At 42.7% G+C, this 115505-nt stretch overlaps 4 protein-coding genes and 1 long non-coding RNA gene across 11 annotated transcripts; 1 reads left to right on the top strand and 4 right to left on the bottom strand.

The window, feature by feature from the left end:
• Positions 1-14489: 14489 nt before the first annotated feature.
• Positions 14490-46847, bottom strand: SLC9A4 (solute carrier family 9 member A4). Its single transcript, XM_081003012.1, has 12 exons — positions 46055-46847; positions 44146-44609; positions 41466-41725; positions 36884-37101; positions 35146-35348; positions 34764-34850; positions 32999-33069; positions 31515-31676; positions 26129-26225; positions 24055-24186; positions 21347-21428; positions 14490-18336 (listed from the first exon to the last, which is right to left on the bottom strand). The coding sequence occupies exons 1-12, from the start codon at positions 46299-46301 to the stop codon at positions 17972-17974; spliced, it is 2388 nt and encodes a 795-aa protein (XP_080859138.1). The 5' UTR covers positions 46302-46847; the 3' UTR covers positions 14490-17971.
• A 2955-nt stretch (positions 46848-49802) lies between these two features.
• On the bottom strand, positions 49803-70574 carry IL18RAP (interleukin 18 receptor accessory protein). The gene is made up of 11 exons (XM_081003098.1): positions 70337-70574; positions 66925-67076; positions 65807-66077; positions 63604-63775; positions 62068-62245; positions 61285-61353; positions 59598-59712; positions 57580-57737; positions 57072-57212; positions 52252-52422; positions 49803-50611 (listed from the first exon to the last, which is right to left on the bottom strand). Exons 2-11 carry the CDS (start codon positions 66986-66988, stop codon positions 50169-50171), a joined length of 1782 nt encoding a protein of 593 aa, XP_080859224.1. The 5' UTR covers positions 66989-67076; positions 70337-70574; the 3' UTR covers positions 49803-50168.
• Positions 65968-79412, top strand: LOC308475873. 2 transcript variants are annotated; one of them, XR_013985459.1, is made up of 5 exons: positions 65968-66107; positions 73327-73416; positions 77504-77578; positions 78204-78308; positions 79242-79412. It is a non-coding gene; the product is annotated as an uncharacterized lncRNA (long non-coding RNA). The 2 variants fall into 2 exon arrangements; XR_013985460.1 differs by lacking the exons at positions 78204-78308; positions 79242-79412 and having other exon boundaries at positions 77504-77639.
• On the bottom strand, positions 73871-94448 carry IL18R1 (interleukin 18 receptor 1). Of its 4 annotated transcripts, none has more exons than XM_081003121.1 (12): positions 93959-94448; positions 93428-93525; positions 92564-92652; positions 89676-89904; positions 85323-85500; positions 84477-84627; positions 82927-82992; positions 81730-81874; positions 79034-79170; positions 77435-77596; positions 76961-77119; positions 73871-74702 (listed from the first exon to the last, which is right to left on the bottom strand). In XM_081003121.1, the coding sequence occupies exons 3-12, from the start codon at positions 92619-92621 to the stop codon at positions 74371-74373; spliced, it is 1617 nt and encodes a 538-aa protein (XP_080859247.1). In that variant the 5' UTR covers positions 92622-92652; positions 93428-93525; positions 93959-94448; the 3' UTR covers positions 73871-74370. The 4 variants fall into 4 exon arrangements, with proteins under 4 accessions (XP_080859247.1, XP_080859246.1, XP_080859248.1 ...); XM_081003120.1 differs by lacking the exon at positions 93959-94448 and adding an exon at positions 93648-93792; XM_081003122.1 differs by lacking the exon at positions 93428-93525.
• A 996-nt stretch (positions 94449-95444) lies between these two features.
• LOC308475766 (interleukin-1 receptor-like 1) lies at positions 95445-115256 on the bottom strand. 3 transcript variants are annotated; one of them, XM_081003119.1, is made up of 12 exons: positions 114471-115256; positions 114088-114149; positions 113236-113306; positions 109166-109349; positions 107166-107331; positions 105533-105695; positions 102564-102632; positions 102317-102437; positions 101842-101999; positions 98935-99075; positions 97300-97458; positions 95445-96059 (listed from the first exon to the last, which is right to left on the bottom strand). In XM_081003119.1, the coding sequence occupies exons 3-12, from the start codon at positions 113297-113299 to the stop codon at positions 95695-95697; spliced, it is 1590 nt and encodes a 529-aa protein (XP_080859245.1). In that variant the 5' UTR covers positions 113300-113306; positions 114088-114149; positions 114471-115256; the 3' UTR covers positions 95445-95694. The 3 variants fall into 3 exon arrangements, with proteins under 3 accessions (XP_080859245.1, XP_080859244.1, XP_080859243.1); XM_081003118.1 differs by lacking the exon at positions 114088-114149; XM_081003117.1 differs by lacking the exon at positions 114088-114149 and having other exon boundaries at positions 114868-115256.
• Positions 115257-115505: the final 249 nt, after the last annotated feature.

Below are 115505 nucleotides of genomic sequence, written 5' to 3'. Positions count from 1 at the left end.
GAAGGAGGGCCGGGCAGGGTCCGAGGCCGGTGGTGGCTCCCAGCTTTGCCTCAGAGTGTTCCGCTCTCTTTCCCCTCCCTCAGCCGGGACAGGTGGTGCCGCCGGCAGACCCGCCTCGGGTTCACCGAAGGTCACCCACACGAGGCACAGGCAGGGCTGCAAATAGACACGCGCCCGCCCAACCGGTCGGAAACACACCGGCGGCGGCGGCGGCTGCTGCTGCTGCTTCCCGGCGCGCGCCAAATCTCTGGGGCGAAGGGAGGTGGCGGGGGAATGGAGCCCCTCCCTCAGTTGCCGTTTCTTGGGGAAGGGGGAGACAGGCCAACTACCTGAGGGGTGAGGAGCAGGCACGACAGCGAGGAAAGCCCGCGCAGACTCCACATCTCGATAACTGGAGATTTCCTGGAGCTAAGCTTACCTGGATACTGGCGCCTATTCGGCTGGGACAGTCCCTCTGGTGCGTTTGGCTGCGACAACCGATTCCTCAGCTTTGCCCATTAAATGCTGGCAGCTTTGTGCCAGTAAAAGCATGCAGATCTGTGACATTGAAAGAGAAACCCCTTGCTTACTTGATGCAAAAGGACCCCTGGACAGTTAAGTCCAGTCAAAGGCGAATATGCAGTGCGGCGCTCATCTCGCTTTAGGCCGAGGGAGCCGGCATTTGTGCACAGACAGCTTTCCGGGTCAGGTGGCCAGCATGCGCTTCTGGCACAACGGAGAACCATGACAGAAACCAGAGCGCATGGAAACACCGTTTACCTTCCCACCACAGCCGTACCTATTTATCTACTTTCACTGGCATGCTTTCTTTTCTTTCTTTTTTTCAATTTTTTAAATTAATTTTCCAATTTTATAACAAGCATAAGCAACATAAAAGAAAAAACATTACAATATAACAAACATACAAACATTTATCCCACCTGTTATAATCATACTTTTATAACCCTTATTAAATGACTTCCTCAAATCACTCAAGCTGTGTTTCCATGTAGCTCATTGTAGCAGTTTTCCAATACTAATTTCCAATAAAATTAACTTAATCAATTAACATCTTTCTTTCTTTGCACTGGCATGCTTTCAAACTGCTAGGTTGGCAGGAGCTGGGACAGAGCAACTGCCTTCTGATCAGCAAGCCCAAGAGGCTCAGTGCCACTCGCATCCTACCAGTCAACAGTGTGATGCAGCAGCAAAAAAAGCTAATGCTATTCTAGGCTGCATCAACAGAAGTTTAGTGTCCAGATCAAGGGAAGTCATAGTACCACTCCATTCTGCCTTGGTCAGACCCCACCTGGAGTACTGTGTCCAATTCTGGGCACCACAATTTAAGAAGGATGTTGACAAGCTGGGACATATGCAGAGGAAGGGCAGCCAAGATGATCAAGGGTCTGGAAACCAGACCTTATGAGGAACAGTTGAAGGAGCTGGGAATGTTTAGCTTGGAAAAGTGGAGACTGAGAAGAGAGATGACAGCCATCTTCAAATATCTCAAGGGCCATCACATGGAAGCTTGTTTTCTCCTGCTCCACAGGCTAGGACCTGAACCAATGGCTTCAAGTTACAAGAAAGGAGATTCTGACTGAACATTTGGAAGAACTTTCTGACAGCAAGAGCTGTTCAACAGTGGAATGGACTCCCTCAGGAGATTGCGAGCTCTGCTTCCATGGAGGTTTTTAAGCAGAGGTTGGATGGCATAAATGTTTTAGCTGACATTCCTGCATTGCAGGGGGTTGGATTAGATGACGCTTGAGGTCCCTTCCAACTCTACGATTCTATGAAGTGATTGACAGCCCACCAAAGCTTGTGCCACCATAAGTGTTAACAACCATGGCTATTCTTGCTGCAACAGAATAAGAAGGCTAGCCCCTCTGTAGGCTGTGGAGAATCTGCATTTTGCCAGATGTTGTTGGACTCTAGGTCCCATCAGCCCATCAGGGAGCGTGGTCAGTGGTCAGGGATGATGGGAGTTGTAGTCCAGCAACAGCTAGAAGGTCAGATGTTCATAGGAATGTAGGAAGATACCTTGTAGAGCCAGAACATCGTCCATCCAACCCAGAATGGTTAGCAATGGCTGCCCAGGATGTCAGACAGGGACTCTTTCCCAGCCCTATGCTTTGAGATGGTGGAAATTGAACATGGGGTGCTTTGCATTGAAAATCATGGGCTTTATGAGTGAGCTATGGATCTCTCACTCAGCAGCATGCATGCACACACATATCTCAAGCTTAATATTTCAAAAGCCCTTGGAAAGGACATGTCACTGACTCCCTTGAGAGCTTTGCACTTGTTTGCACTTACGATCATATTAGTGTTGATGTCTTGGATGCTGCCAACCCCGGGGTGAATAAATAGAATTATGCTTCCAATAATATCCATGACTAGGTGCCCATAGTTTTGTGTCAGTTCAGAATTAGATACTAGGAAGCCAAGCTTCTCATATCCTGGATAATTCAGGTTGGATTACTCTGATTAATTAGAAGCACTGGAATCGTCCTGTGGAATCAGGTCTTTTTCTATCACGACACTCAATTATTCAGGGATTTTTATTTATTTTGATCTTTTAGAAAAACTGATATGGAGTTGCCACTTATGGAAGAATATTAGGCTACCCATTAAGCTTTGTACACAGACAGGCTATCATGTTGTTTCTGTGGCCAATTAACTGTTTGTGGCAAATAATATAATAAGAGCTGCTGAATGGGCTGTGAGACAAATCAGGAAGTCCCAGATTTTAGCAGTGAATTTGCTGGGTGGTATTAAGGCAAGCTCTTATTCTAACACCCAGCTCCACATCTTTAAAATGGGTCCTGCCCTTCAGAGTCGTTCTAAGAGTTGTAACAAGATAATGTGTGATTTGAACACTCAAAAGTAGGAAACAACAAATTCCAATTAAAAAACAACTCATAATTAATGATTAAATGACAGTGTGTGACAGCACGACATTAATAAAGGCACATAAATAAATAAAAAACCTCTCCCTCTCCATTTGAAACAGTCACTTGCCTCACCCTGAGTACTTGTTCTCATGACAATTGTCTCATGACCATCAGCCCACACCCTTGTGAAAGCAAGCCTCCTAGGCATGTAGATTCTATGTGGATTCGAGGACTGTAGCAACATTCCACTGAATGAATAGAAAACCTCACGCCCAAGAAGTGCGGGTGTGTTTGAAGTTCTGGCTATTGCCACAATGTATTTTCTTAGCCACAGAAATAACTAGGGATTCATCATCCTTTCCCCCTTGGGGCACTAATGCGTTTTATTAATGGACTTGTTGGATGTTCCCCATTTGGAACACTGATGTGTGGTAAAAGGAGATCGCAGATAATGTGACAATGTAGAGCCAAACTAGAGACGACACAGACATCTCGACCACGTTTAATAACCTTTTAGGCTCATACAGAAGTACCTGCTTAATATTTAAACAAAAGTTATTTCAAAATGGAAAAGCAAATGCCAAATTGCAGCACAATTGATTGGACTCTAAAATCAACATCAGACAATGTAGCATAAAAAAAGAATTGTTTTTATTTTCATTTGGTTTAAGAAACACGACTTCGGGTTTCTGTATTATGATACACCACTTAAAGGATGCATTCGAAATCACGTTGGGGCACAACAGGGCGTTTTCCAAATGTAAGCATAATTTTCATAAATATTTAAAACCCACTTTGGAGATTTCTGAGACTGAAACTGCATTAGGGAAGCAGTTGCGTTTATCTTTCCCCCGTTTCATTTTAAACCAACACCCGGCTCAGGAGGCTGCAATATTGAGTGGACAACTGTTGAAAGAAAGGGACTGCTTAATCCTTTCCTTTCTGCCATTTCCCTGGTTCTGCCGTTTTCCTGATTGGCCATCCCAACCTGCCTTTACCTCTGCAAAATGCAGGTACTGAGATATTTTCTACTATAGGCACAAAAGGCAGAGTGAGATGATGGACTTGGGCCAGAGGTCCTGAGGAACAGTGGCAGCTTCACTGTGGCTGTGGACATCTGAAGTATCCAACCATTCCTTTCTGTTGGAAAAATATGCCACACCAGCTTGCTCATAGCTCCCTAAACTAGCCTGATGTTCCAAGTAAGTGCAGCATGCGATCCTGTCACCAGTATTGGAGTACCAGTAAGATTCAGCTCTCCATGCAGTCAGCTTCTGTACATGGAATGGGGAGGGTTGTCATCTTGACTTCAGACAGCAAAATGCCTTGAAGCAGCCATGCATGCAGCCAGTGTTACAAATAATTTACTCCCCTTGGAAAGAGGCAAAGTATCAGCAGTAATGTAAACAATATTTACGGTTCTTAATACAAACCAGTTCAATCCTATGCAAACATGTCAGTTTAAGGATTGTTGGCCACAATGTTTAATACACAGTAGTAGACTTCTTGCAGGCTTTTGTTACATGTACTATATATATTTGAGCTAGGCTGTAATCCAGTGCAGAATTAAACAAGAAAGAGATTTGCCCCCCAAGTGGCATGTACACTCAGCAGCTGCCCACAGATGGAACTGATGTGCCATTGTAGCAAGATGCATAGGCCATCTTACTTTGGTTAAACAATACTTACAAGGCAGCTAGGTGGTTACTGAATGTGGCACTGAAAAATCAAGGCTTGCTTGATTCCTAGCATGTCTACACAACACATTTAATCTAATTCAAAAGCACAGTTCGAAAGTGCAAGTAGATAAATAGGTACCACTCTGGCGGGAAGGTAAACGGTGTTTCTGTGCACTGCTCTGGTTCGCTAGAAGCGGCTTAGTCATGCTGGCCACATGACCCGGAAGCTGTATGCTGGCTCCCTCGGCCAATAAAGCGAGATGAGCGCCGCAACCCCAGAGTCGGTCACGACTGGACCTAATGGTCAGGGGTCCCTTTACCTTTAAGGCCTGTTGAACTGCTACGGCTCCTTAGGAAGGAAGGAACCTTAAAAATGATACTTCTGTGGTGGTTCTTTGATATGCACCGAAAGGGCAAAGGGACCAGGAAGTATCAAGGTTCAGCAGTTGGGATTTGAAGCTGAGTCCCACGGGCTGCAGAGTGGGACCTTAACATGGGCGTAGCTAGGATTTGTGTTAGAGGGGGCAGACTTTTGTTGAGGGGGGGCAGAACCTCAGATTTGTATTGGTTTTGATTGATTTAGGGGGGCAGCTTCCCCTCCCCGCTCCCCTTGGCTATGTTCATGGACCCTAACCATTGTAGCACACTGCCTCATTTGATTTCAAATCAAATGGTCTCTGTGAACAGCTTTTACTGAAGCAGGACAGATCTGTAACGGGGAACGTCACATTGTTGAATTTGTAGCAGCTGGAACAGATTCATTTTTCTGGGGAACATTGTATTTCCTGTGTTGAAACAATTCAATTGGTTAAACAAGAAATCTTGGACTGAGCATATCTCATTACACAATCTTATTTGTCTACGTCAAAGTCGTGGAGTTAATCTTGAGTAGGGTTCGCAGTACGATGGAATACATTGTTCATGGATATAACTGGAGGACAGAAGTGATCTTGGAGATTGCGCCACTCCATTCTGAGTCCTTTGTCTTTAGGAGCAAATGCACAGCTGATTATTCTGTGTGTTTGCTTCCTAGCAAGGGTGAGGCCTAAGCATATGCATTATTTATCCAATTGCCCTGAATTCGGGGGGGGGGGGGGAGTTCATAAAATGGACCAGAAAGCTGTGATTGCTTTCCAGAAATGACAACAGTCTTCAGTCCCTTAGTTCAATATTGCAAGTAGAATATTATTTTAAGTGGGGAAAGCAATATTGAAGGAAATTGTAGGACAATAGTTGTGTGTCAGGGAGAGCAGTGTGATAATATATGTAAATACAGCCTTACAACTTCAAATTACCATTTATTCCTCACATCCTTTTTTGAAGAAATGAGACCACTTGTTTTGGCAAAACATTATCTTTCTTAGGAGGTACATCTATGTGAAAAACATGTCAAGGACATATTGTGATTGTGCAAAAGTAATGGCTATTTTTGAAACCTATTCAGCCCATGATTGGGTTGACAATAAAAGATAATTATTAAAAACATAAAATGATAAGCCTCTATAAATAAAAAAGCAAAACTGATTTATTGAAATATTTATAGGCTGTGCTTTCATAAAAATACAGTAAGGCAGCATACAGCCGTAATTCTATACTTCTGCAGTTTCCCCACAGTCCAGTAGCCATTTATATGCTATGAAATGCATATTTTTCTATTTAACCCATTTATGTGAATAAGCAAGATCCCCAGAAGCTGGATGTCATAGGACTAGGATGGGATGAGGCACAAATCTGTTTCCAAGTAGAAATAGCTTTGAATTTTGATGCCTATAACCAATTAAAGGATTTGCATTTTGATCCAAAGTATGGCTAAGCTGCCCATTTGGAAGTGCATCAAGTTCTTTCAAGAGACATCTAGCATTATGTAATGTTACCACAAGCTTGATATGACTATTCATTTTACTGTCATGCATTTGCTAATAATAATAATAATAATAATAATAATAATAATAATAAAATGTTGGTGGTCTGCTTGAATGGGTATTCATTATTCTTTCCTTCCCTTCTTTATCACTGATCACAATACCTCTGCCTGATGAAATTTTGGTGACTCAGATATGTACCTTCCCACATTTTTTTTTTAATCCCTGCAAACCATCCACATTTGTGCTCAGAGATTTTCAGGTAGACCCCTGGCAGTCAAGTCCACAAATGAAACACATGACATCTCATATTTTCTTCTGTGGGAACTTTGGAACTTCCTGTTTTGTACGATAGATATAAACCAGGGACAAGGGTCTCTTGCTGGAAGAATGATAAAGCTCCCTTTTAAGGAGATTGTGAGATCTATACTATATCATGAGTCAAAAGCAGCTGGGGCAAGGGGCAAACCATCTGGACTCCCATGCTTTGGGGAGGGGGCAAAAATATTGCACAAAATCTTGCCTGCCTCCATTAGTCAGGCAACTGTCTTATTTGGAAGTAAATACTTGTTTCTCTTTGTTCATGACTTACATTTGTGTATTTCCAATGCAGTGTTCATATCATGTATTAAGTAAAATTCTCTACTCCAGTTGTAATGAAAATTGTTTCACAGGGAAATCAGTAAAGGCCTCACCTCTAAATTTACATGCTTTATCTTAATGAAATCATACACTGCCCCATGCCCTGCAGTTTTAATCTCTTCATTTCAGCCTTATTTTCCAAAAGTGACTGATCGCTCAGTGATAAGGCAAAATACAGCCTGCTGGAAACAGATCACAAAATGCTCATGCAAAACAGCAAGCTTGAATTCACCCCAAGCAGGAAAGCCTTAGTGAAAGTTTCTGCCTCACATGCTCATTCATCCCAAGAGTTTGTAGTTTCGAAGTGACACACTGCCTGTGCATTTAACTTTTCAGGTGAATCTCTTCAGCAGTAGCTTTTAGAGAGCAAGGTGGTTTCAAAGACCAAAGAAGGCTTTGTGTGCACATTCAGCACAGCCCTCCATAAGTAAGTATGCTCACTGCTGGCTTGCTGAGGCTGAATTCACTTTACAGGGCCTGACTAGAAGGTGGCCTAAGCAGCTATGGTCTGCACAGCTCATAATCTCTCCGAGCCGTGTGCCCTCCAGCAGACCTGCTGGCTGCTTGACAACTTTCCCCATGCTGCTTAGGCAATCCAAGACAAGCAGTAAAAACAGGTGGTTCATCATATTGCTGATGATGGCTGCAGGCTGTACGATCTCTTTCGTGCATCAGAGTTTAATGCAGGCCTGAGGCAGGAAAGCTCATGTCTTCAAAAGCTCTGGGTCTTTCCACACTTGCCTTTTATAGTTGCTGTTTGATCTGACATTTGTAGGAGTGGATTTGGGGCTGATTGTGGGCACCTTCGGTCACACGTTGCTGCTATTAGAGAGCGAGTAATGTTTTAATTCCCACACTAACGGTGGATTGTGCCTGAATTGAAAAAAATCCCATGGTAATAGTCATACCCTCAGCGTTCCTTCAGTCAGTAAATGTCAGAGTTAGAAGCATGTGTATGGGGAGAGTCATTTAAAAAAAGAAAAAGTATTCCAGAACTCTCACCTTGTGGATTTATAGGAGGTTACAACAGTTATGGGACGCGGGTGGCGCTGTGGGTTAAACCACAGAGCCTAGGACTTGCTGATCAGAAGGTCGGTGGTTCGAATCCCCACAGAGGGGTGAGCTCCCGTTGCTCGGTCCCTGCTCCTGCCAACCCAGCAGTTCGAAAGCATGTCAAAGTGGAAGTAGATAAATAAGTACCGCTCTGGCGGGAAGGCAAACGGCGTTTCTGTGCACTGCTCTTGTTCGCCAGAAGCGGCTTAGTCATGCTGGCCACATGACCCAGAAGCTGTATGCCGGCTCCCTCAGCCAATAAGGCGAGATGAGCACCGCAATCCCAGAGTCGGTCACAATTGGACCTAATGGTCAGGGGTCCCTTTACCTTTACCTAGAACAGGTTAGCTATAACTCTGTGTGTCTGAGCTACAGCTCATCCTAGAACACCCATTGCAATCAGGCATTTTTGCAATGGGTGTTCTAGGATGAACTGTAGCTCAGACACAAAGAGTTACAGCTAACCTGTTCAGGCATTTTCTCCTCAGATACTGTCATGTAGAGATTAGTTGGGGGGGAGAAAGAAAAAGTGGGAAGTTGCCTTTTGACCACAGAAATCCTAGCAGGATGCCATTGCTGAGATGATACATTTATTGACTATAATGTAATTCAAGAATACTACGTATTAATGTAAAGAAATCAAAAGGAATGACGCCACATGTTTAGGTAACTACTGACACCAACTTAACCTCTGGAATGTATCTCCTGAAAACTCCATGAAGCCTTATGGAGGTTTCATTTTGTCTGAATATCTTGCAGGTCAAAATAAAAAAAATCCTTCCAGTAGCACCTTTAAGACCAACTAAGTTAGTTCTTGGTATGAGCTTTCGTGTGCAAGCACATTTCTTCAGATACACTGAAACAGAAGTTGCCAGATCCTTCTATATAGTGAGAAGGTGGGGAGGGGTATTACTCAGAAGGGTGGTGGGAATGGGAGATTGGCAGATAGCTGGGATGAGCCTGCTGACGACTCTTAACAACTGTAATGGGTCTTACAGGAAAAGGCAAGGGGTGAGAAGGTGAGAAATGGCTTAGTCATGTATAATGGGATAAGAATCAGAAATAGACTGGAAAGAGAAGCTGCTGAATTGCAACTCATTACCAAACTTAAAACCATGGAGAAACCTGGTTTGAACAAAGACATTGGATTCTTATCCCATTATACATGACTAAGCCATTCCTCACCTTCTCACCCCTTGCCTTTTCCTGTAAGACCCATTACAGTCGTTAAGAGTCATCAGCAGGCTCATCCCAGCTATCTGCCAATCTCCCATTCCCACCACCCTTCTGAGTAATACCCCTCCCCACCTTCTCACTATATAGAAGGATCTGGCAACTTCTGTTTCAGTGTATCTGAAGAAGTGTGCTTGCACACGAAAGCTCATACCAAGAACTAACTTAGTTGGTCTTAAAGGTGCTACTGGAAGGATTTTTTTTATTTTGACTATGGCAGACCAACACGGCTACCTATCTGTAACTTGCAGGTCAGCAAGTGAGAGGGAAGTGGCGTGAAACAGAAATCTCCAAAACCACTCCCATCGACTCCCACTCCCTGCACACAGAAAGTAGGATGATACTTGGACTCATGCCACTCATACGAAGTTACAGAGGATCCATTACAGAACTTGTTGGGTGCAAACTCAGCGCCTGTGTGACCAAGGGTGACTCAGTTCCATCGCCAGGCCTGAACCCCAGATTGGAATGGCTCTAAACTGTCTCACTAAGCTGTAAATTCCCACTAAACTGGGCTTTGCTATGTTTCCTACATAGATATACATGCAAATATATAGTGTTCATAATTTCAACAAAATAGATGCAAAATAAACAGGTAATTGCCTAAAACCTATCAAATTGGTTGATCCTAAAGTATTGCCCACCTGTGGGTTTTGGAGTTCATTACAACCTGTTATCAACAGAGGTCACTGCTGCACTTTGAGACTATCCTAAAAAACATTCCATTACAAACAGATGGAATGAGAATCATTGCACACACACACACACACACACACAGAGAGAGAGAGAGAGAGAGAGAGAGAGAGAGAGAGAGAGTTGGAATTGTTTTGTTTGAAAGCTCAGGATTTGGGGGTTTATAGGTGGAGGAGATTACAGAATACAAAAAGTGGCACATTAGACCATCCCTGCCTTTAGCCTCCAGAGAGTGGAATCTGTGAGTGTTATCCATAGGAGTGGAATCTATAGGAAGGGATAGTATAGGAGGAGATAAAAAGTCCATCTCTTTATTTGGGTTGCTCCATGCATAGATATCTGCCTGCAGTCTGTGTGATTTTCTTTTTCCAGTGACATGTTCAATTTAATTTCAGTGATGCATGGTTCCTATTAGGAACTTTAAGCGCTCCTGCCTGCTATTTCTTCTCTGTATGCCAGGAGAAAGCATGTGAGAGCAAGGCAAACCCCTAGACGATCATCTGTCTTTCTGGCAAGGAATAAACATCACATTAGATTTTGCGAGATGCAGACATATGAAACGCATCAGTCAGAGAGTTCTCTCATTTTGAAGCCAAGGATGAATGAGTGGATTATTTTCATTACATTTTTAAAGAAGGAATGACTCAGGCTTGGATTCAAACATTTAAAAGTTGAGGGTGAACTATGAATTGGTACCGGTGTCAAGAAAATTGTCTTATTTGTGATGAATAGGAAGGAGATGAATTACACTTGCTATTGATAAATAACAGAATAATCATACTGCAGGGCGGTTATACATTTCAGCTCCCTGCCATGATTTAAGGGAGGGTCTTTACACACAATACCAAATTGGTAGGTTTTTCTGATTGCTTTGTATAAGTTAGAGACAAGAGAGCAGGTGGGTGAACCATCACTATGATGCATGTGTTCACTCAACCCAAGTCGGTTGTTAGCACCAGTCACAAAATTTACATTTTCATAAATCCCAAAGAACCATAGCCTTGCTGTTCAGAGGCTAATAAATTGAATCATCGTTTAAAAAGAAATAGATGCTGGTACTATTTAAAATAGCCTGATGTCCACCACCACCCCTGAAAGTGAATAGGCAGGCACTTCTAGAATACATGCCTAAATTTTCTCCATTGGAAAGATGGCACTAAGGACAGGGCCTTCTTAGTGGTGACTCCACAACTATGGAACATGCTCCTGGGTCAGATCTCTCAGGTTCCGTTTCAGATGGTCTTTAAAGACATTGATGAGAGGCATCAAATCAATAATTTGTTTTAGGCTGCTTTTGACTGCTTTTGCACATTGCTACTCCTGTTATATTTTTTTTTAAAATATATTTTAAATATTTGTATTTCATAATTCTATTGTGTACTGTGTTTCTTTTTATTTCCCCTATATTAGAGTTTCTGCTGGGTGGTTGTTGTTTGCACAGCATATATGGTGATGCATGGTATCTCAGTTATTCACAGATAAGAGTAGACACCTTTCTTAAAATTCAAAGGAAATCCATTACCTCAAATGTTGTTTACTTTGACTCATTTGATTACTTTGACTCACTAGCTCTCCAAATATGCAGCATGCAATATTATTTCAGCCAACTGATCATTTAAAAGTGCCACCTTCCTCTCTATATCTACAGTACAAATAATATGAGGACCCTGCTCTGCCACATTAGCAGGTTGGAAAGGGGTTTTTTTCCCTACTCCAAGCTAAAATTCCAATGTAAAATGTCCAAAAGCTGCAGTGCAGGTGACAATGTAGACTTCTGTTTAAATTCTGCAATGAAGAGTGAACCAGGGATATAATTTTACCCACTTGTTTTTGCATCAGAAGAAGAGCATTTAGGTTTGTTTCCCTGGTTTCTGGTTTTATTTCAAAAGTCCAGGGACCTTTTTATTTATTTATCCCAATACTTTAACTTCCCAATACTTCCTCAACCTCGGCCCTCCAGATGTTTTGAGACTACAATTCCCATCATCCCTGACCACTGGTCCTGCTAGCTAGGGATCATGGGAGTTGTAGGCCAAAAACATCTGGTGGGCCAAGGTTGAGAAAGCCTTGGTTAGAACAAAGAGCACCCAAGTGACAAAAATCAACAGATTTCTCCGTTGTTATTGTTGTTTCATCCCAGGCTATTTTTCGTTTTCGAAAAGAAAACTCTGGGTATTAAAAACCTGTATAACTTAGATCCATTTTTTGTTGGGATAAAATTACCAGAACAAAAAAGATCTATCATTCTTTCTAACAGTGGAACTCACCTAGCTGGACTGTTGTGGTATCAGAAAGCTTGAGGGAAACCCAAAGCTTGCAGAAGTACCAGAATATATACTTAGGAAACAAAAACCTAAGGGAGATGGTGGGGAAAACCTTCACAAACCAAAACAGCCAAAGAAGAACTGAATGGCCACAGAAGGCTGAGTTGGGTGGGAAACAGGAGGCATGGTATGTATTATCCTGAAAGTGTCCATGGCAGACTAGCTAGAACCCTGAGCAGGACCACTCCACACTGCAACATTTTGTTGTAGTAGTACCCCCACTACTCAACACCTGATAGATATTAAAATATATGAAAACTCCATAAAGCCAGTATATCTCTGAATTCTAGATACCGGAGTCATACAATAGAGAAATACCATTGCTTGTTTTGTGCCCTGATTTTGAATACCTATAGGTTTCTAGCTGACTGTTGTTGGAAAAAGAATGAAGGATTAAGAACATAAGAAGAGACCTGCTGGTTAAGACCTCCTTGTCCAGCATCCTATTATCACAGTGGCCCGGACAAAGGTGGCGCTGTGGTCTAAACCATTGAGCCTCTTGAGCTTGCCGATCGGAAGGTCGGCTGTTCGAATCCCCGTGATGGGGTGAGATCCCATTGCTCTGTCCCAGCTCCTGCCAACCTAGCAGTTTGAAAGCACGCCAGTGCAAGTAGATAAATAGGTACCACTGCGGTGGGAACGTAAATGGTGTTTCCATGTGCTCTGGCTTCAGTCACGGTGTTCTGAAGCAGTTTATTCATGCTGGCCAGATGACCCGGAAAGCTGTCTGTGGACAAACACCGGCTCCCTTGGCCTGAAGTGAGATGAGCGCCGCACCCCATAGTCACATTTGATTGGACTTAACAGTCCAGGGGTCCTTTACCTTACCTATCACAGTGGCCAACCAAATGTTCACGAGAAGCCTGCAAACAGGAAATATTAGATGGATCTTGCCCTGATCCAGGAAGGCAATTGTTACATTCCTTCTTTCTTTTTCAAATCAACCACATAACCTTTACTTTAATGCATAAGTTGTAAACAGATCTCATAAAAGCAGACCTGGAGGTGTGTTTGCCTAACTCAGAAGTAACTTTCTATTCAAGTTCTTCCACTTTCACTGCCTCGAGAGTTCAAGTTTCAACCTTTTTTCTCTGCTTTACTTGAAAGGAAGTTTCAGGTACGTAACCAGTTTGCTCGGTTGGGAAAAGAAAGGATGATGTCAAATGGGTGTGTGTGGGTGGGTGTGTGGGTGTGTGTGTGTGAAAGTGCAGGCATCTCACTCCTGGTTTCACAGGAGAATTCGCTGGATTCAGCCTGGTCCAGCACGAACCCTGAGCCTCAGAAACACAAGTTAAAACCACAGTTCACCTGGAGACTCCCATGCTAGGCAGCTGAGGCTGATTCCTAACCCTACAGTCAGCTTCCTAACTGATCTCAGCATGATTACGAATGATCTGCTTCACAGTATTGAAGATATGAATGAGAACAAAATGGCAAAGCACTCTGCATATTTAAAATCATAAAATAATAATGGGAACAAAAAATCCAGATGAATTTAGGACACCCCTGCTGAAAGCAAGGGGATATAAGTATTTAACTGTCTAGCTTCTTCTGGGATGCCTCATGAAAGTTCAAAATCATCATGTTCTCTGAAATCACATGCCTTATTCATACATAAAATACACATATCCTTAATTCACCGATGTTCTAAGGATTCTTAAAAAATATAATGTTAGTACATGGAAGTGCTAGCACTATAGTTCTTTGGGCAATGAACTGAGTAATCAAAAACAGACTTGGTTTGCAGACCACGTGAAGAATATTTTCTTTTTGATCAAGCAACTTACAAATGTTTACCTATTACTAAATAAGTAATAAATTAAATAATTAGATTTCTACACACCGTGTGCTGGGACTGAGCCACCAAAACATTTTAGATGCCAAGGGCATAAACCCAAAGTAAGCTCATGTAATAATAACAATGGCATCTGAACACCCCCTGGCAAATTGCATCTAGAAAGTGTCACAAAGAGAATGGAATACCTGCACACACACACACACACACACAAACCCTAACAGACCTATTTGTTAATTGCGAGGTTTATACGTCACAAGTATCAGTACAAAAAAAAAGTCTGAACAAAACAGGGTCAGAGGGGACACATTGTATAACTCTACATATGATAATAATTCTGATAAATAACTTTTACTTACTAAATTGGTAATCCAAAGCAGCTTGGCCACTTGCAAAGCACTTAGCAATATTTACGGAATCAGTTACAGTTGGTGCGAATTTATACAGGGACAAAAGAATTATATATTGCTACTGACCTTGACACACTGCTCCAAAATCATCTCCCCACCCACCTGTTTCTATTTGAAAGAAACAAAGTGTTCTGTGAGAAGGATGGGCCACAATAAACAAGACACAGTGTTGACTCTTGAAACTTTACACGGGTGAAACTGACTGAAAAGTTTCATTTGCAATTAAGGATCAGGAAAAAATGTCTCAGCAGAAAGCAAGGTGTTAGGCCACTGGGCGCTCTTGATTTCCAGCGTTTCTAAAGCTGAGAGTACAAATCTTCTGATTACAAAGCTGCTCAGTATACTGAATGTTTTGGAGCAACGAGTATCAGCACTGGCTCCCCCTTCTCTTTCGTCACCTTTTCATTTAGAATGAGGTTAAGTCCCAGCATACTCTCCAAATGCCAGAATCCCTTCTCACTTTTGAGGTGGGATGTTGGAATATTTATTTGGTTGCTGGCGCCAATCTTGGAATCCATTTCTGAATTTGACCCAGTGGTTCTCAAAGGCTGTGTAGGGTTCCCGTATCTGCCTGAGCAAATCACCCTTGATTTTAAAACTTGCATACTGCTGCTGCTGTTAGCATAATGAACCAACCATAAGAAACCGCTCCACATATCATGACTTCCGTGATACAATCGGATTGAATTCCAGGCATAGACTGAACAAGAAGTAACTTAACAGAACACCTGACTTGACCTGACTATGAGTTATGCTTCATACTGTAGTCTGGCCAAAACCTCTGGCTGGCATATGCCCCTGAAATCATTCAAAATGTGTGGTTTGCCTCTGAGAGGCAGGTCTGAAGTATGTGTACAGCCACACTAAGCAACAATGAATAGTTAACCCATGATTTGCACAACGGGTATGAGTCTAATTTGAATGCATGATTAACAATTAACAATTACACTAACCGTTCTGCAAAGCAGGGGTAGGCAGATAGACTGCAAATTGCCAAGGTTCTACTTGAGGGTTTCTCCTTCTTCCTTTTTGCAAAAAGCCCCATTGAAAAATTATGGCTTAAGGGCTACACAAATCATTAGGTACAACTGAAATAAGTTCAACAAAAATGGATAAATTCACAAGAACACATACCCTCCAACATTCCTCAGGTGAAAATACGGACATTTTTCACTCATTCCTTGACACACACACACCATTTTTATTTGTCCCCACTCCCACAGAGCATTTCCTATAAGAAGAATGGTGAGTGCCAACACCTCTACAGCAACAGGAGACAGCACACACGCCCTCCACCGCCCTGAGAAAAACCCTGAATCTCAATGTTATTTTATTTTATTCTTTGGTCGATTTACAAAAAGAGAAACACACCAATAAATATGTTTTAGAAAGGAGCAAGAATAGATGCAGACCCACATAGCTTAAAAAATAAAAATAAAAATCAAGACTCCTTATGCTCTGCTCTTTCTTCCCACCCAGGACGGCTCTGCCCTCGGCCTACCCCTCAGAGCCCGCACATCACATGGGGCAGGGCTTTGGTGAGGCAGCCTCTCCTCCTCGCCCGCTCTCCAACAGCCGCTACAAGCTGCCCGAGAGAAGAGACCAGCAGCAGAGGCCATGGAGAGACCATGCAGAGGCTACAGGGTGCTCCCTCGCAGCTGCCACTGCTGCTGCCACTGCTGCCATTGCTCAGGAAAAGTGTTGACTCATCCTCCTCCCCGAGCTCAGTGGTGGTGGCACCGGTGGAGGAAATAGGGACATTCCAGGATCAAATCAGAAGCCGGGGTGGCTTTCGTAATTCCGGTACTGTTGCTCTGGAAAACAGGGAGACTAGGAGGGTATGCAAACAGACCTATAAGTGGGCCTCCGTGATGTGAAAAAGATATACAGTGGTACCTCGGGTTAAGTACTTAATTCGTTCCAGAGGTCCGTACTTAACCTGAAACTATTCTTAACCTGAAGCACCACTTTAGCTAATGGGGCCTTCTGCTGCTGCCGTGCTGCTGGAGCACGATTTCTGTTCTCAATCTGAAGCAAAGTTCTTAACCTGAAGCACTATTTCTGGGTTAGCGGAGTATGTAACCTGAAGCGTTTGTAACCTGAAGCGTCTGTAACCTGAGGTACCACTGTATCAGAATCATCCATCTGCCTCATTGCAGGGCAGATTCGAGGGTAAACCATACGCAGAACAAGTCTGCCCCTGCGGCTTGATGGAGGTAGAAACTGTCTCTCATGCCTTGTTAAGCTGCCGTTTCTACAGGGATATACACTTGGTATTTATTACCCCTGCTATGCAAAAATCTCCAAACGAATCCAGACTTCAATGTCTAAAATCCCTGGAAGAGGACAAGGATCCTGAGATCACATTAAGGGTAGCCAAATTCTGTGCAATTGCCATAAAACTTAGGGAACAAGCTGTGCTGTCATAACGATTAAGGCCTTAAATGATAATTTTAGGTTATATGTTAGTGACTAAGTTTTAATTTATATATATATATATTTAACTGTTGCTATATCTGTATTGTCCCTGTTATACCTAATTGCAAATTCAAATGTATCCCTATCGTGTTTTATGACTTCCTTGATATTGTATGTGGGCTGGAACTGGTCTGCGACTGAAATAATAAATAAATTCATTCATTCATATCAGAATCAGGTCGCAAAAGCTGAGGTGCCCCTCTATCCTCGTGACCTCCAAAGTAAGGCCTGTGCGTGCTGTATTCTTTACAGGGCAGCCAGTAGCATGCAATTGCTTGCATAGGCAAATCATTGTGCTTGAAGCAACCTTGAGGTAGAATGAGACCATTTTTGCAGGTGAATGGGAGCGATGAATTGGCAGCCCCCTCCAACCTGCCTGTCTCATTTTTCTGGCCACCCCACTTGCCTTCTGGCCCTCCTGCTTCTTTGGGTACCACCCAGCTGTCAAGACACAGCTCTTTCTTGCCCCCCCTGCACTTCTTCCCTACCTTTCCCCGAGGAAAAGGCCCTGAGCACATGACCAAGCCCATTTCATAGCGCTGTGTGCAGAATCACACCTAAAGTCAACTCCCAGTGATTATTTGCATTACTGAAACCCTTGCCAATACTTCAGTTAACACCGCCTATCCAGCTTTCTCTGTTCATTGTGGACAATTACAATAGCTAGGTTTTTCCACCTCCAAGAGTGGAAATGTAAATTAATTTTATAATGAGACTTCCGCATGAACAGCCAAAACTTGCTGCAGATTTCAGCGCTGGCAATGTATACCTTGTTGCCAATCAGGTCTCACACATTTCGTTATGCATCGACCTCTTCCATCCGTTAAGCTGGAATCAGGATGAGTTCAGAGGGTGTGTTTTTTAAATCAAATTCCGAAACAAATCGCACCAGTGCTCAAACAGCAGTTATGCTCCATGAAGAAGAAGAATCACTCTTTTCTTCTAGTAAAGTGGCTTTTTCGCCCACAAAAATCACCTTTGGGTTCTGCTGTACCATCTGATGGTATCGATGCCCTATTCCCCTCGTCCTCTGACTCAAGTTCCTGAATAATATCGGTTTCAAGCACTGCAGTAAGCTGAGGTTTCAACCCTAACAGTGGCCTTTGTATTCTGGCTCTTTCAACCCATTCATTTGTTCTTCTTCTCTGACCTTTAAAACCTGCTGGCTCGAATCTTGAATGCAGCTGCTTCATCTGAAGTGATTCCCGCTGTTGCCACTTTCTTCGCTGCGAACCTGGCTGAGGTTCTGAATGGAGCCTGATGAACACAGACTCAGAGTCGCTGCTACACTCCCCTGGATTCAGAAACAAGTGAATAATATCAGTGGGGTTCAGCCTCCTTCTGCACCTCCTTCTCCTTTCAGACACAAAGAGATTGTTGATAAATGGACATAATACAGCGTCATATGGAAACTTGTTGTATATGCAATATAACATTGTGCTACCAAAAGGCACTGTGGAGTCCCATTTTTCTCTACCTGTTTCCCCTGTTTAAATTTACAATGTGTTTAACTGAAACGCTTCTTTGATGTGTCTAGATCCATCTCTAGAAGCAGTGCTGTTTTGTGGTGGTTCTCACCAGTACATAATCTCTTGTTCTTTTTTGCTGCTCCTGGCAGCCATTTTGTGCTGACACTCACAGCACTTCTATCATGATACAAGTACCTGCGCCTCATTTTTTTTGCTCCCCCTCAAAAGAGCACCGCCTAGGAGTACATTTCATTGAACCTAGTGGGACTTAAGCCAACATGCAAAGGATTGAATTGTTAGAGATGTACATCTTCTGCAAATCTGGGTAGGTCAAGGTCAATATTTGGAGAATTAAGGCCATTTCATAGATTATGCAAAGGCAAGGCCTGGGTTTTAGACCTGCAAGGCTTTAGCTCTCATGACTGGGGAAAAGCATATTCACTGTACAAAAATCAGAACTGTTTCTAGACTACTTGATGTCTTCTTCACCTGATTTTTCTAATGCCATTCCCATTCCTATGAGCAGTGCTTTTTTTCTAAAAAAAAATATTTAGGGGTACTCTCATTTTGACTCAGCAAAATCACCATTTTATAGTTCAAATCGGGGGAAATAAATACAATAAATGGACAAAAGTACAAAGATTCACAAAAGGTTTAGGGGTATATGTGTACCCCTGCACGCCCCCAGAAAAAAAGCACTGCCTATGAGCATGTACTTTATGAGAAATGTCAGCCCAACTTATCCACCATGCTCCCCTTTCTGCCCCTGCCTTCGCTTATCCTTCTCTCCTCCAAATTATCTCACCAACACCCACCTCAGCATTTTTCTTTTAGTTCACCAGATCTTCAACCCCCTTTCCTGTGGCTACACAGCTCACATGGCTCCATTGCCACCTATATTCTTTTATGTTGCAATTTCTGCTCACTATTTTTGGCATGGCTAAATGATGCAAGACCAAAAAAACCCAAGTTAGGCAAGTCTCTAATTATCCTGTATCGAAAAACAGGATGGGTTTCGGGGCACCAGGGTTTAAATGACCCAAGACCAAAGAATTTTAGTTTCAGGGGCCTTCGATAAGCCTTAGGTTGCAGAAGGCAAGTCTTTCATCAGCATCATATGATCATAATACAGTCCCATAAAGAAGCACAGGCCCTTTGGCACACATTGGGTGCTTTAGGGCTTGAAAGCACTTGTGGCTACTTATACTTATACCTCTCTTTTTCCAAATCATGCTTTGAACTATTAATTATAAAAAAAATGAGTTCATTGGGGGAGCATATTAGATACAGTCTTATAGATGGTGTCACAACCTACTCTAAAGTTGGCCACACCATCAGCACTGCAACCATACATTCCGTATGTGACTAAAAAAAAAAAAGTTGGTTCGTTAAGATGTGTATGTGTGGGTTCTTGTCTGAAAAGGCTGAAGACACTTTCAGACATAGCGCAAGAGCCAGGATTTGCATATGGTTTAAATAGTTTCTTAGATCCTACAGGAGTGTCTCCACCTCCATCGTTCAGCCCAGACACTGAGGTCCAGTGCCGAGGGCCTTCTGGTGGTTCTCTCACTGTGAGAAGTGAAGTTACAGGGAACCAGGCAGAGGGCCTTCTCGGTAGTGGCCCTCCTATCAGACGTCAAGGAAATAAACAACTATCTGACTTTTGGAAGACACCTGAAGGCAGCCCTGTACAGTGGTACCTCGGGTTAAGTACCTAATTCGTTCCAGAGGTCTGTTCTTAACCTGAAACTGTTCTTAACCTGAAGCACCACTTTAGCTAATTGGGCCTCCTGCTGCTGCCGCAGCACGATTTCTGTTCTCATCCTGAAGCAAAGTTCTGAACCCGAGGTACTATTTCTGGGTTAGCGGAGTCTGCAACCTGAAGCGTATGTAACCTGAAGCACTTGTAACCCGAGGTACCACTGTATCAGGAAGTTTTTAGTGACTGATTTTTAATATTTTATTGGAAGCCCACCCAAAGTGTCTGGGGAAACCCAGCCAGATGGGCGGGGTATCAATAATATATTATTATTATTATTATTATTATTATTATTATTATTATTACAAAATATTAATTGCAATACCCCACATACTCTCAACCACTAGCACACTTTTCTTTTGAGATGCATCGTTATTCTCGGGAATGAAAAGTCTTGTTTTTGCACAAGGCACATTAATGGATGATGGTCCCAGGGATCTGTAGCTGTGCACTACAAAATAAGCACTGAGCCACCACAAATAAAACATTCACACCACTGGGAGAATGTCCCCTAAGACATGCCTTAGCTTTGAGCCCGGCCCACTGCTGTTTTGTTTTTGTTTGTTTTGCACTAGACACTGTCAAACACACTGCCCCATGACAGTAATGGCCACAGTTGCCATAAATGAATAAGGAGTCTGCAGCTGCGCACCCCCAAAAAAGTACTGGACCACCCCAAGTGACATCTACAACACCAGGGGAACACCTGCTACAGAATTGAGCCCAGCCCAACTGCTTCCTTTTTGCACAAGGGGCTGTTGTTTTCTGCATTTTTCTCACCTTTGCAAACACCGGCATTCCTATCTCCAATCTTGTTTGGTTAAAGGACTAAGTCAAAAAAGAATCAGTCCTGTTTACTATTCTTTGTGATATCTTTACAGTAATGTCATCGCAAAGGATGAGTGTGTCTCTCCAACGGAAAACAAATATTCTGGTGGACACCGTTTCATCCATCTTTTGTTCCAACTTCCACTTAGCGGGAATGTGTGTTTTATAGCTATTTGCAAATTTATAAATAGTGTGAATTTGCAGCAATTTGGCATTTTTCCTGTGTTATTTTGATCAAAGAGAATTACCTGTTAGATCATCATCATCTCTTCTGGTTGCTTGTGTGTTACCAAAGGGTAAAGATAAGTAACGCATACTTCTGCTGGCAGCCTATGGACAAATAAGTGTGAGACAAGGTGATTCAATTGTGCAGTGTGTCGTGTGTTATACCTTCAACAGATTTGAATTCTGGTAATTCTGGAAAAAAAGCATGTCAGTGAGAATTGATGGTTACATTTGAAATGAGTGATTAATGTATTGCTCTATTGTAAATGGGGAAAAAAATCTTCAAAAAGTAGCTTAAGCAAACCTGAAACATCTAGAGCATCAGTTCAAAGCACACTTTACAAGGCAGCAGTTAACAGAGGGAACTCATGCTAAACCTTGCAAGGTAGTTCTTTATGCTATCAAATTTTTTATGTCGTTTTTATCTATAGAAGTATTTATATACTGCCCATGCGCATAAAATATCAAGGTGGTGCAAAACATAGAATCCCATATTTTAGAATAATGCTTCCTGTGGGAAGTAGCTTTTCAGAGGTTGGAATATAGCCCTGGTGTTGATGAAATCAGGGCAAATAATTAGTGGGACCTCCAAGAAGAGAAGACAGGAATGGGAAGTAACTTGCCTGTAGCAGATGAAAGGATTGAGAAGTGGAAATTCTATAAATTGCATCTTCAGGAAGCTTCCTAGAGAAGAAGCTTCCTAAGGAATGGCAAATGATTGTACCTTGTTGCAGTTCACAACCAGTGAACACTGAATACCCTAAACATTTCCCAAAAGGGCTCTACAATATCTTACCTTGGTCCTGGCAACTTTACAGGCAAGGATGTTTTTTCCTCTAAATAAATTCCAATGGACTACACAGATACAGCATTAAGGTTTCAAAACTGGACTTTGTTTCAGAATCAGAGGCAAATTTCACATAATATTTTTGATACTGCAAATTTGATGGACCCAATGTTGCCACTATTAAACTTGTGTGTGTGTGGTGGTGGTGGTGGTGGTGGTGGTGTGGGGATGTTTTAACTTTTCTGTTCCTCCAGTTCACCTTATGCTGCTCAGCTAAATGAAGAAGAGCTGGGAGTGGTGAAATGGCTGGAGGGCAGAAAACCACTTTATTTGGAGCCCCCCCTCCTTTTTTCTGCTGCTTAGCTGATCAGTGAGAAGCCATACTGTGGGCCATATGAGAATAGGCTGTGGGAAGACGCCCAGGGAGCACAGATTACACTCTTATGAACAAAAAAGGGGTGGGTGTGTTTCTTAGAAACTATGCATAGTGCCCTGAGAACATGCCTACTGTATTGCCTGGAGTATGTACAGATTGCAGTCAAGATATGCACATTGCCCTAGGCCCTTTGGGGAATTATACATAATGGCTGGAGGATGTACAAGATAAAGTGGAGATACGAACATTCCCCAAGGCCTGTTTGGGATTATGCATAATAACTGGAGAACTCATAAAATTCAGTTGATACATGGACATTCCCCAAGGTCTGCTGGAGATTATGCATATTGACCAAGAAATGTGCATAATTCCCTCTTTGTGGAAAGCTTATGTGCCTGAGGCCTGGTGAATGTGCACAATGAGAAGGTCCCAGTGGCACAATGGAGCAGTGTGTCTTGCTGATAATCAGAAGGTTGGTAGTTTGAGCCGACCCAGGGACGGCCATGGCTTGTTTTAACAAACCAGCATCAGAATAAACCACAGTTTTCATGGCTCAAACATAACAGGAAACTGCAGCTTTTATTTTAAAGTGAGAGTGGATGTTTCAATCCCTTACAGCATGCATTAGGAGGGAGGGAAGGAGGGGTCTACAAGCCTAAGGCTCACTCAGACTGATGCTCATTTTGTTTGTTATGCTTGAAAAATTTGGCCAGCATTACTGTGGGCAAAATAAGCATGTATACATGTCATATGTAATTTATACCACAGCTCTAGTCTACTAACTCCACTGTAAAACTGGGCTGAGTGAAGTACTCAAATGCCAAAATATTTGGAACCTGTAATTAAAGCAGATACTTGCACCACAGGGCCTAGGGCTTGCCGATCAGAAGGTTGGTGGTTCGAATCTCTGCGACGGGGTGAGCTCCCATTGCTCGGTCCCAGCTCCTGCCAACCTAGCAGTTCAAAAGCACGTCAAAGTGCAAGTAGATAAATATGTGCCGCTCTGGCGGGAAGGTAAACGGCGTTTCCGTGCGCTGCTCTAGTTTGCCAGAAGCGGCTTAGTCATGCTGGCCACATGACCCGGAAGCTGTACGCCGGCTCCCTTGGCCAGTAAAGCGAGATGAGTGCCGCAACCCCAGAGTCATCCGCGACTGGACCTAACAGTCAGGGGTCCCTTTACCTTTTTACTTGCAAATAAAGGAAGCAAATTGAACCATCCTAAATACAGCAGATAGATTTTTGGCAATAACCAAAGCCTCCAGCTTGGGGAAACAAATGTCAAGGAGGACTATCTACTGGGACCTGCTCACATCTCTATTTAAACAACAAAACTTGGCAACTACCTTTTTTACTGCTTTACTTTCCTGAGCAGCTGTGTTTCTAGCTTTCACCCTCTTTACTTATGGCTGTCTAACCCGCATAGAGACTGCGGCACATGGCCATTGCTGTTTGTTGTGTATGCACCTTTGTAAAACAATAGATACTCTTAGGGAGGAAGAGAGTGCCTGGGCCGCACATATTTGCAAACCTCGATTCCACACCAACACCACCTCTTATGTAAGACGTACCTGCCCTCCCCAAGGAAGGCTGTATCCTTTCCTCATGGTTTGCTTCAGGCTCTGCTGGCGACGAATGAGGATTTCTTTGGCTTGCTCCTCATTTGCGTCTGCGGCAAGGCTGTACCTGTTGTATGACAGCGTCTGAAAACAAGCAAATCACAACTCGATATTCTTTCCGTGTGATTTTCTAGAGAGAGCAGGTGACTTTTGGGTTTTGACCAAGTCAACGCACTTCGTCCTGCCTTCATTTCCACCAACATGGATCAAACAATGTACATTTTTTGAAGGAGCGTCTCCACCCCCATCGTTCTGCCTGGACGCTGAGGTCCAGCGCCAAGGGCCTTCTGGCGGTTCCCTCATTGCGAGAAGCAAAGCTACAGGGAACCAGGCAGAGGGCCTTCTCGGTAGTGGCGCCCGCCCTGTGGAACACCCTCCCATCAGATGTCAAAGAGATAAACAACTACCTGACATTCAGAAGACATCTGAAGCCCTGTTCAGGGAAGTTTTTAATGTGTGACATTTTAGTGTATTTTTGGTCTTTGTTGGAAGCCGCCCAGAGAGGCTGGGGAAACCCAGCCAGATGGGTGGGGTACAAATTATTATTATTATTATTATTATTATTATTATTATTATTATTATTATTTACATAGTCTGTATGCCATGGGTAGGAACAATGTTTTAGTTGAAGACCATTTTTCTTGTGGACAAATGTTTGGAGTCTACATGGCCATGGTGGGTGAGCAACAACAAGTGAACAGAATGACAAATGTGACTCTGACTTTTTTTTTTACAGTGCATTCCAGCTATGCAGAAGTGAGAGCTACATGCAATCTCTCCATACTCAAGGACACAAACCAGTCAAAAGTACTTGAGGGGGGAACAGAGGAGGGCCAGTGAAGGGTTGTGGTCTGGGGAAGGGCTATCATTGGGGAGGAGTCTTGCGGGCTGGGCAGAAAGGCCACATTTTGGGTTCCATGCAACTCTAAAATTCTACGATTCTATGATTTGGTCCCTAGGCCTGAGATTTTCCACCCATGCCTAAAGGGGCTATGGTTATGTAACAACAGTATTAAGCAACTCTAGATTTAATAAAGTAACAATAGAGTCTTGTGGTGCTGTATTTATGGTGGCATATACTTTCGTGAATTACTGCCCACTAATCTGTGAAAGCTTGTGACATTAAAATACAAAACTGTTTGTCTTCAAGGTGTCGCAAGATTCCTTGCTGTTTTGCCGCAACAGACTACTGCAACTATCCCTCTGGAAACTGTTTTGCAAAGATAGCCTTTAGTCCATGGAAGCTTTTGCTCTAATAAATTTGCTAGTCTATAGAGTGCCACAAGAGCCTTTGCTGGCTTGTGCTGCGACAGACGATTACCCCCTTGTTTAGAAACAACCAGAGAGACACTTTTACTATTTGCGTTGTTAAAGCAAGGGATGTCTGCCCCCTGGTGCAGGTCTCTGGAGTCTCTTGCTATCTGGCAGTGTAGATGGCAATCAAAAACAAATATTCGCAAAGGAAAGGACGGGGTTTTCTTTTCTTTTGTGTTTTGGGGAAACAGCCCAGTGAGTGCAGATATCGAGTTTGTGGGAAACACCATCACCTTAGCGAAACACAAACACACAAAACAAGTACATAGGAACATAAGAGGATGGGTGCACGATCAGGCCAAAAGCCGAAATAGCATTCCTGTTCTCATAGCGGCCATCCAGATGCCTATGGAAAGCCAAAAATTAAAACCTGAGTGCAACCCTTTCCCCTCCACTTGTGATTTCCAGCAACGTGGCTATCATAGATACTAAGCCACTGTATCTAACCTTCTGTGAATTTGTCTAATCCCCTTTTAAAGCCATCCATATTGGAGACCACCATTGCACCCTGAAGTAGAGAATTCCACTGTTTAACTACGTATTAACTGCAGGTTTGAATCTATATTTTCCATAATGTTGTCCCGTGGCTCAGCTGCAACCAGGAACGCTAACATTTCTGCTCTCACTGACCGTTGCTAAGGCTTCAAAGACTGTGCAAACATGATCTTTTGTTCTATAGATATGAAGCACGCTACCAGAAAGGGAAACGGACCCTTTGCCTCACTTGATACAGATTGTGAGCCAGTATATTCTGTATGGAATCCACCTCTGCAGGCGAAAGTCTCTGCATCCTTCGATTTCTAAACCTCCTGCAGAGAAGGAAAGCAAACATTAGAATGACTAAGTCAAAGGGCCAACGGTTACTCCTGCATAGCGGTTGTATGTACACACTAATATTGGCATGTATTAGTTACGCTCGGGCTCTTTTGCCAAGAAGGGATAGCAAAGGATCACTCATAAATCAAAGAAGCAAGCCATCTCTTTGTAGTGTGAATGTGTGCATGAATGAGTGTGCATACATTCACACTATTTTATTGCTGTTGGCATTTCAGTCCGCAAGTCCAAAAGGAAAGCAAGTTAAAACAATTGTAAAAAAAGAAGAAGTTAAGAAATAAAATCTCTAGTCTTTGACCTACATAGAAAGTGTCGCTTTGTCGAAAACTGACGGAAGTTGAGTAATGAAGGACTAAAGTTAGTTGAACTTATTCAATTAAAAAAAATCTTCAAAACTATAAAACAGAATAGTTACAAACACTTCAGGTTACAAACTCTGCTAACCCGGAAGTAGTACCTCGGGTTGCGAACTTTGTCCCAGGATGAAAACAGAAATCACGTGGCGTCAGCAGGAGGACGCATTACAAAAGCACACCTTAAGTTAAGAATGGTTTTGGGTTAAGAACGGATCTCCAGGACGAATTAAGTTCATAACCTGAGGTACCACCTACTAGAATTCCAACTACCCCATAGCTGTGTGGCTCTGCCTGTTAGGAGCTACCGTATTTTTCGCTCTATAGGACGCACTTTTTCCCTTCTAAAAAGTAAGGGGAAATGTGCGTGCGTCTTATGGAGCGAATGCAGGCTGCGCGGCTAAGCCCAAAGTCAGAACAGGGAGACGGAGCGCAGCGCAGTGCTCCATCTCGTTGTTCTAGCTTGGGGTTAGCTGCGCAAAGCCACCGCAGGGCAGCGGGGTGCCTTCACCGGCTGTCCCCGGAGGCTTCACAGGCTGTCCCCGAAGCCAGAACAGCAAGAGGCTATCCCAGAAGCCAGATCTGTTGCTCTTGCTGTTCTGGCTTCTGGGGTTCAGAATTTTTTTCTTCTTGTTTCCTCCCCCCCCCCCCAACTAGGTGCGTCTTATCGTCCAGTGCGTCCTATAGAGCGAAAAATACGGTAATCCCAATAAAAGCATCTTCCAGTTCTTTTAGAAATTCAGATTCAGATTCTAGGATGTCTCCAGGAAAAGGGTGCTTCTCCCATTCTGGGAGCTACCAAGGATCTTATCATGAGGACATTTACAGATTGTCTGTAAGCCACTGGGCAGTAGCTGAGGAGTAAAAGATAAACTTTGCAAGCAGAAAGTCCCCTGTTTAATCCCTGACACCACTAGCTAAGTATAGAATCAAAGAACTGTAGAGTTGGAAGGCGCCCAAGGGTCATCTATTCCAACCCCCTGAAATGCAGGAATCTCAGCTAAAGCATCCATGACAGGTGGCCATCCCTGGCCTGAAACCCTGGTGATCTGCTGCCGGTCCAGGTAGGTCATGCTTAGCTTGATGGACTAGCAGGACTGACTCAGTATATTCCTATCTTTAAAATCACGATGGGGTCAGTCTCTACAGAAGTCTTCTCATGTCGCTTCAACTGTCTGGAAGCTGCAGTAACCATCTGCATACTGGAGATCACATGTCATTGCAGCAACCATCTCTGGCAACCCCATTTTTCTGTTTGTTTTTTTCTGGCTCATGCCATTGCTACATGCACACATTCCAACCAGCATTCCAAGGCTGGGGGCAAGGAAGGAAAGGAGGTTGTTGTTGTTGCTGCTGCTGCTGCTCTTGGAAATTGCTTCACCCTGAACCTAGTACAGTGGTACCTTGGTTCTCAAACGCCTTGGTACTCAAACAACTTGGAACCCAAACACTGCAAACCCGGAATTAAGTGTTCCGGTTTGCAAACTTTTTTCAGAAGCCGAATGTTTGAGGGCTACGCTTCTGATTTGAGTGCCACACTTCCGTTTTGAGTGTCTATTTTGTGCTTCTGTTTTTGCAGCTCTCTCTTTTTGTTTTGGTGACTGTGTGGAACCCAGTTCAGCAACTGATTGATTGATTGTGTGACTGCAGTACAGTGGAACCTCAGGTTGCGGACGTAATCCATGATGGAGGCACATCCGCAACCCGCAGCATTCGTAACCCGCAGCATTCGTAACCTGCAGCGCCGCATCTGCACATGCGCGTGACGCAATTTGGTGCTTCTGCGCATGCACGAGCAGCGAAACCAGGAAGTAACCCTTTCTGGTACTTCGAAGTTTCCCACTGTCCGCAACCTGAAAACGCATAACCCAAAGCGTTTGTAACCCGAGGTACCACGGTACATTATTTATTGCTTTCATTTTATGGATCAATGGTCTCGTTAGATAGTAAAATTCATGTTAAATTGCTATTTTATGGGTTGTTTTTAAATGTCTGGAACGGATTATAGGGTTCCAGGTGGAGAAATCGAAACTAGAAACAGAATTGTTAGAACCAAAGACTAAGGTACTTTCAAGGATGTATAACTTGCTGTTAAAATGGAATACACAAGATGAAATGGTTAAATCGGCTATGATAAGGTGGGCACAGGACATTGGGTATAATATTATGTTTGAGGACTGGGAAAGGTTGTGGAGTACTGGATTGAACTTTACTGCATGTAATGCTTTGAAAGAAAATGTAATGAAAATGATATATAGATGGTATATGACCCCAGTCAAACTTGCAAAAATTTACCACCTGTCTGATAATAAGTGTTGGAAATGTAAAGAGAGTGAAGGAACATTCTTCCACCTCTGGTGGACCTGCCCTAAAGTGAAGGCGTTCTGGGAAATGATTTATAATGAACTGAAAAAGGTATTTAAGTATACCTTCACAAAGAAACCAGAGGCCTTTCTTTTGGGTATTGTCGGCCAAGGGGTGGTAAAGAAGGACCAGACATTTTTTATGTATGCAACAACAGCAGCAAGGATACTACTTGCAAAGCTCAAGATCTACCCACACTGGAAGAATGGCAGATGCAACTGATAGACTACATGGAACTAGCTGAGATGACTGGCAGAATTCGTGACCTGGGAGAAGAGAAGATGGAGGAGGATTGGAAGAAATTTAAGAACTATTTACAAAAACATTGCAACTTGAGTGAATGCTAAGCAGGATGCTAGATCATAAATAATTGAGCACCACTAACTTAGATGATTTAAGAAAATAAGTGAGATTGAGAAAATATAACTCTTTTTGAGAACTATAAGATTATGAATATATAGAAGGGATATAAGAATGCAAATAAGATAACAAATTGCTGGTAAAAAGTTATAACGATGAAAGTGGGAGCGGGAGATGTGAGGAAGTCCAAAAAAAAAAATGTGAAAGTATGTTAAGATATTTGTTATATTGCCTGTTACATTTATTCTTATTGTAAACTCCAATAAATATTATAAAAAAATAAATAAATGTCTGGAACGGATTAATCCATTTTGTATTACTTTCTATGGGAAAGCGCGCCTTGGTTTTGGAACGCTTTGGTTTTGGAACGGACTTCCAAAACGGATTAAGTTTGAGAACCAAGGTACCACTGTAATGGCTTATTCCTTAATGCTGGTTTAAGTTCCCTTGCCATTCCGACCACCCTATCCCATTTTTTCTCCAAAATGAGGTAACAACGCCTTTGAGTCATGTGGCCAGTGTCTTATGTGAGAGCAGTTGGATGAAAGCAAATCACGGCAAGTCTCAAAACACATTGCGATATTGACTTTATGTTAATATCTTTTGTCTCTTTCCTTTATAGCCCACCTTTCTCCCCCGTTGGCTTAGTTTGAGTCTTGTGCACTTTCAAGTCATATGATACTTGCACAGATGTGCCAAGATCACCAAGTCAACAAATCTTGGAAAACTCTCCAAATGTAACTGGAGCTGAATCACGAGAGCTATCACTTGCAGAGACAGGTACCCAGTTCCTACAGATGCACCGACATGCAAAAACAGCTCTACTCTAGGGGACAGTTCACACATCATGACATCTCTGTACAGCAAGAGCAGTTCTAACTGTCCTTGAGCTCAAATTCCTTCATAATGTACACTGTAGAATCAGAGATCACAGATACATTCAGTGTTTTTTGTGTTGTGATCCCTGGTGCGCAGCCCAATAGCCTCTTCTTTCCTTTTTCGTGCTGGCACCCACAGCACTTTTATCAAGATACAGTTTCGACGCCTCATTTTCACAACAACCACAAAGCGCTGGATACACCCCATAGCAATTATTGTCACTGACACTTCTTCTAACTGTCATGACCTTGGGAAATGCTGTAGAATACGGTCAGGATTGTCTAGTTAACTATATCGCTGCAAATCTGTTCCAGGCTTAGTCCAGAGTTAGGACTACTTGTGCATAGAAGAAATAATTGTGTGTAAATGGTTAGCTAATCTAGTTCTCTAGATGTTTCAATTAAAATAACCTTAGTTTCAGGTGAACAATGAGCAACTCCACAAACATTATGAAAGCAATTTGTCATACATCTAGAACTCAAATATAAAAATGGAAAACTCTTTTCATGAAGTTAGCTATTAACCAAGCAACTTGATAATGGCAAGCATATCTGCTTCAGGGAGAAGCAGGAAACTTTCTGTTTAATAAACCCATTTCCTTTTACATTTGCGCTTCAGTGCTGTAAACTTATGATACAAATCTGTTTTTAGGTAAAGCAAAGGAGACCTGTTAACCACTCAATAAAATGTTTATTTTATTGAGAGACTTTGCTTGTTTATTACATTTTGTATTTAAATAGTAAGGTTAGTGCAGGTATTATAGTTGCACGGAGAAAAATGGCTTCAGAGGTAACATCCTTGGTTTCTTTAAAAGCAGGCTGTAACTTTCTCCTAATGTTCTACTCTTACTGTGATTGTATTCCAGCATCTTGTAAGTCAGGCTTCACCCACCTGATTCCTTCCAGGTTTTTTGGACTACAACTCCCATCAGCTCCAGCCAACATAGGGCTCATGGGAATTGTAGTCCAAAACATCAGGTTTCGTTATTTGCACTTATTCCTTAACACAGGATAGTAATATAAACAGGAAGCCACCATACATCAAGGGGTGACTGGACAAAATCAAATCTGGCTCCTACCTAATCTCAGTTGCGTTTTATATGTATCACAGAATCACAAAGTAATGAGTTTGGATCCAAAGAAAATAAGTTGCCCTTGGGTCTCATTGAAATCAGCAGTGCTTAAGTTAGTCATCTCAGGCATTTCACATTGATTTTAGTGGGGCTTTAGTGCAACTAACTTACTCTCAATCCTTATTTTCAAGTACCCATCCATATCCCACTTATCTGAGCTGAAAGAAGATACTCACAAAGAAGATGATTTGGAAGAAGGTGGCTTCACCTCTCCACGCTCTACCATCTCAATGACTTGTTTTATTTCCAGTTTCTTGTACAGGGAGACAATGCTGGATTTTGGTTGGTGCTTGTGTAACAAAATCTTCTTGAGGACTCTGTTGTCAAATTTCTTAAATCTGGTAAGACCAACAGCAACAACAACAACAACAACATTATTTCGAGAATTAAATAATGGACAAGCCTAAGGCATCTTCTTGAGCTTCTTAAGGACCAGACATCAAACAGCAAAGAGGTGTAGTTCAACGAAGACACTGTGTTGAACTGATAAGACAAGGACAAGTTACAGTAATGGGAGAAAGAGGGTGAAAGCACCTAAACACATTCATGGCTGTAAAGGGAAAGGGAAATCCTGATTTGCTTTGTAGAAAGGGAGTGTTCTAATAAGGCATAAGGGTAATAGCTCTGCTTAAAGTCATAATGTGCCACAGCAGAGTTCTAAATGGTCTGTTCATTTGGGTCTGTTGTGTCCATCAGCATTTCAAAAGGTACCAATAAAAATAAAACATTTATGTAAATAATGGACAATTTGGAGGAAGAGCAACCAAATACAGGCTGCCTTAGCTCCAATCAGCATTGCTTACCCTTTTCTTTTAGCAGGGAACAGAGAGACTGAGGTTGCAATGCTATGCACACTTCATCTGCTAGCGCCACTGCTACCATTTGCTATCTTGGCAAATACACCACTAAACCATAAGCAAATGGTCAAGATGTGATGTACCGAAGGTAGCCTGCAAAAGCTGGCTGAGATTGGCAAGGGACACACTCACATACATTTTGTGCATGTGCCACACACACTTTTCTTAACATTTCAGAATTCGCCATGCTACCACCTTCAAGCATCGCCACTGATGTATGCCGTATTTTTATCCCCAGTCCCCATTTCCTTTTTTAAACATTGCATGAAAAGAAGCTCAGATGAACACATGCAAGCCAGAAGCAGAGGACCCAGTTGTGCACTGGTTGTGTGAATAGGGCTAAACACAGCACCTCAGTACAGTGGTATCTCTGGTTCCGAACGGAGTCCATTCTGGAGGCCCATTCGCAACGTGAAAAGAGCGCAACCCACAGCAGTGCATCTGCACATGCACAGGTTGCGATTCGCTGCTTCTGCACATGCGCGTGATGTCATTCTGCGCTTCTGCACATGCGCGAGTGGCGAACCCCGGAAGTAACCCTTTCCGGTACTTCCGGGTCACCGCGGGACATAACCTGAAAGAACGTAACAAGAAGCAGACATAACATGAGGTATGCCTGTAATAAATTCAATGAGAAGTAAGTAAAACACCTGGCTTTCAGACTTGTAGTGCGAAGCCAAAGAGAACACAAAGAAGTGGAAGTCAGCAACCGTAGAGTATTTTCAGTCTGGTCCATTTTACTATTATTAGAGTAACACTTTCAGTTATTTTCTTTTACCTGACCGTGACAGACACAATCTTACTTGTCTCTCAGTTGATAATGACTCCATTGTCCGCATATATCTTCAATTCCAGCCTTTAAATGGTCCATCAGCTGCAGACACACAGGAAGTTGGAGAAAGGTGTGAACAACGTTTTAAAGCCATTGCTGCTGTAACAATGTTTATGTGCAAAGAAGATGACAACACAATTTTGAACAGCCATAATCTAGAATACAAAAAAAACCCTGAGCCAGACCATTGGCTCATCTAAGCTCTGTACTGTCCACACTGACTGGAAGTGGCTCTCCTGGATTTCAGTCAGGGAACATCTTGGCCCTTCCTTGAGAGGTCAAGGATTTAACCTAGGGCATTGTGCATTCAAAACAGGTGCTTACCACTGAGCTATGGCACAGAACTAACACAGCACCACCACCATTAAGAACTACCAGAAAGTTCTTCTGCCCAAAGGCAGGATTCTTCAAGCATCAAGTTATGCCATCCTGACAGAAGATGTCAGAAGACTGATTCTAATTGTCCCAGGTGGCGATAAAAATAATTCCACTTCCTAATCTAACAAATGTCATAGCTAGGTATATGTAATTACGTAGGAGTAGGGATGGGTGAATGTGTCAATTTCAGTTTCTCTCAGTTTCCTAGTTTTCCAGTCTTAACTCTAGCTCTCCACATTTCGACATCTGTTTACAAGTGCTTTCTTTAAGAAGTCATTGTGAAAATTCACCACCATTTGAGTGCTAACTTCTCCTACCATACGTATTCTGTTTGAGAATTTGATTACTATACAGTGGTACCTCGGGTTAAGTACTTAATTTGTTTTGGAGGTCCGTTCTTAACCTGAAACTGTTCTTAACCTGAAGCACCACTTTAGCTAATGGGGCCTCCTGCTGCCGTCGCGCCGCCGGAGCACGATTTCTGTTCTCATCCTGAAGCAAAGTTCTTAACCTGAAGCAGTATTTCTGGGTTAGCGGAGTCTGTAACCTGAAGCGTATGTAACCTGAAGCATATGTAACCTGAGGTATCACTGTACACATTTTTACAAAGCAATTTGCCCAGTTATAATGCATTTTTGCTTTTTTTATTTTCACCACTATGTGCATTTTAGTGCATGTTGACCCTAAAATATTCATTCTTATACACATTGCTTGGCTGGAGAACTGCATTCCAAAATTGGGAGAAGTGGAAATTTCAGAAGGTGGCTATGTTTCGGTTCATAGCTGGTTTCAGAAACTGAAAATTATGTAGATTTGCCTAGTAATGTGAACTGAATAGAACTGATGCCCCATCCCTAACATGGGGCTCAGTGGAGCTTAATCCCATGCATAGGACTGCAGCTTTAACACAAACCACAGCCCTACTTAGAAATGATGGGACTGAACCCATGACCTTCTGCATGCTTCACACCTGAGCTATGACTCTTTCCCAGTTTATTAAGGTCCAACACATTTTAAGGTGGAAGGCTTATAACAGTAGCAGAGCCCATGCTTAGACAGCATGCAGGCTCCCAGGTTGGAATCCTGAGGTGATAATCAACTAAGTTTCAATCAGAGTAGACCCATTGGAATCAAGCAACATGACTAAGTAAGGTCAATTAAATTCAGTGGGTTTACTCTGAGTAATACCACCCCAGAACCTCCCATTTAAAAAGGATCAATTGAAAGGAGGCAATGTGAAATATCTTTGCCTAGGACTCTGGAAACCTACTCCCAGACAGAATAAACCATGGACAAATCGTTCTCCAGCATTCAATTAAAATTATAAATTTTAAGATAAATTTAAAACTTCATCTTACTCGTATGTGAATTTCCTCATTGACAGACTCTTTTTTGTTGGTCTTCTTAACATCCAGGTACTTGACAAGTGGTCTAATGGTGATTCCCTTCATTTGGAACAAAGAAAGCGAGTTAACTTTTGATACAATATTCATTTCCCCATGAAATTGTGAAGCATGCTTAATCTTCATTGAACTGAGACTGCCAAATTGGACAGCACCTCTCTTCCCATCTGGACTATCATGTGAAGGAAGAGTGAAAGCGTCCCTTCTCTCACCAAAGGCAGGGGGATGAGGAAGTGAAGGTCTCAACACAGTTTGAGTTGGCCTGAGCTCCACACCTCCTTAGAGACAGCCCTGTCAGCACTAATACCATGATATGGCAGATAACTCATCTTCTTACCTGGATGAAGACAGTAAAATATGTAACCACAATAGTAGACGTTATAAACATCTTCTTTCTAGGAAAGAGAGATGCAGACAGCAAGAATGCCAGGGAGAAACTGCTGGCCCCTCGCAAGCCACTGTAGATGATAATGAGTTGATCTTTAAGAGTGAATCTGTGAGTCCGGAACTTGTTGATGATGCAGAACAAGAAAAGCACACCTAAGGAACGAAGAAAAAAATTAAAACTAACAAAGAGAAGTAACAGAATGGAAACTTCCACCAAACCAGGATGCAAACTTGTGCTTTCACACAGGCCACCCCCCCCCCCAAATCAAGTGTGTTCTATTGCATTGTAGCAGCTGAAATGTAGGAAGTCCATGTTCAAAACATCTCTATAATATTGTCAATAACAGCCTCCACCAATGTAGAGCTCTCCAGATGTTGATGGACTACAACTCCCACCAGCCCTTGCTAGCAAAGCCCAGGGTCTTGAACAATGTAATCCAACATCATCTAGGAGCCACCGCAGTGGGGAAGACTGATACATAAACTTGTGCCCGATTAAATCCACACACATCACATACTCTGAGAATTGTAGTCCTGTGAGATAGCTAGGGATCTTGAAGAACACTGGGCATCATGATTGGAGGTTGAGGATACACCAGTATGGAATGCATACACAACTAGCATTTACATGTACAGTACAGCCATTTACATGTGTAGACTGGCATGTAGTTCTCCTCCTATATTGACAGATTGGCCATTTCATTTATAAACAGTGGAAAATAAATCTCTAAAGGAATTAACAAGAGACCATCACTTCAATAACCCTGATATTGAGATGATATAACATTGTATTAAGCATGGAGAAGAAAGAAATCGGGGGGGGGGGGGAGTTATGAAAAAGTAGCTACCAAAAATGGAAAAATATGACAGTCTTGCTGCACATTTTTAGAACAATGGGGAGATGTTGACGCACACTGTCCTCATAGGGAAATGAGGCCATATGGTCTTCTATCCTGACCTCTATGTGTTTGTTTGGAGATCAGAAGAGAGGGGGGGTGTCTTGGTGTACAACTGCAAATCCTTCTGCTTCAGGGTTCCCTAGATATCCATGCAACTGTACAGCCACAGGCTCTGTTCCAAATTTCCAAATAAATGTGTGGAGGGGAGGAGTAGGGATGGCACATGCAATCTCACTCCTTCCATCCTTAACGCATTCAAATAAAAGATGAAAAGGCCTGTTATCAACAACAGATGATCACCATTTTATCTTGTGAGGGAGAAACACAACCTTCTAAACCACCTACACTGCTAGAATTTGACATGTTTTAATGCTAATTAAGGTTGGATATAAAGGTAGGATATAAACCAGCCTCCCCAATTGTCCTGGAAGTGCTTTTAAAAAATGTCAAAAGTGCTAAGATTTTTAAAAATTTATCAGTAAGTGGCTTATATGCAAATGGTTGCCTGAATGACGATGAAAAGTAATTAAACTTGTGGTATAATTTCCTTCAACAATATACCCAGAGTTGCTCTTCTATAGGTAATTCTTTCTCTCAGCAAAGTTCAGTTTTGTATGAAGTGACCTGACCCGTCGAACACAACACACCTGCAGAACAGTCTTTGCTAAACTGGTTATACCAGTCAGCTCTGAACTTCCTAGCCTTTCTCTGCACTGAACGATGCTTTCAGTGACGCAAGGCCTTTCATCCACCTGGTTTAGTTCGATTATTAAAGCATTTGTTTCTTACTTAGTGCCCGCCAAACCACACAGAAGACCAGCGTGAAGCAAACAAAAGCCCAGTTCCACTCGTGGTTCCGCCTGACCGTAGACACTCCCATGAACACAAAGATCAGGGTCTCGCTGACGCTGCTCAGCATTTTCATGAAGTATTTTATCGTCGTGTAGGAATTCTGGGAAACGTTGGCCTCCACGTATTTCTTCATGGTCACTGCGCAGGCCGTTATCCTGTTGGCTCACAAAGGGAAGGAAGCATGAGCCGTTGGAAACAGCAAAGGAAAGAAAGAAAGAAAGAAAGAAAGAAAGAAAGAAAGAAAGAAAGAAAGAAAGAAAGAAAGAAAGAAAGAAAGACTTCCCACTGAAGGGATGGTTATTCTCACAATCACCTCGAGACGTCTTTTGTGGTCATTTGGCTCAGTATTGTTTATCCGTCATGGATGAGGAGCTCATTTCCTCGCAGATACAGGAGGAATTCGACTCTCATCAGCCCTGACCATTGGCCATGCTGGCTGGGGCTGGTGAGGGTAGGGATCCAGCAACATTTAGAAGGAACCCCCAGGCTCTACACTACCTGGAAGTGGCTTTTAAAGGTAAAGCGACCCCTGACCGTTAGGTCCAGTCGTGGGTGACTCTGGGGTTGCGGCGCTCATCTCGCTTTATTGGCCGAGGGAGCTGGTTTACAGCTTCCAGGTCATGTGGCCAGCATGACTAAGCCGCTTCTGGCGAACAAGAGCAGCGCACGGAAACGCCGTTTACCTTCCCACCGGAGTGGTACCTATTTATCTACTTGCACTTTGATGTGCTTTCGAACTGCTAGGTTGGCAGAAGCTGGGAGCGAGCAACGGGAGCTCACCCTGTCGTGGGGATTCGAACTGCCAACCTTCTGATTGGCAAGTCTTAGGCTCTGTGGTTTAACCCACAACGCCACCTGCGTCCCTGGAAGTAGCTTTTACAGCCCTGCTTCAGCTAATTACAGCTTATAGCACCTGAAAGAAAGGCACGACACATCAAGATGGACAGACCTGTCAGTTCCAGTGCTCAAACATTTTCCTATTTCCGACCTTAAAGTCACTTCTCGAAACTTCTGCAACAATTTCTCACAAGAATTTGTCAGAATTTAGTATGACACCCCCCAAAAAACAACAACACGTTTTTGTATACAGTTTTGACCAATCTACACATTTTTGCAGGCAATTTCCCCTACTATGCCATTTTAATGTGTATTTCCCCCTAATTCTGGTTTTAGTATGCTGGCTGTTTGGCCATGATAATAAACATTCATTCCTTTTCCCCAATAAAATACAATTATGTTTCAGTCTGTGCATTAGTTCAATAAACTGCAAATCCCAATATGTTTTTACATTTTTACAATTCCACCACATATGGTAAAAAGTACCTTCAGCTTCACATCTCCAATACTTCTTCTGTTCATTTTTGCACATTTTTGCTAGTTTGACCAGTGATACATACCATCTATACATCACCTTCATATAATTCTCTCTCAACAATATACAGTCCGTAAATTTCAAATTTACTTTCCACAACTTTATTCAATCTTCAAATTGTATATTGTGACCTATATCTTGTGCCCATTTTATTATCACTGACTTTACTTCTTCATCCTTGGTTTCCCATTCCAAAAGGATATTATATGCCTTTTTTAACAATTTAGAGTTTTCTTCTATCACCTCCTTTTGGAATTTGGAAACTGAATATGAAAAACCTCTTTTATTGTTCTCTTTAAAAACATCCTTTAGTTGTCTGTGGTGCAACCAGCTTTGAAGATGTTCTTTAATTTCTTCATATTCTTTCAGTTTTAGTTTCCCCTCCTATTCTACCAATAGTTCTCCATATGTTGGCCATTCTCCCTTTCTTTCCAGTGTTTTAAGTAATAGTGCATCAATAGGTGATAACGACCAAAGTGCCTTAGGTTCTAATAGTTCTTTATATTTTTTCCCACACTTTAAACAATGATTTCCTTATTATATGGTTATGAAACCCTTTAGGTATTTTTGCTTTTCCATACCATAGGTAGGCATGCCATCCAAACCTATTGTCATGTCCTTCCAGTTCTGTTATTTCCTCCTTATCTAACTTGATCCAATCTCGGATCCATGTAAGGGATGCAGCTTTATAGTGCAATTCTAAATCTGGAAGTGAGAATCCGCCTCTTTCTTTCACATCTGTAAGAATCTTATTTTTTTATCCTTGGCCTTTTCCCACTCCAGATAAATCTTGAAATCTCTCTTTTCCACTCTTTGAAGCATGCATTCCCTGTTATTACTGGAATTGTTTGAAAGAGGAATAACATCCTTGGAAGTACATTCGTTTTTATTGCAGTGATTCTTCCCAATAAAGAGAGGTTCATTCTATTTCATATTTCCATATTTCTTTTTACCTCATGCCACTTTTTTCATAATTGTCCTTATATATGTTTATGTTTTTTTGCTGTTATCCATACACCCAAAAATTTTATCTTTTTATATGCTTCTATTCCTATCATTTCTCTTACTTCTTTCCTCTCATGTTCTTTAAGGTTTCTTAATAGCAATTTGGTCTTATTTTTGTTTAATTTAAATCCTGCCACTTGTCCAAACTCTTGTCTTATGTACATTACTTTTGGGAGGGAGATTTTCGGATCTTCCACAATGATTACCAGATCATCCGCAAAGGCTTTCAATTATGCTCACTTCTTTTTACTTTTATTTCCAATATTTATTTATTTTCTCTTACTTTCCTTGTCAGTACTTCCAGTACCAGAATAAAAAACAGCAGTGATAATGGACATCCTTGTCTTGTTCCTTTCTGAATGTTACATCTATTTGTTACCACCCAACTGACAATTATTTTTGCATTTTGTACCGAGTAAACAGCCTGTATGCCCCATTAAAATTTGTTCCAAATCCCATTTCTTCCATCACTTTCTTCATGAAGTCCCAAGAAATATTGTAAAATGCTTTCTGTGCATCTATAAACATCAGCGCTACTTTCTTCTCATTTCTCACTTCCAGGTATTCTATAATGTTTAATACATTTCTAATGTTATCTTTAATTTGTCTACCTGGAAGGAATCCAGACTGATCATGATGGATAAAATCTTTTTAAAAATTTTCAATCTGTTTGCCAAAACAAATGCAAATAATTTATAATCATTATTTAATAATGATATAGGCCTATAATTCTTCACCAATGTTACATCTGCATCTTGTTTTGGTATCAAAGTTATGTAGGCCTCTTTCCATGTTTCTGGAACTTCACCTGTTTTTAAAACTTCATTCATCATTTCCCTCAAAGGGTTCACAAACTGGTCACTCAGTTTTTTATAGTATTTGGCTGTTATTCCATTTGGCCCTGAAAATTTCCCTGCCTTTGCTTTTTTTATTGCTTCTATAATTTCTTGGGATGATATTTCTACATTTAAAATCCTCCTTTGTTCCTCTGTTATCTTTGGGAGATTGCTATTTTTAACAGTTTTCTATTAGAATCTTCTTCTGATGATATGAAATGATATACATATGAAAATAACAAATGAAAATAACATTTGTTAAACAACCAAAAGCTTTCCTGTTAGGTATTTTAGGTCAAGATCTGCCGAAAGAGAAGAGGACATTATTTATGTATGCTACTACGGCAGCGAGAATTTTGGTAGCACAAAACTGGAAGACTGGAGAAATTCCAACAAAAGAACAATGGCAAGAGAAATTGATGAACTACGCAGAAATGGCAAAATTGTCAGATAGACTATGAGAAAAGGACAACAGTGACTTTGAAAAAGAGTGAGAACCTTTTAAATTATATTTGCAGAAACAAAAACAAAAAAAAGAACATTGACTTGATGGCAGGATTTAAATAAACACACACACTTTTTTTATATATAGAGCATTTAAAACAAAGAAGAAACTATATGATGGATTGGTTGAAACAGCAGTATATGATAAGGGGGTAACAAACAAGAAATGGGAGCTGGGGGAAGCCCGGGAGGAAAGGGGATGAAGATTTGTAACATGTATGTTATTGATATGAGATGTTTGTTAAAATACAAAAGAAAGTTAATAAAAATTTATTATTTTTAAAAAACAATAAACTGCAAATCAGGCATTTTCACATTAAAATGTGAACAAAATTGAAGAGTTTTCTGCAACCCTAATGGCAGGTTGGTTATAAACCTGAACTATTTGTCCATCTTTGAATGTGCAATTCAAAATACTCTTTAGTATTCCTCAGCATTTCAAAAAATTGTTTAGGGTAACTTGGGTTCATCGAGTGCCAAATTAAATCTACACTGGCAATAAAAACCAACCCATTTTGAAAATATGCCCCAGAAGTGTACTAGCCTTAACATCTACAACACTTAGCAAACATATAAAGCAGTATGATGTGCTGAGCTCATTGCTCTTAAATACAAGCAAAAAATTATAGCAGAACTGCTGTTTATATTGCTTGTTGCATACTTCCTTAAGCACCCTTGTTATTTGAACATTGTTTCTTATCACTTGAGTCAATTAGCCAAGAGTATAAAAGATGGGAGAGGGAATCGTTTTGAGCCAATGGTGGCTGGTGTGAAAATAAACAGAACTTGCTGCCGTACTTACGCCAAGATGCCCGAGATGTACAGTGTTTCTGCAGCTAAGTATGACAGATAGCTGAACATGAAGACCAGGAGAGGTTCGATGGCAGAAATGTTCTGCGTGAAACGAGTCATGAAGGCTGCCACAAACCCAAAGACAACGCCGAAGAGCAGCCCACCGAGACTCACGACAAAAAAGCGAGCAAATCCAGCCAGAATGTCCACAGGTTCAATCTCTTCATATTTATGCATGCGGGTAAAGTCAATGAGGATGTTGTATAAGACCTGAGTGGGGAAACAAAGCAAAACAAAACAGGTTCATATGGTTATTCAAAGATGAATATTACCATCGTCACCTGTACATACCACACATTCAAACCCACTTAAAGCAAACTCCTCCTCACCCCCCAAGAATCATGGGAACTGTCATTTACACCCACACAGAACCCCAATTCCCAGCACCTTAAACAAACTACAGTGGTACCTCGGGTTACATACGCTTCAGGTTACATACTCTTCAAGTTACAGACTCTGCTAACCCAGAAATAGTGCTTCAGGTTAAGAACTTTGCTTCAGGATAAGAACAGAATTCGTGCTCCGGCGGTGCGGCAGCAGCAGGAGGCCCCATTAGCTAAAGTGGTGCTTCAGGTTAAGAACAGTTTCAGGTTAAGAACGGACCTCCGGAACGAATTAAGTACTTAGCCCGAGGTACCACTGTACAGTTCCCAGGATTCTAGGGGCTTGTGTGCAATTAAATGCATGGTGTGCATAGGCCTAGGCAGCCTCATTCACAGTGACTTTGGAACAAACCACACAGGCACTGGCCATCACACAATGTGGCCAGGCAAACTCATACCCTCAAGGACTGCCTCTTTCCATAGGAACCTACCTGGACCCTGAGATCACCTTCTGAGGCCCTCCTTCGTGTGCCCCCTCCTCAAGAGGTTTGGAAGGTGACAACACAAGAATGGGCCTTCTCTGCAGTGGCTCCCCATCTGTGGAATGCTCTCCCCAAGGAAGTTTGCTTGGCACCTTCATTATACACCTTTAGGCACCAGGCAAAAACGTTCCTTTTTAACCAGGCCTTTGGTTGACCTGATGGACATCCTATACCTTTTTAAAATGTGGCTCTTTGGGGGGGGGGTGTTATTGGGTTATTGTTCTTATTTTGGTTTTATATGTTGTGATCTTTCCTGTGAAACGCCCTGAGACCTCCGGGTATAGGGCGGTATATAAAATCAATCAATAAATGAATGAATAAAATACCCTTCAAATGTCCTGATTTTCCAGGGACAGTTGCAGAATTATGAAAGCTACCTCAGCTTCTGATTTGATCCCGGAATGTCCCTATTTCCCCTGCCAGTGCCACTACCGCCAAGCTCAGGGTGAGCCGACACTTGTCCTGAGAGACTGCAGCTTGGGCCAAGAGGAAGCATCTTGTTGTCTCTCCATGACCGCCACTGCCAGCCTCCTCCCTTGGGCAGCTTGTACCAACTGCTAGAGAGTGGGTGAAGAGCTCAGCCCCCGTGATTTGGCAACCTGTCAGGGAACTGCCATCGGCACAGAGGTGAGAGATAGAGGGGGAATTGTGTTACAGGGAGCCTCCAAAAATCTTGCCAAGCAGTTCCTCTTCCGGCGAGGAGGAAAGCCCCACTTCCAGTGGAGAAGAGGTGCAAGGACCAGAGGATGCTAGAAAGAGCCTTCACACCGCGCCGGAGCAAGCCAGAGAGGAGGGAGGCACGCCCTTGCCCATCATGCGCAGTAGTTTGAGGTGCAGGAAGGGGCGGAAAAGGCTGGGGGTGACAAAACTTTTATGTTGGGGGAGGTACATGAACAGACCACTCCCGGATTCTGCTAGCAATTGAGCCAGACATGAACTTGTGACGCTCTTCCCTGTAAATAGTTTGCACCAAAATAAAGCCTGTAAAAGACAGGCCAGAGTCCTGCCTGGTTACTCCCGCTTGGACTACTGCAATGCGCTCTACGTGGGGCTACCTTTGAAGGTGACCCAGAAATTGCAATTAATCCAGAATGCGGCAGCTAGACTGGTGACTGGGAGTGGCCGCCGGGACCACATAACACCGGTTCTGATAGATCTGCATTGGCTCCCAGTACATTTCCGAGCACAATTCAAAGTGTTGGTGCTGACCTTTAAAGCCCTAAATGGCCTCGGTCCTGTATACCTGAAGGAGCGTCTCCACCCCCATCGTTCAGCCCTGAGATCCAGCGCCAAGGCCCTGAGATCCAGCGCCAAGGGCCTTCTGGCGGTTCCCTCATTGTGAGAAGTGAGGTTACAGGGAACCAGACAGAAGGCCTTCTCAGTGGTGGCGCCCACCCTGTGGAACACCCTCCCTTCAGATGTGGAGGAAATAAGCAGCTATCCTATCTTTAAAAGACATCTGAAGGCAGCCCTGTTCAGGGAAGTTTTTTATATTTAACGCTGTACTGTTTTTAACACTTGATTGGGAGCCGCCCAGAGTGGCTGGGGAGACTCAGCCAGATGGGCGGGGTATAAATAATAAATTATTATTATTATTATTATTATTATTACTCTCGAGCAACCACAACAGCATCTGCCACACCCCTTCTTCCTTGACCTCCTTAGAGGAAGGGTAGGATAAATTCATTAAAATAAAATTACGTAGCCTCCCGCTCCACCCCGCCCCCAAAATTTCCCATTTCTACAAGCGTTGCAATGTACTTACCACAGTGATCCCATCGTTCAGCAAAGACTCTCCGAAGATCATCATGTAAAGCTGTTCGTTCACAGACATCTCCTCAAACACGGCCAAGACAGCCGTAGGATCCACAGCCGAGATTATGCTGCCAAACAGCAGGCTGTCAAGTAGGTTGACGTCCTCGAGGCCGAAGGTTGCGATCCGGCAGATGCCGTAAAGCGAGACTCCAATGCCGAAGGCGTTGATGAGAGACCCCATGGAAGACCACCAGAGAATGGACCCAAAGTTTTCGAAAAAGGGACGAGTAGGCATAAAATAGCCCCCCTCCAGGATAATGGGCGGGAGCAGATACAGGAAATAAATGCTTGTGGTCATGACTGGGGGCGATTTATGATCAGTGGCAAAAATAATCCCGCCAACCAAGACGCCCATGGCAATGTGCAGGCAGCTTTCTGGCATAAAGTGCGGCAGTTTATGGTAGAGGTGGAATCCTTAAATAAGAATAAAACAACAACAGGGAAATAATCACAGCAGTGTTGATTTTGAAAAAGAAATCCTTTAAAAAAAATTATTAATTTTCCAAATACAGTGGTACCTTGGGTTACATATGCTTCAGGTTACATACGATTCAGGTTACAGACTCTGCTAACCCAGAAATAGTACCTCAGGTTAAGAACTTTGCTTCAGGATGAGAACAGAAATCGTGCTCTGGTGGAGCGGCGGCAGCAGGAGGCCTCATTAGCTAAAGTGGTGCTTCAGGTTAAGAACAGTTTCGGGTTAAGAACGGACCTCCAGAATGAATTAAGTACTTAACCCGAGGTACCAGTGTACCAGAAAATACAGAAAAAAGAAGAGTAAAAAATAAAAAATAAAAATACAGAAATATTTAAAAAAAATTCAAAGATCAAACCAAACATCCCCCCCTTTCCCACCCACCACCTTGACTTACACTTATAACAAATTTTAAACTAAAATATGACTTCCTTCCATCAATGCTTAAATAAAATAAAAAATATTTACAAAACAAAGCACAACAATAAAGATAAGAGTGTGAAAAAGAAATCCTACAGTGCTAGCTGTCCCTCATCTCATATATTGGCTAAGTGCAAAGCCTTCACCATTTCTGAGCAACCAAAATGTGGTTACAATGACCAGAATTGTTTCAACAGAGTCAGGTCAAATTTAAGCACTCGCTGAACTCGCTCACTGGTATCTGTGGAATTTAGAAGTGCTTTTTTTTATTTGTTCAAAATATTTCTAAAGCCTGCTTCATTGAAACTGATCCCAGGCTGGGGTATAAGCACAACAGATTCCTCCACTTAAAACAACAAATGTATCAGTTCCTACCACCATCACACATCACCAGGAATAAACACACTGTGGATGTCAGTGACCAAAACCATCTCACTAAGGATGCTACCGAATCTCTGTTTATGGTAGCAACAGTGCTCCTCATGCACGAAGCTTTTCCACAGCATCCACACAAGGTTGTTCGCATCAAAATGCAAGCCTGCATCCCCCTCCCACTTAACTCATGCTTTCTGAAGAGAAATCCAATGAGTTTCAATCTAAAAACATGTTGCCAACAACTCATTTGTTCCATCTAAATGTTGCATTTGCAATGATAAGCTCCTGTCTGGAAGCACCTCAGTTGTTTGCTTGATGACGAATTTTATGTGTGATTTTGATGGTAATTTTATTGCTGGATTGCTTCTCTAATTTGTAGAAAATATAGTAAAGGAGCTCCCCAGAGGCTTATATTGTGAGTTGGATGCTCTGCATTAACACATCTTTTTTCTTTTCTTTTTTGCAGTGCCCACATGACAAGTTTAAAAACAATAGCAAAACCTGTTGCCAGAGACTTATTTGCAATAAACAAATCACCACGTCCAAAATTAAGCTCCCATCTGGAATTCCCAAAGGAATTTTCACTCACCTATTTTTGCAAGGGAAGCCAGGAGTATCCAAAGGGTGACCTCATATGGTATTTGGACGTATTCATAATCCACAGTGAAAACATGCAACCTCTCGTCTCGCCCCGATTCTGTAGTGTCAAATGGGTCAGCCTCCTGCAACGAGCTCAAATTCCTGTGAGGCAATTTCAAATACAGCGTGGCAACAGAACTCTCTGGGACTGAGAGAAATACCAGCCAGCTCAGGCACACAAATCTCTGAATCCCCATGGCGAGGAGCAAAACTCTGTCTCCTGTTTGAAAAAGTGTGTGGCAACTATTTTGCACATTTATGAAATGCCCATTTTAGTCCTGGGTGCTTCAGTTGGCTCCAGCAATATGCCTATGCCGTGTCCGGATGCTTTAGTAGTCCAGAATTAACAATCTTCTTCAGATGTTGACTGGAAAGTAAGGTTCACCTGTAAAGCCCAGGACTTTTCAAACTTCTGCAACCCGCTGCTGGCAACTGCAGTCTCTCACTCCATTTGCAAGGAAAGTAACACAGCTTTTTGTCAGTTGAGAAGGTAATGAGCTGGTGTGATGGACTCACTCAGACCCTGGGAACCAGAAGACACGAGACTGCTCCACAGGTTGTCCTCCTCCTCCTCTACTTACCTGAGCTGAAACATTTATGACCTTGTAGAAAACGCGTTCTCATATGTAACTGTGTCAGCTACTATGCTAGAGACATCTAGTGGTTACTAGCCAGAACTGAAGCCAGCCTTTGATGCCCAACCCTGCAACACTCAGCAAGGTGAGATTATGACTGAATGTGAGGAGCAGGTTACCTGTAGCAACTAGCCAGGTACTGAAATCAATATTGCAGTGTCTCTACTGACGCACAGTTATCTGCTGTCATATTAGCTTTACTGCACACTGATGCACACTGATGAGTCTCAAACCCAGAGCTGAGGTTTAACTATGCAGTGACACAGTGGAAACAATGGTCATGTGCACTGGCGGAGGAATGGGGGTGCGGTGGGTGTGGGCCACCCCAGGTGTCATCCCTGAGGGGGGTGACATTGCCGCCCAGTCCCCTGGGACGCTCGCTCTGCCCCAGCAGGCGGCTAGCCCCAACCCCGCTGGTAGTATGATTCATGCAACACGTTGGCGACTAATATACACACAATAATTACCAAAATAATTATACATTCTTTATCAATCTTCTGAGAAAAATTTCAAAACCTTGTGCAAAGCCACAGAAACTTGCAAACTACCCAGTCTAAAATGAACTTTTAATGTCTGGTTTCAATAGATTTTTCAAATGCTTAACTCAGTCTTTTGTTTTCTTTATCTTTTTAGGTAAGTTCATGAAGATACCAACAAAAGGTAAGTTCGGTGTTGTTCACAATACTGAGAGATGCTAGTGTTTCGCCCTGGCAGTCCAAGTCATCAAGAGGCCGCTGTTCACCCCTGATGGGGCCCTTTTACTGGGGCTTGCAGGTAGCACACTCCCAAAGTACAGTGGTACCTCGGGTTAAGTACTTAATTCGTTCCGGAGGTCCATTCTTAACCTGAAACTGTTCTTAACCTGAAGCACCACTTTAGCTAATGGGGCCTCCTGCTGCCGCTGCGCTGCCAGAGCACGATTTCTGTTCTCATCCTGAAGCAAAGTTCTTAACCCGAGGTACTATTTCTGGGTTAGTGGAGTCTGTAACCTGAACCATATGTATCCTGAAGCGTATGTAACCCGAGGTACCACTGTAGTTCTCCAGGCTTCTTCAGTGGTCTAATCTCAAAGCCTTGAGACGTATATTGATATTCACTAAAAATAATTCAAACCAAATCTTATTAGAAATAACTTAATGCACTTCTTGATATTCAATCAAATCAAAAATACATATCCATTATATGTGAAATCAGACTTACTACAAAATTTATGCATATATGCATACATATACATACACACACACACACACACACACACACACACACATATATATATATACACTAGACCCACCCCTTGGTGCACAGCATGTGTGCCACTCCGGGTGCCAGAGCAGTTAGCGCTGCCTCTGGTCATGTGTCCTATGCTTCATCAACATTCCCTTACTTTCATACCAGTAAAATAACTCTAAAGATCCAGTGTCATGGTTAACATGTGGAACTGGGAACTGGGAGATTGACATTCAAGTCCTGACTCAACTATGAATCCCACTAGCTGCTTTTAGGCCAGTCACTATAACTCTCTGATTGACCTACTTAACAAGGTGTTTAAAAAAACAAAAACCTGCAGGTGAGGAATAGCTGTGTTGTGCTCCCTGGAAGAAAGGTGGGATAATAATGAAATAAATCTGGACACAATTGACATATTTGAATTCAGAGTGAGTATATTTGAATGTGCAGAGTGAATTCCTCTCATGTGCATTCATCAGTTCAACGGTAGTTTCGGAAAAGGACTAAGCAAAGTTTCTGTTACACTGTGCACCCCAGTTAGTGCCAGATTTCCACAATATACGTACAACACCATGTGCTCAACGCTTCGCTATGTGACCATGCATACCAGGGTCAATGAAATTTCCTGCAAGAAAGCAATATTCACAACATGGGAGAATTTACCTTATGTGAAAACGCCCTGTACGTTTGCATGGTCAACTTCATTTCAGGAAACCTTACAGCACATCGCATTTTCCAACTGCTCCTATTGCATTCCCTTGCTTATAATCCTGTCTTCTCTGTACTTCAGGACTGTTCATAAAATGCTCATCAAGAGAAGAGAAGGGGAAGCAAAAATTGCGAGAGAGTGCATTGGTTAAAACAAAGATATGTGACTTGCAGGACTAGGTATCGGACTTCCCATACCCCATCCATACTTCTGTTTCATTTGTGACTTCTAGGCTTGGGGGGGAGAGGTTTTTTGCCTGGAAAAACTTGTTGCTTACTGCTGAATCGGAGCAAAGCCCATTGGTTTTTTTGCAGTAAACAGAGGGTTTTCCTGGGGAAAGATGCAGGAGAAAAGAAAAACCTGTTGGATGCATGCCTAGAAGTCACAGACCAAATGGAAGAAATTGTGGGACAAAGGAAAGTGTAGATGAGTCCTAGGGAAAGGAGGGCATCTTAAAAGGTCTTTACTCAAAATTCTAGTCCTTTCCATGATAACCAAATGCCAAGGGTGCCAGGGCACAATGTGGTGTCAAATTTGCCAACAATGTAAAGGTGTCCACAATAAGGGGTTAAAGGTAAAGGTAAAGGGACCCCTGACCATTAGGTCCAGTCGTGGCCAACTCTGGGGTTGTGGCACTCATCTCGCTTTATTGGCCGAGGGAGCTGGTGTACAGCTTCTGGGTCATGTGGCCAGCATGACTAAGCCGCTTCTGGCAAACCAGAGCAGCGCACAGAAACGCCGTTTACCTTCCCGCCAGAGCGGTACCTATTTACCTACTTGCACTTTGATGTGCTTTCGAAGCAGGGAATGAACAACGGGAGCTCACCCTGTTGCGGGGATTTGAACCGCCGACCTTCTGATTGGCAAGTCCTAGGCTCTGTGGTTTAGACCACAGTGCCACCCACGTCCCATATAATAACGGGTTACACAGATCATATTAGGCTCTGACTAAGCATGCATATAACTGGAATGTTAGATTATACAAACTGCTATCTTGAAACTGCTGAAGTCACGTTTCTGCCATTAAGACTTAACAATGAATACACTTATTAGGGAGTAAGTTGAACACAGCCTGTAAGTTGGGAACCACAATCTCATTCTAGTTATCAGAGATGGTACAAAAACACTTGTTTGTCCAAAGTTTATTCCAGCAGGTGGGCATTACCCCCTGATGCATGTAATAATTATCAATAAATAGTCATGTTGTTAAAAGCATGGCACAGCTCAACTGCATTCAGCACCTTTTACTATTACAAAATACTGACTTCTATAAGGATATTTCCATTTTACTATGAGTGAAAGATAAGCGCACTTTAACATATGATGTTTGACCATTGGGCCATGAAGTCTGTTTAAACCGCCAGTGGCTCTCTGTGGTTCCAGGTCAAGGTTTTTCTCATCTCCACAGCCCAACATCCTTTTAAGGCTAGGGAAGGTTCTGTATCTGATACATGTTCTATAAATTGAGCTACAGCCCCTCTCCTGACAAGTCTTCAGTTTAGGGAAGTTCTTTCCCAAATCTTCCTCCATTTTTTGGTCCAGTTTGTCCTCCCTGTAGTGGCGTTTTTCTTATCCGTGCCCAATAACCGAAGGTGGGGAAACCAACACCACTTGTCTTCAATTCGGTTGTGATGTTTCGCTGGCATGTGACGCAGCAGTTTTCTCCAGAATTGCTTATTCACAGTGGGAGAGGCAGATGTTTTCCAGGTAACCCTGGGCAAAACCCTGAGAGCTATCTTCACATTGTGAGGTAATGACTGTGGCTCCTGGAAAGACTTGAACTGAATTAGGATGAGTTTTATTGCCTTGTCTTCCAGGACAGTGTTGACGGCTGTTTCGAGCTCAAAGAGGGCCGGGCCATTGACATAACTTGGACTTAACACCACAATCACCCGTCTGCTCTTCTTGACAGCGTTTACAATGTCATCAGTGTATGCTGGGAAAAGAAAAAAAATATATGTTAAGTTGTGGGTGAACATATCAGACGACACAGCGATTCTTCAAACAGCTCTTGTTTATTCACAGAACAGAACTGACTGAAGGGTTCAGCCAGCCTGCTTATATAGAGCTCCACTAGAATGCAACAGTAACCATTTTCTGTAACTATCCAATCACTGAACACCACTTTCAATCCCTTATTTGCATATGTGGACCTGAGTGAAAACTATCTACAGTATCCCCCTGCTGGCTCAGGGTGAGAACTTCAGTACATAACAATATATTATTACCAACTTATCATACAAAACATGCTGCCTCCCTGCAGATATTCTTATACCCTGGCACAGAGTGGTGAATGCAAGGATGATGAAAAACATATGTGGTAAAGAACAGCAGAAACTGGAATGTGCTTATATGGCTCCTGGCTTGAATGTGCTTTAAACCTGATGGACAAGGGAATGTTAAAAAGTCCTGTTCCTCATTCCAGTCCTACTTCCAACTGACATTCTAGCCACACAATACCACACTCCAATCCATCACAAAAGCTGTTTCTAAGGGCTGTGTAAGGGGCAGAGTAAGGGTTTCTGTTCCAAACCCACCATGAACCAGCTGTAGTCTTTGAGCCTTGAGAAAGAGATAAAGGAACACCCCTTCCAAGCTGAAAACCTGCAATTCATCTCCCAAACCCAAGTCTTGTTCTGTTTTCTTAAAGCATGAAATAAAATGTTTCACAGCGTTTTAGGAAGAGGGAGGAATTGTGCTTGCAAACCCTTTGCTCCATCCCATATGAACTAAGAATCAGCATGTCTGTGAGTTGGAAGTATTAGTTATCTTATTTTGTAAAAATTATATAGCTCCTTATTGTTGTTGTGTGTGTTTTTTTTAAAAAAAACCTCAAAGCTAATTACAAAAAAAATTAAAAATGTAAATCTCACTGAGTTTAATGAAGCTCACTTCCAGGTAAATAAAAGTAGAGGATTTTAACCTAAGGCACAAATTCGGTGGCTGCTTCCTTGTCCTATTTTCTCATTGAAAATCACCCTCCCCCAAGCAGTACAGGAGCACTGGTAGATTTTAGGGCAGTGCAAATGGTTCTGCCGCACTGGGCGCTAAGCCTAGGGGGCGCTGCAGGTCGCCACAACTATGACGTAGCGAAGTGAGCAGAACAGAAAGCGAGAGGTGAAGGCATGCCAATTTTGCTGTTTATGCAAATCTACACATGGACATTAGTAAAGGTAAAGGTACCCCTGCCCGTACGGGCCAGTCGTGTCCGACTCTAGGGTTGTGCGCCCATCTCACTTAAGAGGCCGGGGGCCAGCGCTGTCCGCGGACACTTCCGGGTCACATGGCCAGCGTGACAAGCTGCATCTGGCGAGCCAGCGCAGCACACGGAAACGCCATTTACCTTCCCGCTAGTAAGCGGTACCTATTTATCTACTTGCACCCGGGGGTGCTTTCGAACTGCTAGGTTGGCAGGCGCTGGGACCTGACGATCGGCAAGTCCTAGGCGCTGAGGTGTTACCCACAGCGCCACCCGTGTCCCTACACATGGACATTAGGGGCAGATAAAGTTTCCTAAAACAAATATATGTGTTTGAAGAGTTGGTTTTATTATTATGCAATTATGTGAGATGTTACCTCCTCCTGGAAGGATGTCCCGTTCAGTGAGACATAGCTTATATTCATATTTGTTTTCTAAAACTTGAGGGAGAATCTCCAAGGCAAACGTTTCCTCATCGAGTAGCGCCTGATCTGCTTCAGGGAGATCTGGTTTTGCACAGGACACAAATGCATCGAATTCCTTGCCATCTAAAAAATTTTAAAGGACAAAGTTAAATGAAGCAGTGAAGAAGAAAACATCCTTTAAAGGAAGATGAGAGGTGAGAAAAGACGGGAGGCAACAACATTTTTCTGAAATAGTGGGGCATGGCTATGGAAGAGGTGTCTGCTGAATCTCCCTTATTTTTCCTCTTAAAGGAGACCAGCTGTAGAGATGGTAAAAAGTACTACTGAAAGCACAATGGAAAATACAAAAAAGTGAAAGGCAAATTAAAATCCCCCCTCGTTTCTTAGCAGTAAGCAGACACATCTCACTTTCAAATCTCACTTTCAGCCATAACCTCTCTGGGTCAAACCACCATCTCTGGTATTCTGGGTGAACTGTACCCTAGATGCAAATATGCCTTGCCCAAACAGCTAGTTATTCCATATTGAACAGAGCAGGGACTCCGCTACATTCGTCAAGACAAAGCGCTTTATTTGCGTTATAACACCTTGACGCCAGATGGCATTGTGGAGTGCCATCTTTAGCCAACGGGATTTCCCTGTATGAAGTTTACAACACGTTTAACTGAATCAATTTTCTTGATGTGTCTAGACATTTTTCATTAGCAGTACAGGACTCCAAAGTGTAACAGTGAAGCTGATGTTATTAAACAGGATAAAGAACAGAGTAAAGCACCCGCTACCCCTGCTAGGCATAGTGTGAAGAGTCACACCGAGGGTTAAAAAAAAATCACCCACTCCTCTCTTCATATGTATGCAATGAGACACGGCTGTCCGTCTGCCGCACAAAAGTACAAACATTGCCACTGGTGTTCTCAAAATTATGCGCTCACCCCTCACCTGGCTTGTGAAAGACCCCTGGGCAAAGTGCATCTTTTGGCTCGCGCAAGAATGCAGGGCCAAAAGACGGGACATTTCGGACGGGACAATCAGAAGCCAGGATAGCTTCTGTGATTCTGGGATGTCCCAGTAAAATCAGGGGTACGGCATCTTCATCTTTCAGAAATGAATCCCTAAAAACCCCAAACAATAGTTGGTTCTTAATTTGACCAGCAGAGGCCACTACAAGACAAGAGAGTATTAACTGTCGGTTTCTTACACTACAAAGGTACCTTTGCTGGGGTTCAAGAAACAAGTTTCACCTGTTCACAAATTTCTCACATGAAAGTCACTTCCTTGTAGACAACTGAGTGAACCCCCTGTGCAGACATGTGTGTATGTGTACATATGGTGCACACATTCTGGGAAACTGTGGTCAACCACAATATTTCAGAACACGTACATACCACACATGTAGTATCTTCATAGGTCATGACCTATTATATGGAATCTATGCTGTGCCCAAAACGGAAACGATTTCTATTTTAATAATGTGCCTTGCAACCTTAAGTGGAACATTTTGTTTCCTGAAACCCCTTTGAACCCACCCCTTTTGTACATAATCTGGGCCATTAGCAAGTGACCTTTCTAGTCTTCCAGAGAGTGTTTTAGATACTTTAAAGTATCTTCAATATCTTTCATAAATACAAGCTGCCTGTGCAAGAATTTTGGAGAAGTACTGTAAGTGAGCGAGGTAGTCATATGGTCCAACCCCCGATTAGGAATTGGTGTGAAAAATCAATTCAGTTCAGATAGATGAACTTATCAAGTTTGCACCTACCCAAAACAACATGAGGACTGAAACACAGCCTCCCTCTGAAATTCACACTTATTTGAATTTAGCGATGCAGTTCTCCAACCAGAAAATACATATATTATGAGAAAGTATGCATTAAAATTAATACATCAGTGAAAATAGTATAGGTTAGGAGAAATTGCTAGCAGCAATGCATACATAAGTCAAAACTGCATGCAAAAATGTGTTTATTAGGAGAAATTGCAACCAAAATGCTAAATAATTTCCATGAGGATTGGGGGGAAAAAATCGACGAATTGATGTCAAGATGTGGGGAACTGGATTTAAGATTGGGAAAGTGAGAAACTGAGAGAACTTAAACTGACAGATCCTTCTATCCATATTCCCTGTGTGGTATCTACAATGCAGGATGAAACTACAGCGTTCCTGACCACCCATCTTCTGCTTAAATACCTACAGCAAAGGACAGCTCATCACTTTCCAATGCAACTGGAAGTTTCTCCTAACATTTAACCACAATTGGCTTCTTTTCAGCACCCACCCCTTCGTTCTGGTCCCACCTTTGGAGCAATGACAACAAATTTGTTCCATCTTCTGCAGGACAGCCTTCTCCACACACAGTATCTGAAGATGGCTATATCTCCTCTTAATCCTAGCTTCTCCGGACTAAACATAATCATGAAGGCAGAGCAAAATACAGTGGTACCTTGAAAGTCGAAATGAATCCGTTCCGGAAGTCCGTTTGACTTCCAAAATGTTTGGATACCAAGGTGCAGCCTGTGATTGGCTGCAGGAAGGTCTTGGAGCCAATCAGAAGCCGCGGAAGCCATGTCAGACATTCGGGTTCCAAAACCGGAACACTCACTTCCGGCTTTTGATCGTTCGGGAGCCAAAACGTTAGATTCCCAAGGCGTTTGAAAACCAAGGTACAACTGTATTCAAAATAAAACAGATTCCCAGCTGTTCTTTCTTCAGAGTTTCAGGGTTTTTTGTTTTACAAATCTTCTAGCTTCTTGACCTCATTTTATTTCAAGAGGTTTATTTTATTTTTTTTCACCTGCCTTGTCCTTGAGCTTAATTGTTTCTTCACTCAGCTTTCTTTATGCTAGGCTAAACAGGCCTTTCTATACTAACAAGATCTTGCTCATCATTCTGGTATGTCTCTACCCACACCATACAAAATTAGGAGTCTGCCTTGAGCAGTATTCCTTGAGAGGTCATGCTGCCAGATTCATACTGAAACACAACTTTTCCTGAGGGCTTTCCCCTTCTTTCCTCCCTGCCACTTCCAAATGATGAGTCATGAGGTGACAGCAAAGGTATTATTATCAAGAGTCCCCAACTGAGTGACCTTAACATGTAGTATTTTTCAAATCCCCCCAAAGCATGCACTTCATAATTTATAATTGCCCAGATCTTCAACTGTGCATATAATGTCGTTTATAATTATATATTCAGGAAATGTCATAAATAAATGCTGAGTGATTTCTAAGAAAATAAGCACAAAATCAGAAGCCAAAAAATGAATCCATGGTAAAATCCCACTAATTGTGTCCCGCCCACTCAACACTCTGCTGTACACATCCTCTCAAACCTTGCATTAGTGCACAGCTAATCAAACTTACCTAGTAATTTTGCATGACCTCTCAGGGTCTTTACAATTAGGCAGAGTGAGGTCATCACCTCAGGCAGTTGATTTAGGGCATCATAGAAGAGCAGAAAACTAATAGTATTTAATTTATTGTTATTTTTACTGACATGGGGGGGGGGGGAGAGAGAAAGGCATTTGTGGGATTTTTTACCTCACCTGCCAGAATAAGTGACCTGGCCTTAGGTGCTGTGTACAAAAATGTAGCTTTTCTCAATCCATAATTGTTCACCCCCAACATTCTGCTTTCAGTCTATTGATTCTAGATCCTGCTGTCCACAAAGTTTTGGCTTTATCCAGCTGAGTTCACCTTTTACCCAATGCTTTTAATGCCTCATCCCTCCCCAAATCTGCATTAATTTATTTATTTTTAAAACTCACAACATATGAGGTTTTATGTTAAAGGTAAAAAGGTAAAGGACCCCTGGACGGTTAAGTCCAGTCAAAGGCGACTATGGGGTTGCAGCGCTCATCTCGCTTTCAGGCCGAGGGAGCAGGCGTTGTTCCACAGACAGCTTTCCGGGTCATGTGGCCAGCAGGACTAAACCGCTTCTGGCACAACGCAACACCGTGACGGAAACCAGAGCGCATGAAAAAGCTGTTTACCTTCCTGCCCCAGCAGTACCTATTTATCTACTTGCACTCACTGGCATGCTTTCGAACTGCTAGGTTGGCAGGAGCTGGGACAGAGCAATGGGAGCTCACCACCATTGCGGGGATTCGAACTGCCGACCTTCTGATCAGCAAGCCCAAGAGGTTTAGACCACAGCGCCACCAGTGTGCACCTTGTTTCCCAAAGCCGAGTACCACTGTTGGTTGCTTAGAGTGAGAGAAGTGAGGAAGCAGGGAGCTCAGAGCAGTGCAGACAGCAGCAGAGCTCATCCAGCAGTCCTGTCACTACAGTGGTACCTCGGGTTAAGTACTTAATTCGTTCTGGAGGTCTGTCTTCTCAACCTGAAACTGTTCTTAACCTGAAGCACCACTTTAGCTAATGGGGCCGCGCTGCCAGAGCACGATTTCTGTTCTCATCCTGAAGCAAAGTTCTTAACCTGAGGTACTATTTCTGGGTTAGCGGAGTCTGTAAACTGAAGCATCTGTAACCCGAGGTACCACTGTATTCCCATATCACTTCCATCTCCCTGCTGCCTCAACCCTCTACCTCTTGGCTCTGGGAAGCCAGGTGAGCAGCACACCTCAAACTGCTACTGGCGATCTTGTCCCGGTCACTAACTTCTCCATCTTACCTACCTCACAGGGTTGCTGTGAGGAAATAAGGAAACCTCGTACGCCACTGTGCATTTCCTGGAGCAAACACGGGATACATGTGTCATAAATAAACAGAGAACAGACCGTTTGCCAAGGTAAGAAAAGTAGAACACAAACTCTTACCGCTGACAGTTTCACCTTTGGCCACACAATGCCGATATAACAGCACTATTTCAATCCGGTGCCGGTAAACCACCATGCTTCCCAAAAAGATTAGAAATACAGTTGTCATGGAACAGCACAAAGTGAGCAAGAAGTGAAGAGCTAAAAGGAAACAAAAATAAGAGAAGCATTTGTTTATTTTTGATGGGGTTTGGTTTGTTCTCTTCTTAAATTTTGTTTGTAAGAAGATAAGGAGATGCTGGAGTAGGGCGTGTGAAGACTGAGCTGCCAAATGTCTTTCCCAGGTAAAAAAAAATTAAAATGATACCATCGTTTTCAGGTTTAGAATCTCAGAGTTTCTACTCTTGTTCCCCCTCCCTGCTGTCACAATTTAAAGAACCTCTCTAACGATCGGAAAATGGAAAGGCAATTTTAATCAAGGAGCAGACCAGTGATGTTATCCCCAACATAACTTGTAAAATAAATAAAAATAAAAGAACACCGCATGCTAGGTGGTTTGCCAGTTTACCTCTTTCTGTTCTCTTCTTAAATCTGAACACCCCTGTAGTGTTCCCAATGGAGTTTTGAGCCAGGCAGATGAACTGGCTGCTTAAATCCTCTTCGGTTAAATTGGTCAGGTTGAAAGCAAGATCAAAGCAGCTACCTTCTAGTTCCTTTGGATTGACCCTAAATAGAATAATGCTTTCATCAGCCACTTGTAGCATTCATTCTCACACAGTTACAGTAGTCCCTGGTGCCACCAACCCCATATTTGTGCAGGTGATGGCTCTGGTTTCTATAAAGGCGATGATGACCCAAATTGCAAAAATCAGGGCAGTTGCATATTTACCAACCTCATGGAAACACAGGATTACGACGTCTCCCCTGGAGTCTGGCTGACGAACCCATGTAGGAGCCACAGCCCATGGACACACTCTTTAGAAAATATTCATTTGTTGCTTCCATTTATCCACCCAACAATAAGACAATCACAGCAACAATAGTGCCACCAAATACAAAAATGCAAGATAAAAAATAAAATCTAAAACTAGCAATGGGAAATAGGCCAGGACAGCAAATCTAAAAAGTACTTTGAAACATTGAAAATTCTTCAGAATTTTTTTTAAAAAGGTCTTCATTTGATATTAAAAAGAACCATAACATTGGCTCCAGGAAAGCCTCTCTGGGGAGGGTGTTCCATAAGCAGGGTGCCAACACTGAAAAGGCCACCTCTTCAGTAGCCACTCTATGGACCTCATTTGGTGAGGACACCCAGAGAAGGATAGCTGATGTTCCCCTTCAAGGAGTGGAACGGTCTCCCTCAGGAAGTTGTGGGCTTTCATTCCTTGGAGGTTTTTAAGCAGAGGTTAGGTGGCCATCTGTCATGGATGCTGAAACATACTGAGTCCTGTAGTGATTTCATGCTCTGTATTGCAGCTTGTAAAACAGTGATTTAATTGCCCCCCCCCCCCCCGCAACATCAGGCTTTTATATACATTATTTACTCAATGAGTCCCGTCTGATTGGCTGATTCTGCTTCCCTCCTGGAGCCTGATTGGTCTTCTCCTGCAAGCCAATCAGTTGTTGCATTCTAGGATCCTACTTGCCTATTGTTCTAGGATCTAAGCTTAGTACGTAACAAGTGCGTTAGCTGAGATTCCTGCATTGCAGAGGGTTGGGCTGGATGGCCCTTCGGGTCCCTTCCAATTCTACAATTCTATGATGGCTTACCCCCAAAGAATCCTGGGAACTGTAGAACTGTAGTTTGTTAAGGGCACTGGGAATTGTTAGGAGACAATCCTCTCACACAGCTACCATTCCTAGAGTGCTTTAACAACAACCCCTCTTCCCAGGGAATTCATATCCTTAAACATTCTGCTGCCTTAAACATTACTGCTGATCTCCAGCAAAGGTTGGACTACGTTATGCTTCCCATTCACTTTACTGTATCCTCTTCCCTGTATCCTTTTCCCAAAAAGAGGACTTAAAGATTCACAGTTATGGAACAAGACCAAGGTTGGAGTCACATGGAAAGAGAGAAATCCCATCTGTGTACGGCAGGAGAGGAAAACATGGAAAAGCCTTCACTATTCCTCTTCCAATTACATTAGTATTTTGATCATGTGCTACAACAGATTTCCCCAACCTATCGTTCTCTATCGTTGGCCATGCTGGCATAGGCTGAAGGGAACTGTAGTATGAAACTAAACAAGAATACTGTTTTTGTTAAGTTGTGGGTGAACATATCAGACGAGACAGCGATTCTTCAAACAGCTCTTGTTTATTCACAGGCCAGAACAGAACTGAACTGAAGGGTTCAGTCAGCCGGCTTATATAGAGCTCCAGTACAACGTAACTGTAACAATTTTCTAAAACTATCCAATCACTGAACGTCACTTTCGATCCCTTATTTGTATAACTATCTACAGTATCCCCCTGCTGGCCCAGGGTGAGAACTTCAGTACATAACAGTTTTGGCTCTCCTGTTCTTTTGCTAGCTGCTTACATTCTACAAATACATGTTTTCAAGTTGGAGACTGTTCATACCATTTTTGCTTTAGCAGTTGCTTCCTTTCGCCGGTTTCTCTGTACCACTGCATCAAAGAGGAAGCATTTAGTTCAAAACCAAACTGTGCTCGGCATTTGAGCTCAAGCGGTTGCCCTGAGGAAAAACCACACGTAAAAATCAGTATGTATGCACATTTTTAAGATCTGAAGTGGAAGCATGGGGATGTGGGCTATTGGTTTGTGTTGTCATTGTCAATTGTGTATTTTGTGTTTTCTCTTGTATTTTCTCTTGTTGTGAACCGCCCTGAGATCTACGGATGAAGGGCGATATTGTTGGCTGTTGTAAGTCGTCTGTCCAGCGAGACAATGGAGTATGCCTCTGGGTGAAGTCAAACCACTGCGCTGGCAGCACAAAAATGACCTTCCCTGGGCACAAGCCTAAACAGTGTTTATGGCGGTCCTGGGCTGCTCAAACGACAAGATCCCCGCCCCCCCTGCCTTGCTGATGTGGTCCAAAGGAAAGCAGAGCGATATGTTTGGCACCAGCTTGGCTGCAGGAGTTGCTGGAAGGAGGCGTACAAGACACCATCCAACCATCTTAGGGACTCCACTCTGGATTTGTGTAGGGTTTATACCTTAGCCTTTTCTCCTCCCGAAGATATTCTGCAAGGCAGCGGGGGTTTAGGATCAGATCAGAGTTTTCCTTCTTCTAGATGGGCTGCCTTCCCAGTTTGACAAGCCCCATTTGCCCCTCTATAGTGCATGCAGAAACCGCCTTTTTGACCATTGGGCCCACTGTTGGTTTCATCCAGAGCCTGACTTTGCATGCAGGAGAAGTCCCCTAACTCACTGGAAGGTGTGTCACTGCCACTTATCGGGAGGGAGAGGGGAGAGGCGGGAGAAACATTGCCATGGAGACAATCTGGTGCTCCCACTGGTGTGCCAATGCGCCTGTTCCTGCATCCCTCCCCCCAGTAAGTAGGAACAACATGTCTGCTGAGAAGCTAGCATTGCAGCTCTGCCTCACCAGGAGAGCTGCTTCAACTTCATCATTTTCCACCTTTTGGAAATGGAGCCCAGAGGCTTTATCTCACTCCTTACCCACCCACACAAAGCACCAGCTTTTTGAGGCAACTGCCATACCCAGCAAGTGTCCCAGAAAAACTGGGGCATTCTGTTTTTCCTCACGAGAGGACGGTGACCATTTTGGGCGCTGTGATCTCACGTGGTTCCATGCCACAATCCGCCCCCACCCCAAAAAAAGTGTGTTTTGGGGTATTGTGCCCGGGAAAAGGTGCTTTTTCAGGGGGGAACATGGCATGAAATTGCACACAATCACGGCACCCAAAATGGCCGCCGTCCTCGCGTGAGGAAAAATGGGGAAATGGCATCATGGATTTTGCCTTCAATGTGCTGGAGGGATGGATGCCTCACTTTGTCCAATTGTTATGCCAGGCCTGAGCTAACCAAATGCTTAGGAGGAGCCCATAAGCAGGATATGAGCTCAATAGTGGTCATATATAATAATATTTGATATAATAACCATCAGGAGTTTGATTTCATCCAGAACTCACCAAAACTCAGGTGGGCGCCATTGACATTCTAAGACAACAAGAGAGGTGTTCATTGTGGGTTCCAGCACCTCTTTTTCTAGAAAAATAGCACTGATAATAGCACTGGATTATTGCCAACATTACAAAACAAATTAAGAACGTAGTCAGTTTACCAAGTTCTACTTCAAGGATTCTCACACCACGGGGATCCAGGACCTCTGGGTGATTGATAGTGTCTTTTGCTACGACATGAAAAAAGGGGTCTATTAGGGAATTTCCAATGAACCTTTTGCATGTAGAATTAATAACCAGATTAAACATGTTGTGAGAAAATCAATGACTAAATCGCAGATAATACTTTTCTGTTGGTGGAGAAAGAGAAGGGCATCAAATAGCCATAAATGGATATACTGTGCAATTAGGCATGTCATGTTATTTCCATGGAGACTGAAAGAAGCTTTCTATGGCTCCTGGAAGCAACTTAAAATCACACACATAGGTCACAGGGTGATTCATTAGCATACACATCGTATTTTAAAAGCTCTATATATCCTAAGTTACACAAACAGCCAAGGCAGCTGTGTTAGCTTTTAAGGGGTGGGGATCTAAAACCTTTATTTGGACTTGCGAACTATTTTGTGCCCTTTTATTTGGCCAAATTAAAGGTATTGCATTAATAAGGATTTAGAAATTTTTTATGATGCAGTATATCGTAGAATAGATACAAAGCACATTGTTACTTCCAAGTAAAGTTATTTAATGTAATCTTGAATTTACAGTAGTCTGACAGGTTCAGTCAACCCACACAACATTTATAGATATTTATTTTTTTCTTTAAAGACATAAATGGAATAGACTAAATGGGAATTGTAGGAGACAATGTAATATAATACAAGTGCCAGAATATAAAGCATTACATCAGAACCATTTATTAAGCTGGATGTAAAGTGACTTACCAATGATAGTTACGTTTACTATTGTTCTCATGGTCCACTGGGTATTGTTGTCAGTCAGTGTATAATCACATACATAAGTACCATTATCTGCATCGTAGACATGATACAATACTATACTATCATCCTCAAATCTCAGAGATGGTCTTTTATCCTTTTGAAGTCTTACTTTTAATCCATTCTAAGGGGCGAGAGAAGCAAACAAACATTGCAATGCTCTGTAAAACAGGAATTGGCAGCTGACATAGGCTGAATCTATTGAGTTGATCTATACTTCTCCTCCCCCCAAATTACCAACCCCTTCCCTTTATCTTCCACAACTTTAAAAATGGCTAGGAGAATCAATGTGAGGGAAAGAGGCACCCCTTTTCCTCTTGTTGGTATAGCTCCAGTCCCTTTCTCCCCCATCTCAGGGGAGGATGGCTCAGGAAAATGAAAGAGCTGTGGCTAAATGAGTTTGAGGATGTAGAGCAGGAGTGAAGAACCTGCAGCCCTCCAGATGTTCCTGGACTGCAACTCACATCAGCTCTGGACCACTGGCTGTGTCTGATGGAAGTTGGAATTCAACAATGCCTGGAAAGCTAGATGTTCCCCATCCCGGATGCAAGGAGATTCTTCTTTTCCTGTTTCAGTGCTGCTCCCTCCCTTCACAAACCCATCTCCCTCCCTCTCCCACCATTTCTGAAGCAGTCTAAACATCTATCACGGGGGTGATGTTGCAAGAGTAACTTTACATTTCCTCCCCATGTCCCGTAATCGTCAACTTTGGATCTCCAGAAGCTGTGGAATTTAAGCTCCCATTATCCCTAGCAGCCTAGCCAATTGTCAAGGATGATGAGACCTGTAGTCCAAGCACGACTGAGGGTACATGGTTGAACAACACAGCCCTAGTCCTATCGTAAGGGCTACCATGCATTTTGCAAGTGTAAACAACCCAGATGGAAAGGAAACTTGTTGGAAAGCCATTAGGTCTACCCACCATTTCTCTGCTCCAAATCCCTTCCCATGTTCTCTTCCCTGCCACGGGGTTTTAAATAGAGTGCATGGGTCCGAAGGTAACATAGAATGGGAACCATGAGGACACGGTAACCACCTGAAATATTGACTTGAAATACCCATACAGATCTATAGTTCCAAATTTTATTTGTAGCCTGTGACTCAAAGGTCTTTTAAAAGCGCATTAACCTTGGAGCAAGATCTATAATACAAACAATTACAAAATGGAAATAAAGAGGCCTTTAAAAATATTTACGAAAATGACTGGTGAATTTTGATATCCACACTTCACCAAACACCCTTGGGCATGTCTTTCCAAGTTTATTGTAACTGTGCTCTCAACATGCCATCATTTATCAAGATACCAGTCCAGGCAACGGAGTGATTCATTCATCAAATAACTGTATGTGGAAATAGTTTCAACCCATTACACTACCAGAGAGCAAGTTTCCCTCACTCACACTCACCACAAGTATATTTGTTGCATGTAAGTGTGACTCAGATTGATAAAACAAAGTGCTCTAAAGATAGTGGCACCCGTACCTTGTACCAGTTCACCTCTGACGGCTGAGAATCACTGTAACAGCTTTTTCCTGGACAAGGAATAACTCCTTTTCTGAGAACAAGTAGATTCAAGTTATTCACGCTACTATCTGAACAATTGGCCATCTTCCTTGTTTGAACATCTATGAAAATATTGGCACACTTGCTTTTCCTGTGTGACACGAAAAGAAAACACATGTAAAATCATACAGAGAAAGCTAGATTGTGAAAAGTGATATATACTGGACTAGATATATTGATACTGATATATCAATTTATTGATATATATTGGACTAGATATATTTGATCAGGCTTCCCCAGTCTGATGCCTTCCATATGGTTTGGACTTCAACTCCCATTAACCATAGTCAGCATAGCCATGCTGGCTGGGACTGATGGGAGCAGTAGTTATTTATTTACATACCACTAAACCTCTACAAACCTTACCAAAAATATACATTAAAATGGCTGATAACATCCAATGTTAAAAAACAAGTTAGCCTAACAATTTTCAAAATAAAATCAGCAGTTTAAAAACACACATGAAAAGAATAAAAGTACATGTTAGAATATATAATAAATTTACATGTCTGGGTAGGCTTGCTCAAACAAAAAATCCTTTTTGGCAGGTGCTGAAAATGATTGCCTAACATCAATGGGCAGTGAGTTCCAGAGGGTCAATTTATTTCAAGGGTAGAAGGAGCATTATATAGAGAGTGCCAGGCTGGGAAAAGGCTGCTTTAGTCACAATGTGGCAATGCATTCTAAGATCCATAAGTGATTCCTGTCCCTTCTCCACGCTGCTACTTCCAGCAACCCCCCAAAAATGCTAGCTCCTGAGAACAAGGGAAGCCTTGGGGATGGTGTAGGTTATGGTGCAGAGAAGAGCAAATGGAGGTGAAGTCGGCAGGAATCACAAAACCTCCTTTTTGTGAGTGGAATTGCCTTTCCAGTTGGGACAAGACATCTTTGGATCCTAGCCTATCAATTTAGCACTAACTATCATTTCAAAGAGGGACGCGGGTGGCGCTGTGGGTTAAACCACAGAGCCTAGGATTTGCCGATCAGAAGGTCGGCGGTTTGAATCCCCGTGATCGGGTGAGCTCCCGTTGCTCGGTCCCCGCTCCTGCCAACCTGGCAGTTCGAAAGCACGTCAAAGTGCAAGTAGATAAATAGGTACCGCTCTGGCGGGAAGGTAAACGGTGTTTCCGTGCATTGCTCTGGTTCGCCAGAAGTGGCTTAGTCATGCTGGCCACATGACCCGGAAGCTGTCTGCAAACAAATGCCGGCTCCCTCAGCCTATAGAGTGAGATGAGCGCCGCAAACCCACGTTGCGTCAGCCACGACTGGACCTAATGGTCAGGGGTCCCTTTACCTTTACCTTTATCACTTCAAATATACTATTAACGTAATTTGTCACGATCAGATAATAAGGTACTAAGGTAATATGTAACATTTAGGTAAAAAAAAGTCTGAATGATGAATATTTGTAAAATGTTGTTAAAATAACAGTGGGGGGGTTTTAAATAGAAATTGTCCAGAGAATGTAGCAAGATATAAACAACAAAGTCAAGCGCTATTTGATTTGGAATCTGTTTAAGCAGACAGAGTTCATATTTTATGTACAGTACCTAATAGCATAACACCCTGAGAGGCCCCTGAAAGCACAAAGATGAAATATAAGCCTTTTAAAATGAATGATCTGGCTTCATTAAGCACAATTAATTCTCTCTCTCTCTTTTTCCAAACATGAAGTTGATGCTTACATTTCTCCCCCTTTAACAAATGAGACTTAAAAGTGTTTAACTGGGTGGGCCACACTGAATGTAATTAAGAAATACCGTATTTTTTGCTCTATAAGACTCACTTTTTCCCTCCTAAAAAGTAAAGGGAAATGTGTGTGCATCTTAGGGAGCAAATGCAGGCTGCGCAGCTATCACAGAAGCCAGAACAGCAAGAGGGGTTGCTGCTTTCACTGCGCAGCGATCCCTCTTGGTGTTCTGGCTTCTGAGATTCAGAATATTTTTTTTCTTGTTTTCCTCCTCCAAAAACTAGGTGCGTCTTGTGGTCTGGTGCGTCTTATAGAGCGAAAAATACGGTAAATAGTAATCATGATGAAGAAAATAGGCTCTGTGTAGAATTCTCAAAATACTAGTGCACACATCCACAAAAGGTCTGACTGAGATGTGTCATGGCAACCAACCTATTCTTGCAGACATATGTTCCAGAATGTTGAACTGTTATTGGATTAAACCAAAGGGCATTTCCCTGTATTCTGGGGTTGATGGTTTCTTTTCTGAGAAGCACGGGGTCTCTCCCATCTCTTGATTGCCAGATCCACTGAAGCTGGCTTTCATGAAGATGAGAAAAGTTAAAAATTGAGGCAGGGTTCTCTGGTGGTACGTCACACGACACAACAAATGCCTGGCCACTGATGGCCTGGTACTTCACATCGGGTTGTTTGCGAAGACATTCTGAAAAGATAAAGAGATCTGTGCAATCAGGTAAAAGTTCCATTCTTGAGTCAATTCCAGACAATCTGTTCAACAAGCATTTGACTGTGGGGAGATTAAATGATGTTGCAGCAAGTATTTTTCTTCATTTTTCCCATCACTTATCACAAAAAAGAGAAAATATTCTGGGTTTGTTTCATAACAGCTCCAAATCAGCTTTAACTGTGCAGCCTAAATTAGACAAGAAGTGATTGAATCCCACCATAAAACAGTGGGGGGAGGGGTCTGTAAGCTCCCTGAGATTTTTTATTCTTCTCGCCCCTTTAGAAAACTTTGCAGAATTTTATCTGAATATTCTCCACTAGTACCTAGGCAATGTGAAGGATGCAAAATTGTGGAGGCAACCAACAGACTTCCTGCTCCTGCGGAAAGGGACTTTGCGGGGGGGGGGATGATATGGAAGCTGTGCTACTGCCGTTGCTAATTGTGGAATTCTATAGTTTAGTCAATGTCAAAGAAAATACATTGACTTGTCGTTTACTTGAAGGCCTCCCCATGCAGAAATCGGGTGCAATATCAAAAACCTGCCACTGCGATGATGACAGTTTTCAAACTTTTCAATGCAGGCATAAAACATGCAATGGCCTGCGAGCATTGCAGGGGGTTGGATTAGACCAGGCTTCCTCAAACTCGTCCCTCCAGCTGTTTTGGGACTACAACTCCCATCATCCCTATCTAGCAGTTCCAGTGGTCAGGGATGATGGGAATTGTAGTCTCAAAACATGAAAATGTGGGCTGAGAGGACTGTACCACCTTTGAAAATCAGCATTTAAAGCATGTTAAGGAAGAGTATAACACAATGTCTTACCTCTAAAACCTCTGACTTCTGCTCTTTCTATTAACGTCAGAAAAAGATAACAGAGTATTAGCATTGCTTTCTACCACTGCGTTTCTTCGTTTGGCAATGAACCTTCATGGCAGAGATCGCCTGATTTATTTCCCTGGGGTTATTTTCTATAGCTGTAAAAACATAACAAAACAAAACAATAAGTGGCCAACTCTCTTTGAAACTAACTTGTTCCAGGCAGCTGCTAGGTGGAAAGACAGCCCAGGCAAACAGGAGTATTTTATAGCCAATGGGAAAGGGCTTTGTGGTGGGAAAGTCAGGGGGTAGGAACCCTGTGGTCTTTCAGATATTATTGGGTTTCAACTCCCATCAGATCTTTCTAGGGGTGAGGGAGTTGCAGAGCAGGAACATTCGGAGGGCCATAGGTTCTGCGCCTCTTCTGTAAAGAACATATTATACCTGCTACAGCTTCGTTCTGTAACCTCCCCATCATATCAAGTTGGACCTGCTCAGCTAAGCAGAATCTCTGGCTCTCAGCCTCGGCTCCCGCACATGATTCCTCCTTCCCAGGAGCTGCTTTCCCTTTTGCAAAACCCCTAGAGAATTTTGTTTCAGAAAGGGAAGGGAAGGAGCCACACCTCCCAGCAATTCACCAACTCTGCCCACCTTGAAAAATATCCAGAATGTCCCAAAGTATGCCAAAGAAGTTGAAAAATATCTTCATGTATGCGACAACGGCGGCGAGAGTCTTAATAGCACAAGGATGGAAGAACGAGGAAATCCCGAATAAAGAATTATGGCAAGAGAAATTGATGGACTATGCAGAACTGGCAAAACTGACACATAAATTACCGGACAAGGATAACTGTGACTTTAAGGATGAAAGGGAACCTTTTACAGTGGTACCTCGGGTTACATATGCTTCGGGTTACATACGCTTCAGGTTACAGACTCTGCTAACCCAGAAATAGTGCTTCAGGTTAAGAACTTTGTTTCAGGATAAGAACAGAAATCGGGCTTCGGCGGCGTGGCGGCAGCAGGAGGCCCCATTAGCTAAAGTGGTGCTTCAGGTTAAGAACAGTTTCAGGTTAAGAACGGACCTCAGGAATGAATTAAGTACTTAACCTGAGGTACCACTGTACAAAGTATCTAAAGATCAAACAAAGTGAATTGGAATCCTTGGCAGGCTTTGAATAAACACTCACAAACTTTTTATTGATAATAACCAGTTAGACAAATTAAGGATTTATACAATTTTGAAACATGCAGAGAATAGCATTTATAGAGAAACCAGAGATAGGAAGTCAGGAATTAAGGATGATATGTTTTAATATAACATGCTCTGTCTAAATTCCTAATAAAAAAAATAAATCTAAAAAAACAAAACAAAACAGAATGTCCCAAAGTAGGGCTGCTGTTTTGGCTCAGGCCCAGCAGTGACTGAACACACACGCACGCACCGTAGCTGCACATTACAGGAGAAGGTGGCTGTTCAGCAGTCTGCCTTTCAAGGAAGCATCAGCCGCCACCCAGAAGCTTCCAAGGAATCTCAGGGTTCTCCAGAGTAAACCTTGAAGAACATTGTTGTAGAAGAAGAAGAAGAGTTTGGATTTGATATCCCGCCTTTCACTCCCCTTCAGGAGTCTCAAAGCGGCTCACATTCTCCTTTCCCTTCCTCCCCCACAACACACACTCTGTGAGGTGAGTGGGGCTGAGAGACTTCAGAGAAGTGTGACTAGCCCAAGGTCACCCAGCAGCTGCATGTGGAGGAGCGGAGACGCGAACCCGGTTCACCAGATTACGAGACTACCGCTCTTAACCACTGCACCACACTGGCTCTCAGTTGTAGAACCACCTATAGAGATTTAAGTGCCAGAGTTCAGGGATAGAGCAGCTGTTCTGCAGGTCCCCACAATGACAGCTGGCAAGGAAGTGTATTGCCACACACCTGACCTCCCCTTGACTGCATCACACAGTGCTTACTGGCAGAGATGGGAGGAAGGGTGTGGTGGTTGGAAGCTCAGTGCAAGGCAGGAGCAGCAGTGGCTCTCGCTTCACCCCTCTCCCTCCTGGTAAGCACAGCATTGCAGCTGATAGGAGGCTAGGTGCATGTTCCCAAGTTTGATCCTTGCCAACTCCAGTTAGGACTGTGAAAAGCTTTTTGTCAGAAAACCCAGAGACAGATTTATGTAAAAGTAGGGGCTTATGCAAAGCGTTCAGTCTAGGCAATTGTATTTGCATTTATTTAAAAACCAAATAAAATTTGTTGTTGTTGTTTTTTAAAAAAATTAGAATACTGATCTAGGTGAACCAATGTTCCCATAACAAGTACAAGTTTGGTGTGGTTATTAAGAGCACCCTCTATAAACCTGGAAGTTCCGGGTTCTGAGTTTGGTTTAGCCATTGGATTTTCTGGGTTCTGCTATCAATTGGCATTCACCATCTATAATATGGGGAAAACCACAGATACTGTGTTGCCTATGGGATTGCTGAGAAAGACAATGTTTATTACTTTGACGGGGTGCTACAAAATACTAAGGTAAATAATTGCTCTTTCTACATCGCAAGGAAATGTTTCACTGGCGAACCCAGTGGCATCTTTATCTGTCATTTAAGATTATATATCTAAATCTAATAAATAGACTGAAAAGCTTATTTACTTGTTTTTGTCCTGTATTTTATTCTGTGCACCTCCCTGAGAACTTATGTTGAAGGGCGGTATATAAATCTAATAAATAAAATGAAATAATAAATAATTGTCTTCTGAAATAGGATGGTATTGTAGCTTTCATTCAAAATACTAAAAAAGATATTGCAGAAATCTTAGGCTGCAACCCTATGTACACTTCCTGCCCCCTTGCAGGCAAGTAAGTCCCTCTGTACGTCAGACAGACGTGCATCAAATCGCTCTATTAGGGTATTATGGTGAAATGAACATATGTGACTGGCGTATTGGAATACAAAGCCAGTATTACAGTTTCGGAATATTTATTGCAAGACAGCATTAGAGTAGAATGTTAAAAGGGGGAGGTAAATTTGATTATAATTTAAATTCTCCACTAAACAACTCAGGGAGGGGACTGTCCAGGTAGCATTTACATCACCCATTTACAGAGAGCCCTAGTTTTACTTCACATTTTGTAATAAAGGATGCCAGCACATAAATCAGCTATTATAAAGAGGCTTTTAACACTATGTGATATTCCCTCTGCAAAACCCCATAGATTTCTTTCCATTCACTTATGGAAAGCAGGGGATCACGATCACCCCTGAAATATAATTCTCAGTGGCAAAACAAGAGAAATAGGCATTCAGAAAATAAACCTCTTCAGCTTAAGTAAATAGAAAGGTTTGCTGAAAAGTAGTCAGAGAACAATAATATTAAAAATTTTGCATTCTGAAAAGAGACTGTTATCTGAGAAGACTATCTTACCTCTGCATCTACGCAGCTGTGTTAAGAACTGTGGTTAGCTCTCAAATGGATATAGCGTGTGAGTTTCCTTTCAATCAGAATTTCCTTTGCCTCGTCACCTCTTCTTTCTTTCTTTTTTTTCATCAAGTACACATTTCCAGCAACTTTTCTTGTAAAAAGGGCAGGGGAAAACAGCGTAAGAAACATGGTTACAACACATTGCTACTGTTTGAAAAGTGTTCAGGCTTGCTTCCCCTTCATTGCTTCCCCTTACACTTCCTAAATTTGCAATTGGTAATGAAGGCTGTAGACCAATATACGCTTCCTTTGCCGTGTTTTCTCTCTCCTGCCCCACTTTCCCCCTCCCTTCAGTTCATCCTCCCAGGTCACCAACTTGCATCTAGTTCTGGGCCTCTGAAGTGACACACAATGTGAGTCGGTCATTTCTGACAATTGGGAAAGGCACTAAGTGAATCCTCTCTTGCCCTTTCACACTTGAGCAATAGATCCTTGCAAGTCTGCCCTGGAATGAAAAGCATATTGCCCAGTTACTTTTATTTCAATGCACATTCGTACCTTGGAAGTCAAACGGAATCCATTCCGGAAGTCCATTCGACTTCCAAAACGTTCGGAAACCAAAGCGCGGCTTCCGATTGGCTGCAGGAAGCTTCTGCAGCCAATTGGAAGCCACAAAAGCCCCGTCGGACGTTCGGGTTCCAAAGAACGTTCACAAACCGAACAGTCACTTCCGGGCTTCGGGAACCAAACATCTGAGTACCAAGGCGTTCAGGATCCAAGGTACAACTGTGTAAGGGTGGGAAAAGTTGAAAGTATTAAGCATTCCTCTCCCTCTTGCCTTTTCATCCTTGTACAATAAATTATCAAATTACAGACAGGCTTCTGGCCTCTGAGGGAGCCTCAATACTGATAAAAAGAGTCTGTGGGCATGATCTCAACAGTACCATCATTCTGACTTTGCAAGTGAAAGAGGGAGCCTGAAAAACTGAAGACCCACAGCCTACATTTGAAGCACATGATTTCCCCCCAAAGAATCATGGGAACAGGAGGTTCTTAAAGGCGCTGGGCACTATAGCTCTGTGGGTAGAAACTACAGTTCTCCTCTATATACCTACCCAAGATACTCTCTGGATGCGCAGCTCAATTTGCCATCAAGTCAATGAAATTGGTGGTTACAACAGAGAGGGTCTTCTCAGTGGTGGCACCCTGGTAATAGCTTTCCCACAGAGACTAATTTGGCACCTTCTTTACAGTACCACCTGAAGACCTTTTTATTTACACAGGCCTTTTAAATTTGTATTTTAAGCCAAACTAAAAAGTATTTATTCTGTCCCCACTAGGGAAAGTTTTATGTTGCTATTTTTACTGCGCTGTTTTAAGAAGTCTATTCTGTATTTTTAGATATTGCGTGATTGTTTTGTAAGCCGTACATAAAAATGCATTGAGGGCAGGTCATATGGATTAATAATGAAAATTAGGGATGGGGGAGACATCTGATTCAGTTTCCATTTAAAGGCAAACTGAAATTCACACTTGTCCAAATTTTGAAACGCAGTTCCTTCAGCCAAGCAATGTCTACAAAAATCTATATACTGGAGAAAAAATGCTACATATTGGTGAAAATAGCACACAAAAATTCATTATTTTAGGGGAAACCGCTTTTTAAGAATATTGCATATTAGGCAACATTGCTTACAAACATGTTTAATAGCAGAAATGTGGATAAACATGCTGATGAATTTTCACAAGGATTTCTTTTTATTAAAAAATGCAAACGGCTGCGGAAATGTGGAGAATTTAGGAATTGAAAAAAGGGAAACAGAATCCAAAATGACAGATTAGCTCAGGCTTCCTCAAACTCGGCCCTCCAGATGTTTTGAGACTACAATTCCCATCATCCCTGACCACTGGTCCTGCTAGCTAGGGATGATGGGAGTTGTAGGCCAAAAACATCTGGAGGGCCGAGGTTGAGGAAGCCTGGATTAGCTCATGCATTATAAACAACACCTATAGGCAGCTGCCACTTCCAGAATATAAACAATGCACTACAAACAAAAGCATTTCAGCCCCTTCAATATTATTTTGCATTATTTTATTACTATTTATTAGATTTGTTTACCGCCCTATACCTGCAGGTCTCAGGGCAGTTCCCAAGATAAAAATCACTAGATAAAACCAGAAAACACATAATCAAAATAAAAACAACCCAATAACCCCCCACCCACCCACCCACCCAAATGTGGTATATGGTTGGTGCCAGTCTGGCACCGGAATATACAGATTGTTTACATCCATGCTTTATCTGTCATTGTAGTATCTAGTGAATATGAAAAGAATGAACTTCTGTCCAGTTGAAGCGACTCAACAGTTTAAACTACCAGATGACATGTAGTCACGATAAGCATTCCTCACCCTATGGAGGCTGTGGTTAATGAGTCTGAAGGCTGCTTCCTGCACCAAGCATAAAACCACAAAGCCCAGCATTTATATGATTGTGATCAGGTAAAATGTTGTGTGCTTGCCCCCTATAGACTGCTGCTGAAGCTGGAAATGGGTGCAATGTAAATACAACAATCTCTCATCAATAGGAAAGTTGAACTGTTTGCTATAGAGAGTAGGGAAACTAATTGACTTGTTTCATACCAAACAATGGATTATAATCCCATCCTCGAACCTTGCCCCAGCTATTCAGACTCCTGTTCCCTGCACCAGCCTTCAATTTCTTTTCTCCAATGGCAGGGTTGCCATGTGTCCTCTTTTTCCAGGACAGGTCCTCTTTCTTACAGGTGTGTAACATTAGAGATGTCATAGCAACCCATAGTTAAAAGTAGAAGTCATAAAATGTGTCCTCTTTTTTTGCTCTTCAAAATATGGCAACCCTACCAACGGGGCTTGCACATTCACTTGTTGTGCACCAGAGTCCTGCAACTTTTCTGTTTTGGCATTTCAACCTTGCATCTCGTTCAACTTCTTTGCTCTTGTGCTTTTTTCAGGAGTGCTGTAGTACGTATATGTACAGACAGCGAAAAATGGGCAGGTGAAAAAGGCTTGCGGCTTGAAATGGCAAAATGGAATACCTCCTAGTGAGTAAACCCAGTCAGCAGACACCTTGCTACTTGAAAATCAGACTGGACAGTTGGTACAGTACTAGATAATTGTAGAAAGTTTAGCCATTCTTTGCATACTTGATACAGCACCAAGGTATTATTGCAACCAAGAGTAATACTATTGACATTTTCTTTTCATTATTCAATAAATCGGAAGACAGACAGCTAATCCACTGTGGTTTATTGTAGCTCCTTATCAGATTCAGCAATGTCTGGTTTTAAAAGTGAGATAACAAACCAAGGTAACATATATTATACTTCTACAGAAGACCCAGCGTGTCTTCTGAAAGTAAAAATAGCACCACAGTTGGAGTGTGTGCACACAGATGCAGACATTTATTTTTTTGGAAATATCTATAGACTGCAGTTTCATAAAAAATACAGCAAGGCAATATACAGCATACAAAATTACTATTAGATTTTTTTTAAAAAAAAATAATTATAAACACCATTTTTAAAAAATCAATAAATACAGGTTGGTAAAAACAATTTCACATTGCAAAGGCTTGCCTGAATATTACAATTTTAGGAGATATATAAAAGAAGGCAGGAGTGTTTCCTGCTGATCCTCTCTTGGCAAGGAGTTCCACAGGACAGGGTCTGCAACACTGAAGGCAGCAAACCTATGAATGACATCTGTCCATATAAGGAGACAAAATATTCTCTATTGAGTCCTATGTTGAGTTGGCTTACAGAGAGTGCTGCATCTACTTAAAGATCACACGGTATATTTTCTGACACATTTTGTTTTGGGGATATGAGACACAAAACTTCCCAAATATAGCCACTCTAATTGCAGTCGGCAGCCCGTAGCAACATCTTGTTCTAAAGGGACTCTGATATAAAGCTAGTAGCCTTACTAAGATGAAATATGAGTGAAGCCCTTCAGGGGTGGCTGAATTGCTCATGCTCTGTCCTGGAATGTACATCTTACAAAATATCCGGTTCCTTCATTGAGGAGGGCTTAGCAGGCATCGCATAGCGGAGCTTCTTCCAAAACCTGGAATTTAAAGCGAGTGACTTCTCTTCTTTCCATTTCACCACGTGGCTTGGTGAAAGAAGTTTCAAAGACTTGGGCAAGAAATCAAAGTCACGTATAGGCATATATTCTATTAGTATCACTTTAATGTTCTTTTCAACCAAGGCCTTGTGAAGCCCGGTTTCAAGCTCAAACATGACTTTGTCAGAGATGTAGTTCTTACTCAGTATAATGATTAATCTTCTACTTCTGTCAATATATGACTGGACATCATCAACAGCAGCTGCAGGCAGAAGAGGGAGCAGTTATAATGGAAACATCTGAAATAGCATTGGTCTACTAATACATTACATGAATTACAAACATGAGAGGCCTGTGGAAATGTGCTAATGCGGTCTCTTCTGCCACAAAGCAGGATGGAAAAGTTTAAAGTGAATTATTTCTAATTTTAGAATACAGATTATGTATATATTTTGTGTGTGTGTAACAATATAACTATATAACTATGGGTCGTATCACATTTCACAGCTGGAGAACACTGAGGCACAATAATAAGTGACTAGCCCACAATTAGTCAGCGAGTTCATGACAAAGAATTCTTAAGCAAAAATTCCAGTAAACGGCAATAGTGAGTGATTCTGGGCGTGTTCAGAATGCCTTTCACTCACAACCAAGCAATTTCAGCCTCCTCTTCCCCATCCCACACTTAGAATTAAGAATTTAAAGTCAGAAGTCCATTTTCAACTAAGAAGTCTATTTTCAGCATCATGACAGAGTCCTGGAGTCAAAGAAGAAAAAGGCAATTTGCAAATACTTTAAAGGACACCAGCCATTTTCTTTTGCCCTTCATGAACTCTGCACAACTTTAATGTGATGTTCTGAGGTCTCTGAGAAACTGTGAGGAAACGACTTCTACGAAGGCAGGAAGGCATGTGGGCATGTAAGCGGCAGAACTTCATACCTGGTCTGCGATATTATCAGAAGCAACTCATTCTTCCTTTAAATCAACACCACTTGTTAACCAAACGATAAAACCGTCACCTACTATGGTCACAGATTCTTGTTTGGCACAGATGAATAAACCACCAGTACCGCTCTCCAGCAAAACAAACATCTGTGTCACGCTTAAGGGTAACAAGGCCAAGGACTCGCCCTTCTCTGGTAGGCTTCCCTCCCCCTTCCATTACAGAAGGACAAGATATTACATTTCCCCCCGATAACAAACGTTTGTAATGCCCTTTCAGCCAGCGAGGCACTGCCCCCCCCCTCCAAGAGGAGGACACCCATTGGCCAATATGAATTGAAGCAGCGGGCGGGAGCTTGAGCCAGCTGCCCAGGCGGCCAAGGCCAGCCACCCGGTAAAAGGGCTAAGCGTCCACTTTTCCTCAATCTGAAAAGCGCCTTAGAATAATGCAGCGGAAAGAAAAGGCATTTCTCTCCTCCAAAATCTTACTATATCTGTCAGATCTAATATAGCAGGCGACTCCTGTCTGTCAAAATTGATAATACTGGCTGGTCCAGCTCAGTATATGGCGGTTTCATATGCCCAACGTTCTCTCTGGACCTCAAGGACGATGGGGGAAGTAATGTGAATCAAAGCCCAATAGCAGATAGTTGAAAACATACAAGCTGATAAGGCTATTTCTTCCAGCAAGAAATAGTTCGGGTCCAGACTTCTAAAATGATTGGTTCCCTTGGCAAAACATGAGTAAAGGGGACAATATTAAGTCATCCCACACCCGTGCAGGGCAAATGGTTTTGTTCTTATTCCTTTGTATATGCAATCTGTTTGTTTCCAAACAACTCAGCATGCACAAAGATGAGTTTGGCTGCTTATGCAGCCCATAAGGTAGAAAAAATATAAATTAACTTGACGTTGGTTTGACTTGTGAAAATACTGAAGTCAGTTGGATCCAAGTCAGAGTTCATTACAAATCTGAAAATTATGAGCAACTAGATTTGACTTATAAATAGATTAACAGATGTCTTCTAACATAACTCCTAACTGCTCAAGTACACCTTGCATGGCTAAATTCTGCTACAAAACATCCCTCATTTTGGTATGCATTTAAATTTTTCAAAAAAGAATCAGGGTTAACACCCATGAAAAGGGGTTATTGGTGCTGTCCTTTAAAGCCCTAAATAGCTTTGGCCCTGTATACCTAAAGGAGCATCTGCACCCTCATCGTTCAGCCCGGACACTGAGATCCAGCTCCAAGGGCCTTCTGATGGTTCCCTCATTGCAAGAAGCGAAGTTACAGGGAACCAGTGGCACCCGCTCTGTGGAACGCCCTCCCATCAGATGTCAAGGAAATGAACAATTATCTGACTTAGAAGACATCTGAAGGCAGCCCTGTATCGGGAAGTTTTTAATGTTTGTTGTTTGATGTTTTAATTTGTTGGAAGCTGCCCAGAGTGGCTGGGGCGACCCAGTCAGTTGGACGGCATGTAAATATATTGTTGTTGTTGTTGTTGTTGTTGTTGTTGTTGTTGTTGTTGTCAAAAATTACTCAGTAAGACAGTAACAACACATCCACCTACCTCCTCCAGGAGAGATATCCCGTTCAAAGATACACAGTTTGTATCCAAAATGTTTTTCTAATATTGTGGGCAATATGTTCAGTGCAAATTTTCTCTCTTCATCACATATGGGTACACAGTCTTTCAGGTAAGACACAAATGCATCATATATTTTTCCATCTGAAAAAAATTAATTCACCCGTGAAGTATTTATGTGTTCTGTCTATTTTTAAAAAGACATTCTTTGTGCAATTACTGGAACTGACTGTGCACCTCCTGCATTTCTTGAAGGTAGCCACTTATCCTTCATTCCATGCAGCCTAATAAACTGAAGGGTCCTTCCCTTTGCAAACCAAGGAATGCTGCAATAGAAAAGCTTAAAAAGCAAATACTACCCTGTCTGCCTCCCCAACCAAGACCTACAAAATTCATTTTTGCTCAGGCAAAACAGCTCTCCACCCACCCCACCCTAAACCAAACATTGCTATGTTTTACCTCCAATCGTTTCATCCTTCCCTGTGACATCTCTGTACAATAAAACAAGGTCAACTTTGAATATCACAGACATAATGACCGCAAGAACAGAAACAAGGGAAAGCAAGATCACTGCGATAATTCCAGGGGTAAAGACCCGCAAGGGTAAGTCTCGATTCGTTTCTGGAAAACAAAAGGAGGCAACACATGATTGAGACAGAGCCCTCCAAATAAGTACTCTTCTCAAGAAAAACTGCAATAAGTCTATCTCAAGGCTAGCCAACATACCCCTCCTGCCACAGTGTTGCTTCACTACAGTTCCCATAATCCCCATGGCTGAGGCTGATGGGAACTGGAGTTCAACAACATCTACTGGGCACCACATTGGGAGCCCCTGGTCTATACTGATGCTGGAACACTCTGCTATTAAGTGTTTGCCCAGTATGTTTTTAGGCAGAAAAAGGGATAACGAATGTTGTCGTGCCTCTTGTTTCTGCCCCAAGGTGTAAGCAGGATCCTATGATCCAAGCCCTGTTTAGGGAAGTTTTTAATGTTTGATCTTTTGTTGTGTTTTTAATCTTCTGTTGGGAGCCGATTGGAGTAGCTGGGGAAACCCAGCCAGATAGGTGGGGTATAAATAGTATTATTATTATTATTATTATTATTATTATTATTATTATTATTACAGTATGATGATGATATTATCTATCCTCAATTCGTGAGCTCATGTTTCGTTTGCTCTCAAACAAACTGAGCCCCATGAAATCCATTTGTTCTTGTTCATTTACAGTCAACATCCAAGAGGCAACCAAAGCGCCCCTCCCAAAAAAACTCCCATGTTTGTTGAGATAATGTGATTGTGAGGAGGAGCATGAGCATTTGAAAGAGAGAACTGGTGGGTGCTTAACACTTTCCCCCCTCCCCACCAATTCTTCCTGACAAGCTGTCTCCACAGCAAGACTGCATGAGTCAAAATGTCCAGCTGGGGGGAAAGCATGTCTATTACAATCTCAGACCAAGATTGCCAAGAAAAACTAGCAGCCCTGTATGTATTTGCCACTACAAATGTTGACCTGTGCTGTGAGATCCGGCACTAGTCTTTTTCCTGGATCACACCAACACCAGGATGCTAGATCCAATTAGGGAACTATCACCAATTTTGTCAGCTAAGAGAGACAGCCGCGGGCAGAAACATAGAATCATAGAATTGAACAGCTGGAAGGGATCACAAAGGTCATCCAGTCCAACCCACTGCAAGGCAGGGATTTTTTTGCCCAGCATGGTGCTTGAACCCACAACCCTGCGATTAAGAGTCTCATGCTCTACTGACTGAGCTACCCTTGCCGTTGTTATTTCCCACTTCCTTTCAAATAAGGTAAAACTAATTCTAAAAGAAGGGAGCACTCAATTGAAACAGAAATACTAAGTACTGCAGTACTGCACAAATTGTTGTACTATCAACAATTTGAAGCCCCCAGAGGACTACTTCTTAGGCTTCCACACAAAAGCTCTGATTTTCCTTGCATAAGTGCTTTGCACTTCCATTGTATCTGGTCCACAGACGGGCCCCAGTTAATATTCTTTGTGGCTGCCGGGCATTAGAAGAAAACCATACAGTACCTTTCTGCAGTGTAACTATTTGCTTCTCAGGGTAACCAGCTGCCACAAAATTGCAGGTGTATGAAAAATTGATGTCCGCCTCTTTAACACTCTTGATCCACAACTGCTTCAAAGAATAGTTTTTCCCTTCTTCTTGACTGTTAGAAGAAAAGAAAAGAATGTGAGACGTCTTTCATCGGTCAGCTTGATTCTTGTAATCTAATTTCAGGATACAAATCTTCAACGGCAGATCACTGAAGAAAGTCTTAGAATAATAGAATTGTAGTCCAACCCCCTGGAATGCAGGAATCTCAAATCAAGAATCCATAACAGAAGAAGAGCCCTTTGTGACTGTGCTACAGTAATTTGAGAAATAAACCACCCTCTCCAACTAAATAAATGTTCTCATTGCAGCTTCATTGGGTACTTCCAAACTAGAGGCTATGCCCAATATTAGTAATGCTCAGAGTAGACAGATTGAAACAAATGGACCTGATTAACTTGGGTCCATTAATTTCAAAGGGCCCGCTCTCAGTATGATTAATGTTGGCTACAACCCTAGATATTTAGTGTGGCATTTCCATGTTTCCTTCAGTCACTGTTTATGGGGGAAGTTCTGTCATTAACAGGGATGATCCTATCATAGTTCACACAATCTTTGAAAGGCACTACTTTATAAACCCATTTTATGATCTTTCATTTAGCATGAACATGTATTTATGGATATATATATATTTTTATACCACCTGTTTTGGACTGCTTACGCACTATACATTTAAAGCGAGAATCCTGGGAATTGTTAATGGTACTGGGAATTGCAGCTTTGTAAGGGAGTAAACTACAGTTCCCAGGATTCTTTGCAGGGTGAATGTTTGATTTATATGTGCTTTAAATGTATGGGGTGTTTGCCACAGTATTGCCATTTCCAGGCAAAATGTAAATACAGAATATGACATACAAAGTCCAAAGTAAAACAAAAACACCGTATTTTTTTGCTCTATAAGACGCACTTTCCCTCTCCTAAAAAGTAAGGGGAAATGTGTGTGCGTCTTGTGGAGCGAATGCAGGCTCCATGGCTTCAGCGAAAGCAACTCGAAGCCTCCGGAGCGCAGCAGGAGCTCCTGCTGCGCTCCGGAGGCTTCGTGTTGCTTTCGCTGAAGCCAGGAGAGCAAGAGGGGTCGGTGCACACCGATCCCTCTTGTTCACCTGGATTCGCTTCGCTGGAGAGGCGCTGCGCAGCTTTCCCTCTCTGTGTAGCACCCCTTCAGCGAAGCGGGAGGAGAAATGGAAGGTGCTCCGCTTCTCCTGCCACTTCGCTGAAGGGGCGCTGCCACAGAGAGGGAGAGCTGCGCAGCGCCCCTTCAGCGAAGTGGGAGGAGAAACGGAAGGGGCTCTGTTTCTCCTGCCGCTTCGCTGAAGGGGCTCTGTGCAGAGAGGGAGAGAATATTTTTTTTCTTGTTCTCCTCCTCTAAAACTAGGTGTGTCTTATGGTCGGGCAACATCACAAGCCAGCAAATGCCAAGCTGAAGTGAGAGAGGTCTAGTGAAGTAACACCATGCAGGGATAGCTAATACGGTATCCTCAAGATGTGGTTTGACTACAACTCCCATCATTCCTTATCATTGGCCATGCTGGCCCAGGACTGATGGAGTTGTAGTCCGATAACATCGGACGGGAAACATTAGATACCGCTGCCACAATGCTATAATATTGATTTTTTAAAAATCCTTTTCAGTATTGTTGCTGTTCATTTTTTTTTTTTATCCTTTTGTAAACCACTTTGAGGTTTTTTTGTTTGTTTTCATAATCAAGCAGTGTACAAATTTATAGAAAGAAGAATAAGAAGAAAAAGGGGAAAAAAGAAGTGTACCTTATCCAATCTAAAGACAGGGGGGAATCTATAACCAGTTCACAGATAACGCAGACAATATGAACATTAAAGAAAGGTGGAAGAGACAGTGAGAGGAATGCAAACACAAATAGGCAGATAGTTGCAGAGAAGAGCACAAAATGGAAAGCGATAATTTTGTTGTATTGTGCACCTTCCCAATCCTCTAGACACTTGGTTGAATCCAGGCTCAGGCTAAAGGTAAAGGTAAAGGGACCCCTGACCAGTAGGTCCAGTTGTGACTCTGGGGTTGCGGCGCTCATCTCGCTTTATTGGTCGAGGGAGCTGGAATACAGCTTCCGCGTCATGTGGCCAGCATGACTAAGCAGCTTCAGGCGAACCAGAGCAGCGCACAGAAACGCTGTTTACCTTCCTGCCGGAGCAGTACCTATTTATCTACTTACACTTTGACGTGCTTTTGAACCGCTAGATTGGCAGGAGCAGGGACCGAGCAACAGGAGCTCACCCCGTCGGCAAGTCCTAGGCTCTGTGGTTTAACCCACAGCGCCACCCGCGTCCCATAGGCTCAGGCTAGCTACACACTAACCCATTTGTAGCACCAAAAATGTAGTTTTTCATTAATCTGGAACAATCCATGTAAACATCCTGCTTTCAATCTAAACTGATTCTAGATCCTGCCATGGACACGGCTGGCTATTAAACACCAGTTTGTGTCTGTCTTACAAAGAAGCCCTATGGTTATATTTAATTTTAGCTGGTTAGGTAAGAATGCAAGGCAGAGAGCACAGGAAATCACAACATACCAAAATGCCAAGGATTGCACTATATAAACATTGATACACAGTATTTTCCTACCAACATTACTTACTAATGGTATTCCATTTCACATGGCAAGTTGTTGTCCTCACAGCGACCTATCATGTCATCTTGATGTGACCAATAAAGCAGAAAGTCTCCAACTACATTGTTAGAGTAACCTAAAAAAGCTGTGCAGTTGAGGATTTCCTTTTTACCTAAGCAGAACATGTTTCAAAATTAATAATTTAGGGGGCCTTTAATAAATACACCCAATTGTTATTAAAGCGGAAATGATTGCCTAATTTGTTTTTATTTATTTGTGAAATTTCTAACCCACCTTCCACTATCTAGGCCCACGGCAGGAATACAAACATTCCTAAAACTATACAACTAAAACCCCACTGGGTGGTATCTAGCTAAGTCATACTCAGAGCAGCGTTTCCTCGATGACAGTGGTTTAAGTTCAACCACATTGTGCTCACAGCAGACCCATTGAAATTAGTGGACTTAAGTTTGTCATGTCCACTGAATTTAATGGGTCTACTCTGAATATAACTAACAACCCACACCTTAAAAGTAAAGAGTCCTCCGGCTGCATCAAAACAGACAATAAACAATACCAGCCGAATGGCTCCATTAAAATCCTCACCCTTTCCCAAAGGCCTGGGAGCAGTTGCTTTGCTTCCAACTCCCATTATTTTGTAGTCCTCTATTAAGTTTTTAAGGGTGTTTGCTCAAGTTTTTTTCAAGATTTCAGAAGGATACTGCCTCATCAAGAAACTGCCGTGGGTTGCCATCTACCACAGAGATGGAAGTGATATGCATGGTTCGGTTAAATATGCAGTTAAAATGTCTCCCATAAGTTTCTTGTGCAGATAACAGCTATGAAAACTTGCACTCTACAGGGCCAACCAAAATGATGAATGAATTGTAAATAAATAATAATGGTTTGTTTAGGTTATGGTAGTTTTGTGTTTCAAATCAACATAAGTCACTTTAAATTTATTTTGTAGAAAAATTCTACCTGTAATACATGCATGCATGCATAATCTGCAATAGGCAGTCCACATGGTTCATGAAATACGTCTACTCTGTCCCCACAGTGTATCTCAGGATGTAATGTCTTACCCATCTACACATTTTGGGACAAATGTGGCAATGCCTGCTGTCTTCACTTGCATGCCACACAACCAGCCCATACAACCACACACACTTACACAACTAGCCTTACAAAACATTCTCTCATTTTAGAGAAAGGAAGAGGTACCTATTTCCGTTAGGATGGTATAACTTTCGGATCCAATTAGCCCAGGCTTTGTGATTTCCTCAAGACCTTGGGGATGCAAAACAGCACGTTACTTAAGCCATCCTTTCCCCTAACAGTTCAGTCTAATGTTGACATATTTGAAATTGGGTGAAATAATGTTGTTGTTATAATTGTTGTTATATGATTTGAAAGTATTATTATCATCATCATCATCATCATCATCATTCACATAAATCCAGGGCTGACAAAAAGTGCCTGACAGGAACCTGTCAGCTTACAGAGTGTTGATGCAACAAAGCAAATCCCCTGTGTTGCAGAACGGCAAAACTAGACCAGCCAGAAGCAACATGCAGCTAATAAAGAATGAGCAATAATCAATAATAATGTAGTGTTTCACAATAACAAATAGTACATACAAAAAGTACCTCAGGTTACAAACATTTCGGGTTACAAACTCCGCTAACCTGGAAATAGTACCTCGGGTTAAGAACTTTACCTCAGGATGAGAACAGAAATCGCGCACCGGTGGCAGTGAGAGGCCCCATTAGCTAAAGTGGTACCTCAGGTTAAGAACGGTTTCAGGTTAAGAACGGACCTCTGGAACGAATTAAGTTCTCAACCCGAGGTACCACTGTATGTTAAATCAAAACAGTAAGCATAACCAGTCAATATAACAGAACATTGTGATTAAGGTCAGATGCCTTTAAACAGTCAATCAATGTCCTGTAAAAAAGCGTTGACAGGTGCTCCAGCAGAAAACAGAAGAACAGTTTTTCCAGATATACGCACTGTTTTGAAGATGAATCTTCATCAGCGATTAAAATGTCTACCTACAGGTACATCAAATAACAAAGGATCAGCAGACACTGGTACATGTAAAGGCTGCTGATCCTTTGTTATTTGATGTACCTGTTGTTGTTGTTTAGTCGTTTAGTCGTGTCCGACTCTTCGTGACCCCATGGACCAGAGCACGCCAGGCACTTCTGTCGTCCACTATTTTTTGATGTACCTATGTGGCCTTAATTGCTATGCACTTGTTTAAAGGCATCTGACCTTAATCGTGATGTTCTGTTATAGTGAGTGGTTACGATTATTATTTTGATTTAATGTACTTTGAAACATCACGTACGTACTATTTGCTATTGTGAAACACTACATTATTATTGATTATTGCTCATTCTTTATTAGCCGCGTGTTGCTACAGAGTGTTGATGGCAGCTGAGCCTACAGAGAGGAGGCAGAGGGTCTCCAGAAACCAAAAGTTAGGCAGACTGTAGGCCCCTGCCATGTATTATCCACACAAAATGGCCTCCACTATAGCCGTAAGCCCCAGCTCCCTTGCTTTTTTAACACATGGGAGACCCTAAAAATCAAATACTGAGTAAACAGCAGCATTGCTAAGCACTTAAAAGATTCAGCGCACAGCCACGTGCCACAAATGGGCATAAAATTGACACCTGCTAGTATGTATAGGGGCTCCTGGGTAAGTTGAGATTTAAAGGGTTTAATGCAAAGCAAACTATCGTCCTATTTTTTGCTCCGCCTCTCACCTTCTTCCACTGTTAGTCCTATTGTTTTGGTAGCATTGTATCTCTTTCCTGCATGAACAAATGACTTCACGCATGTGAAGTTTCCAGAATCTCCCGCTGTTAGCTCATCGATAGACCACTCCTCCTTTGTTTGAGGGAGCTTCCTGCAGTCCTGTTTAAAGTGGAGATGTTCCAAAAGGTGTCTTAGAAGCAGCATAAAACTTCAAAATACAGTACATGAACAAGTACGCAAACAATGTGGTGAGCCAACCCTCCCCTTCCATTCTGCCTTCATTGTCTTGCTCTAAAGAAACCATGGGTAGGCAAACTAAGGCCTGGGGGCTGGATCCGGCCCAATCGCCTTCTAAATCTGGCCTGCGGACGGTCCGGGAATCAGCGTGTTTTTACATGAGTAGAATGTTTCCTTTTATTTAAAATGCATCTCTGGGTTATTTGTGGGGCATAGGAATTTGTTCATTTCCCCCCCAAAAAAATATACTCCGGCCCCCACAAGGTCTGAGGGACAGTGGACCGGCCCCCTGCAGAAAAAGTTTGCTGGCCCCTGAGTCTAAACTGCTTGTCATGATAAATATTTCGTCACAACCTTGTAGTTAGTCTGGAAAAGGGAGGGGAAACTCACCACAAAGTTTGTTTGTTTGTTTGTTGCAGATCCAGTAACAGTGTAAGATGTGATTAATAAACTGGATTAGAAATGGCCACAACTTTATGATTACAGATATAGGTGGATTTTTGGGTACATATCTGTTCCAGCCCTCCAGCCCCACCCCCCGACAAAAATTAATTATTATTTAATTATTTAAAAGGTAAAGGAACTCAATTTCCAGAGAAAGCTGTGTTAATAAATACCTTGTACCATGTTATCTTGGCAACATTTGCCTTGTGGTATGTATCATTGCATTTCAGGTGATAGGTTCTTCCAAGAATTCCATGTATAGCAGATGACACGTGGTTGACATTGAAGCAACTTGTTCTACTTCTCTGGAGAACAATCAAAGACCATTTCTTTGGATTGTGTTTTCCATTGCTGAGAGGAAGGAAGAAGCGTGTGTGTGTGTGTGTTAAGGTGGCTTTATTTTCTTACATTTATGTCCCGCTTTCCTTCCATGAGAGAACCCATCAAGGCCAGCCCAAGGCATATTTTGACACCTGAGGCAAACCACAAAATGGCGGCCCTCCCCGGCTAGTGGAAAAGGGGTGAGTGAAGATCTTCATCAGGAACAAGGGTGGGAGGAGACCAGCAGCACCTCCTATTTGCCAAGAACCTGCTGTAGAGGTGGCAGTTGGGGAGGTCACCAAGGAGGCGGCAGATCCGGGCTCCAAGGAGCACGCCACAGGCAGCGCAGGTGGGAAATGTATTCCTTGAAGGCTGGGTGAGCTGCCCCTGCAGATCCTGCTCCATAGGTCGTCCCATCATGCCTCATGGGGTGGGTGAGCCAGCCCTAGAACCCACGACACATTAAAAGCCATTTGCACTGACCAGTTCTCTCACAAGGACAAAACCACATTCGCATATTTGCATATGTAGTGGTACATTTGTAAATGGTTTTTTGGGCAGAGTTCCTGAATAAATCAGGCATTTAGGCCATTGAAAGTAGGAAACCAAAAGCAATGAACCAAAACAAACAAAATAATTCATACATTAGGTGTTGGGGTGGGTGGGAAATTTGTTATTTTATAGTAATAGTATAAGTAGGATGCGGGTGGCGCTGTGGGTTAAACCACAGAGCTTGGATTTGCCGATCAGAAGGTCGGCGGTTCGAATCCCCGCAACGGGGTGAGCTCCCGTTGCTTGGTTCCTGTTCCTATCAACCTAGCAGTTCGAAAGCACACCAAAAAGTGCAAGTAGATAAATAGGTACCGCTCCGGTGGGAAGGTAAACGGCATTTCCGTGTGCTGCTCTGGTTCTCCAGAAGCAGCTTAGTCATGCTGGCCACATGACCTGGAAGCTGTACGCCAGCTCCCTCGGCCAATAAAGTGAGATGAGCGCCGCAACCCCAGAGTCGGCCATGACTGGATCTAATGGTCAGGGGTCCCTTTACCTTATAGTAGTAGTAGTAATTTTGAGTTATTAGGTTGTTAACAGTCCTGTAATTTCAGATGAAGGGTGGTATAAAAATGCAATGATTGTGATAGCTCATTATTATCACAATTCAGTGGTATCTCGGAAGTCAAATGATATCCGTTCCAGAAATCCGTTCGACTTCCAAAATGTTCGGAAACCAAGGCACGACTTCCGATTGGCTTCCGGAAGCTCCTGTAGCCAATCGGAAGCCGTGTAAACCACGTTGGACATTCAGGTTCCAAAGAACGTTCACAAACACTCCCTGACTTCATTTCAAGGCACAGAATCACATACTCAAGTGAGGTCTCTGTGACCTAATTTGTGACAGCCACAAGAACCAAGGTGTCAGTAAAGGGGGCAGGAAGAAAACAACAAGCAGCACCCCAACCCAAGATCTCTGGATAACAGTTACCTAACTTGACTTTCGCTCCTGGGTCATTTTTAGATTTAAAAAAGCCATCTGAAAACTGAATTGATAGATGCCACTGAGAAAATGACGTGGGACTCCAGACGGCCAAATAAAGCATTTTCTATAAGGCAAAGATGCCTCCCGTTTGAGCCCTTCAGTTGCTCAAAACAACCCAGGTCTCTGGCTCCTTAAACTCAGACCTAGGACTCAGCTATACAGCTGCAAACAAAATGTTTTAAGTGTGTTTTAAGTGCAATATGCAATGTGACACCAGATGGCGATGGTGCCTTATGGAAAATTCAATGTATTTTTAAGAACGCTTTATTACAAAAAGCATTTTCAGAGCGGTTTTTTAAGTGTGTAGAGATTCCACCTTAGTCTCCCTGCAACTCCCTTTGTTATTGACCCTGCATTTGGATTATGTTTGGACCTGGACTGATTCCCTAGACCGATTCAACCTCAGTATGTTCTGGTCACTGCTGCACCATCATCACAGCTCTCATTGGCCAAGAATTTTGGAAAGGAAACTTATGCCTCTCTGGACTGGCACCCAAGCCCTTGAGAGAAACCCTAGACAATAACATCTATTTGCTTTCAAGTCATATCATTCACACAGGACAGTGTTCCGTGTTGTTGCTAGGCAGCAACATCATCAGTGTGTGTATGTGGTACAAAATCAATATTGTTTGCTCTGCACATTCAGGACCAACGGGACATAGCTGGACTTTCCATAGTATGGATTTGGGTGAGGGAGCATCAGTCACAAAAACTCAGAGCAATAAAGAAATAAGATCCAAGATCCAAAATTCATGCCACAATAAGCTGATGGGTCGCCATGCCATGTAAATTTGGGTTTGTGGGTTGCCGTCCCAAAATGGTTGGGAACTAACAGGAGACTATTTTGGCATTAGTAAAGGTAAAGGGACCCCTGACCATTAGGTCCAGTCGTGGCCGACTCTGGGGTTGCGGGGCTCATCTCGCTTTACTGGCCGAGGGAGCCGGCGTACAGCTTCCGGGTCAAGTGGCCAGCATGACTAAGCTGCTTCTGGCGAACCAGAGCAGCGCACGGAAACGCCGTTTACCTTCCTGCCAGAGCAGTACCTATTTATCTACTTGCACTTTGATGTGCTTTCAAACTGCTAGGTTGGCAGGAGCTGGGACCGAGCAACGGGAGCTCACCCCGTTGAAGGGATTCGAACCGCCGACCTTCTGATCGGCAAGTCCTAGGCTCTGTGGTTTAACCCACAGTGCCACCTGCATCCCAAATTTGGCATTAAGCGGTATATAAATGAATAAATAAAATAACTGGTTGCAGAATGGCATCCAGATGGACGCTTCTTGCATTGAGCGTAGCACTAAACCAGAAATTCCCATCTAGCTTTGCTTGGAAGCAGCCATGGGCCTGTTTGGCCCCTGCTGAAGCTAACTGTGCTGCATTAGTTCTGGTACTGGATCCAACCATTCCAGGCATTTCTTACTGCTCGAGTCCTCGTGTGGTTTGTGAGTGGCAGGAGCCAGCTCTTCTATTGGAAATCATGCAGCTGCTGTCGCACATGGTTTGCCAAAGAGGTGCCGCGATGCTGGCTACATAAGCAATCTGCAACGCTCTCAGCACATGTCTTTGCCTGGCTTACGTTAAGGTTCAAACGGGGTCATCCCCTTGATGATTCAGGAAAGATATTGCTTCAAGGAGTTGCCCAATCCAGAATGCATAACAGGAAAAGGCCTGCTTTCGGAAGAGGGGAAGCTGCTAGTGCTTTACTAACTGAGAAGGAAGTGAAGGAACTCACTGTGAGGGCTCTCCTGACATTGCTGCCTTTCACTGACATTCGCAGTGTAGCAAGTCTCACTTCTGCTGTGAAACCACACCAAGATATAGCTAGTAGCAATGTTGCTGAACTGTCAGCACCAGTTAAAAAAAACTGTACCATTCCGGCTAAAGGGTGGGAAGGCAGTGTGCTTGTGCAACAGCCGGGGACCCCTAAAGCCTTGCCTTGTTGCGGGGCTGGGAAGGGCAAGGGGATAAAAGCATTGATGCCTGCCTTTCTACATAATCAGCCTTTCCTTAGGAACTGGGTGGGGAGGGTGGGAGAGGGAATAGTAGAACCGTAGAGCTGGAAGGGACCACAAGGGTCATTGCAAGATTTGGAGGGGGGAGGTGCTGGTACAGAGTACCACCAAAAAAAAGCACTGAGAAGGTTCAAACTCTGGTGTTTCCAGGTAGAGCAGGGAGAAAACCCAGCTAGAGGAAAGGCAGCTTCCTATGCAGATATGGACTACTGTACATCTTCTTTGTGGGACGTGGGTGGTGCTGTGGGTTAAACTTGCCGATCAGAAAGTCAGCAGTTCGAATCCCCGCGACGGGGTGAGCTCCCATTGCTCGGTCCCAGCTCCTGCCAACCTAGCAGTTCGAAAGCACATCAAAGTGCAAGTAGATAAATAGGTACCACTCCAGCAGGAAGGTAAACGGCATTTCTGTGCGCTGCTCTGGTTTGCCAAAAGCGGCTTAGTCATGCTGGCCACATGACCCGGAAGCTGTACACCGGCTCCCTCGGCCAATAAAGCGAGATGAGCGCCGCAACCCCCAGAGTCGGCCACGACTGGACCGAATGGTCAGGGGTCCCTTTACCTTTTTACATCTTCTTTACGTGAAAGGAAGACCTGGCAAAACAGGCCAAGGCCTCCAAACATCTCTGTATATACTCCTCTTGGTACATATTCCACCTACCTGGAATTACACATATAGTTTCCAGTGTCATTCAGCACAGCTGGCCAAAATTCCAAGTAAGTCCCGCTCAACTCAGTTCTGTTGTCTCCTTGAATCAAGGTCCAATCTCCTCCTCTTTCCTTATACCAGTGTACAGCATAGCCTCTATCTTGTTCCACCCCGGGACAGCAAATTGAAAAATATTCTCCTTCCGGAATGTTAATGATCGAGCGTATAGGGCAAAGCTGACCTGCAGGGTGTACACAAAGAAAGAAAGAAATGTGGCCTTTCTTAGAAAACAGGGGGGCAAAAGAGCACATCTCATTCTTGGAGCTATGCTAACGCTAGCCCTGATGTGACCTAGCTTCATGAAACACAAGACTGTCGTTCCACCTCTTTGGCCTGACTAATGAGACAGGAAACGGAGTGTGCTGGCACTATTCAAACAAAACAAGAAGGCAATGGCAATGCAGCTCTGTCCATGCCCCTGTTTTTGTTTGTAGAGGATCCACAATATCTTGCATGTTTGTGCAACGCAGCATGAAGCTTCTAAGGAAGGGGGGGAAATGCACTAGTGTGTGGAAGATATGGTTAGCAGGGAGAGGTGAAGCTGTGTAGGTGCTTGACCAGTATTTGGAGGTTGTAATGGGTTAGATGAGGACCAATAAACAGAAACTAAATTCCAACAGGACAGAGGTGCTGTGAATCAGTGGCACCCACATCCAGGAATTAGGTAGAAGGTGACCTGTTCTAGATGCTTCCCCTGAAAGAATAGCTTCATAGTGTGCAGGTAGGGACGCAGGTGGCACTGTGTTCTAAACCACAGAAGAAGAAGAAGAAGAAGAAGAAGAAGAAGAAGAAGAAGAAGAAGAAGAAGAAGAAGAAGAAGAAGAAGAGTTGTTTGGATTTGATATCCCGCTTTATCACTACCCGAAGGAGTCTCAAAGCGGCTAACATTCTCCTTTCCCTTACTCCCCCACAACAAACACTCTGTGAGGTGAGTGAGGCTGAGAGACTTCAAAGAAGTGTGACTAGCCCAAGGTCACCCAGCAGCTGCATGTGGAGGAGCGGAGATGCAAACCCGGTTCCCCAGATTACAAATCTACCACTCTTAACCACTACACCACACTGGCTCTCTTGGGCTTGCCAATCAGAAGGTCAGCGGTTCAAATCCCCGCGACGACGTGAGCTCCTGTTGCTCTGTCCCATCTCCTGTCAACCTAGCAGTTCGAAAGCATGCCAGTGCAAGTAGATAAATAGGTACCACTGTGGCAGGAAGGTAAACGACGTTTCCATGCACTCTGGTTTCCGTCACGGTGTTCCGTTGCGCCAGAAGCGGTTTAGTCTTGCTGGCCACATGACCCGGAAAGCTGTCTGTGAACAAACACCGGCTCCCTCGGCCTGAAAGCAAGATGAGCACCGCAACCCCATAGTCACCTTTGACTGGACTTAACCATCCAGGGGTCCTTTGCCGCTATCTTTTACCTAAATTCCACCTTGTCCCTGGAAGTCTATGCAGTCTCTCTTTCCAGATAAGGCTGGTTCATCATTTACAAAGGACCACCAGGGACCGATCCACTGCTCCCTGGCATGAAGAATCAGACCCTAGACAGCTGGGCCTGTTGATAAATAGTAGCTGGGGGATGAGCCAGATAAGGAACAGCTGGGGAAAGAGATAGCTCTTGAGTGAGGCCTCAGAGTGTTTTCTAACTGAGGAGGATGAGAAGATAGCCGTGGCTATTTATGTTCAATAAGAGAGGGACAGCAGGCATGGACAGCAGGTCTACTGATGTACACAAATTACAGGGGTAGCCTGGTTACTGTGATCAACACTCAAATAACCTCCGGTTTAGCTACTGCAATGCAATGCACTCTACAAGGGGCTGCCCTTGAAGAGGGTTCAGAATTTGCAGCTAGTGCAAAATGTAGCCACCAGAGTCATGTTGGGTCTGATGTTTCAAGACTTCATGGCACCAATCCTCAAAGATCTGTGCTAGCTGCCAGTTTACTACCAAACCCAGTTCAAGGTTTTGGCCCTGACATGTAACTCCCTTAACTGCTAATACTACTGCTAATAAACTCCCTAAACCCAAATACCAGAGGGACCCTCTTCTCCATATATCAACCTGTCCATGGCTTGAGACCTGTTTGGGAGGGCCAGCTGGTAGGCCCAGGCCCAGGAGGTCTCTAACACACCAGAGGGACTACAACTCCCATCATCCCTAGCTAGCAAGACCAGTGGTCAGGGATGTTGGGAATTGTAGTCCGAAAACAGCAGGAGACCCAACTTTGGGAAACACTGTTCTAATCATTGCCTTTTTCATAGGGCATCTTTATGTAGATAGCTTACGGAAATAGATTTTATTTTACTGCATCGTTTATTTATTTATTGGTTTATATATTGTTGAACTCTGTCCCGAAGATCCTCGGACAAAGGGTGGGATACAAGGTTTTTAAAAGATAAACTTCGAACTATGCAGGGTGGTGGGAGGAACAAGCACACACAATTCAGTATCAAAGGTTAGTCATACCCAGAGAAACCCACTGACTTCAAGTTATTTAAATCCACTTATTTCAAGGATTCTGCTCTAAGTATCACACCCCACACTGTAATTCCTGAGAAATAAAAATGTGTGCTTTCAGTGAAAATGACATTTACCAATAATAGAACCAATACACTGAAGAACAGTGAGATTACTGAGTAACCACTTTGCATTTACAGTTGGTTTTTAAATTAACGTCTCAAAATGTTTCTGGGGAGCTTTATATGAAGATCCAGAAACAGTGACTTATCTTCTATACTATATATATATATATATATATATATATATACACACACACACATATATAAATATATATGTGGCTTGCTAAAACTTGTTTAAAGAGAGGAAAAACTGAGTTATACTTACCTAGGCCGGCACAGCTAAGAATCATCAGCAGGAGAACAGACAGATTTCCAACATACATTTCAAAATTAATTTGAGTTGCACCTTCTTTTCTGGAAAAAAAGAAAAGTAAAAGCTAGAGGCTTTGATTTTAAAAAGCAGAGTCTGGATTTGCAGGCCGCCTTATTCATCAGTAGAGGTTTTTATCTAAGGATATGAGTAATATGAGAAACAACTAAAACTGGAGGGTTTAAAAAAAAACGGGAAAGTTATTACTACATAAAAAAAGAAAATATTTGCATATTTGGGTATGACTCATTTCGTATTGCTCATGGCTTAATGATTCTGCTGAATACTGTGAATTACTATCACATTCTAGATATGCCTTCTAGACTTTAGAGATTAAGCCCACTGACCTGGAAGCCAGCTGGGTCCTAAAGCTGCAATACTAAGCATCAAGTGTATCTACACTAAGGGTCTTTAACAATGGCCGCTCATTATTCTCCCGCTTTAAGTTAAATAATTTTCCATGCCGCAGAAGCTACATCCTCCCATCTTCTGTCATATCAATGTCCACACACAGGCAGTGCGGTGCAGTGGTTAGAGTGTTGGACTAGGGACCTGGGAGACCAGGGTTCAAAACCCCACTCAGCCGCGAAGCTCAGTGGGTAACTTTGGGCCAGTCACTGTCTCTGAGCCTAATCTACCTCACATGATTGCTTTGAGGGTGAAATGGGGAGGTGGAGAATTACACTCCGAGCTCCTTGATGGAAAGGTGGTGGGGAAATAAAAGAAGGAACTGTGCGGAATTAGATATAATTTGCAGATATGTGCCTGGATGCCACGGACATGACAGCAACAGTCTAGAAGTACCGTTAGCCCCTCTACCTGCGAACTTGGACTGCTTTCAGATGGTCTCGCTGTTTTGTGAGTGAGTGTCGAGGAGAGAGCAGCAAAATCAGGCTGCTCAATTGAAGAGGATTTGTCTGAAAAAAGAGAAATCTCAACACACTGTCCCCTATCCCAGTTGACCACAACGTCATATCATTTCCCCGCAAAAAAAAGAGAGAAAAAATAAACAGTAAATACCAGGAGCCTTGTAACCTACCTGGAAACTTTGTGCAAAAGCAAAATCAGGAGAAATGCTCAAATTAGCAAGTTGTCTGGAAGCAACAGCAATGCAAATCTTTAAGCAGAAGAAAAGTTCTACTGAGCGCAACGGGTAAGCATGTTTAGGATTGGGGCCGCAGATTTCAATGGGTCTTAATCCCCCCCCCCAAAAAACCCAAAACTGTACAGGACTGCGCAGCATTTTGTTTGCAAAGCGCGCAACACGTCAGCTACTACCAGTTGCGCGACCATATAACCGAGATTGCAAGAGGTGGGGAATCGTCCCTGCGAGAACTGCGTGTGCCTTACCTTACGGAAACCAAGCGGACTGGAGAATCGGGAGTGAACGAGGGAGACGCGGCCAGCTCCTTCCTACCGAAAACTTAGCGCGTCGCTTGGAAGGCAGTCATAGCAACAAAAAACAAAACCCCAGCAGCAAAGGGGAAAGGGTTGATTCTCCTCCAAACAGTTGATTTGCGTATCTAGGCGATGCAAGCCGGCAGGAGGCTCCGTGACCAAGGCGGAAGAGGGAAAAGAAAGGATCGGGCCCTAAATCTTTGGTGGGGGGGGGGGGTCTTCTTTTTTTAAAAAAAGAAAGAGGCGGCAGTGTTGAGGTTTAGGCTTGCTTGGAAGTCCCGCCCTGTGACCCAGATTCGCGCGCGTGTGCGCAGCAACCGCAGCTGGTTAGGAAAGTATTCGGGTTCCTCTGCCAAGCGAGGAAATTCCCAGGACGACAGGTTCAACTGCTGCTACTGCAGTGGAAGAGAAGCGCGCGACACCTTGATCTCCTATGCTGGGGCGGGGCGGGGGGGAGCAAATGCATTTCCTTCAGTTTCTAGTTAAAACAGGTGTTGATTTAAACCACACGACGGCGCTGTTCTCTTGCAAGCTAGCCAGCAGTTGCTTGTAAGTCTCTTTGAAAAAGTTAACTCCCCCGCCCGCTTAGGGATTGCCAACTTAAAATAAAATAAAATAAAATAAAATAAAATAAAATAAAATAAAATAAAATAAAATAAAATAAAATAAAATAAAATATTTGGGGGGATAGTAAACCCTGCCCCACATAATCAATCACATGATGCAGCGCACACAAACTATTTGAATGGCAATATGTATTCTTCGATTTTGGGGATGACCCTTTCAGATATTTTATTGGGGGAAGGCAAAATGACCTCAGCCCCTAGGATTTGGCACCTATGCCCCCCCCAGTCAGATTTAGGGGAGCACGCCTAGTTCGATCGCACAGGGTGTCACAGGGGAGCCACAACTATTATTTAGAATGGAGCGTGCATGCCCGCGTTGGTGCCCTAACTGTTCCCCTACCAAAAATGTTACCGCACGCCACTGACCTCTGCCCCACAACGCTGTCTTCTGCTGAACTAAGGGGGCTGGTGGGAGTTGGAGCCCAACAACTTCAAGAAAGCTCCAGGTTGAAAAAGCCTGGGTTAGAGACGAACATTTTGAAAGATCCAGGACAGTGTGCAATAATTTGAAAAAGAGGGGACGGAAAATTCCTTCAGAAGTAGAAGCATCCCCAACCTCTCTCACCAACAGAGAAGTGCAAAAAGCGAATAGTAAAGAGAACCCACACAAGTGATGCTGACACAAAACCCCACACATACACTCAGTAGAAGAATAGAAGCATTGCCCCCCAACCCCACCCCTCTCACTGCTCCCCCCTCCACCTCTTTCCCCCTTTTCTTCCTAACCTGACACGGTATGTAACGCTAATGTCTCACAACAAACGAAACTGATCTGTAGAAAACGCAACTTGAAAAAAGGGACAATGCACGTGTTTTTGTCGATTAAGAAATCTTTCATTTAAAATACATTTTGAAAAGAAGAAGTAAAGCGTGCAGATCATTTTGCTGTCTCGAAATTTAAGTGCTAGCCTGATAGCCACAAGCAACAGGGAACTGCAGGCCACAAGCCAGAGTGCTCCACCCTTCCCCTTACACCTAGCAAAGAAATGCAACAGGCTGCTGTAAAAGGCCCACAGCGAACTAGCAAACATTCATGCAAGCTAGTCGCTTTTGCAGGCTTATTTACAGCAAACCATATGCAGGATTCGCTGTGGTTGGCTTCTTTAAACGACGCCTCCATGGCATTTGGTATTCCACGTGCTTCCAAAAGGCAGTGTTGGGTGAGGATGGAGAGGCCATGTATTTTGCTTTCCATTTTATAGTTCCTTGCTGGTGAATGAGGTGCCTGAGAGACTCCTGCAGCCGTTCGTACTCCCCAATTTCCTCCATTTCCAGCAGAATCACTTTCACGTTATTTTGGATGAGGACATTGTAGAATGCGATCTGATGCTCGTACGCAAAATGTTCACTCTTGGCCAGCCATTCTGTTAGAAGGATGATCAGTCTTCTGCTCTTTTGTATTCTACTTTCAATTGCACTAATAGCATCTGCCAATGTATAAAGTACGCAGTTAAGAAATAGCACAAGACCTTTCCAACTCTATGGTGCATGTTTCAGAAGACTATTAAAAATCTCAGGCTCAGAAGATACCCACTACCAACACTGGCCATTGCATCTAAAGTAAGGGGCACCAGCGGTGCAGTCTGTCTGTGGTTTTTCAAGTGGTTTCTTGTGACTCTTAGAATCAGATAGTTTGGAAGAGAAATCTAGAGCATCCTCATCAGATGGCTAGCTAGGCCTCTGCTTGAAGACCTCCAGAGCCTACCATGCCAGAATTGGACTATTTCTGGCGCAGCTTGAATTGAGCCTTGTCTACTAAGGAAGAGCCCTCACCACAAGCAGGGCTTGCTTTCAGTGCTAAATATAAATTCAGTGCCAATTGCAAGCCCTGCTTGCAGAGGAACAATTGGAACACATTCTAATGCTCCTTTGATGCCAAAGATCACCAGTGTTGAAGCAATGATTCTTCAACATCAACTTCGTTGGACTGGTCATGTTGTGTGGATGCCTGATTATCGACTTCTGAAGCAACTACTCTATTCCAAACTTAAAATCCGAAAGCGTAATGCTGGTGGCCAACGAAAGAGATTTAAAGACTCTCTCAAGGCAAATCTTTAAAAAAGTAGTACAAACACCAACAACTGGGAAAAACTGGCCTGCGAGCGCTCCAGTTGGAGAACAGCCCTTGCCAAAGGTGTCATGGGCTTTGAAGACACTCAAACTCAGGACGAAAAGGAGAACTGCGTTTGGCAAAGCCTCATAGTGATCAACTCCTGCTCGGAAATTAATGTTCCCACTGCGGAAGGATGTGTGGATCCAGAATTGGCCTCCACAGTCACTTACAGACTCACTGTTATAACTGTGTTTATGGAAGACAATCTTACCTGGCTACAAGTGATCGCCAAAGAAGAAGAAAGAAGAGTTCGACGGCTGTGGCTGGGGGCCGAGGAAGGAGTAATGCCAAACAAACAGGCCTTATTTGACCTGTGAGCTGAAGGTTCCCCAGACCTGTTCTAGATTATATTTTATTTCAGCTCCCATCATATCTGACCATGCGTCAGGCTGGTCCAACAACACCTGTGTAGGGCCACAGGTTCCATATCCATGATCTACCATACTGGAGCTCTGTGTTGACTAGCCTTTATTCTCAGGCTAGTAGTGGTATGTAGCTGAGATCATGGCAGTACTATTTGTAATTCACAGCTTCCTCATTGCACAACAGCTTACCTTCTCCAGGCAACACGTCTCTCCCATAAATGCACAATCTATACCCGCATTGTTTTTCTAAAACCTCCGGTAGAATCTGATGAACAAAAGAGCCCATAAAATTATTTTCATAAGTGTCATTTGTGGGATAGATAACATATGCATCATGTACTTTCCCATCTGCGAAATAAAACAAGAAATAGGTGCAAAGCTGAAGGATGAATTTTAGAAAGCTGTTATTTTTCAAGTTAGAAATGCAGAATTCATTTGGTTGTACAGGTTAAATAGCCTGATTACAGATTATTAGCACGCCTGTTTGTAAATCATATATGCAGCATGCTTAGCACAATTTTTAGAATGTACAAGCGTGAAAAGAACATGGATAGACTTGAAATTATTCAGCCCATTGAATGCGAATAAAGTTGCATGCACCATAGAATTAATTGTGCATATTTGTTATACTACAGTGGTACCTTGGGTTACCTATGCTTCAGGTTACAGACGCTTCAGGTTACAGACTCTGCTAACTCAGAAATAGTACCTCGGGTTAAGAACTTTGCTTCAGGGTGACAACAGAAATCGTGTGGCGGCAGCGGGAGGCCCCATTAGCTAAAGTGGTGCTTCAGGTTAAGAACAGTTTCAGGTTAAGAACGGACCTCCAGAACGAATTAAGTTCTTAACCTGAGGTACCACTGTATTTAGGATTATTATATCAAATTAATAAAGCTAAAGAGGGGAAATGAATTCCAAGAACTTGAAAGCACAGTCCTTAGTAGGGGCAGATCTACTAGGAAATTAATGAAGCTTAAGCCTCAGAGCCCCTAATCACAGAGGGGCCCCAGAAGCAAATTCAGTCCACATTGCTTAAAATCATTAGGTCTAGTAGACCCAATTTGAGTTGCACAACTCGAATTGATTAATTTTTTGTTGTATATGTTTCAACAATCCGAAGGTTTGAGAGTGAGTTGCACAGATGTTGTAATTGTGGAATTCTGGGCAGTGCACATGATTCTCCCCACTCCTTTTGATCCTCACAAGAAACCTACGAGGCATGTTCTCCTGAGAGACAGTAACCGGCCCCAGGTGAGTTTCATGGCTGAGTGGGAATTGGAACTCTGGTCTTCCAGGTCATAGTCCATTACACCACACACTTCCAAATTCAAGGGAAGCAAGTGCCAAGTGATAAAATCAACATGTCATGTGCCTTCTGAAGCAACTTGATCCAATTTAAGCCACTCCTGGTATTGCCATCGAAACAGAGTTAGTCCATCCTTTCCCACCCATTATAGCTTTTCATTGCCTGCTCTCTGAAAGCAAATTTGCATTCCTCTTGTATAATAATAACAATGATTTTTTTTATTTATAACATCAATCCTGAAAAGCTTCCCTAAACAGAGTTGCCTTCAAATGTCTTCTAAAAGTCAGATAGTTGTTTATTTCCTTGACATATGAAGGGAGGGCGTTCCACAGGGTGGGTTCCACTATCGAGAAGGCCCTTGTAGTGTGACATCCACTCAGATCCATACTACCTTTTATCACCATGGTAAATGTCCAGCTACATGAGGAGCCAGTCATCTGTAGATCATGGATAAATTCTTGGCTCTGGGACATGCAACTGCTCATTACTGCTTGCACAAACTGCGCATTCATACTCACCATCCCTAGATTTATTGCAGTTAAATATCCTTCGGACGCATAAGACAATGTCAACACGAAAAACATGGTAAACCATCACCAAGATCATTGTAAGACCTGCTAAAATAGCAAACACCACAATCACGTAGGTGTTGCTATGACCTGATGAAAAGAAAATATAGATGATTACCAAAAATATAAATCTATCCTGGGCTCTATTTTCAATCACACAAAACAGCAGTGAAAGTAGAGATGCTAGAATAATAAGTCTGGAGTAGACTAACCAGGGTGTCTTGTGTCATGAGAAGGAGGGAAGGGCTGGAGCTCAGAGCCAGCTCACATGCTTTGCTAGGAAAGCCCTTCTCTAAAACTTGGAGAGGTGTTCCTCTGCAGTGCAGACAATAGTAGAAGGTCTAATGGGCTGACTTCCTGTGTAAAGGAACTTCCTGTGATGACCTCACTTCAATTAAACCCCAGGCCACCACTTGCCAGAATTAGTCCTCCCTCTGTTCCATTTTTGCTAGTCTCAGTTCCTGTCACTGCGTATTGACCCTCAAAGCGGCCAAGGTGTATTGATTTGTGTACGTAGTAACTGTTAGACGTTATCAAATGGGGTCTGACTTCTGTGGCAACTTCCTGGAAGACATTTGGCAATGTAGTTCTGGACTCTTTAACCGAAGCACTGCAGGTCTGTGCTTGTGTAACAAATAACTATTAAAACTGGAGAGTATCCATTGGTCAAGATGGCATTCTAAGTGTTTCTTATCAGTTAAAAACACTGAGCCAAAACAGCTGCTCCTCCAGTGCCTGTTCTCCAATTAAAATATATGACTTTTAAGCCCACATAGAAGAAAAACAGATAAAACAGATATGCTCCTTGCCTGTACATAGCAATTACTGTTGAGCCAACTGACTTTAACACCTTAAAACTGTTCAGAAAAAAACAAATTAAAACTACAACAGACTATGCATATCCAGGATCAGCAGCCTTACCCATCATCATCTTCACCTAAAACTTCAGCCTATGGTGAAGTTTTACCCCTGAATTTTGACACTTGAGATACATATTTTCAGGTCAATTCGTTATTGTGACCGCAATTTGTGTGAGACTGTTACAAAACGTGTTCTTAAATTGCTGTAACCCTGGGACCTTATGATGAAAGGCAGGTAGGAAATAATATTTATAAAAACAACAAATAATCAGTGGGTCGAAAAGCACAATTGTGGCAAGGGGACATCTTTGCCTGGTGCCTCAGAGCTGACACTGGCAGAGAAGGAGCAGGTTAAACCTCCTTAGGAAGGAAGTTCCACTGCCCAAAAGATGGTGGACAACTCAAAACAGAGCTTCTGAGAAAGCTCTTCTAAGTACAGGCTGGGTCATATTGGATTGTTGAATAGTTGTTTCATACAGTGATTGCTCCAGAAAACACACCATGCTAGTGCTTCTGTGTCTTGACTGATAGTTCTCTATTGTCTCTGAAGTGAAATTCAAGGATTTAATAATAAATCTCTAAATGGATCGAACCCTTCAAGTCTCAAAGGCCATTTTGGGACAAGGCCAGTCATTTAATTTTTGTGGTGACTGGGATTCTTACCATCTCTACAGCCAATAAAGGAACTCCTACTAATCTAGCCTATGCAAGAAGCCTAAAGGGTAGAAAGAAAAGATTGGCATCCTTAAATTGGCTGTACAGTGGTATCTCGGTTTTCGAACATAATCCGTTCCAGAAGTCCGTTCAAGTTCCAAAATGTTCAGAAAGCGGAAGCCTCAAAACACAAGCCTCAATACAGAAAACTCAAAATGGAAGCCGCGTTTCCTGTTTGACTTCAGAGGCACGTTTGAAAACCAAGGCACTTACTTCCGGGTTTTCAGCATTCGAGTTCCGAAACGTTAGACTACAGAGGCATGCGAAAACCGAAGTACCACTCTACTTAAAAGGTTTTCTCATCAGATGGGAGACGATGTGAGATCTGTATGTCTTCTCCTGGTGGCAAGGAGAACTTGGAGAGCATGATTTTGATCAGACAAACAGCATGGAGGGAATGGGTGCCCCTTAGATTGCAACTCCCACCATTCCAGATTACTGGCCATGCTGACGTCCCACTCAATTAGCATTAAAGGATTTGCAGATATTGCAAAAGTGGTGGCTTACCCTGGTAAACTTATCATACATTTATAGGAATGTTTCAGCAACTTCTTGGAGGGAGTGTAGTGATAGGGGTAACTATAAACATATGTGGAGGGGATGATGGGAATTGTAGTCTCAAAACATCTGGAGGACCAAATTTGAGGAAGCCTGTGACCTAGCCTGTCCTTCCCAGTTGGGTGAGCTTTGCTGCAGCAATGGCCTCCACCTCCTGGCACTCTTTCTGGCTTCCCCACAGAAGCTGCTATGAGAAGGAAGAGGAGGCAGGGTGTGTGGTCCACAGCTGCCCCCCTTCCTGCTGCCTTTGGCCACCAGCTCATCTGCACAGTGACTACACAGTGTCACACACACATCACACCCAGCGTTGGCCAGGGGGCTTGCTTGCCAGTGATGCTGCTCATTGCTGGTGGGGCTGCAGAGATGGCAGAAGGCAAAGGAGGGAAGCGACTCTTCCTTGTATATTTAAAATACACCCTTCAAGAACTTGAGTTCCCAGGCCAGAGATGGCTGCATGTTCTGATTCGCTTCAGGTGTCAACATTTCCTGAGCTTGCCACACACAGAGCCTGCCCTGGTGACTTGCCACACATATACCCCTGTACCCTGGCAAACAAGTAACATAGGGCTTGTTCCAGCCACTTAGAGGCACTTGAGGAAGGCCAAGAGCAAGGATGGTGAGAGTTCTGGTGGGAGAGTTCTGAGGGAAATATAGGAACACCATCCTTCTTACGTTTTGAGATTTGACAGCTGCTGAACAAAGAGAGGATTAAAAATCTTCTCACCTTCACCTGCCCCTTTGGGCACCAGTGTCACTTCTGTTGTTTCGAACTCCAGATCATTGGCCAGGACACATCTAAAGGTTAAGCTGAGGTCTTCTTCCCTCACTTCTGTGATGCTTAATTCAGCCTCTGCAAACTGTCCTTCACCAGGTACCATATACCTAGTAGAAAGAATGTCATTAGAACCAGATTAGCTTTGGCAACCTAGAAGTGGAATTTGCTTCACTTGGTGCTCACAGTGGGACAAAGCTAAACAAGAACTGTTGTTGTTGTCATTGTCATCATTCCAGGTTTTAAAAACTGATTCCAACATATTTTTTTTGGATTGCAACTGATTTTTTTTGTGATATTAAGCTGTTATCGTTTAATATGCATTTTTGTAAACTACTCTAGAAATTCTGGCAGCATCATAAAAAATAGCTAATTAAATTATTTCTCCCCACCCCCACCTCCTAACAATGGACATCTTTTTACTTACGATTTATTGGATGTAACAAAGCGGTTGGAATCGTTTGCTTCATCGATTTCCCAAAAGCTTATGGCTATGTCTTGCTTTCCGTGGCCCAGCCATGCCTTACATAAAAGTTGTGCAGGAGAACCTAGAAGGATGAATCCATACATCATCAGCATAAAATTAGACCCCCCAGGTCATCCGATGAAACCGAATGGGTGGAGATTTAGGACAGACAAACAAAAATAAACAGCTGAAGAAATAGTATCATTACCAATCTCTACTTGTATAACGTCACCATCCTTTGGATATAAAACTTTAGGAGATGTCAGTAAAAAGGAATCTGTGGAATTCGGGGGCAAGAGACAGAGATAGGAAACATTAGATTAATGTTTAAACTGTGATTTCACAATTATAGATTATATTCGTAATATTTTCCAATATATTTTAAATATGGCATCACTTAGATTACTTCAGTGTGATATCAGAAGAGTAATCCCTGTTGCTTATTTAAAAAAACAAACCAAACCAAAAATAACTCAACCCCACAAATATAAATTAGGATTACTGCTGAGTTCAACTCTACTAGAATTCAGGCTGAACTTTGGACCAGAACATTCAGAGATTACAGGGAAGACTTTCCAAAGCCATTTTGGGACAAAATTGTAGCAAGGTAAAGGTAAAGAGTAAAGGACCCCTGGATGGTTAAGTCCAGTTGAATTCAACTATGGGGTGTGGCGCTCGTCTCCGCTTTCAGGCCAAGGGAGCCGGCGTTTGTCCACAGACAGCTTTCTGAGTTATGTGGCCAGCATGACTGAACTGTTTCTGAAGCAATGGAACACAGTGAGGGAAGCCAGAGTGCATGGAAATGTCGTTTACCTTCCTGCTGCAGCGGTAACTATTTATCTACTCGTGCTGGTGTGCTTTCAAACTGGTAGGTTGGCAGGAACTGGGACAGAGCAACGGGAGCTCACCCCGTTGCACAGATTCGAAATGCCGGCCTTACAACTGGCAAGCCCAAGAGGCTCAGTGGGCTGAGGTGGCGCTGTGGTCTAAACAAAATTGTAGCAGCTGGAAGGAAGAGTTGAACCTTCCTTCTCAAGCACTTAAGTCCCAGTCAGAAAACCCCTATGCTTCTGGCTGCTTCTATGGCACTCCCATTTATGAGAGCGCTGACCACACAAACTAATCAATTTACATGGCAAACACAGTTACAACCCGGGCTTTTCCCCCCCCAGCAGGAACTTGCCAGAACTCAGTTCTGGCACCTCTCAGGTGGGCACCATTGCCATTATAAGAGAACAAGGGAGGCATTCATGGTGAGTTCCGGCACCTTCTCCACCCCCCCCCCCTAGAAAAACAGCACTGGTTACAACTGTTAGAATAATCACGTCAGACAGAAATATAGAACAGCATAGAGATTCCTTGCTATGTCTCAGACAGAACGAGAACAGACCAAATGCTGGAAGGCTGGCATCCAACACCTCTTGTCCCAATACCAATTACAAGATATGTAATTATCCATGAAGATGGATAAGAAGCACTTAAGAGACTGTCTCTTTAGGTCCGATGCAGAAAGAAATCTAACCATGATTGCTTCTACCAAGAGCTCACCATGGTTCCCACTTATCAAAACGGAGCGTGCCCGAACCAGATACCTGACAAAGCTCCCACTTGCCATACCAAGAATCGCTTTTACAAAACTATAATTCCAATCGATGCCCTCGGCGGTGTTGGATGGACGGTACGGCAAAGTACATTACAAAGAGAGTCTCTGTCTGTGTGGACAACCCTGCGTCAAGGACCGATGCCATTATTTATTGCAGCACCTGTTATATCTCGACCCAAGAGACCAATTTACAAAACCCCTGTTTACGAATACAGCACATTTGAATAGGGTGGAAAGGGTGAAATGGCTGCTGAGCAACAATGACAACTTTGTTGTAGGATGTGAAACACAAGAGCAGTCAAGTACAACATTCCTAGAGTGAACATGTTTGCACATGGGGAGGAATGTTTGTCCAACCAGCAGGAAAACTTCCCGTTTCCTTCTGGGCTGGGACAGACTTCCTCTGCATGTGAGGAATGTGGGTGTGGCCTCACCTGTGCAGGTAACGACAAAAGCACAGGGCAGGGCAGCCATCTCTCTCTTTTTCACCACGTGCATCGAAGAAACAATATCTACTAAGCCAAAGATGCCCTCTTGGCTTCCAGCCAAGAGAGGGCAAAGGGACTGCCTTATGAGATAAATTCCAAGTGTATGTTACTTCATTAAGCTAAGTCTGCCTTCTGAGATCTGATTGTGAACAGAATGTGAGTAAACTCTTTTTATACTTTTGTAGAAGATTGTGTCGTGTCTTATCTTTTATGAAGGAATAAGGGGAAAATACCAGAACAGTTATTATAGAGGCTTTAGAGAGCCTGAGCAAACGCATCCGCTGCAAAGTTAACACAAGTTGGATAAGGATATAATCAGACAATATATCCTCTCCTGCATCCCTGAACATTCCCACATTTGTTACTTATAAAGTAGCACTCTATGCACTGGCAGCTAAGAAGATCAGGAGGGAAGAACTAGATAAAATAGCAGTCAACTGCAAAGGGGATTCAGATATTTAATTTCGCACATCTTACCTGAGAATCTTCTGCTATTCCATTCTGCTTAATGCAACAAATGATTTTATGGTTTTATTGTATGTGTGGTGCCCAATGATTTTTATGGTTATTGTTGTTGTGTGTTTTTTTGTTCTCCTTCTGAATGATGCCATGGCCTATGGCTAGTGCAATAAAAAGTTTAATTGAATTGACTAGAACAGCATAATACTGTAAAGACTGGCTCATCATTTAATACCACTTCAACACCAGTTTGTGCTAATAGGACCACACTATCTTTTTAGGAACCAAAGCAACCTTGGTATGTACAAACACACTACGAAATATTTGTTTGTTTGTTTATCGAAGAAGAAGAAGAAGAAGAGTTTGGACTTGATATCCCGCCTTTCACTCCCCTTAAGGAGTCTCAAAGCAGCTAACAATCTCCTTTCCCTTCCTCCCCCACAACAAACACTCTGTGAGGTGAGTGGGGCTGAGAGACTTCAAAGAAGTGTGACTGGCCCAAGGTCACCCAGCAGCTGCATGTGGAGGAGCGGGGAAGCGAACCCAGTTCACCAGATTATGAGTCCACTGCTCTTAACCACTACACCACTGCTGGCTCAAACTGGTTAATGTCCACTTTCATCTTACCTGTAATTCTAAAAGGCGTTGTTGCAGTTACTGGAAATGCTCTTCCACCATGGTAGTATGTAAACTGGCAAGTATAGTATCCATTGTCACTTTTAATTGCATCAGAAATGTAAAGGATGTTTTTAACCGCTTTGTACCTTGCTCCATGAAGAAGTTTACAGTCCTAAAAAACAGAACATATATTCATTTTTCACCACTGTTTAATGACTTATTAAATATTACTAAAGGTAAAGGTAAAGGGACCCCTGACCGTTAGGTCCAGTCACGGACGACTCTGGGGTTGCTGCTCTCATCTTGCTCTATAGGCCGAGGGAGCCGGCGTTTGTCCGCAGACAGCTTCTGGGTCATGTGGCCAGCATGACTAAGCCACTTCTGGCAAACCAGAGCAGCGCACAGAAACACCATTTACCTTCCCGACAGAGCAGTACCTATTTATCTACTTGCACTCTGGCATGCTTTCGAATTGCTAGGTTGGCAGGAGCTGGGACCAAGCAACGGGAGCTCACCCCGTCATTGGGATTCGAACCGCCGACCTTCTGATCGGCAAGCCCTAGGTTCTGTGGTTTAGACCACAGCACCACCCACATCCCTATTAATTAATTAATTAATTAATTAATTAATTAATTAATATTACTACCGCTCCTCTAAATGTGAACTCCAGTGTTGCGTGCTGGCAAGCACGGCCCTTTTTTTCCAGCCAGAACTCTCTGGAACTCAGTCCTGGCACTTCTCAGTTGGGTGCCATTGCCATTCTAAGAGAATGTGGGGAGTGTTCATGGTGAGTTCTGCCACCTCTGTCAACAAGACTGTAGTCAGAACAGAAAACTGAGACTCAAGAGGGAAGGATCAGCATGTTCAGAGGAGCCGAAGTTTCCAGAAGTTCATAATGCCTCTGCAAGTAAACTATCTGCATACTTGGGGCCGTGGGAAATTATAATCTTATGGACATCTTACACCTTGACTGCTATAGCCGAGGAATCCAACCAAATGGTGCACAAATAAGTAACAGCAAACAATAAAACAATATTTTAACATTGTGTGCTGCAATGTATGTGATACCATATTGTCAACAGCCATGTAGTCCCTTATTGGGAAGAAAATCGGGATATGTATGAGGAAATAAATAATGATCTACCCATGAACAAGACTACTGCCATTTCCAGGGCAGTGAAGGATGACAGAACTAGTGTGTGACCTCAGTGGTGGGGATGTTGGGGTCTCAAATTTAGCAGCCCTACACCTCTTGTGCTCCACTGCAAATCACAGTTGCATCGTCCCTGGCACCCCTGAGGCTCTGAACCCATCAAACTTTCCTAAATCCACCACACAGCTCACTCAATAATATGCCAGAGAGCCAGCCTGGGCATGAATGCTGAAGTCCTCCCAAATTTCAATGCCAAGTCCTAAATTTCACCTGCACAGTCAGAAAGGGAGTGTGCGAGCCTAGTGTCAGATTAATACATTCAAAAGTGGTTGTGTTCAACACTTACTTCATGGCAGAGGAGATGGCATCTCAGCAGATAATTGAGACTTTCCCTTCTCATGCTCTAGAGGAGGCTGGTGCTACACAGAGAACAGTCAAGTCCAACACTGTCTGTCTAGAACCATACAGCCAGATATCGATGATACATACCTTGAACCACTTCGGATCAGATGCGTTCTCATAGTCATTATAAGAAGGGCAGAATATTTTAGCGGATCCAGGGCTTCCAGTTGTTTCCAAATACAGAGCATCTTCATAATAACAAGTGCCTTCTATATTTGGATATATTATGACACTCATCGTTTTAGGAGCATACCTGTAAACACAAAGCAACTCCCATATATTTTCTTAAGATATATTTTCTTAAGCTACTTTAAATGAATTCAAATCTCCAGGGCCTGATGAGCTGCATTCAAGGATACTAAAGGAGATTGCAGGTGTAATTTCAGAGCCTTTCTCTATTATCTTTGAGAATTCTTGGAGAACAGGTGAGGACTGGAGGTGGGGAAATGTTGCCCCCATCTTCAAAAGGGGGTGAAAGGAAGACCCAGGTAACTACTGACCGGTGAGCTTGACATAGATGCCAGGGAAGGTCCTTGAACAGATAATTCAACAGCCGGTCTGTGAGCATTTAGAAAAGGATGCTGTGCTTACTCAGAAATAAGTCATGCCAGACCAATCTGATTTCTTTTCTTTTTTTATGGAATTACAAACTTGGTAGATCAGGGAAACGCTGTGGACATAACGTATCTTGATTTCAGTAAGGCTTTTGGCAAAGTCCCCCATAATATTATCATGAGGAAGCTGGTAAAATGTGGGTTGAATGTGGGTAACTGTTAGGTGGATTTCTAGCTGGTTGACTGACCTAGCCCAAAGAGGACTCATTAATGGTTCCTTGTCATCCTGGAAAAAAGTGACCAGTGGGGTGGGCCCGTTCTGGGCCTGTTGTTCAACGTCTTTATAAATGATTTGGATGAAGGAATTGAGGGGATGCTCATCAAATTTGCAGATAACACCAAACTGGGAGGGGTAGCTAATGTCGCAGAAGACAGAATCAGAATTCAAAATGACCTTAAGAGGTTGGACAACTGGGTGCAAGCTACCAAATGAATTTCATTAGGGACAAGTGTGAGGTTCTGCACTTAGGCAGGAAGAACCAGATGCACAAACATAGGATGGGGGACACCTGGCTTACTAGCGGTATATGTGAAAAGGATCTAGGGGTCTTGGTAGACCACAAGCTTAACACGAGTCAACAGTGTGATGCAGCAGCAAAAATAAATAAAAAATAAGCTACTGCTATTCTAGACTGCATCAGCATAAGTACATTGTCCAGATTAAGGGAAGTAATCGTACTACTCTATTCTGCCTTGGTCAAACCACACCTGGAATACTGTGTCCAATTCTGGGCACCACAATTTAAAAAGGATGTTGACAAGCTGGAACATGTGCAGAGGAGGGCAACCAAGATGATCAAGGGTCTGGAAATTAAGCCTTACGAGGAGCGCTTGAAGGAGCTGGGTATGTTTAGCCTAGAAAAGAGGAGACTGAAGGGAGATATGCTAGCCATCTTCAAATATCTTAAGGGCTGTCACATGGAAGAGGGAGCATGCTTGTTTTCTTCTGCTCTGGAGGGTAGGACTCGAAGCAACAGCTTCAAGTTACAGCGGTACCTCGGGTTACATATGCTTCAGGTTACAGATGCTTCAGGTTACAGACTCCGCTAACCCAGAAATAGTACCTCGGGTTAAGAACTTTGCTTCAGGATGAGAACAGAAATCGTGCAGTGGTGGCGCAGTGGCAGTGGGAGACCCCATGGGCTAAAGTGGTACCTCAGGTTAAGAACAGTTTCAGGTTAACAAACCTCCAGAATGAATTAAGTTCTTAACCTGAGGTACCACTGTACAAGAAAAGAGATTCTGACTAAATATTCTGAAAAACTTTCTGTTCAGCAGTGGAACAGACTCCCATGAGAGCTGGTGGGAGTCCTTGGAGGTTTTGAAGCAGAGGTTGGGTGGCCATCTGTCATGGATGCTTTAGCTGAGATTACTGCATTGCAGAGGGTTGGACTAGATGACCCTTGGGGTCCTTTCAATTTTATGATTCTATGACACACACTCATGCAAAGCTTTTGCTCGTTTTTTACTTACTCAGGATGGATGCATGTATAATTTCCATTGTCCTCAATGGATGCAGGCAGAAACCACAGTTCATTCCCAGAAGCATGTATTCGGGCCCTTTTGTCTGTAGAGATGGTTGTATCCCCACGCTGCCAGACCACAGTGTCATGCACAGGGCACCTTACAACAAAAGCCTCACCTTCTATTGTAAGCCCTGCAAACATACATATAGATTCAAAATTCCTTTGCAAAATATGAAGTGATGGGAGCTTGGACAAAAACATTCTGCATACCTACATCAGGAGAGATTTCCTAGCTTGTTTAATGCTGTTGGTAAGGACATACTAAAACCAGTAACTGTGTCTTGGAAACAAATGCAAAACAACAACAACAGCAACAACAACATTCATCTACATGTGCCCTCTTCTGGATTAGGAATTGCACTTTTGACATGGACATGATCCAGCTCATGAATCTTCCCACCATCCCAGTACAAAGTGCATCCCTATCAAAAGATCCATCAAAGCAGTTCAATGAAGCCCAAATAAACACAGTGACATAGGCAGGCGTCCGTCTGCACTGGCTGAGTGGTCATAGAACCTGGTTTTCACTGATCAAATTGCAGTGCTCATGGAAACTGGATTGGGGTGTTTATGTATATTTTAAGGAAATTTTTCAATGGTAATGGTGTCACATCAGCGCCAGAAGAGGGAAAAACTTAAACATGTAGCAGAGTTCAGCAGAGTTCCCAAAAAATAGACCAGAGGCAATTGTACTTCATCCAGCAGAGCTTTACTGATACTGAAATCAGGCATGGCCAAACTTGGCCCTCCAGCTGTTTTGGGACTACAATTCCCATCATCCCTGACCACTGGTCCTGTTAGCTAGGGAGGATGGGAGTTGTAGTCCCAAAACAGCTGGAGGGCCAAGTTTGGCCATGCCTGGATACATAATGCTCACAAATCCAATACAATCAGGATTGGCACAGTTCATAAAAAAATCCAGTTGCAGCACTTAAAATAAAACCTACAAACGTAGAATAAGACTAAACCTTAGCACTAAGCATACGGAACAGAACATCAGAACAAAGAAACATAAAGCAAGAATAAGATCCCAGGCTCCTCATTGCCTTACTATAATAGTCAGCATGACCTTGACAGAAACATAACAGAACCAGTTTAATCCAGCTGTACACAGCTTCCCAGAGAAATAACCCAACCACCAGAAACCATATTCCTGTTTCTCTCACATAGAAATAAACCTTTCCAGAACACTCTTGAACTAACCAGAATAGGAAAGCTCTCTACACATCAGATTAATATTTTTTTATATATAAAATATTTATTAAAGTTTAAACATTACAAAAAAGAAAAGAAAAACAAGAGGGAAATATACAAAACATCAACAATACCAAAAAAAAGAAAAGAAAAGAAAAGAAAAGAAAAGAAAAACATTAAGAAAAAACCCCAAAAGAGAACAAACAAACATACAAAAGACCCCCATATTTTCATATCCTTATCTTTCATTAGCTTATTTCCTCGACTTCCTCACACCTCCTTTTTTGTATTCTAGTTCAATTAAATATTCTAGCAAGTCCTTTCCCTCTTTCACAAATTTAGTTCCATAATTTAATTTAACGAAGTTTTAAACTTAAATTTACATCTTTACCCAATGTCAGCTATTCATACTTAATTCTTTATAATATTTCTACTAAAGTCATATAACTTCTTTCCAGCATCTTTCTAACATTCATTAATTTTAGAATATTTCTGTAAATATACAGTACTTTAAATTTTTTCCAATCTTCTTCCACCGACTCTTCTCCCTGGTCTCGGATTCTGCCAGTCATTTCCACCAATTCCATGTAATCCATCAGCTTCATCTGCCATTCTTCCCTGGTAGGTAGGTCTTGTGTCTTCCAGTACTTTGCGATGAGTATTCTTGCTGCTGTTGTAGCATACATGAAAAAACCTCTATCCTTCTTTGGCACCAATTGGCCCACCATGCCCAGGAGAAAGGCCTCTGGTTTCTTTAAGAAGGTATATTTAAATACCTTTTTCATTTCATTATAGATCATCTCCCAGAATGCCTTAATCTTTGGGCATGTCCACCAAAGGTGAAAGAAACTGCCTTCAGTTTCATTGCATTTCCAACATTTATTATCGGGCAAATGATAGATTTTTGCAAGCCTGACTGGTGTTATGTACCACCTGTAAATCATTTTCATTAAATTCTCTTTTAAGGCATTACATGCCGTAAACTTCATACCAGTGGTCCATAACTGTTCCCAGTCAGCCATCATAATGTTATGTCCAACATCCTGTGCCCATTTAATCATAGCAGATTTCATCCTGAGTATTCCATTTCAGTAGCAAGTTATACATTCTTGACAGATTCTTAACTTTAGGGTCTAACAATTCTGTTTCCAGCTTTTTCCACTTGAAAACCTAATTTTTTGTCCTGATTGTATGCCTCCATTATTTGGTAATAATGGAGCCAATCACGCACTCTGTTTTTTAATTTTTCAAAGCTTTGTAATTTTAGTCTGTCACCCTCTTGTTCCAAAATTTCCCAATACTTCGGCCATTTGGCCTCCATATTGAGTTTTTTCTGGGCCTTTGCCTCCATAGGTGACAGCCATCTTGGGGTTTTATTTTCTAACAAATCCTTATATCTTATCCAGACATTAAACAATGCTTTCCTTACAATATGGTTTTTGAACGCTTTGTGTGCTTTGACCTTATCATACCACAAATATGCATGCCAACCAAATACATTATTAAAACCTTCCAAATCCAAAACGTCTGTATTTTCAAGAAGCATCCATTCTCTCAGCCAGCAAAAGGCGGCTGATTCATAATAAAGTTTTAAGTCTGGCAGGGCAAATCCACCTCTTTCTTTAGCATCAGTTAAAATCTTAAATTTTATACGAGGCTTCTTGCCCTGCCAGACAAATCTGGAAATATCTCTCTGCCACTTCTTGAAACAGTCCATTTTGTCCAAGATTTGCAATGATTGGAACAGAAATAACATTCTTGGCAATACATTCATTTTTATCACAGCAATTCGGCCTAGCAGCGATAACTTCAAATCTGACCATATTTCTAAATCTTTTTTCACTTCAGTCCAACATTTTTCATAATTATCCTTGTATAAATTCACATTTTTAGCAGTCATATTAACCCCTAAGTATTTCACTTTCTTAACCAGTGTCAAGCCTGTCTCTCTCTGAAACGTCTCTCTCTCAATCACATTCAGATTTTTCTCCAGGATTTTAGTTTTCATCTTATTCAACTTAAAACCTGCTACCTGACCAAATTCTTGAATCAATTCTAATACTCTTTTCATGCTTGATTCTGGCTCCTGTACTGTCAGTACTAAATCATCTGCAAATGCTTTCAATTTATACTGTTTAGATCCCACTTGTATACCTTTAACCAATTGGTCCCTTCTAATATTTAGCAACACCTCCAGGACCGAAATAAAAAGCAATGGAGAAATTGGGCAACCTTGTCGTGTTCCTTTCTCAATCCTAAATTCTTCTGTCACTACGTTATTCACAATTAGTTTAGCCCTTTGTTCTGAATAGATTGCACCTATACCATTTCCAAAACTTTTACCAACCCCCATCCCTAATAAATTCTTCTTCATAAAACTCCAGGAAACATTATCAAAGGCTTTCTCCGCGTCCACAAAAATCAAAACTGCTTTAGTATTAATCTTCACTTGTAGCTTTTCTAAAATGTTAATTATATTCCTCGTATTATCAGACAAATGCCTGCCCGGGAGAAAGCCCGCTTGGTCTTTATGAATTTCTTCTGCTAACACCTTTTTTAGTATTTTAGCCAGAATATCTGCAAAAATTTTGTAATCTACATTAAGAAGTGATATGGGGCGGTAATTTTTAAGTTGTGTCTTTTCAGACTCTGTACACATCAGATTAATACTTTCTGCGCTAAGAAATGAAAACTGACAAATGGATGTCTAGATCATACTAGTTTAGACGCACAACTGTGACCAGCAGTTCATTCATTCAACAGAAAGAATCAATCATATTCAAGGTATTTCTGTGAGTAAAATCAGTGCAGAGTAAGACTTACAGTATTGCAGTTTCCCAGCAATAGCAGAGAAAGTCATGAGCAAGATGAAATACAAGAGAGCCATTGTGTTGCTAAATTGGGGGGGGGGCACATTAGAAAAAGAAAAAAAAGAAAGCCCTGTTATTTGACTCTTCAAAATTATCAGCATGCTGAAAGAGAAACATCTACATTTTTTCAATTGGAAATACATTGTTTTGCAAAATTCCACCTGAACAACTTGTGCCTTGTTGTATTGAATGCTTGCACAGCATTTCGGTTTCAGCTCAGAGACCGATATTCAACACAGCGAGTAAAAAAGGCAGCTCCATAACTAATGATGATGATGATGATGATAACTTATTATTTATACTCTGCCCATCTGGCTGGGCTTCCCCAGCCACTCTGGGCGGCTTCCAAAAAAATATTAAAATACTGTAATACATCAAACATTAAAAGCTTCCCTAAACATAAATAATCATCCTCCACATTTCTTTCACAGTAGCACTTTTATCTTCTTTGTGGAAATCCCCTCCCACTTTCCATTTTATGAAATAAGTTAAAATATCTGATTGTGAACTGCTTAGTAGCTGATAGACCGACTGTTCCAATATTCAGAATCATGATTCAAGTATTAATATAGGATCTGGCTGTTAGAAAATAATATCCAGAGCTGAGACTGTCCTGCTGGAATATCTAGAACTCAGTACACTGGCTGCATACACACCCCAAACTTAAGGCACATTCCCTCCCCCTCAAGAAACCTGGGAACTGTTGCTTACCCCTCAGAGTGCACCCATAGCAAACTACAGTTCCCAGGACTGTTTAAGTGGGGGGTGCGCTTTAAATGTATAGCATGCGTATACAACCACTTACTATTGCAATGCTACTGTCCATGGTGCCACAACAGAAATGGAAGTTGTGCAGCCATCAGCCAGCTGTTGAAGCAAGCCACCTTCATTAATTCATTCATTTTATTTGTAAGCTACTTTTACACACACACACACACACACACACACACACACGCTCCAAGCAGCTTACAAACCAAGAAACATTACAAAACAATTTCATAACAACATAGCAAAGCGAAATTACAAGATTATGTAATGATCTTTTCCGAGCATTTCCGAGGGCAAGGATTATCTCAACGTACTTATTTATGAATTTATCAGCCACTCTTTACGACAAAGTATAACGAGGCAGAATACAACATATCCTAATTAATTATTATAATATTATTATTATTGCATATGACCCACCGACTGAAGAGTGTGAAATGGAGAAACTTGGCAGGTTCCCTGTTCCTCTTCCTTTCACTGAGATGCTTAGCTGATCCAAAACACTAAAGGGTTTTCATTATATCTATAGCTGAGGCTCCTCCTCCTGTGTGGTTTGTGAACTTACCAGCTATCAGTGTCCTATGAAACGCTGTGCAGATAAGGATTTTGTTGAGTAAGCAAAGCAGCCACCTCCTCAATTTGCAAAATTATTTCCTGAACTGATATTGTTTACAAAAGTTCTGTGCTTTCCCATCTCTCTGCCCAGCGGTGGCAAGAGCCTAGGGGGGTTCCAGGCACTCACCCAGGGTCTGTGCTTCTTTGAAGAATTGAGACACGGCAGAGACAGTCGTAGATTTAAGAAATACGGTTTAATCACCTATTTACACCTTCAGTCTGCATGGAGGGAGTCCAGGTCTTACAGCATGGTCATTTCAAGAGACGACTGTCCCCCACAGCAGTGTAGCCAAGGCATCTTTCCTAGCCAGCCTTCCCAAGATGGATTTCAGACTCTGTTTCTCCTTCTCCTTCCCAGAATCCCTTGCTACCAGACTCCTTTTTCCTGTCACTTCAACACACACACCCATCACCTTGGCAACATCTGTCTCCTCAGACCAAAGGATTGCTCTCAGATAGCCCATCAACACATTTTGGCATGTTACCAGATTTGCTCCTCACTAGGCCAGCCAGGGATTCCTTGTCCGGCCCAGTTTTGCAGCTAGTACTTTCATCCATATACCAATTGATCAAAAGCCAACCATTTATTAATTTCTAGGGTTTAGGAGGGTCCTCCCTCAAACCTATAACAATTTGTTAGTGCTTAAACAAAGTAATGATACAAAGTCCTGTGCAAAATGCCTACTGTCCAATAGCTGTAGCTACCTAACAATAACACCTGAGCCTGGCAGCTGGCACTCACGTTCCTGAAGACAGGAACAAGAAGGATTCTTCCTCATCCTGCTGTTTTCAGGGCCTGGCCACAGATGCCCTACATGCATTAAAACAATGTGTGAAGGC

The sequence above is a fragment of the Podarcis pityusensis genome, assembly GCF_964106645.2.
Source record: "Podarcis pityusensis genome assembly, chromosome: 4".
NCBI lineage: Eukaryota > Metazoa > Chordata > Lepidosauria > Squamata > Lacertidae > Podarcis > Podarcis pityusensis.
The sequence above is the reverse complement of the archived record's forward strand: the minus strand, read 5'-3'. Positions and strand labels throughout refer to the sequence as shown.

Excerpts from the sequence above, each read along its gene's own strand:
- SLC9A4 (XM_081003012.1), bottom strand. The coding sequence starts at position 46,301 with ATGGGGATTCAGAGATTTGTGTGCCTGAGCTGGCTGGTATTTCTCTCA. Across the intron at positions 37,102-41,465 it reads TACATCTCGGGCATCTTGGC|GATAACGGCCTGCGCAGTGA; the intron begins GTAAGTACGGCA and ends GTGAGCCAACAG. Across the intron at positions 33,070-34,763 it reads ATGAGGAAATTCACATACGA|CTGATGGACCATTTAAAGGC; the intron begins GTAAGATGAAGT and ends GTGTGTCTGCAG.
- IL18RAP (XM_081003098.1), bottom strand. The coding sequence starts at position 66,988 with ATGCTAATACTCTGTTATCTTTTTCTGACGTTAATAGAAAGAGCAGAA. Across the intron at positions 61,354-62,067 it reads AGTAAACGTAACTATCATTG|CAAAAGACACTATCAATCAC; the intron begins GTAAGTCACTTT and ends TTCATGTCGTAG. Across the intron at positions 50,612-52,251 it reads GGACATCCTTCCAGGAGGAG|CATACACTGATGACATTGTA; the intron begins GTAACATCTCAC and ends TTCTTTTCCCAG.
- IL18R1 (XM_081003121.1), bottom strand. The coding sequence starts at position 92,621 with ATGTATGTTGGAAATCTGTCTGTTCTCCTGCTGATGATTCTTAGCTGT. Across the intron at positions 77,597-79,033 it reads AATAGTTACACTGCAGAAAG|AAACGAATCGAGACTTACCC; the intron begins GTACTGTATGGT and ends TTTGTTTTCCAG. Across the intron at positions 74,703-76,960 it reads GGATATCTCTCCTGGAGGAG|CTGCTGTTGATGATGTCCAG; the intron begins GTAGGTGGATGT and ends TTCTGCCTGCAG.
- LOC308475766 (XM_081003117.1), bottom strand. The coding sequence starts at position 114,890 with ATGCAGACTGAAGGTGTAAATAG. Across the intron at positions 102,438-102,563 it reads CGTTATACAAGTAGAGATTG|GTTCTCCTGCACAACTTTTA; the intron begins GTAATGATACTA and ends TCATCCTTCTAG. Across the intron at positions 97,459-98,934 it reads CTGCAATAAATCTAGGGATG|ATGGGAAAGTACATGATGCA; the intron begins GTGAGTATGAAT and ends TTTATTTCGCAG.